The sequence below is a fragment of the Molothrus aeneus genome, chromosome 21 (genome assembly GCF_037042795.1).
Source record: "Molothrus aeneus isolate 106 chromosome 21, BPBGC_Maene_1.0, whole genome shotgun sequence".
NCBI lineage: Eukaryota > Metazoa > Chordata > Aves > Passeriformes > Icteridae > Molothrus > Molothrus aeneus.
Genome location: NC_089666.1, coordinates 2,937,984 through 3,079,821, shown reverse-complemented (window position 1 = coordinate 3,079,821; position 141,838 = coordinate 2,937,984). Strand labels below are relative to the sequence as shown.

The window sequence follows — 141,838 nt, the reverse complement described above, 5'->3', positions numbered from 1 at the left end:
TAACCCAGCTGTCTCAAAAATTGGGGCATATGAGAGCCCGGCAGCCAGATCTGAGATCCCCATCCACACAGATCTCCTGCCCATGTGCAAGTGGTGTATGTGAGTCTGTGCCACCTGAGCATATCCCAAATGGGGCCAGAGCTCTGGGAGCACCTTTCCTTCCAGGAATGATTGATGGACCCTGTCAACTGGAGCATGCTGCAAAGAGCACAGCAATCCATCAGCACCAGCTGGGAATCACTCAGGAATCCATCAGGAGCTTCATCACGGTGACATCCTTGCAGAGGCAGAAGGAGAAACAAAGGAAAAAGAGACAGTGAGCAGGAAGCAGACAATCCATGCAGGATTTCTCAGAATTTCAAAGCCATGGAAGTAAAGCAAGATGACAGACATTTTTTGGGTCTTTAGTGATTGAGGTGGTCCTGTTTCAAAGCCACAAATTGCAATGCCTCACACAGCTGAGCAGTGCCCTGAGAGTGCCCCTGCATGGCTGACAAAATTACATCATCCATTGGGAGATGCTCCACCCCAGAGGAGGAGCCAAGCATTCCTGCCTGGATATAATCTGGGATTTGGAACACCACAGTCAGGGTTCCCAGAGCAGTAGGTTTCTCTTCTGATGGATTCCCAGAAGAGGACCAGGCCCATCTACATGACCCCTGGACCTTCAGAGGAAAACTCCACCCTTCTACAGGATCACAGCTTTAACAGAGCCATATTTGCCACTCCAGCAGGGCTGTAGCCACCATTTCATCAGACTGCTACCAGCAGGGTGTCAGGTTGTATTCCTACTCTGCCAGTGTTGTTTTGTATTTCTGCATTTTTACATTTTCTTTTAATTGTTTTTCTTAATAAAGATCTGTTATTCCTACTCCCATATCTTTTCCTGAGAGCCCCTTAATTTCAAATTATAACAATTCAGAGGGAGGGGGTTTGCATTTTCTCTTTCAAGGGAGGCTCCTGCTTTCCTCAGCACACACCTGTCTTTGCAAACCAAGACACCAGAGTACCAGGAACTGTTTTCACAGCACAGGACAGGCTGAGCTGTGTCCAGTCACTGCCAGCACATCCTCTGGTGCCATCTGAGTCACACAGACTATCTGGAGCCATTTCAGTTTATGATCCTTTTATCTGTCCAGCCAAGGGATCATACACTGCCTGTCCCAAGAAGAATAATGAAGCCTCATACATTACACATCCCCCCAAGGGGTTTAATTTCCCTTAACCTAAGGGGAGGATTTGCCTTCAGTCTCCAGCCACTTTATTATCCATTTGTTGCTCCATCTACAGCACAGATCACAAAGGAATTTTTGAAGTCAATCTTTGCTTGGGCATCATTAAGGCTTTACACAGAGTCTCATACTGCTCACAGCTAAGAGAATGAGACAGAGGCACTGAAGGCTGTAGGGCCCTGTTCTGCCTCTTAACAGGGCACTGCAAGGACAAGGGGATGTCTGGCTCACAACCAGAAAGATTAAATGATGGGTCAAGAGAAATGAAGCACTGACACTTACCTTTCCTGCAGACCCAAGTTTGCTCTGAAATAGGCTGCTCAGACAAACAATAATAGCTCTGGCTTGGTGAAATACTGCTATTCACTGCTGTATCACCTCAGGTTTTGTACAGAAAAAAAGTTGTCTGTATCCAAGCTTAATTCTCAGTATTTTGTGTGTTCAAATCCTATAAAAACAGATGATTCTGAGGAGACATGACAGTAGCCTGGTGCAATTTTAAGAACATGTGTTCCAAGACACCCTCTGTGTTTATCTTTGTTTGGCTGTAGAGCCAGATGGAAGGAACAAATACCTTGTATGTTAGAAGACTGAAGTGAATTAATAGAGGAAGGAAGGAAGGAAGGAAGGAAGGAAGGAAGGAAGGAAGGAAGGAAGGAAGGAAGGAAGGAAGGAAGGAAGGAAGGAAGGAAGGAAGGAAGGAAGGAAGGAAGGAAGGAAGGAAGGAAGGAAGGAAGGAAGGAAGGAAGGAAGGAAACTTTGACTTTTCTTAAGTATACAGGGAGCAGCAGCAGCATTAACCAGTGAGCCAAGAATCCTCAGGGCTACACAAGGTGCAAAGATACACCAAGATGTATCTCTGCCCCATCACAGAGAACATATCCAGTGTTCTCAGCTGTTTTAAACATGCACATGCAGGTGAGCTGGGGCTACTGAATTCTGCTCCTGGCTCTTCCAGTAATCCACAACCTATTTTTTCATATTTGAGGATATTTCTTCAACTGCTTTTCCTTCTCTTCCCTTGTCTGCAAACTGGAGTCTTACAGTTGAATAAAATAGATTATTTTAAAGAGTCTGTCTTGGTTTGGAAAGACAGGAGTCTGCTAAGGAAGGAAGAGCCTCCCCTGAAATGGAGAATGTGAACCCTCCCCACCCCTCTGAATTGCTATACATTTTAAATTAAGGGGCTCTCGGGCAAAAACGTGGCAGCAGGAAATAACAGTTCTTTAATAGGGAAAGGAAAAAAAAATGATAAAATAAACAATGCAGTGCACTAGAACAACACTGCCAGAGCCAGAACCCAGCCTGACACCCTGTGGGTCAGGCTGTTGGTGGCAGTCCCATTGGAATTGTGGCTCAGCCCTCCTGCAGTGTCAGGGGTGGTTCTGCTGGAGCAAGGGGGTCCTGTAGAGAAGGATGGATTCTTCCTCTGAAGATCCAGTGGGAGAAGAGGCAGCTGCTGTTCCTCTGGGGAATCCCGTGGAGAAGCCGTGCTGGTGTCTCAAAAACCTCTGGAGGTTATATCTGGGTAGCAATGCTTGGCTCCTCCCTCTGGGCTCACCTCTCCCAATGGGATGCTGTAGTTCTTATCAGCCATGCAGTGACATTCAGTAGCTGTTATCAGCAGTGTCCCCTCCCGAGGGAGGTGTGAATGTGGTCACTCAAAGAGAGAGATGAGGCAAACTGCCCACTTGACAAAAATAATCTGCCATACAGATGGGAATTGAAAACATGTTGCATTGCAATCTTCAACAGAGTCTGGATGTCAGATTGGTACAACTCAGCATGTAAGAGAGGCTCTACAAGGTTAAACAAGGCACCCTGTTCCCTGCTTTGACAGCTTTCTGTTCTGGCTCACTCTAGTGATGGCTGCCTGGGGCTGCTGAGCACCCTCCCACACACAGCACCCCAATTTACCTGCCAGTCTGCAGCATGGCCTACTGAAAACAAACAGCTCTCCTACACACAAAATTTAAACACAAGGAAGCAATAAAAAAAAAGTGGCCTTACTGTGCATTATAAAATAATGAAACTGGGTTTTTTTTCAATTTGTTTCTACCCCAGATAGTGGCAGTGATCAGCACTTTACAAAATATGCTTCTTCCACATCCTGGCATGTGTTATTACTGTTATTAATAGCCAGCTATTCCCGAGGGCAGCACTATGTGCAAGTACATTTATTTCCTTCCCAGCCCTGTCATGCCCTTGCTGGTGCTCCAGCTCCCCAGAGCACATCCTGCTATGAGGCAAGGGAGGCAAATGGAAAGTTTGGCACCATTCTGCCACACTCCAGACACAGTTGAGCCTCATTCTGTCACTCAGGATGTGCTGCTTATTAGTTTTATATCATCATAATGGCATTACCTGTGCCTCATACTACTGTTGTTTCCTGCTCCTTCCTCCTAAATCAACACTGGCCCCTTGTCTTGGTTTGGAAGGACAGGTGTGTGCTAAGGAAGGCAAGAGCCTCCCCTGAAATGGAAAATATAAACCCCCTCCCTCCAAATTGTAATAAATTTTAAATTAAGGGGGCTCTCAGGCAAAAAAATATGGGAGCAGGAATAACAGTTCTTTTTTAGGGAAGAAAATAAAAGGATAAAATAAACAATGCAGTAAAACAAAACAACACTGACAGAGTCAGAACCCAACCTGACACCCTGTGGGTCAGGCTGTGGGCAGCAGTGCCATTGGAATTGTGGCTCAGCCCTCCTGCAGTGCCAGGGCTGGTTCTGCTGGAGCAGGGATCCTGGAGAAAGGTGCAGTCTCTGCCTCTGGAGATCCAGTGGGAGAAGAGGCAGCTGCTGTTCCTCTGGGCAATCCAGTGCAGAAGCTGTGCTGGTGTTCCAGAATCTCCAGATTATATCCAGGCAGGAATGCTTGGCTGGTGTTCCAGAATCTCCAGATTATATCCAGGTAGGAATGCTTGGCTCCTCCCTCTGGGCTCACATCTCCCAATGGGATGCTGTAGTTCTTATCAGCCATGCAGGGACATTCCATAGCTGTTATCAGCAGGTGTTTCCCCAAGGCAGGATTGGTTTGTGGAAGAGATAACGAAAACTGCCCAACTAACAGAAGATAACCACCACACCTCTACCAGATGGCAAATAGAGTACACACTGCCTTGCAATCTAGGACACCACAGAAGAGGGAAATACTTGAACACTGCCTCATTCCCTCAGAGCCAGGAATGGGAGTTATCAAAAATCCTGCTACTCAGTAATGAGGCCAACTCTGGTAATTTTTCTGTTTCCAAGTGTTGATTTACACCTTTTGCCCTCTGAGCAGGATCTGACCTGTCCCTTTCATGGCTAGTTCTTCTCAGGAGGGCTGCAATAATCAGGTATGTGCTCGGGTGTTACTGTGAGCACCTCATCAGCCTCAGGTTCCCAGTCACTGCCTCACAGCACACCCTGGCATTCAGACATGTAATGAATTACAGCTTAGGAATATAATGTGCAACGGCTGAGCTGGAATAACCATCCTCCAGCCACCCAAGGTGAGATAAAATGGACAAACAAGTTGGTGTACAGCTTTCTTTCTCCACTTCTCTGTGGATGTGACAGCCTGATCAGAGAGAGAGGAAGCTAAATAAGTTTTCTAGTATTGGCCTGGGAAGCTTGAAGGGAGCTGGAGATAAACAATGATAGCCAATTATTAAAAACAACCTGCAGGTGTTGTTTTTCTGATATCTGTTTTCCCGTTATTCTCGTAAGATTGTTTACAAATGGGTAATGTTGTTTTGTTAATTAGCTAATCAGGTGAAATGTATTGATTAAATGACCAATCAGGTCCACCTGTATCAGAGCAGTGGAAGAAAGAAGCAGTTTCAGTAAAGTTGAGGCACTTATGCCACTGAGCCTTCTGGCCAACTCTGTGTCATTTCTGCCTCAATAGTAGCACCCCTCCACTGCCCATCTTCCCTACCTGAGCCACACACTCTGGGAAGCAAGTCCTTAGTGTCCAACAGGGCAGGAGCCTGGCCTGAGCAAGGGGAGCAGCTCCAGAGAAATTCACCACCTTAGGGAGTTCTCAGGCTGGATTCAAAACACACAGAATACATGTGAAAAATGCATGCATTCTATGATTGGCTTTTGGCAAATATTAAAATGAATATTATATGTGTTGTGTTAGAAAGTAATGCTGTATTAATTCTCTTAAGTACTGTGTTAAATATAGTTTTAGGTTATAACATAATGTTAAAATAGAAACTGTGCTATGTAAGATACTTTTTTTTAAAGAAAGGACTCGCAGTGAGATAGCAGCCACAGGACATCTGAATCTTTCAGAGAAAAAGAATTTATTGCTCCATTGTCAGGAGAAATGAACTTCTTCCTGCCTCAAAGGCGCTGCTAGGATTTGGAGGAAGAAGTTGATGATGACCAGACAGAATCCTGTGTTTGAATGGAGTTTATGCATCATGTGTGAGGTGTATGAATATGCTCCAGGCTGTTGCTTTTAAGGGTTAATCCTCTGTTAACGTGGGTCCTTTTTTGGGCTCATGCTGCCCAGAATAAGGTACCTGGACTGTCCATAACACTTAGTTCTTATTGCCTCATATTGTCCTAATTCCATTTTGTCCAAATTATTATTACTCTAATTATATTACTATTTTTAGCGCCATTTTATTACTGTTAAACTTTTAAAATTTTAGAAACAAGTGATTGGCGTTTTTCACAATTTATTATCTCCGAGGCAGGTGTGGTGAGCTCCTTCCTTTGCCTAGTTAGCAGCAACCTTTGTAGTCACATTTGCCTTCCCCGGGTGGGGTGAGGCTCTGGGCAGTCACTAAACCAACGCCCTGTCCGCAATGCAATCCAGATTTGTGAGCAGAGAAGGAATCAATACCACTGGGAAGCTTAGCTCCTCTCTGTCCACTGACCATGTTCATCACCAGCCCAAGGTAACAATCTAGAGCCATTTAATAACACAGCTCATTAGGCTTCTGACAGCAGGAGATGATGGAACTAAGGCCTCAAGCACACAGACTCATGATTTTATTTGCATTAGCAGTTTTGGGCTGGGTATGCTATACTTCCCAGCATGTGAGGAACACAGGTCTGGCCTAAGATTCAGAGGGAAATTTCCTATGAAAATCATGTAGGAATCCCCCTGAGGGAGCAATACAGAATGCTCAGAAAACTGGAAAAGAGTTTACATTAAGCAGATAGAGATAACCCAGGCTAGACAGTTTCTTCAGCTTCCCAATGTCAGGAAAGCATACAGAGCTCACTTTTGTCAGAGAAACTTCAAAAGAAAAACTTCTGTGTTGGGGTTAGTTGGAAAGATGGAGAAGGATTTGGTTTAAGACTATGGGAAAACCCTCTCTAGTTAGGGTGAGCAGGAGCTCCCACCCATGACCCTCTTGTTTGGTTATGCAAATTGTTACTAGAAAGTTCTGAGTTCTCTGTGTTGGATATTTTTTGCTGCAAAAAATTGTAATATTCCTAATTGCTCTTTTTTATTGGATCCTTCCATCAGACCCCACCTATATAGAAATGTATAAATATCCCTGCTAGACCCTGGGCCCTGGCTTTTTTCTGGTTCACTTTCTGTACTGTGCACGCTGTATTTGTTGTTTTGCTATTCCATTTAAGTTGTTTTTCTGGACAACCAGATCAAAGCAATCTCTCTCATAAAAGTCACCAGGGATGGTTCTTGGAGAAACCACTGGTCAAGCATCCAGGTGAGGACCAGGAGGTTTCACTTCTGCATATTCTATTCTAGATTATAACTTTTCTTTTCTCTTTCACCCTAGGATTTTGACCCAAAGCTTCTCTGCTATTTCTAATAAAAATGTTCATAGAGAAACAGAAATATAATGGATAACCAGAGTGCAGTTAGGGACACGCTGCAGTGGCATGGGAAGAGTCTCACTAGCTGCAAGCTTAGGCATGGTTTTCACAGAGGTGAAGATCAGTCCTTGCCCAGCCAGCAGAAGAGTGCAAGGACATCAAGGCACAGCCCTCCTGTCAGGACCATCATGCCATGGACAAAGGCTGGAGAACCAAATCCACCAATAAAACCAGGAGTAAAATCCTGATCCCTTTGGTGCTGAAGACCAACCCAGCACTGATTTTAAGGACGTTGTGGGGTTACCCAGAGTCCCTCTGTAACACCCTGCATAATGCCAGAGGAAGGTAGAGGTGATGTGGGAAAAAAAGCAAGGCTTCCTGTCACTGACGCATTTTCTGAAAATCCCTTTGCCAGGATTTTTTCTCCTGAGAAGCTGAGAGGCCTCAGGAACAAAATGTAACCAATGGTTATCTGCTGCTGTGGAATGCAAAAGGTGCATCTGGGATTGGGCTCATGTGGTTGTTTTTAATTAATGGCCAATCACAGTCAGCTGGCTCGGACTCTCTGGTCAGTCACAAGATTTTATCATCATTCCTTTCTATCCCTTGCTAGCCTTCTGATGAATCCTTTCTCTATTCTTTTAGTACAGTTTTAATACATCATTTTCTTTTAATATAATATAGATCATAAAATAATAAATCAGCCTTCTGAAACATGGAGTCAAATTCTCGTCTCTTCCCTCGTCCTGGGAGCCCTGTGAACACCACCACAGCTCCCAGCCACTGCAGCCAAAAGGCCACCACATTCCTTCAACAAGCCAGGCCAGCTAAGGGATCATCCACCTTTTGGCAGAACCCCCAGCCTGATTCAAAGACTCCTCATAAGACACAACCCACCACAATCTGAGGCAAATTGCTCCAGTACCTCATTGTCTCCTTGTTTACATTTTATTCCCAGCATGAGTCAGACAACACACACTTCCAGCTATTCCGTTTCCAGGCACTGGATCTCACTGTGGCCCATTGTCTGCTAGATTAATGAGTTTTCTATTATCAGAAATCTTTTTCTTGTACTTACAGACTGTGATCAAGTCACCTCTTTAGCTCCCTTTGTATAAACCAGATGCAATTCCTTGGCACTGCCACATTTCACAGAGTTGTATAAGAATAAATATACACAAGTTGTGATCCTACCATGATGGAAAAGAGAGTTTCCAGAAATAGAGTCATTATTCAGAGCTGTTTACTGAATTTATCTGTACTGGACATAAAATTTTGATAAAAATTCACAGGCTTGAGCAGTTACTACTTTGCTGTTGGCCACATAAGTCACAAGAACAGTTTCAATTGAAGGGCACAGAAGTGTGTAGCTGTTCATGCTGACTCCTCTGAGTGCTTGTGCATGAAGCTTCAAATTACTTCAAGAAACCTCTGTGCCAGCAAAATGCATCTACTTAAATATTTGCAAAAAGAAGTGTTGGGGCAAACTGAGAGTCAGGTTTTCCCTAATATTCTTCTGCTTCTAACAGGAGGGGAAGCGTGATTTTGGCAGAACATGCAAACAGACTCAGTGCCCTCAAAAGGCTTCAGATTCTGATCACAGCTCAGCCCTTGGGTGAATCCAGGCTTTCTTTGGGAAGCAAGTGAGCTGAAATCATGCAGTTCAATCACAGTGGCTTGTTCATAATATGCAGCTTGCTATTTCAGCTGCTATTCTAGCTTGTTATTCTGGCTTGCTATTCTCCTCATCCCAGCTCTTTGGCTGTTGTTCAGCTTTTATTCCATTCTTCTCGTTATGTCCCCCAGCATCCTTTAGGAAAGTTGAGTCTTATTTCTCTTCCCCCTCCACCACATGAGAGCTCATAAAGCAGTGCAATGGGCAAAAGATCTGAAATACTTTAACAAACAAAGCAATGTAGCTGAACCAGAGAAATCAGAATTAACTCAGTTCACTTCTTACCTGGTCAGTCCTGGCTTTTTTATTCTCTCAACAAATATGCTTCCTTCAGCTTGAAATTAGCATTCCTTTTAAATGTTTTCACACTCTGAAATTGTTTCTAAATGTGCAAATTAAGTGGTGAAAGAACTTAGTTAATCTACACAAGGGAACATTTCATCTCAGCAAAAGCCTATTATACTTTATATGCCTTTGCCTTCATTTCTCAGGATCATAATACCCAGAAACACTAATGAAACCCTCATACTGGCTCTTCACCTGGAACTAGAGAGGTTAGGGTGCCAAGACCAGAAAAAAAAAACATTTTCGTTTTAGAATCACATTCATACAAGAGACATTTGTGCAAGTTTAGCAAGGATGGAGAGATACAGCTTCCATACAGCTTTCCACACCGATGTTTGGAGGGAGAAGTGTGAAAAAAAACATTTGCTTGATCTGAAAAAGCAAGATGAAAAAAAAAAAGGTGGTTTAGGGAAAGTTTTTAATGTAACAGCACCCCAAAAAGGCCACGGCTGTTATTCTCTTGCCTCACTTGAGGATCAGTCTGAGATTCTGGAGTTTAATAGGACAACACCTTGTGTGTCCAGGACACTTCTGATGGTGACAGAGCAGGTCACTGTCCACGTGCAAGGAAGAAAACAGTGCTCCAATCTTTGCCAAGGCTCTTGGAAGGCACAGAGCTTCTCTGACAATCAGGAGGAATTCAGTGCTGCTACAGTTAAACCATCTGCAAAAGCCACACAAGCTGCACTAGCAAATGACCTTTTTGCAGGTGTCAGTAGTGTCTGTACAAAAGAAAATTACAGGACTTGTCTGTGATTTTTCCCACCTCTTGGCTGGTAAGGCTATCTGGTAGACGCTTAAGATCTGGGGCAGAATACAAAGTGACTTTCAACTGCACATCTGTCAAGGATACAGAACTATGATAGGCAGGAATTTGAAAGCACTCAGCTGCAAAATGAGAATGGAGGTGATTCTTGGCATTGGTTTAATCCATATCTGAGGCAGAATTGGGTCACACTCCTGGGAAGATGCACATAAAGCATTGGCCAGGGAGGAGAGAGACAGTAGCCCTTGTCTTGCCCATTTACCAACATATTTACAACAGTGAAAGGTCCTGCTCAAGCTATGAAATGTGTGAAGTCCCATCAGGAGATTTCTGGCAGATTTAAATAGGTTCTTGCATTGTTCCTGGATTGCAACTTTTAAGCAAGGAATAAAGAGATTTTGGCAATTTACTTTGGGCAGAGAAGGGAGAGGGCAAAATTCAAAAGTGTTTGGACAGCTGAGAGGTGTGTAGGTGTGCTTGGGACAATTTTGGGATGCTGCAGATTGGGTTGGGGAATGATCCAGTGTGGTGTTTGTGAGGGTCCCCAGGACGAGGTGAGACATGAGAATCCGACTCCTTGTTCTCAGAAGGCTGATATATTATATTATATTATATTATATTATATTATATTATATTATATTATATTATATTATATTATATTATATTATATTATATTATATTATATTATATTATATTATATTATATTATATTATATTATATTATATTATATCATATTATATTATATTATATTATATTGCATTACATTGTGTTACATTATATTATATTATATTGCATTACATTGTGTTACATTATATTATATTATATTGCATTACATTATATCATATCTTATTGCATTACATTATATTACATTACATTATATTATATCATATCTTATTGCATTACATTATATTACATTATAGAATGCTATACTAAAGCTACACTAAAAGAAAGAGAAAGGATACATCAGAAGGCTTAACAAGAATGATGAATAAAAACTCGTGACTGACTCAGAGAGTCTGACACAGCTGGCTGGGATTGGCCATTAATAAAAAACAATTCACATGGAACCAATCAAACATTCCCTGTTGGTAAACAATGTCCAAGCCACATTCCAAAAAACACAGGAGCAGCAATCAGATCATTATTGGTTTCATTCCTCTCTGAGGCTTCTCAGCTTCCCAGGAGAGAATCCTGGGCAAAGAGGATTTTTCAGAAAATATCATGGTGACATTCCAGGCTGCATGTGCACCTGTTTGGGACTGGCAGGTGCTGCTGGGATGCTGCCTTTGTGGGGACAATGGGCCAGTCTGCATAGTGAGGAGCCCAGCTGGCAGAGCCCTGCCCCTGTGTCCCTGTGGGACACACAGCTCTAGAGCTCTGTGGATCCTACTCAGATCATTGCTGCCACCCCAGAGGAGAGAAGTGTTTTGGGGAAAGCTTCAATCCATGCTTCTGCGGAGCAGGAGATTTGCAAAGCCCAGCATCTGGCAGAAGGGGAAGGGAAGAATGTGTCTGGCATCACTCCGGTCCCCTCCAGTTTCCCCAAAACCACAGCTCAGAAATCCAGCCTAGCTCCCAAGTCTCTCCCTTCTTCCTCTCCTCTTTCTACCTATGTTTTTTTCTAGTGATGGTGTAACAGGTGCAGAGAATAAATCAAGTGCAATATCAGTGTTCTAGCCCTGACTGTGTAAAGAGCTGCTGTTGTGACTTCCTGATATGATTTACCATACATGCCAACATTTAATGTCCACCAGTGTTATAATCTACTTTATCTTAACACAATCTTCCCCTGCTGAACCCTCCAGAGTCTTAACTTCTATTTTCATGGCGGTTTTTTTTATTTTTATGACTTGATACTGTGATTACTGTCGCACTCCTGCTCTTTGTGGAAAGAGAAATTAATAAGTTTTTTTCTTAAGCTCTTTGCACCAGAACAGAATACCAATTAGCCTTCAAGCTGCCCCTTCTGGATTCATTTATGAACCTTTGCTCTAACTTTCCCAGACACAGCACTTTTCAAATAACAGCAAGTCAGTACATATGGCCTTGTTCCCCTTCCCATAGGCTTTCATTGTGGGAAGGAAAGGAGCCACTGAGGGGGGGAATATATGACTTTTCATAGTTATTTCCACAGATGTGTTCCTGTATCAGGGCATCAGCCTCATCACACCTTGGAGAGGAGGGTTAAATCACAGGAGGGTTAAATCACTGCCATTTATATGAATTATTCTCTTCCTTTGCCTTCCTTGCCATCCTGGTTTTTTCAGGATGATCAAACCCTCATCATCTCCCAAATAGCTGAGTGCTAAGGCAGCAGGATAAACTGGCTGCATGAGCAGCCGGGCTTGGAGCCAGCCTGCAGAGACAGTGCCAGTATTGATTAGGAAACCTGTAAAAAATAAACAAACTCCCTGTAATTACTCAGCCTGATGGATGCCAGTAGGTTTGTTTGCTTCCTGCAAAGGTGCCAATAGCCTAACAGAGCAAATATCACTGTTATGTAATAAAACAATGCCAGTAATTAAAAACATCCTGGCAGGACTATAAACATGAGCAGGATCCATTAATTCTTTCAATGGGGCATGAGGGAAAGGATGAAGATTCTGCTTCATTCAAGGGGAGACAGATTTAATGGATACTTGAATAAGAGCTGAGCCAGCAGGTACTCACATGGAGTTCAACATTGCCCTCTTTTCTGCCATGAAACATCCCCTTGAATATTACAGCATTCTTAAATATCTGAAATTAAACCAGGGCCTCGCTGTACTGTGTTTCTTCTGTATCAAAACCTTAGAGAATTTACCTTAAAAAAAGGAGAAAATGTGGAGGTGCCTTCCAGAGGACATCAGGCACCTGACACACAGCATTCACCTCAACAAGCCTCTGGTACTGGTCTGTCAGGGACAGGAAGCAGGGAGAAATGAAACCTGTTTAATTTAAAGCAGGGAGAAATGTAACCTATTTAAATGCATTAAGCACCTCACTGTGGGATCTCGTCCTCCTGGGATTCCTAACCTCATGTGAAAAACGCCAATCACTTGTTTCTAAAATGTTAAAAGTTTAATAGTAATAAAATGGTTAGAAAAATAGTGATATAATTAGAGTAATAAAAAATTGGACAATTAGGATTTAGGGCAATATGAGACAATAAAAACAAAGAGTAACAGAGAGTCCGGGTACCTCTTTCTGGGCAAAATAAGCTTGAAAAAGGACCCACGTTAACAGAGGATTAACCCTTAAAAAAATAGCCTGTTGCATATTCATACACCTCATCCATGATGCATAAATTCCATCCAAACACAGGATTCTGTCTGGGCAGTGTCAGCTTCTTCCTCTGAATCCTGACGGTGTCTTCAGGGCTGAGCAAGGCAGGAAGAAGTTTATTTCTTCTGATAATGGAGCAATAAATTCTCTTTCTCTGAAAGATCCAGGTGTCCTGTGGCTGCTACCTTGGCGTGAGTCCTTTCTTCAAAAAATCATCCTACATAGCACAGTTTCTATTTTAACATTATGTTATAACCTAAAACTATATTTAACACACTACTTAAGAAAATTAACACAGCATAACTTTCTAACATAACACATATCATATTCATTTTAATATTTGCAAAAAGGCAATAATAAAATACGCATTTTTCACACTCAAATGCTTTTACAGAAGGTTTTGATCTCAAACCATGGCAGGCAGAGCACTGAGGGGAGGGGACACTGCCACAGTGGGAACCGTGGGGTCAGGAGAGTCAGTAGTGTGCTTATAGAACCTTCCTGTATTTGGCCAAGTTTCCAGTTTCCCTTCACCATTGGTCAAGACCTTTTTCTTATAAGGTCATGGGCCAACATGGCCAACATATACTAAACTAATAAAAAACAACTTTATAAGGTCATAACCTGAGTTCACCTTTTGGACATTGTGCCCCTATACCTCGCTGTGCTGGCCCTGCCCAAATGCTCTTTGGTTATAAAATCATAATTATAGAAAATTTTAAGCACAGTAAAGAAAAAGTAAGGGAGGACTTTCCTAAAAAAATTTTAATGGCAAAACAGACTTATCAGTGGAAAGGAAAATTCTCAAGGTAGCTTATATTCTAAAACATATGGGAAATAACACCTCTGAATGACTTTTGCCTAGCACAAAAGGGTTTGTAACAACAGTACTGACAGGATCTGAAGCTGGAAGTCCAGATTTTCAGCTTTCACAACGGAATTACTGCACATTATTCTTTCTAAGTAAATTAAACCCATTAATCATCGTAATTAGTAACACTCCATGTCAGTGATGTGGTAACAGAGCTAGTGATTACATTCTGCTAAAGAAACTAAAGAATGATACTACAGCCACTACATGCTGCTTGCTGTCACTGTCTGGCTGTGCAGGGGGATGTTAATGCCCAAGGCTTAAGAAAGATGCCAACTTCAAAGAGATATGAGGGAAGCAAGAGATACCATCTCTCCCATGTTGGCTTTAAAGCTCCAGGAATGTTGAGAGTTAGCAGAAAATAACAAATTCATCCTTAGTACGATTCTGCTTGAGTCATTTCAAGCATGACAAAAATGATTTTGGTCCATGAGGTTTCCATCTTGATTTACACCTAGCAAAGACAATATTATTCAAATGTGAAGCCAACTCCAGGCACATATCCCCAGGCATGGGCTAGGTTTTGTACAGAGTCCATCAGGATGCTGAGCTTTGGCACAATTGTCCTGATGCTGCTCACATCAACATTTCATCACCCTTTATATTGGAAGTGCATTAATAATGTGATTACCAAGCATGAAAGATCTATCCATTAATGAGTGAGTGGGAGATTTTGCTAAACTTTTATCATGATGCAATTGCCTTATACCAAGCCCTAATATCTAATAATGAGACTCTATTCATGTTAAGATATTTGTGCAATACCATAATCTGGCTGTAGTTGTTTTTATTTGTTTAAATGTATTTTTATTTTATGTTTTTATTTTACTATGTTTTTATTTTATTTATTTGAATGCATTTTTATTTTATGGTTTTAAATTTTATTGTGTTTTTATTTTATTTGTTTGAATGTATTTTTATTTTATGTTTTTATTTTATTATGTTTTTATTTTATTTGTTTGAATGTATTTTTATTTTACGGTGGTTTTCTTTTATCTGTTTGAATGTATTTTTATTTTATGTTTTTTTATTTTATGATGGTTTTATTTTATTTGTTTGAATGTATTTTTATGCATACTCCTAATGTCAGAGGGTAGTCCATGTGCTCGATGCAATGCAACCATAGAAAATGAGGCCCCCAATGATCCCTGCCACAAAGAGCTTACTGGCCACCCAAATAACAACAAATAACTTTCAGTAAGTTTCTCTTCCTTCTTTTGCAAAACGTCTCTGGAGAGAGGGAGATTTTTAACAGATTCTAACAGGTTTGTTACTTCCCCTGGGGAAGGTGTAGTGAAGCTGAGAGACGGTAGGCAAGTCCTTATCGTCCAGTGGAGAGAATCAGAACCAGGCAAACCATGTATTACACCTGTATTTATACTGGCATTTAAGAGAGATTCTCCTGGATGTTTTGATAGCTGGAAGAAATTAATCTTACATTTCTTGCCAGGCATGACATAATCACACCCCAGAAATCCTGTTTTACACTATATAAGGAGAAGAGCACTCAGAACCTGGGAGCAGGTTCTGCTACCTGGCCCTTCTGGCACTCAGGCATAGGCAGGGTTGTCCCTGTACTGCCCTCTCACAGGCATCTTTTATGGAAAATCCTTTCCTTAGGATTTTTCCTCCTGAGAAGCTGAGAGGCCTCAGGAACAAACTGTAACCAATGGTTATCTGCTGCTGTGGAATGCAACAGGTGCATCTGGGATTGGCCCATGTTGGTTGTTTCTAATTAATGGCCAATCACAGTCAGCTGGCTCAGACTCTCTGTCTGAGCCACAAACCTTTGTTATCATTCCTTCTTTTTCTATTCTTAGCCAGCCTTCTGATGAAATCCTTTCTTCTATTCTTTTAGTATAGTTTTAATATAATATATATCATAAAATAATAAATCAAGCCTTCTGAAACATGGAGTCAGATCCTCGTCTCTTCCCTCATCCCAGAACCCCTGTGAACACGGTCACACTGTCCTGTGCTGGCAGTGTTGGAGCTGGCAGCCCTCTTAACCACAAAATTTTCCTTTAAATCCTTTTCCTGCTTCCTGCTCAGTAGTGGATGTTAAACTGTGGTGGATATAAACCTCTGTAGTGAAATAAGCCATAACACACTTTGAAAGAGCAATAATTCTTGGGAAAAAATGGGACTTGGAAAAAGATGTATGGAAGGAATGGCCAATTGTTGTGGTGCTTTGGTGACAGACAGGTATTACCTTCCTTCAGACTGCTCTGATAACCCTGGGAAAAGGCACATGTGACAGGGACACCAGAGGCAGGTGAGAAAAAAGAAATCTGAAACCTAAATAATAGTGACCTGGGGAAAGCAAAGTTCACAAGTGTCACTATACCATTTTTTTCTCTTCTGTTTTTTATAAGGGTAGGGGATGCAGAAATTACCCCTGGACTATTTTTGATCCTGAGATCTTCAGATCTGGGCAAATCCATGTGTTTTAAGCACACAGATCTCATTCATCTACACTTGCTGAATTTTAAGGGCAGATACTTGTTAGCTGGATGGCAACTAATTCAGCCAAACAGGACTAAGCACCCAGACCTTCAAAACTATATCAGGAGAAGAGCACTCAATAAAAGTTGGCTGTTCTCTCTTGAATCTTGGTGAGTTCTGTGGCGTGCCTGTCTCCAACATCAGTGACCCAGTCTGCTGAAATGCTAAGCTCATCAGGCCTCACCTAGAGAAACAATGCCCTGGAAAGAAACTTCAGTTCTCTTCCTCTGGGACAAAGGTGAACAAACCTGGCTAAAGTGATATAAAAAAATTTTTAAAGTTGTATGTTTTCCAACAGGACCTCGAGGCTATAGAGGCAGCTATATAGAAGCAGTCCAGGCAGCTGAGAAATCTGCAGAGTTCAGCTCTGGGGGCATTTGAGGTGTGGCCTATTCCTCTGACTTTAATCCTTGTAGTTGTCCACCTGTCAGAAAGGGCAACTTTGAAACATTCTCCTCCAAAACTTTCCATCACAACTAAAACCTAGACATGTTGAGATGGAAAGAAAAGAACCTGCACCAAATCTTTAGAGAGAAAACCCTAAACAAATTTAGTGTCACTCTCTATACAACATCTCCATGTATTCCATTTTTGACAGCCCTGGATGCTTCTGGGATTTTAAGCACTCAGCATACTTCAGTGTAGGTTGGAGAATGGGAGGGCATATGAGGTACACCAGCAAGGACAGGGAGGTTGACAAGAAAAGCAAAGAGGCATGCAGGTGCTCTGAGTACACAAGGTTTATGGATGACTTCTCCAGCAGTACACCATCAATCACACTGCTGCTGTCCCAGCTGGATGAACTCCTGGCAGACAGGAGGCAGCTGTGGAGATGGATTTGCTTTTCTGTCATGATCAAGGGATGTCATGATCAGTCATGATCAAGACCAGCACTCCCCCCTCATCCAAGGAGGTACATGTGTGCTCAGTTCTGCAGAGGAGTTACTGAGAGCATCACAAATTGCTCCAGAGGTCCATTGGCCATCTGCTGCTTCCCTTCCTGGCTTGTTTGGAAGGTCAGTGCAGGGAAGCTGGCACCACTGGCTCACCCTCTGTGCCATAACACTGTTGCCAGTCTGGCACAAACTCCATGCTCAGTGGGCATCATGGCCAGCCCTTCCTGGGCTCAGAGGAAGATGGGGACTAAAATCTTTCAAGTATTTTCTACAGCTTTCTAGAAAACACTGCACTGTAAGCAGCTTCCCTGCTGCCTACAGAGTGCTGGAGGGAAGGATTCCCATAGGACACAGTGTTTATCAGCAGCACAGCACCACTCACAATATGAATCATCACACCCCAAAGCTACAGCCCCTACAATGTGCTCCTAAATGCACAGTACAAGCAGCAAAATATGATGTCTTCTGTCTTGGTTTGGAAAGACAGGAGTCTGCTAAGGAAGGCAGGAGCCTCCCCTGAAATGGAGAATGTAAACCCTCCCCACCCCTCTGAATTGCTATACATTTTAAATTAAGGGGCTCTCAGGCAAAAATGTGGCAGCAGGAAATAACAGTTCTTTAATAGGGAAAAAAAAAAGGATAAAATAAACAATGCAGTGCACTAGAACAACATTGCCAGAGCCAGAACCCAGCCTGACACCCTGTGGGTCAGGCTGTTGGTGGCAGTCCCATTGGAATTGTGGCTCAGCCCTCCTGCAGTGTCAGGGGTGGTTCTGTTGGAGCAAGGGGGTCCTGTAGAGAAGGATGGATTCTTCCTCTGAAGATCCAGTGGGAGAAGAGGCAGCTACTGTTCCTCTGGGCAATCCCGTGGAGAAGCCGTGCTGGTGTCTCAAAAACCTCTGGAGGTTATATCTGGGTAGCAATGCTTGGCTCCTCCCTCTGGGCTCACCTCTCCCAATGGGATGCTGTAGTTCTTATCAGCCATGCAGGGACATTCAATAGCTGTTATCAGCAGTGTCCCCTCCCCAGGGAGGTGTGAATGTGGTCACTCAAAGAGAGAGATAAGGCAAACTGCCCTCTTGACAAAGATAATCTGCTGTACAGATGGGAATTGAAAACATCTTGCATTGCAATCTTCAACATCTTTGTTTTCTCTTCAGTCCTTTCAGGTGGTCTGTTTTCGCTTGGTGGCTGTTTGGGAAAGGAGTTTTTGTGCTTGTAGATTTCTGTTCCTGCCTCTAGATCTACAATAATCCCACAATTGTGATGCCAAGCAGTGCCTGAAGACCATTTCATCACAGTCTGTAAAATGTGCAAATACCATTAAGTTAGAGGAACTTTCTCATTAATTCTCCAATCCAGTGACAAGCCAGAAATTAACACAATTGATTTTCCTTGCTCATTATCAATCATCCAAGAACTTCGTCACATCTCATCTGTCCCACCTGGCTCTCAGCATATATTTGCCAACTTCAGCATATATTAAACTAATAAAAACCAACAGTCATAGCAACATCTGGACTCGAACCCAGACAAAAATAGTGTAAGTTCCTAACTCCTTTCGTGTTAAATTTCCCACTATGTACCAGTACCCCACAGAGAACCAATAGTACCCAGATCAAGGAACAACTTATTACACACTGCCTGTTGTGTTAATATTTTCTGTCTTTTAAACAAAAAAAAACCCCACACATCTGTGTTGCTTAAAAAACTTAAAGAAAACAGTTCCTAGGGTGTTTGTTTCCTGGAAGAAGCAAATTCATGTATCTGAAATGCAGTTAGTCCCACAAGCTCTCTGTGTCACCCTGGAGAGCCTGTAAAAAAGTGTAATAGTTTAAAATGTCACTTCTCTTCAGCTCATCTGGATCCAGAAAGTTCTCAGAGCAGGCTTAGAGATGGAATTATCACTAGATAATAATAACCTGTATGGAAGCTGTGTAAGGGTAATTCCAGCCTTTTTTATTAGGTGACTTTTGAAATTTCCAGTACAGATTTGGAAAACTAAGCAGTAAGAGGTTAGAAGGGTATTTCAATCTGGAACTGTTTCTCCAGATAATTGGATTCCTAACCCCTGAAAGGTCATGATCTCAGTTTACTGTGCTGAGATAGAAGGTGCCCAATTAGTCTTTTATGAAATGATCCAGCATAGGCATTGCCTGCAAGGTAACAACTTTTAAATCATCACAGGGAAAAAAAAAAAAAAAAGATTTTGATGGTACAAGGAAGTCAGGCTCTGATAGAGCAGCTCTGCCTTGTGTTCCCACTGGAACAATAGAGGGATACACCTTTCTCCCAGATACTGTGAAACAACAGCTCACAACATCCACAAACACAAAGGATAATATAGCCTACAGGAATGTGCCCCCTGTTGACAGTGACAAAACTCTCCTTTGTCCCCTTAAGAAGGAAATAAGCCCAGAAGTTTTTCTCCTCGATTAGGTGAAAAAGAAATCCATCCATTTGTGTGTAACAAGCTTTATGGCAGAATTCAGACTAGCAGACCTGCCCAGTGCTACTCCAGCTTAGGACAAGGCATCTGAAAGGTGCCAACCAGGAGGCAGATGGAGGGGGCAGACCCTGACCTCTTGTTTCTCGAGCTCGCTACATTTTCAAGCTCCCAGAGCAGCATTTGTGATCCGGTGTTTTAGCAAGGTTCACTGCTTTCCTTGCTTCCTGACAAACTGCCTGTGACACATCTCTCAGCCAGCATGTTCATCTTGATCAGCCATCTCCTTAACGAGCAGCTTCTCCTCGTTTTTGTTTCAGGATAGAGTAACTTGATGGTGCCATACATTTTTAATGCTTCAAATCTCTCATGTCCTGGCAAGCCAATGAGTATTCAGCAGAAGATGATCAGAGGTTATAGTTTTGTTTTGTTTGGATTTGTTCTGCTTTTAAAAAACATTTGGGTCTTCTTCTGGAGAGGTCATGAGCTCTGGTGTGTGAACTTCTCACTCAGGATAGTGCATGCATGAAGCCTGGGAAAGATGCACAAACACAGGTTTCTTTCTGAGGGAATGGACCTGCAGATCAGTGAGATAAATGCTGGAGCAAGTCACACTCTCTCAGCTGACCCCAAAGGAATGCTTAACTAGGTCCTTCCAGTTTTTGTCATTAATACAAATCCATGTGGCCACTGAAGTATCTGGATTAGAACACAGGTTCTCCTCAAGATGTAGCAAGAATAAACAGTGACAGCATTAAGAGTTATCATCAGAAGACAGTGTAAAAAAATCCCATGACAAATTAGTTCATTTTGAGTCACTCTGAGTTCAGAAAAGCACGAAGACCTTGTTTCAGACAATAAAACACGGACATGATTCTGTCCAGCAATGAGCCTGTTTCCTTTAGACATACAGCTGCAATAATCCAGCCCTGCTGAGCTCCATTGAAACTTACACATTTTTTAGGCAATGCAATTGATTTTACTAAAAACACTATAAAATATTAAGATTTTTCACTGGGGATTCAAGATGTGGTAAAAGCAATTGAGTGAACAGAAGTACATCTCATAAAGTGTGCAGACATGGCATTCTTTGCCCCACAAGTATACTGAGCCTCATGCATAGCTTGCCCACTCTTTTGAAAACCCAGTCCTCAGCATCTGACCAGAAAGAGTATTAAGCCTAATTAAGCTTATTAAGCCATCAGCAAAGGCTTTAAAATTTAAGAGTTGACTGGCTTTCTTCAAATGCCCATTTCTGCCAGTACCTGCCTAGGCCAGGAGCATCTGTCCAGTCATATCCTGCACAATAGAAATTCATCTGCAGCCACTTATCTTTCAAGTTCCCTTACATTAGAGGAGACCCAATGAGATAGAACCCAACACTAAAAAATCCTTTGCAAACACAGCTCACGGGTTCCTGTAGAGAAAAGGCTCTTCAGCAGCAATGGAAGAGCAACACTGCCATCTGCAGACGCTTGGAATTGAAGCGTCCCTGTTTGGAAATTGATGTCATGCAATCCTGCATTTTATCCTTTATCTCTAAATGCATTTGTGAAGCACACTGTGCCACTGGTCAAGGCAGGAAAATTTCAAGCCATGCTTTTGGCTCATTTATGACACACATGGGGAGGCATTGTGCTGTCACAGTTGTATGGAGCAGTGACCATAGCATTGGAAAACTGGCAGAACATACTGGTGAGGATGAAAAAATTCATCTTTATTAAAGGTAAAAAAGTTCAGCTGAAACCTCCTTACAAATCCTGAACAGTACATGGCACAGAAAACTGCATCAGAGAAAATTCTGCACATTGATTAATATACCAGAACTATTCTAAGCCTGCCATTAGTAGGAAATGATCACTGCTACAGAACTGTTTGCCTTGTGATAGGGAAGGACAGGACTATGTGATTCAAAAAAGGACTTTTACACAAAAAAAAAGTATGTTTTTTCAGGCACTTACACTATAAACATGGCAGATTGTCCCGGATTGCAAGGCCATGTGTATTCTATTTTCCATCTGTTAGAGGCAGGGCAGTTATTTTCTGTTAAGTGGGCAGTTTTATCTCTTCCAATCCTCCCTCCAGGAGACACCTGCTCTAAATGGGCCACTGAATGTCCCTGCATGGCTGATAAAAATTACAGCAACCTACTGGGAGATGCTCTGCTCAGAGAGGAGAGCCAAGCATTGCTACCTGGATATAATCTGGAGATTCTGGAACACCAGCACAGCTTCTGCACTGGATTGCCCAGAGGAGCAGCAGCTGCCTCTTGCCCTGGATCTGCAGAGGCAGAGACTGCACCTTTCTCCAGGATCCCTGCTCCAGCAGAACCAGCCCTGGCACTGCAGGAGGGCTGAGCCACAATTCCAATGGCACTGCTGCCAACAGCCTGACCCACAGGGCGTCAGGCTGGGTTCTGACTCTGTCAGTGTTGTTTTGTTTTACTGCATTGTTTATTTTATTTTTATTTTCTTCCCTAATAAAGAACTGTTATTTCTGCTCCCATATCTTTGCCTGAGAGCCCCCTTTAATTTCAAATTTATAACAATTTGGAGGGAGAGGGCTTACATTTTCCATTTTAGGGAAGGCTCCTGCCTTCCTCAGCACACACCTGTCTTTTCAAACCAATACACAGATGAAGACCTCCTTTCTTTTGTGACCATGTTTTAATCCATGTGTAAAAATACAACTTGATATATTGACAATATAAAAGAATCAAACATAGCATAATTACTGAGTAACATTCAGACAGTTTATTGGGTAAGAAGAAAGGCCAGGAGGTGCTTTAGAACACATTAACAGATGGGCTACAGATCAGTTCATCTACCAGTGCACATTCATCACACTGCAATACAGCTCATCAAGAGTGACCTGAAAGAAGTTTCTAAAGTTTATATTCAGGGAAAGTAGCATGGGACAGGGAAAAGTGGGGTAGGGGAAGAGACCCAGCATCTTCATCACAAAGCAAACCAAGAAATGAACCTCTCTTACCACTCACTGATTATATATGAAGATTATTTTGGCCTAATTACATTGGTTAAGTCACCCTTTATGTTAGTTTGTATCTAAAATGTTTTCTAGTACTAACAAGTTTTCTGGAAAGCACAGAGATAAAACACCTTTTACTTTCAAAGCTCTTTATGACAACGATGTCAGCTCAGCAACCCTGTAAGTTCGGCAAAAATTAGCTGTTTTCTGAGACACAGAGAAGTTAAATGACTTCATCAAAACCATGATGAAGAATGTGTTAGTTATACTAATATCCTCAAGAACCTGGAATGATACCGTTTTTCAAAGAGAGGGAATTGGAGGCAACCAGCATCTGCTAGTAAGAAATTACCAAATTTTCATCTCAGTTTTACTTTTAAAATACTTTTAATTCCCCCTACCTCAGAAAGTGTTCCACACATGTATTTTTGTAATAATGAGCTGTTTCATCTTAGCAACAAAAAGCACTGGTCCTTTCCAGCCCTAAGCAGACATCCTACCCAAGAAAGGGTAGTCAAGATACAGTAAGAGTTACATACTCCAATGATCTTCCCATTATTACAATTACAGTTATCAAAGATACAAGCCAAGTTACTTTAAGGAATTTAGCTGGAGTACTCTTGTTTTTGTAAAAAAAGTAGAGAGAGGATAACTAACCATTCTTTGAAATGGAAAGTTATTAAAAACCAAGCTATCCTAAAATGAAGCACACAGCTGCTACAAAGGGCAGGATTAACCCAATCAACTTGAATATCCCCAACTGCAAGGTTAACAGATTTGTCAGCTCAGCCCTTACTTATCCCTACAAAAGCTTTTGGTTTGCAGAAATGTGAAATGGATACTGGAGCTAGGCTCTTCTTCATTATGTGGGTCCACAAAGAAGCAACAGTAGAAACTCTGTTGTGCATATCTGCACTGAATAGTTTCCAAAACCTTCTGCATATCCCCCTCCATCCAAGCTGAACTTTTGCATTTTCTCCTTGTGTTTTTAATCCTAACAAGTATTTTGCTGTAGAAAGCAGCTGCTGAAGTGCATCTCTTCTTGTCCAGAATGCTTAGCCAGATTAGAGAGATCATTTGCCCATTTTAATAAATAAAAGATGAAACTGTGGCTCGTTAAATAGACCTGCAAAGACTCCTCCCCATTAACTTCAGCTCAGGTGTAACTGCTGGGTAACACTGGATAACATGAAGCCATAAAATAATCTCTAGATAGCTGTACCATGTAATCTGGTACCATCAACTCAGCTTTACTGCTGCCAGTACAACCTGGCAGGGACACTTGGCTCTTTCAGATTTACACCACGAGGGCACAACTCACCTGTGACAGAAGCAGGTTAACACCATGTGAGTTTATGGCTACTTTATTGCTGGTGTGTAAAAGGTTCACACACACACTCTTGTTCAATTGCAAGGCTGTGACCTGGCACTAGGAGCTCCAGTTCAACACCTGTGTCAATTCCTCTCAGCTTATCACAGCTCCTGCAAAGAAGCTTTTCAGGAAAACCTGTGTACAGGTACTGAATAACACAGAAGAGAATTCAGTTGCCACTAAGTAATATGGTGTGGATCAAATCCAGCTTTGCACTGGAAGGCACATATTTTCCCCATGATGTTTGGCATGTTTTTCACACAGCTGCATAGCTGCTGAAACAATCAACTCTTCAAAGGGCCACATGAACAGCAAGTGGCAAGATCTGCAGGAGAAAACAAAGCTACTCTGTAAGGTATAGAGTGGGGAACTTCCCTTCAGAGATCACTTAATTGTGATTCATTGACACAAACTCTGGACTCCATTAGGAAAAATCTTGTTAACAAAATTGGTTTATTCCAATTTCCAGTCCTAATTTTTATGCAGAGCCAATGCAATAATCCAGATTTGTTTTTTCTAACACTGTATCTTTCTTCTTTGGTGAACTGGGCTTCTTACAATAACATATTTCACTATAATATTGTGAATAATAGTCTAAATAAACAGAGAAAATTAAATTGAAAAAAAAAGCTATTTTAACATCAAGAATTTGTTTTCCACCTATGTATCCATTAATCCACAGCTGTTCAGAGAAATTTGGCACTCTGTCAGCTCCCCCTAACTCAAAAACTGTAATTTCAGAAAGTGAATTCTATGCAAATACAAAAATGGAAACCGTTTGTTTTTCTACCCATTAAGGGCTTTCCAGTTGCATGGTTTGCATTTACAGCTTCAGCTTTTGTAGCAGAATACAGATTTACTGGTTTTGGCCTAAAGTTTGGGCAGTGGGCTATTCGTGCTCCATTTCAGCACTACAACCCACAGAGATTTGTAATTTTGATATTTCTTTCTAGACTATATGGGCAAGCAGAAGCAATAGTTCATGAATCAGTATCTAGTGCATTTCAAGTGGCTTGGAAATAAAAGCTCAAAATTTGGCTAGGAAAAGCAAAACAAAAATTAAAACATACTACAGATGAAGATGAAATACACTTACAAGAGAGTGAATTAATGGCACCTACATTGTGATACTAAACATTTGGCAGTGTTTTCTGATTCCCATATGGGAGCCACTGGACTCCTTCACCACTATAAGAAAAGAAGTGATAAGAGGAATCATTGTGCTTGTGAAGTGAATGGAGAGGGTGATTTGAGGCTCTGTCTTTCATTGAACTGACTTAGGTGGCAGAAGGATGAGGTTCTTTAAACATTTCCTTGACCTTATGTCACCTTGCTCCTCACAGCAAAGCCACACAGTTCTCCCCTTCTGAAGAACTGATAAATCACTTTTTTAAAGTATAAGCTGTGTTGTATAAGCTATCCAAGACCAGAAATCATAACATTCACTATTAACAGTGCAAGGTGGTCTTTCCATTCTTCTCACTGTCCATAATGGGCCATTTATTCATAACACCCAATGTTAATTGGCATGAATAGTGAATTATGAGGCCTGACCCTACAGCTCTTTTCACAGTTTGGGCAGAGCACCAGCTGGTGCCAATGTAATGCCAAAAACATAGAAAAGCCCCAGCAGCAGATTGAGTTTGGCTGTCCTCTGAGGAATTTTGTTGAAGTTCTGACTCCGGAACTGTCTCTCCAGTGAAAATGCCATGGGGATGGTGAGCAGGGGCAGTGCCATGCTGATGGTGTAACGTGTGGCCAGCACACAGAAAATCAGGTAGGGCAGGAAGAGCAGCACAGTGTAGAGCATGTAGGAGAAGGTGGGGCCAATGAGGATGGCCAAGGTGACAATCCCAGCCTGCTGGTCTGACTCCATGTCCCGGGTGTTGTTGCTGTGCAGGATGGCCTCGGTGCTGAGGGCCAGAGGGACAGCGTAGAGCAGGGGGGTCAGGGACAGGTAACCAACCTGCACTGCATGGGCAAACACCACAGCCAGGGGCCCAAAGGTGATCAGGATCACCACATCGCCAAGGGCAACGTATTTAAATCCAATTCCTGTGGCAAGACACAAGAATAAAATCAAGCATTATTAAAGAATTCAAATGGCAGAAGAGAACGGATGACATAACAGTTCAGCCTTTCCCATAGGAATACTACAAAACAACCAAAACACATGCAGCTATGGACAAGAAACATGTTATTTCTTTCTTCTTTTTTGAGATAAGAATTTCTCCAGACAAATAATGTAACAAAAACTAAGGGCCAATGTGGCATTCACATTCTCTGAAAAACTTCCTTCGCCCAGGATTTTTCTCCTGGGAAGCTGAGAAGCCTCAGAGAAAAAGGAAAATAATTCTTATTTCATTTGCTTCTCCTGTGTGGAATGTGGTTGGAGATTGTTTACCCACAGGTGATTGTTTCTTTGGATTCTGCTGTGAGTTGTTTTCACTCTTTGGCCAATCAGGGCCAAGCTGTGTAGAGACTCTGGAAAGAGTCACAAGCTTTCATTATTATCTTTTTAGCATTCTGTAAGTATCCTTTCTGTATTCTTTAGTTAGTATAGTTTAGTATAGTATTCTTTAATATAGTATTATAAAATAATAAATTAGCCTTCTGAGAACATGGAGTGAGATGCATCATTCCTGCCTTCATTGGGGCTTCCCAGCAAATACAATAGGCCAGGTTTTAATACCCACCTAGAAATACCTGTCTCTGCAGAAACCTATAGAAATAAGGTACTTTTTAGTGTGGTCATGCATACTAGAACCTGATCCTGAAGAAATACAGAAAATGCTCAGAACAAAATGCAAAACTGACAAGACCCTTTCAGGGAAACACACATAACTGAAAGTCTGACAGTTAGAAACTAAGTTGCTTTTTCTTCTCCTACTAATGATGTTTGTATCTATCCAACACAGGAAGACAATAAAATATTCTTGTTCTTATTAAGAAGAATCACAAACTGTACTATAAAGCATTCGCAGTGAAGCTCCATCTAAAGAATAACAATGAAACATTCCAAAACAAAGTAACATTCCCACCAAAGGAAAGAAAATATGCCATTAGCTACACTGCTAAAGGATATGAGATAAACTTCACAAAAAGATTCAGCAACAGTTCTGATAAGCATCGAAAGCCATATATGTAAACAATAATGCCTCAACACCATTATCCAACTGAAGATCTTGGTATAACTCTTCCCATAACACTCAATTCAAAGAATACAAGTTTACACACCAGTGCTTCAGGAAATACCACAAATATTTTATTGCAGTGCACTAGATAGATCAGGTGTGTCTTTTAGAAACCTCTTGACAATTCAGCTGATTCTATCACTTCTACATTCAGATTCACAAGAAACGGGATGCAACACTCACCTCCGGTATAAAGGAAGGAGCTAGAAAGTCCTCCAAAGTAAATCAGGGCCAGGTGCTCCAGCTTCAGCGTCGAGACCGCGTAGAGCCCAGCAGCGCAGATACAGCCCACGGTGTAGAGAAAGACTCCAAACCGGACTACATCCTGCGGCTCCAAAATCTGGTCCACCAATGTCCTGTCATCACTCTTCTTGTGATCGATGCCTTTGGAAAAGTCGTAATAGGTATTCACCAAGTTACCGGCCCCGTGCACAGCCAGGACGGTCACGGCGCTTCCCAGCAGCAGCCCCGGGTCCAGCGTTCCCTCGGCCCGGTACGCCAGAGCGCTGCCCAGCGCCACAGGGGTGAGCGAGGCGCTGAAGCTCCAGGGCCGGAGCGCCAGCACATAGGCCGCGCACTTGTGTCTCCAGCTGCCGCCGCCGGCCCCGTCAGCGCCCGCCAAGGCCGCGCCGCCGCTCTCGCTCCCGCGGGGGCTCTCGGCGCTGATACTGATCTTCTGCACCAGCTCTGCTGGTCCCATGCTCGCCCCGCCGTCTCGAAGCAGCAGCACCTAGGAGGGGCAGGGCCGCGCGTTAGCGGGGCCCGGGGGGAGCGAGAGGCGCCGCCGCTATGGCGGCCCGAGGGAGATGCCAGGGCGCCGCCATTACCCGCCCTGCGCGACCGCCAGCCCGCCCGGCCTCGCCACCCCGGCGGCCGTGTGCGAAGAGTTCCGCACCTGCCGGCACCTCCCAGTGGACAAATTAAAAGGAAAATTAAGCGGCCCATGGCGTCATGCGCGGCGGCGAGGGGCTCACCCCGCAGCACGCGGCAGCACCACGATTAATGTCAGAGCCGCCACGGAGCGCCCGAAGCCTGCCGCAGACACAGCCGCCTTTGCTGCTGTCACGGGCACGGCCGGACACTTTTCAGCGGAGCACACCGGGCACGGCAGCGCCCCGCTCCCTTTGCGCATGCGCAGGGCGCGCTCACGGCTCACACCCGCAGCGCGGCTTCTGCTGGGAAGGACCTTAAAGCCTTAAAGTTCATCTCGCTTCAGCCCCTGCCATAGCAGGAACACCTCCTGCTGGCCCAGACCCCATCCAACACGGCCTTGGACACTTCCATAGGTGGCGCAGCCCCAGCTTCTCTAGGCAACTTATGCCAGGACCTCCCCAAACATTTTCCGGCATTTTTCTCTTCTAGCCTGAACCCATTCCCCCTTGTTCCTGGTTAAGAGTTCCTCCTTGTATGCCCCTCCAGATACTGAAAGGCTGCTCTGAGATCTCCACAAAACCGTCTCTTCTTCCACAACAGCACCATATAGCCCGGTGTCACTTGCTGAGGGTGCCTCAATCCCATTGTCGCTGACGAAGTTGGTGAATACTATCAGCCCCAGTACCACCCCTGAGGGACACCGCTCGTCCCTGGTCTCGATGCGGACAATGCGCCGCTGACCGCAACTCTTTACGTGCGGCTATCCAGCCAGTTCTTTATCCAACGAGTGTTCTATCCATCAAACGCGACACATAAGCCCAAGCAGATGATGCCGCTTGTTCTACCCTATACCCATGCTGCAGCCCGGCCATAGCCGGCACCTCACGGAAGGGCGGAAGCCGGCATCGGCAGGGTGGGCCTACTAAGTAAGCCCAGCTATTCTATTGGTTAGAGACACTGCCACTCAGCCACTACTGCCTTGATGATTGGTCAAAACCCGACTGTCCTTGCGGTTCCTTGGGGAAGGGGCGGAGCTTCGAGCGCTTCTTCCCCCTTTCCCTTTTTCTATTGGTCAGATGTGATGCCCATCACGGCGTTCCCGGGATCCTATTGGCTAGCCGCGGCTCGCCGGCGCTGCAGGCGCGGCGGCGGGGCAGGCACGGGGCCCGGGGCCCGGAGTAGGGGAGGCGGCGGCGGGTGAGTGAGAGCGTCGGTGCCTCTCATCATCTTCTGCTCCCCTTCCCCTCACCTCCTGCTTCCTGCCCGGGCCGCCCTGCCCGAGCTCCCGGCCCCGCGGCCCCGCCGGTTGTGCCCGCCTTGCCCCGCCTCACCCCTCCCTCACTCTCGGCCTGCGGGGCTCCCCCCGCACTCGGGCCTGCCGCGTCCTGCCCGCTGCGCTCTGTGGCCCTGAGGGAACCCCAGGAACTGCCCCCGGGCTGGGTTGATGGGTAGCAGCAATCCCTCCGCTGCTTTTTGATCCGGGGAGCCTCTGCTGGGCTCCTGCCAGCAGCCAGCTCGCCTATGGTCCCGCTGGATGTCTGTGACTGCGTGTGGAGTCTTTGGGGAGAAGCAGTTGAAGTTCTGGTGTTAGTGCTTGGTTTGGTCTTATATAATCTGAATATTGGGGGGAGGGGGGGGAGCGTCAAGCATCTGAAATGTTTTTGATATAAAGAAAGGGTGCTGAGAAAGTTTGTTTATGTGTTATGCTAGGAACCCCCGTGTTGCAATGATTGGCGTTGCTATAACTGGACTTCCCATCTCTAAATATCTCCTGGAGAATGTTACACTTGCCAGTGCTGAGTCTTCCTTGTGTTGGTGTAACGCTGAGATTTCTGTGAAGAAACTTGGATGAAAGTGTTCAGGGAGGGCATATGATAGTGATATAATCCTGGGAATGGTTGTGCTTACTTATTTTAGGTAATTACAAACCCTAGTTTCACCCTGCTGGTTTTCAGCTGTTGCATTACCCCTGATTTAGGATTAGATCACCCTAGGGGACTTGGCCTACTGTGATGTATTTTGGTATTTAAGGAGCTAGAGAACAAATAGGTTGGGGGTCCTGATATGGGATGATACAGTTTTATCATGGAGTGTAATGCCTAAGGAATATAGTCATTACTTGTAATTTTACGGTCTACCAACACAGCATCTTTATGGGTATTTTGGGAACAGCCAGGAGGGACAGCCTTAAGAAAGAAGCTCGGAGATTTCAATTCAAGCAGTAAAAAATGTGTCTCTGAAGAATTTACAGGACTTGATGCCCCTGAGCCCCAGCACAGTGCCACCATGTCGGGTACTGTGTCCATTCTCCAACAATTTGCCAATGGCTTGAAGAGTCGCAGCGAAGAGACAAGGGCCAAAGCTGCCAAGGACTTGCAGCATTATGTCACCATGGAGCTGCGTGAGGTGAGTGCTACAAATGGAAATATTTCTCCTTGTGTAGAGGAATGGGCTGGGTGCCTTGGCAGTGGAGATTTTTGGAATATGGAAGCTGGTCTTAGGGATGAGATGGGGCGCAGCAGAGAGCTTGTCTTTGCCCCCTGGCATGTAGGAGAGGTGAGCAAGTTGGTGGCACAAAAGGCAGTCAAGTACCAGAATAAGTAAACTTGCTGCATATAGCTCACAAATAAGAGAAACTATTTTGAGCTTGTAATGTATGATTGATTTAATTTCTTTCTGTTTAAATGGCATAAGAAGCATTGTCTTTATGGAGGTTTTGGAGCAGGAGGGAGAGAGAGAATGCTGAAAGCTGATTTGAACTTTTTGCTTTTACAGATGAGTCAGGAAGAATCTACCAGGTTTTATGATCAGCTGAACCATCACATATTTGAGCTGGTCTCTAGCTCTGATGCAAATGAAAGGAAGGGTGGCATTCTGGCTATAGGTAAGTGAAAGTGCATAATGCTTCTGCTGAGTTTGCTCTTCATGCAACTACCTTTAGGGACAGATTTTCAAAAGGAATAAGCTTTAGTTGGGGCCTGATGTCTGACAGCTCAGGATACTGGGTGTGTTCTGCTTGCTGGCTCTGAAAATCTGTGTGAAGTGTCAGCATGGGAGCTACTGAGAGTGGCTGAGAACCTGGTACTTAATGGGCCCTGAGCTCTTCTGGGAGTTGAGCATCAAATGTGAATGCTGAGCACATGAAAATGCTGTTCTGGAGCTCAGCTGAGAACACTTTGTGCTGCCCCTTTATATGTTTCAGGGTAGGCTGACTTTCTCAACTCTCTTCCATCTGGAGAGATTCTTGTTATTAAAATTTACCTGGCTTCATAACAGCAACTTCCATCCCCAAGAGGGGCTCACAGAGCTTCTGCTTTCATTCTGGTCAGCCTCTCCATTAGTGGCTCTGGCTGTGTGCTCCCAGAGATTGCAGAGCTGCCTGAATCTCCACTCTTGGGGAAGTCAGCCTGCATAAATACTTTGCCTTCCAGGCAAGTAGCCTGTATTGTAGCAGTTACTTCTTAAACAGCCAAAGAGATGTTTATGGTTTAGGCTCATAAACATAATCATCCAGTCCCAATGTGTTTGAAGGCAGCGTAAATCCCTTAGAGAAATCTTTATTGATAACATCAGTTCTTAAGCTGACAGCATCACATTCAAGTTGTTTTGTGAATTTAGTGATGTTGAAAGGTGCCAGCTTGACAGCCCTGGACACTTTATCTATAAAACAAGTACAGCCCAGGCACTGGCAATGAAAGCTTCTGCCATGCTGGTGTCTGTTGAATTGCCTCCACCCTTGCCTGGAGAGACTGTCTAGGAGTGAGGAGGAGAGCATTTCCTTGGGCTGTTCAGTCTTTGGCTTTTCTCGTGAGGAGGACTAGCTACAGTAGTTGCATGCAGATGGATGTCTTTCTATTAGGAACAGGTCTGTGGTCCCAGGGTGAATGATTTTTTTCCTCTTCTAAAACTAAAAATGGGGAAAATTTATGAGGCTACCCGACACATTTTTCCACTCACTTAAAAAGTTCAGGTTTAAAAGAATGGTGGCCCTTTCCTGTGCTTGATTTTTTTTTTCCTGTGGATTTGTAGTTTAGTGGGGGGCTTAATGGGAATCTTTAAGGAATGTGTAGGGAATACTAGCAGTCATCCAGGGATTACCTACTGTCTGCCTCACTGACTCTTGGGGAGAACTGCAGCACATGAAAACTGCAGCGTTGCTCCCTTTCTCTGCAGCAAGTCTTATCGGTGTTGAAGGAGGTAATGCCACCCGTATCGGCAGGTTTGCCAACTACCTGAGGAACCTCTTGCCATCCAATGACCCTGTTGTAATGGAGATGGCTTCCAAGGCTATTGGGAGGCTTGCAATGGCTGGTGACACCTTCACAGCTGAGTATGTGGAGTTTGAGGTGAAACGAGCTCTGGAGTGGCTGGGAGCTGACAGGAATGAAGGTCGTAGACATGCAGCTGTAAGTGATGCCTTTTTTGTTGTCATGAAATAGTTGGGATTAGTGAACAGTGGTAGGAAATATGCACAGAAATCTGCAGAAGAGCTTTGGTCAGGGTGGGAATGGTTGCCAGTCCATGTCTGAGAATCTGTCATGCTCTCATGGCAGACAGCGTGCTGCTTCATTGCTTCTCCATGAACCCAGTGAGTGACTAATGAAGACCAAGACACTGCTATGCTAGGAATTATCAGAGTGTGGGGATGGAAACAGCTCACAGACATCCACAGTGTAAACAAATGGTGCTGCACTGTAAAAGTTATGAGGTTTGTGTCTGTGTGCTCATCTTTCAGGTTGTTACTGTTTCCCTCCCCACCTGCAGGTCCTTGTCCTGAGGGAGCTGGCAATCAGCGTGCCTACCTTCTTCTTCCAACAAGTGCAGCCATTCTTTGACAATATATTTGTGGCTGTGTGGGATCCCAAGCAGGCCATCCGAGAGGGAGCTGTCTCTGCCTTAAGAGCCTGCCTTATCCTCACCACACAACGGGAGCCGAAAGAGATGCAGAAGCCCCAGTGGTACAGAGTAAGAAAATAACTTTGTTTTGAAGCAGCCCCTTATAATGCAATACAGATGTTGAAGTGCCAGTTTTCAGAAGAGCTGGCTGAGCTAAGAACCTGTCACCTTTGTCAGTTAAAAAACTGCCTCTCCTTGAAAGGGTTGGAAATATAATGGCTTCCAAAGTGAGTAGCTCCTTTAGCCTACTGCTGCAAAAGTAAGCAAGATTTAACACCTTCAAGATTACATTGTTCTATCTGCACCTCATCTTCAGCTGTTGAACTTGACCTAGTTTTATAGCCATGCAATTATCTAGTGTCATCTCTTACTAGTAGAGGGTTTTATTAGTGTAGATAAAACTTAAGTGAGAAAGATAAGAATTCTTTTGTCTGAATCTTTGCTTTGCTGCCATTGTCACATGAATTCAAGCTTGGTGATATCAAGTAAGTTTCGGGCAGTGCAGTCAAATGTTATGAATTTGGATTTCTTGTGATCAAATAAGTGCTGCAAATAGTGATGAAGCTGATACCATGGTGTTTCATTAGTGCTGCTGAAAATGCTCTGCAGCAGAGTCCACAACTTTTGGGTGAATCAGAATTTTATTGCATTATACTTCTTTTATGACTCAGTTGAGGTTTGTGGCTACTCTTGGAAAATTCAGAATGTCAGTAACTCCTGACTGGCAGTACTACTTCATTTCCACAGACTTTGTTTCTGCATTGTCACTGACATTTTTTGTCTTTTCCCCCAAGCATACATATGAAGAGGCTGAGAAGGGCTTTGATGAGACTTTGGCCAAAGAGAAAGGAATGAATCGTGATGACCGAATCCATGGTGCCTTACTGATCCTCAATGAGCTAGTGAGAATCAGCAGTATGGAGGGAGAGGTGAGCAGGGGCTGATTATGGGCATTGATTGAGAGGCTATAGCAACTCTGCAGTCTGTGGAAATGTCCCATAGTGTTGCAGTGGGGTTGTTGGGTGGAAAACTCATCTGAGCATGGAGTCGAGCATTAAAGTGTGTTAGAGAAATAAAAGGGACAAGTTTGGGCTGAGGAGGTAATAAGCTCCAACAGAAAATCTATTAACTTGATTAAATACAATGAATTTTTTTTTTTTTCCTATGGAATGAGGACTCTCTTGCATGTTAGATACTCAAATATTTTTGCTGGATTTTACTCAGTTGATATTTTACAACCATTTGAACACTGATTATACAGGATGCTATTCAGGAGATTTGGGTAATACTGTACTGAGAGTATCTTAGTTACTTTTTATTTTTTAATGTTTCTCTACTTTGTCCAGCGCCTTAGAGAGGAGATGGAAGAGATCACTCAGCAGCAGCTTGTGCATGACAAGTACTGCAAAGACCTCATGGGCTTCAGTACCAAGCCTCGCCACATCACTCCCTTCACAAGCTTTCAGTCTCTTCAGCCCTCTCAGTCAAATGCTTTGGCTGGGCTCCTGGGGTACAGTGCTCACCAAGGAATTATGGGTTTTGCAACCTCACCTGTCCCAGTAAAATCTACTCTGGTAGAAAGTCGATGCTGCAGGGATCTAATGGAAGAGAAATTTGATCAAGTATGTATTTGTTCTTGTCTCCCAACATTTTCAACATCTGTTCTTGCAGAGGAATTGTACTCTGTGTTTTTACTTAGCAGGCAATACCAGCTAGTATTGAACTGAGCCTTCAAAACTCAATATTTAATGTATTGTGGCTTTGTCACTGTCTGTCTTGGGGCAAATGATTTATTTCCTTTGGAAGCAGTCTTGATTATCCTTTTCTTTGAGGGACTCTGAAGCCAAATGTCAGTAGAATGCCTAAAAGCACACAGGTAATAAAACATTTGTGTGTTCCTACCAATGGCCATCCTTTAAAGCCTAAATCTATTTCCTTCCAGGTCTGCCAGTGGGTTCTCAAGTGCAGAACCAGCAAAAATTCTTTGATCCAGATGACAGTTCTCAATCTGCTCCCACGACTGGCCGCTTTCCGTCCTTCGGCGTTCACAGGTGACAAGACAAATGCTTGGATGTTAGAAATGTTGCTGAGTTTGGGCTGGAAGTTATGCAGATCTCTTTGGTCCACATGAACTTGTGCAGCACACCAGATGTGGTGCTTGTCTGATGAGCACATTCCTCTGTGGGAAAGACAGTCTTTTGTTCTGAATAAGTGTGACTTGATAGCTGATGCCAAAATGTTGCTCTGATGAAGAAAATAGATTGAAATCTATTTTCAGAATTTGGTGATCAATACCATAAGACATAAAATCTTCCTTTTTCTGTTTTCTCCTCGATATGTCAGAGGAGAATTCTCTCATGCTCTGACTCAGTATATGCCAAATATTATTAGAGTTCTCTTCCTTTTTCTCTGTTGCATGTGCTAGGAAATACCTGCCAGCTTTAAAGCAGTTTAGTTGATTTATCAAGCAAGTTTAGGAGAGTATCAGAGTTGGAAGCAAGTCACCAAGCTGCTCTTAGTGGGTTGGAACAATTTTTGCCTTAATTATTCCAAATTTCCAATCAATCACTATGAAACCAACATGCTTGGATCTTATATGTGTATAAAACCTGTTGCAGTGGGGGTGTTTTATAGCTCTTTTATTCTGGTGATTTTTCTTTTTAAAAACAAAGCCTTCTGTAGTTTGAAATGTTTATTATATGGTGACACCTTTGCCACTGATCATATCAGCAAATTTAATATTACTGTGTCTGTTTTCTAGTTTTACACTTGTAAAGATTTAGTTGGAAATGTTACACAGCTGTATAAACCTAAATGAATTGGAATATCTGTATTGTTTTCTCTTGTGGGCAGCTGATCAGTATCTTCCAGACACCATGAATCATGTTCTCAGCTGTGTGAAGAAGGAGAAGGAGCGAACAGCAGCCTTCCAGGCCTTGGGTTTGCTTTCTGTGGCAGTGAGGTCTGAGTTTCAAGCTTACCTACCAAAAGTCCTTGAAATCATAAAAGCAGCTCTTCCCCCAAAGGACTTTGCCCACAAGTAAGTATGTGAAAGTTAGAGGAAGAAGTGGAAACACTTGCTCTTTATATAATTTTTGTAATGTGGCATCAAAATCTTGAATTAAAATCAGAAGTGTTTCTGTAAGACTGATAACAGAGAAGGAAGATGAGGAAAGATGTTTGAAAAATAGCAGCTCCTTTTGTGGTTCTTTTCCAGGAGACAGAAGTCTGTGCAGGTTGATGCCACAGTCTTCACCTGCATTAGTATGCTGGCACGAGCCATGGGACCCAGTATCCAGCAGGACATCAAAGAGCTTTTGGAACCTATGCTGGCTGTGGGCCTGAGGTAAGCATAAATCTGTTCTGCTGTTGGCTGCAGGATGGCACTGTCAGCCATACAGAGTGAGGTCTTAAAGTTTTCAGATTGATAAGGAAGATTATTGCTTTTAAATTGACATAAGCGATCTTTCAGAAGATCACTAAAGCTGTTTCAGAAGAATGGTGTATTTTAACTGTTAATGTGTCTGTTATTTAAGAGAATTCATATCTCTGTTATTTAAGAGAATTGATATCTCAGTAAAGAAGTCTTGTTGTAGAACAGCTAGTCCAAAAGTATTCTCCTTTATTTTCCACTATTCAAACTCATTTGGCAGCAACCTGTGAAATTTTTGACAGCATCTGACAGCCAGCAGACTTGTGCCATATCAAACTGGCAGAGAAGGAGAGCTGAAGTGCTGAATATTTGCTCCTGGCTTCTTTCACCTTTGTAGCTGACAGTTCTTACTGGAGGAATTAATTAAGTTGTTAGTATGGAAAGGTGTGGAGAAAGCTTTCAGGTACCACAAAGCTGTTTAAATTATATTGTCATCTGGAATTGAATTTAGTTGCTTTTTTGTTTAAAAAACATAAGTGTAAGAAGTCATTTAGATTTGTAGCAGTTTTCCAGCAACACTGGCTAATGTAGTGATGTGTGCAGCAGTCCTGGGGCTTTGCTCACCCAGTTTATTCAGGAAGATCACCTCATGCCTCACTCACACAAGCACCCTGTGCTCTGCTTGCAGGTGTTGCTCTCATGTGGAAATTATATTCTGATTGGCAAAGGCATAAATAAACAAAAAGATGAAATTTGCACATCATTGTTTCTTTTCTAATGACTTTTGCTTGCTTCTTGCCCTCAGCCCTGCTCTAACAGCTGTGCTGTACGACTTGAGCCGTCAGATCCCGCAGCTGAAGAAGGATATCCAGGATGGGCTGCTGAAAATGCTCTCTCTTGTTCTGATGCACAAGCCTCTACGACATCCAGGCATGCCCAAGGGCCTTGCCCACCAGCTGGCCTCCCCCAGTCTCACCAACATCCCTGAGGCCAGTGATGTGGGAAGCATCACCCTTGCCCTGCGCACGCTCGGTAGCTTTGAGTTTGAAGGTGAGATGGATCACCAACAGCAGGCTGTGCAAACCACCAGTGGGATGGGACTGCTGGGAACTGCCTTGAGCTGTTTGATTTTCCAGCATCAGTCTCATTACATGGCTGTGACAATGGGAGGATGCCAGCAGCTCACATCCAAGGCAGCAGACCAAGAATTTAATGTTACAACTTACTTTAAAAGTTTTTTGACCAATCACACAAAGCAAAAGCACATTGACAATAGTTCCATCCAACCACTATAAGCACACGTACCTTTGGTTAAAACAATGCTTGCTTATTTCAAATACAATACCTGCTTGTAAGCCTTAAAACACAACGCACAGAGCTCCATTATTAAGCTTAAAACTTCTAATATCTCCCTAGATAAACTTTTCTGCAGCTTAGGGAGTTATTCTAGACAAACGTTAATACACAGACTATTGTTCTTTTTGTTCTTACTTTTCTACTTCTTACATAATTTTTCTGCTGACCCATCTTATGGCTACTACTTACCTCTAATTACAGTTCTGCTGTCTCTGAAGGCTGCCTTTTGCAGCTTTCCCAAAACCCTCTGATTTTATGGATTCCCACAAGATGAAATAAGGAAGCAGGGAGCAAGAGCATACGGGATAGAAACAACTGGGGCATTGGAGTAGAGTACAAATAGCAGAAAAATTCTGGGAGCATGTTCTTTAAACTCCTCTGGTGAAACTGGTAACTGAGGTGTAAACCTGTGTTTTAACCACCCATCTTCCTCTTTTTAGGCCATTCCCTGACTCAGTTCGTCCGGCATTGTGCAGATCACTTCCTGAACAGCGAGCACAAGGAGATCCGCATGGAGGCCGCCCGCACCTGCTCTCGCCTGCTCACCCCCTCCATCCACCTCATCAGTGGCCATGCCCACGTGGTCAGTCAGACAGCAGTGCAGGTGGTGGCTGATGTCCTCAGCAAACTGCTTGTGGTTGGAATAACTGACCCAGGTTAGTGTGGGATTCACAGAAAAGGGCTCTCCTACCACGTGTTAATTTTGTCATGTGAGCAGGTGATGATGTTGTGAATAGAAGTAGAATTTGTAATAGAATTTGAACATATTTGCCACTAAATTTAATCTGTCACTCTTGGTAAATTAGAAGAACAAGTCTCCCAATTTCTTTTTCCACATCTTGATTTTTGAGGTATTAATAGAACACTAGTGAAAAATTCTCCAGATGTGCCCTTGGTAATCCTTTGAACCAAGCAGAACACTAAGACTCCTTTTGCTGCTGTTCTGGGTCACAGCCTTAAATTTTGTAGTTTGGGAAGGAATTGATCCTTCTTGTTGAAACTTTGTACTTGATTTTTTTTGTTCTTTCAGTTGAACTCATCTCAGGTTGCCATGTAGCATCCAAAAGTAGCACTTGCAGGGGCAATAGATTGGCACTGTACTGACTTGGTTATTGGGGCACGTTGAGCAGCACAGAGATTTCTGGGCTGACCTGTCGTGGTTTTTGTGTGTGAAACACTGATACAGTGTCTTGCTCTTGGGAAGCTGTTGCGAAGAATCTTTGAGGAAAGGCAAAAAAAGTAACAGGAATTTAGTGCATTTGAAGAGAAATAAATGTGTTCTTGCAGACCCTGATATACGTTTCTGCGTGTTGGCTTCTCTGGATGAGCGCTTTGATGCTCACCTTGCCCAGGCTGAAAACTTGCAAGCTCTTTTTGTGGCCCTGAATGATCAAGTGTTTGAAATCCGAGAGCTGGCCATCTGCACCGTGGGGCGCCTGAGCAGCATGAACCCTGCCTTTGTCATGCCTTTCCTTCGAAAGATGTTAATCCAGGTAAGGAGGAGGGATTCCTGCAGGGAAAACAGAGTCATTGATACTGAGACTAAGGTGGTGTTAAAGAACTGGGCTATCTGGCTGTAAATGCATGGAGAGTGAGGGGAATCAGTCTATTTTGGAAAGCAGTTATTGCCCAGCTTAGTGGGTTTCAGCAGATCTTTCTGATGATCAGTGGTTGGACTGAAGCTCTGTGGATGTATTAAAAGGGAAAGGAAGGATAGCAGTTGTTATTTCACCCCTAGTCATCAGACCAGAGTGCTTTCCATCTCTGTTGAGGAGTAATGTTGTGTGATGCTTTTGGGTGAATGCATGGTACCTCTTGGTAAACAGAGATTTTGGAGCCATCGCTTTTATGCTAATTAATTTTAGCTTAATTTAGGATAAATTATAACAGCGTGAAACGTAGAACAGCCTTTACAAGTACTGAGTTGTGACAGGAAGAAATGCCAAGAATTTTTACCTGTCTTTATTTTTCCGGTTTGCTTGCTTGCATTGTGTCTTGTGCAGATTCTGACAGAGCTGGAGCACAGTGGTGTTGGCAGAATCAAAGAGCAGAGTGCCAGGATGTTGGGTCACCTGGTTTCCAACGCTCCACGCCTCATCCGTCCCTACATGGAGCCTATCCTGAAGGTAGAGTCTCCACATCTCCTGGTGACTTTGGATTGAAGTGACACAGCAAGTGCTTTCATGACCCTCAGGAGCTACAGTTCTTTTGCTTCATCATAGCAGGAAAGAAAACAAATGTACATCTACAAATCTACATCCACAAATGGTCTAGATGTTACTCACAGGAATGCACGTGGGTGGCAGTTTAGCCCAATTTAATTCCAGATTTGCATTGTGTTTATGACACCCAAGTTTCTTTTACTGTTGAAATTCTTACTGTGGTTGTGGGGTCAGGTGTAACAAAAGGAATGATAATTTTGTGTACTCTTTAAACGCGTTCTGATTTGTCCCACTGTCATCCACCAGGCACTGATTGTGAAACTGAAAGATCCTGATCCAGATCCCAATCCAGGTGTGATTAACAATGTCCTGGCTACGATAGGGGAGCTTGCACAGGTAGGGTTATGCTGCAGATACCTCTTTGCCATGCTTGTTAAGGTTTTGGGAATGCTATATGAAGGATGAATTTTTGTCTTTCAATAGGTCAGTGGGCTGGAGATGAGGAAGTGGGTGGATGAGCTCTTCATTATAATTATGGATATGCTACAGGACTCCTCCCTGCTGGCTAAAAGACAAGTGAGTGTTTACATCTGTGCTAAACTCGATAGCTGCTGTGACCATAGCTGCAACAAAATATCCACACATTCCATCATAGCTGCTGAGATGAAACTTTAAATCACTCAAGTCTCTAGTGGAGTTATAGTCATGGTACATGGTACACAGGTGAGGGTTTACAGTGCCTGTTGTGGCATAATTCAGAGGAAAAAAAAAGGAAAAGAAAGCTGTTTTTATTGGAAGGCTTGGACTCACTGAATTGAATGTTTATTTGAATTGTACCTCTGAGTGAGAGCAATTGTGACAGCCTGAGATATTGTAGATTATTACTTTCTTTACTATTGCTTATAGCTTTCCAACCATGGACTGTGATTTGCAGTGTGATCCTTAAATGCTCAAAGAAACTTTACAGAACTTGAATGACTGATGTATCAGAAGGCATAATAAATTCCCTGGTCAAAACTAATCTTCTTTGGGCTTCATCTTTGTAGGTGGCTCTTTGGACACTGGGGCAGCTTGTGGCTAGCACTGGTTATGTTGTAGAACCATACAGGAAGTACCCAACTTTGCTGGAGGTGCTTCTGAACTTCCTGAAGACTGAGCAAAACCAGGGCACCCGCAGAGAGGTATGAAAATGAACCACTTAGCACATACCACACAACCACTTAGCAAAGCTGTTTGGGAAGAGAGAGGTGCCAAATAAATGTGCCTGCATAGATTTGAGGCAGGGAGGGAGAGAATGTTGTTGTGACTGAGCAAAATGCAAGAAGCAGAAATAAAAGAGTGCATGTGTTAAGTTAATGAAATGGCTTCCAGAAGCTGGATGGAAAGCACTGTTTTTTCCAGGCAGTCACTTTCATTCCAGATCTTCCCTCTTAAATCATCAGGATCTTTTCAAGTATGGGGCTTTGAGTGTTGTCTTTGGCCTTAGTGATGAAGTTCTGGTGGATTTTCTTTGTGTCTTTTCAGGCTATTCGTGTGTTAGGGCTGCTGGGTGCTTTGGACCCTTACAAACACAAAGTGAACATTGGCATGATCGATCAGTCACGAGATGCTTCAGCTGTGAGCCTCTCAGAGTCCAAATCCAGCCAGGATTCCTGTAAGCATCTCCATTTCTTTCAGATAGATAGCTTTATCATTTACAAACAGATCTTAACTGTTTTGTTACAAGTTTGTCTCTTTTTCTTAACCAACTGTTTGTGTACATGTTTTCAACTTACACCTAGGTGTTCCTGAACCCATATTCAAGATCTTTTAATACCTAGCTCATGACACTGCCTTCTTTCTCCTAGCTGACTACAGCACCAGTGAGATGTTGGTGAACATGGGCAACCTCCCTCTGGATGAGTTCTATCCAGCTGTCTCTATGGTGGCACTGATGAGAATTTTCCGAGACCAGTCCTTGTCCCAACACCACACTATGGTAGTTCAGGCCATCACCTTTATTTTCAAATCTCTTGGACTGAAGTGTGTGCAGTTCCTGCCCCAGGTGATGCCAACATTCCTTAACGTGATCCGGGTGTGTGACGGTGCCATTCGAGAGGTGAGTGTGCCAGGGACCCCTCCTGCCTGTTCCACTCTGGGAAAATAAAAATCCATTTCCTTGGAGAGACTGTGGCTGGCTTTGGGCATTGCTGTGCTATGTGTTGATGCCAAGCACACTGCAGAAGTGAGGTTCAGCTTTGCTTTTTCCCTTCTGTGAGCAATTACTGGAGTGCCCAGTGCAAACAATTTCTCTGCTTTTTATTGAAGCGGCTGCTTCTGAGCATAATCCTGGGTAGGTCAGTATTTGATTTTGTGTTTTCACCAAGCTGTTCTTGTTCAGAAAAACATCTGTGCAGCTTCCAGATCTTTCAGTGATCTGGGTTAATATTCTGTGGCAAAACAGTATTATTAAATTATAGGGGCAGATTCTTCAAATTTCTGGTGCAGTCATTTACTTTGGCTCATCTCTGAGAAGGAAAAATCAATTTGATGCAATCTGCTAACATTGAGAGCAACATGGGTGCTGATTCCACAGCAGTGCTTTCTCTTCCTTCACACTTAACTTACAGTTATAGAAAGAAATTAAAACTGTGTGAAGATGATGATGGGCTTAAGGCTCACCTAACCAGGGATGGCTGCTGTTTGCCAAGGCTCTTCTTCAGGCAGCTCTGGGCTGTGAAGGGCAGTTTGCACTTGTTATTGCTGCTGTGCTTTTTAGGTGCTCCCTTAGCAGAATCCCAGCTCTGCTATAGAACTGCTGTTTTCTCCCAGCCTGAACTACTACTCAGATTGTAAGGAAAACACCTCATGTCTGGGTTGTCTGAGGTTTTACACCTGACTGATCTAACTCGCTTGAAAGCTATGCCCTTGTGCACACTCTGTTTAAAAATTTTCAGGTAAAAGAAGATGGTGAAAGTGTACTGGGGAGAAGAGCTGAGGTGGGTATGCGTGACATAAAGCCTAAAAGAGGAAGGTCCTTGTCCTGTATGTAAGCATCCTCTCACTACACCAAAATTTAGGCACAGTACAGGAGCTCAGAGTTCATCTTTAGCAAATGTATGTGTACTGTTCTCACTAAAGAAGCTGAGATTATTTCTTATTTAGTTCTCATGAAAGTGTTATCTCTTTTTATGAGCTCCATGTTATATTTTGTGACTGTAGTCTTCCAAAACTGCTTGAAGAAATGAAATTTAGTAGACAATAACTTACATTTTCCTATTTTTTTTGTAGAGAGAAAATAGACTACATCAATTTTACACATGATTTCATACCAATTTAAAGAGTAAATTCATTGTCACAATTGGATGTTTAAAATTGTATTGTGGTGGAAGGAATTGCAAAACTGTCATAGTGTAGCCAAATAAAATTGTCTAAGTCAAAATTGTTCTTGGTAGTGAAGAATGAATGGTGTAATCAACCATCTTTTAAAAAAATGCAGTGTTTCTGGCAAGGACCTAACTGTGTTCCCCAGTAACTTTTCACCAATTTATCTTGTGGGGGATGGGAAAAAGCACAGAAGGAGGATCTTAAAATGTGTGTCAGTTTGGTTTTCAGGCAGGGGGAAAAGCCTGGGGGCTAAATTTTTGGAAGCATCCTTCAAACATTGATTACAATACACTGTGATTGAGGTGGCTGTGCTTGCAAGTCTGTTCTGACACTATAGATTTGCTGGGACTTTATATAAACCCCTGTTTGTGTGCTTGAGGGTCTGAGGCTTTGAGCTTGCAATTTTTTTTTTTATGCAGGTTGGGGGGAAACCCAACCAATAAACCCAAAATCACTTTTCTTCCCACTGCCCTCTTAAAAACCAACAACAATAAAAATTAACCCAAAACCCATCAAAACCCAAACTGCTGAGCTGAAGCTGCCCAAGAATTTAGCCCCAGATTTTCAGCAAATGGGAGCTATGCATGCTATTTGTTTGATAAATGAGCTTGCAATTGCCTGTGAAACTCTTCACCCAGTGGCTTTGATATTTGGATAAGCTACAGTGATTATTACACATTTCTTCCTTCCAGTTCCTGTTCCAGCAGCTGGGAATGTTGGTGTCCTTTGTCAGAAGTCATATTCGGCCCTACATGGATGAAATTGTCACCCTGATGAGAGTGAGTGCAATCTTTATACCAGTACTTTACTGTCACAGAAAGGTGCTCAGTCTTTTTCAAATAACTTCTCAAAAGTACTTCAGAAGTTCATATGAAGTGCAGAGTTACATATATTTGAAGTAATAAATGTATTTCAAAATACAATATACAATATACAAAATACAAATTACAATATACGTTATTGGTGGTAACTGAAGTAAGTGTAGCTTCAGGTTCTGATAGTGGCTGAGCTCTTTTCAGCACTTGGATTTTGTGCACTTACTACTTTCAGAAACACAGTTTTAGCAGGAGATATCTGGAGTTCATAAATAGGTGTAATTTCACATAATTTTCACTAAATGTTTGCAAACTTGTAGAAGGATTAGGAAAAAATCAGTTTTCCAGAGGTTGTTTTCAACAACTATGAATGTACTGGAAGTGCAGAGTGTTTTAAAAACAGGAAGTACAGTCCTTCCTTGCAATCTTGAATTTATCTACAGACTGACTCCTACAGCTTGCTTTTCCTGTAACTGGTACAGCTCAGCTGAAGAACTGCTGGAATTTTTTTTTCCCTTTTTTTCCTTTCTTCTGTAGGACTTCTGGGTTATGAACAACTCCATACAGAGCACAATCATCCTACTTATTGAGCAGATTGTGGTAGCTCTGGGAGGTGAATTCAAGCTTTACCTGCCTCAGCTCATCCCTCACATGTTACGGGTCTTCATGCATGACAACAGCCAGGGTCGCATTGTTTCTGTGAAGGTGAGTGGGGCTGCAGTGACTGCTGTGCTTGGGCACTGCCCAGGCAGGTGGGTGTGTTCCCAGCCTGTGACAGTGGTCACAGGGGTCTGAGGATGAGGGAAGAGAAGGATCTGACTCCATGTTTCAGGAGGCTTGATTTAGTATTTTATGATATATATTGTATTAAAACTATACTAAAAGAATAGGAGAAAGGATTTCTTCAGAAGGCTGGCTAAGAATAGAAAAAGAAAGAATGATAACAAAGGCTTGTGGCTCAGAGAGTCTGAGCCAGCTGACTGTGATTGGCCATTAATTAGAAACAACCCCATGAGACCAATCCCAGATGCACCTGTTGCATTCCACAGCAGCAGATAACCATTGGTTACATTTTGTTCCTGAGGTGTCTCAGCTTCTCAGGAGGAAAAAATCCTAAAGAAAGGATTGTTCATAAAAGATGTCTGTGACACCAGCCTGCCATGCTCAGCTATTATGTTACGTATTATAATATATAATATGTTATATATTATATATATTATATTACATCTAAACTGAATTTTCTAAGCACTTAGCTCTGCACACAACTGTACAGAATTTTGTGACTGCCAGCCAACAGTCCTGATGCAAACACACGCTTGGCCCCGATAGGCCAAGGAAACAAAACACCATCACTTCACTGTCACTATCACAATCTCCATATTGTATTCTACTTTGGCACAAACACAGACACAGCAAATGATAAGAATCGTTTTTCCTTTCTCTGAGGTTCAGAGAATGTGAAACCCAGAAATATTTTTGGGAAGAATCGTGCCTTGCTTTTCTCTGTGAAGAGAAATGTGGCAACAGATACTGACTTGTTTAAAATGGATCTCATCCATGATTTTGAGTCATATGGGTCCTTTTGGTTGAAGGATTTGATTCTCCCCTTCTGTTCTACTCTTGTGAGACCCCACTTGGAGCATTATGTACAGTTCTGGTGTCATCAATGTAAGAAGGACATGAAACTGTTGGAGCAGGTCCAGGAGAAGCCACAAAGTTGACAAGGGGACTAGAGCACCTCCCCTATGAAGATGGGCTGAGAAAGTTGGGGTTCTTCAGCCTGGAAAGGAAAAGGTTGTATGGAGACCCACTATCTGAAAGGAGCTATAGGGCAGGCAGAGAGAGACCCTTTGTCAGGAACTGTAGTGACAGCACAAGGAGTAACAGGTACAAACTGAAAGAGAGGAAGTTTAGGTTAGCTATTACGACATTCTTTACTGCATGGGCGCTGAGACCCTGGAACAGGTCGTGCACGGAAGTTGTGGATGCCCCAACACTGGCAGGGTTCAGAGTCAGGCTGGATATGGCCTTGAGCAGCCTGGTCTAGTAGAAGGTGTCTCTCCCCATGGCAGGGGGTTGTGACTAGATGATCTTTAAGATCTCTTCAAACCCTTTGACATTCTGGTGTTCTGTGATTTTTCTCTGCAGCTCCTTAATGCGATCCAGCTCTTTGGAGCTAACCTGGATGATTACCTTCATTTGTTACTACCTCCCATTGTAAAGCTATTTGATGCCCCAGATGTCCCTGTGGTGGCTCGCAAGTAAGTGCTGCTGGCTTTGCAGTCTCTCTCTTTGTAGTTTTACCTCTGATATCCAAGTTCTGCAGTGGCTGAACATTTACAATTAAATACCACTTAGTCCCTTCCTGAGCTTTTCTGTGTTAAATCTCTGTGGAAGGTTATTTTTGTTTGGACATTACAGCAGTGTTACTAATTCTTTTGATTTATTGGTGGGTTTTGATTGTTGTTGGTTGGTTTGAGTTTCTTTGTTGTTGTTATTTCTTTGGGGTTTTTTAAATTTTCTGATTCTCACCTGCCAGTATTTTAGTCACTTGCAAACTGTCCTGCAAGTACTCGCTGCTTTAACAGAGTTCTGGTGGCCTCTTTTTCCTATTGTTATTAATCCTAGGAGGACTGAGCACTTTAATAATTTTTCTTATTCATTTCTTAACACTCTGAGAGATAAGTTCTTCCCTCTTTTTGCTCTGACTTAAGAGCTGCTCTAGAAACAGTGGACCGCTTGACAGAGTCCCTGGATTTCACGGATTACGCATCACGGATTATTCACCCCATTGTACGAACACTAGATCAGAGCCCTGAGCTAAGAACAACTGCAATGGACACCCTCTCCTCTCTGGTGTTCCAGCTGGGAAAGAAGGTAATTATTCTTTGGTTTGAAAGCTCACTAAAGGTGGGACTGTCCCAGAGATCAAGGCTTTAAAGTTGAGTTTTGTAACGTACCCACGGATTTCCAAGAGAGCTGATTTTTCTTCTCTTAATTGTTTCTGGAATTGAGAGTTACTGAAATCAAACTGTCAGAATTGGTTTCTCATCAATGAAACAATGTAAAGGAATTTTACTGCTCTTGGTGCCACCGAGTAACAAGTTTATGATGCATTCCCTTTGACAGTACCAAATTTTTATCCCGATGGTGAACAAAGTCCTGGTGCGACACAGAATTAACCATCAACGCTATGATGTTCTCATCTGCAGAATTGTAAAGGTAAGCTGACAGGTGTACAGTTGTTTGCACTTTTGGGATATTGTCATGTTCAAACAGATGTAGCTGGAACCTTCACTTGGATTTACTCATAAAATGAGGAGTGGTTGTTGCTCTGTTTCTGTTTTAGGTGCAGCTTTTTAATACAACTTTGAGGTTTCAATGAGAAATTGTAAAATTGAAACTGATATTAAATATTTCCTACAGAAAAATCATGGCAAGTTCTAGGGAAGAACTTAGTAATGACACTGGCTACAAGTCTATTCTTCTCTTAAATGTGCATTTATCCTATTTTTCCCATGGTTTCAGGACTTGAGGAGACCTTGTTATCTCAGTATTTTCTCTGGAATGTCTTACATTTTAAAAAATTACTAACTGGTTTACAATTTGTGTGGAACAAGCAACTAGCAAGGCAAATGGGCAATAGTGCTTGTTTCAATGTACTTTATTTTGGCTTTTTATACTAGGAGCTGAGAGTTCTTGACAGTTACCTTGAATAGCAAAGATTTATCGTTTAGAGTTCTCTGGCTTATAAGGTGTAATCTTTATCACAAAACATGGTTATTTGCTTCACAGATTTTGCTGCAAGATTTTGCTCTTTTTTTTTGGCTTGTCAAGAATTGCTTCTGTATGTGTGGGTGTGATCTTCACTGTAAACCAATTATTGTAGGGTTACACTCTTGCTGATGAAGAGGAGGATCCCCTGATTTATCAGCATCGAATGTTGAGGAGCAACCAGGGAGAAACTTCAGCCACTGGTCCTGTGGAAACAGGTCCCATGAAGAAATTACATGTGAGCACCATCAACCTGCAGAAGGTAAGACCAGAGCCTTCATAGTGTGAATTTGCTACTGGAGGGAGCTAAGGAAATGAAAGAGCTTTGTCTGATGCATCTGAACTACATTTATTTATATTGTTTTTATGTTGCTTTTCTCTTCTGTACAAAACTGAAGTCAAAGTAGTGTCTGAGACTCTTTAAAATCAGAAGGTGCTGAGCAACTTTTAAGATAGGAGTGAATGGCTGTGAAGTAACCTGACACTTGCTTGTTAGGTATGAACAAGACTTTCTAGGTCACAATGAATAATCTCTTGCCAATAGAGTAATCTTTTTCAGAGCCTCTGCCGTTCTTTGTATTTTTGCTTTTGCTCTTCTTACATCCTAGTTCTATATTTTCTTGAAGGCAGAACTTAATAGCTAAGTTTGAACAGTACATGCATGCAGCACACAGTTCAGTAATGGGATGGATTGGTTTGAAAATGCTGGACTTAAAAATGTAATTCTAAATGCATTTAAGCTAATGTTTCAACAGTGTCTTCAGCTCAACATGTATTTTTGCAGATTGTTCATGTTAAATACTTGCCATATCATGGCAGGAATACATTTAGGGAAGATTTCTTAGCCATGAGACTTAAGTCCTGCAGATTATCTGGTAAAGGTCATGGATTTCAGGAAATTGAAAAGGAATTCTCAGCATGGGGTTTGGAGCTGTAAGGAAGTAATGCTGCCTGCTGATGGATTTCTTGTGCTCTTGGATAATTAATGCTTTGTTTGGTGACTTGTCTTCCTTTGTGCTGCAGGCCTGGGGAGCAGCAAGAAGAGTTTCCAAGGATGACTGGTTGGAATGGTTAAGGAGGCTGAGTTTGGAGCTGCTGAAAGATTCTTCCTCACCCTCCCTGCGCTCATGTTGGGCCCTGGCTCAGGCCTATAATCCCATGGCTCGGTACAGAATTTCTGGGTTTTTATCTCACTTGCAATGGCAGATGGAAGCCGGATATTATAAGGAAAAAAGAAGGTTATTTAGAGGCTCTTAGGTTTCATAAATAGAGACAGTTCCTGCTTTGGCATAAATCAAAGAGCCAACAGCTTGATTTCATTTCCACCCTTCCTAGTTGGCTGCTCCATGATGTGCACAAAATCTTTCACTGAAATTCTGCATGTTAGTCCAGAAAGAAGGTAATGCACATAAGTGAAGCTGGAATAACAGCAGAGTATGAAATATTTGTATTGAGTATTTACTGTGGGGAATAAAAATGCATCTGAGTGGAATAAACTGCAGTGGTTTTTTACAACCAGCATGTTTGGAGAAACTTTGATAGCATATGATAACACAGTATTTCTGTTATTGTAGTATACCAGCTTATTCTATTTTTTTCAAATGAAGGTTTCACAGAAATTAGCTTTATCAAAACTAATCAAAGCAGGCAGACATGTAAGTGTATTTTTTAGCTCTCTTTCTCTGGGTAAGCAGGTGAGCCCACTGTCAAACAGACTTTTTCTCATGAATCCCCACCTCACACTGTCTTTTGTGTTCCTCCCCAGAGACCTCTTCAATGCTGCTTTTGTTTCTTGCTGGTCTGAACTGAACGAGGACCAGCAGGATGAGCTGATCCGAAGCATTGAGTTGGCCTTGACTTCTCAGGACATTGCAGAAGTCACTCAGACTCTCCTGAACTTGGCAGAATTCATGGAGCACAGTGACAAGGTAGAGATGCTGTTGGGCAGCCCCTCCTGTTGCTGTTTTGGTGGTTATTCTGTGTGGAATTCATGACTGCTTTGTAATACTCACCCTGTTTCTGATGTGTGTGCTCCTGCCCAGGGCCCCCTGCCTTTGAGGGATGACAATGGCATTGTCCTTCTGGGGGAAAGAGCTGCCAAATGTCGAGCATATGCTAAGGCCCTTCACTACAAAGAGCTGGAATTTCAAAAGGGTCCCACCCCAGCTATTCTGGAGTCTCTAATCAGGTAGGACCACAACTGGTGAGATTTCTGCTCTTGCAGTAGCTACAATTTAAGATAACACTAGGATTAATCTAGGCAGTTCTTTGGACTCCACTCTGTCACAAGATGTTGTTAAACTACTTGCAAATGTGCAATTTTAGCTGCTGAGTTCTGTCCTTCTACTGTGTGGTTAAAACTATGATAGAAGCCCAGGGAAGTTTTGCAGGAAGAAGTGCAGGAAAATGTTCTGATTCCCCTCTCTCACCCTTCCAGTTCACTGTGGAGTTGCATGAAATGGCTGCAGGTTAAATGAGACAGATTTCTATACCTGCATATAAATAAGTCAGAAAAGTTGAAGCTCTTAATTAAAATTTCTCATCACATTCTGCGGATTTAGCTTAGATGGGTCTCATTGCTCTTATGTCAGATAGAAGATATTATAAATTGTGTTGTTTCTGAGCTTGGTCAGTGACACAGATATTAGCCTAAAATAACCTGCACAGGATTTGATGCTAAACTACATGTTTTAAAATGTGAATCTCTATTCCATATCACAGAAATGTTAGCTCACCTATTTGAGATGAACAAATTGATTTTGGTTGTGCAAAATCTTAACTTTGTCTTTATGCAGTGAATTTTTCAACCCTCCTACTTCTTTGGAATTGTGTTTTCCAATTCTTTTCTCCTCTATTATTTTTTCACCCTTCATTCTGCCTCATGTTATTGAGAAAAATACAGAATTCAGTGTATTTTTTTCTTGGTCTCAGTTGCTTATGCAGTTGTTTTTTTATGTATCAGAAAGTAAGTTAAGGAGCAAAGAATTGACATAAAGCACACTTAAAAATGAAACAATTTATTAGAAATGAAAAAGTTTTAGAAACCTTTAAAAATCCATTATAGACCACAGTTAAAATAGTTCCAATTATAGTTCCACACAGTTGAAAATTGCATTATGAATATTTGAACATCTGTAAATTCCCAAGACACCTTTATCTTCCATTTCACACAGGACTGAAAACAACCTAATCTAGATTCAAACTCTCTTCAAGGTGAATAAAAATAGATCTATTCATTATAATGATCATTTTCCAACATATTCAAACAATGCTAGGGCTATAGGAGGAGTCTCATTCTTTTTTAACTGTTAGCTTTAACTCTGTGTTATGTGAGGGAGAAGTTTCCTATTTTTGACAGACTATCTCTAGGTAACTTCCACCTGGGAAGTTGGAACAGATTTTGATACTCCTCAGTCTGCTGTGTTGGCAAACATTCCCTTACAGTGAAATAACTTTTGGCACTTGGGGATTCTCTGGTGTGTTCTAGTGTTCTGCTCATGAATACAGTGGTTTTTAAGTGTTGGAGTTGAGTTTTTTGACTTGCTAAGCTGCTGCTCACTCTCAGCCTTACTGACATCCAGCATGTTTGTGTTCTAACCTTAACACAGTTTGGGAACAGCCCAGAAAGTTGTTTGTCTAGTTTATCAGCATTTAGGTGATCTGTGTGGATAGAAATAAACATTGGAGGGCCCATGGGACAAATCCTTCTCCAGTGTTACTGTTTGTTAGGGCAGCCTTCAGTGGGGATTATTTGAGGCAGCAGCAGGAGGTGGCAGTAAAAGGTCAGGGGAGAATCTGGACAATGCAAATTAAATTTTTGAGCTTTTTTCTTCCTTCTGTGCGAAAATAAGCCACTTACTATACACTAAAGAAAAGTGCATCAGGGGCACTTCTGATGGATTCCTCTGGCTTGAAATAAGTCTATAACTTTTGTGGTTTGAGTGCTTCTTGAAAGAAGTTGCTTAGCAGTGCTTGCTCCAGACACTGGAGGAAAGGAAGCCCAGGGGCTTTTGCTTTTCAGTCCCTGCCTATCTGGTTAATAGTACTAAGGCAACCCAGTAATCACACTGCTAGTGAAAACACACCCATAGGTTTTCTGAAGGTGCTATAAGTGCATTCAGTCCTAAGCTACTCTAACACAATATTTTTCCCTTTGGAAAGAGCCTGAAGAGGAGGAAACAAGGCTGAGTCCTGATAATACTGGTGCCTGTGACTGGTGTCGCAGTGTTTGTGTACATCACCAGTACAGAGCTGTTGCATGTATTGGATGAAATGAAACATTATTTGGCTGTTTATTGCCCACCTTTTGCATGGTGAAGTCATGTAGCTGTACAATCAACCATTGATTTCTTCTATGGTTTGAAATCCTCTGGCCTGATCTTCATCTCCACTCTCTTGAGGGAGTAGGTGGAGCCGTGCCATCCGTACCAGGTGATGCCATCCATGCTCTTGGTGTGCTCTCCTCTGCGGTAGTAGACCCCATTCAGATTGGAATCTGTGCAGCAGTTGTACCAATATCCACCTTGGCAGGAAACATAAGAGATTCCTGACATTAATTTATGTTAATTATATTTATATCATTAATTTCTATTAATAATTACTTCTTGTTCCAGGGACAGTGAGCAGAGGGCTCTGATAGTTGAGGTTGCAGGTCAATTTAAAAGTTAAAATAGATATTTAGGAACTGAAAGGCATTACAGCTCTATAGTCAAATTAGTCTAGTAGCTTTTAATTTATTTGCTCATTCCTCTTAGAATATTTCTGTGAGGTGTTTCTGACTCAGTGAATTAGCATAGGAAATGAATCTGGGTAATTCACCAGAGCATCTGAAGGTGTTTAAAAAGTTCCTGAACTCCCTGAGTATTTATTGAGACTGAGATCAACAGTTTTATCTGCATGTTGTGTGGGACACAATGGGGAAATTAAAGAGCAAGATGTAATGAAGATAATTATCTTTGACAGAACTCAAAGATACTCCAGAAAATTAAGAGAATAACCTCTGAAATTAGAGGCTTGTAATAGGGTTGTAATAAAGATCACAATAATAGGGTTATAATAAAGATCACAAGTCAAGTGAATATGGAGGTGAACACAGGAGAAGAATTACAGGTGCATAATACTAGGATTTGAAACCTTACAGAAATATAAGAAAAAATAAGAACCTGATAGATATTAAGGAATAACTTCCTGTCTCACTGTATTTTATCAGCAGATACTATAGTGGACTGTTACCCAGTCCACAGTATATACAGTAATATAATAATAATAATATATAATTCTATAATAATATAAAAATATATATAAAAATAATATATAATACACAGTAATACACAGTCTGGTGTGGTATTTTCTGGGTCCCCTGTGGCAGGAAGGAAATGATGAATCTGACTCCATGTTCTTAGAAGGCTAATTCATTAATTTATGTATTATATTATATTAAAGAATGCTATACTAAAACTATACTAAAAATACTTACAGAAGGCTTAACAAGATACTAATTTAAAATTTGTCACTCTCCAGAGCCTTGACACAGCTGGACTGTGATTGGTCATTAAGTTAAAACAATTCACATGAAACCAGTTGGTTAAACAATCTCCAAACCACATTCCAAAGCAATAAAACACAGGAGAAGCAATCAGATAATTATTGTTTTCATTTTTCTCTGAGGCTTCTCCACTTCCCAGGAGAAGAAATCCTGGCAAAGGGATTTTTCAGAAAATATAATGGTGACAGTCTGGCTCTGTAAATCAGCTCTAACTGCCAGATTTCCCACATAAGTGTATTTTCCAGAATTGTTCACCTCTCCCTTGAGTTGCCATTCAGATGTTACTAATTGCATGGAAAGAGGGAGTGTTGGGCTCTCTGCACCTCACCCAAGCAGCTCTCTCAGGACAGGAAGGGAGATGCAGGGAGAACCTTCTTAGGCACAATTGCACCAAGCAATTACAAGTGGAGGATGGATGGGGATGGCTGAATAGATTTTTCAAGAGTTTGGGCATCGCTGGGTGGCTTAAGGCCTTGTTGAAGACTGGATTGTTAATTTTGTTGGTGATTGTAATTATTGCCCTGTGTTCTCCCTTGTCTGCTTGGATTTTTGCATTGGGCCCTGCAGAAATCCTTGTCAGCTGTGTTTGTCACTCAAATACAAAAAGGGGGAGGTATGGAGGGGATTGACAGCTGGCTTGTAAACAAAGCTGGGTTAATAGAAGAAATAGCAATTGATGGTTTTTGAGTGTATCCATAGCAAGGAAGAAGACAAGGCTGTCAGCATGGAAACAGGTTAGAAAAGATACATGAAAATTTTTGTAAGCTAGACTACATGCATAAGGAGATGTGTATAGGTGCCTTATTAAATTTCTGTAAAACTTTTGCCAAATACATTGAGGTTAATTGCTTTGCACCAATGAATATAATAAGTTATTGTGATCTAATGAATGACTTAAGATCACACTTTGTTAAAAGTATATAAGCTGGATGTCATGGTGACTACCCCAGGTGCTAATATTCAAATCTGAGCACCTATTGGTTTGACTACAGCCTCCCAAAAAACTCACCTCCTTTTCAAACCACAACAGCAAAACAAAAACCTTTTTTCTTTTAGACCCTAATTATTGGAATAATTACCAATATAGCCAGATGGGGTGTGCCTGAGCTTGTCTGGCCCTTGGTGCTGAGCCAAATAGTGGCAACTGTGGTGTTTTCACCCCACAGACACTTTTGGCTGGCTGTGTGTGGTGTTTCACCCCACAGACACTTTTGCCTGGCTGGGTGTGTGGTGTTTCACCCTTAGAGACACTTTTGCCTGGCTGGGTGTGTGGTGTTTCACCCCACAGACACTTTTGGCTGGCTGGGTGTGTGGTGTTTCACCCACAGACACTTTTGGCTGGCTGGGTGTGTGGTGTTTCACCCCACAGACACTTTTGGCTGCCTGGGTGTGTGGTGTTTCACCCTAGAGACACTTTTGGCTGCCTGGGTGTGTGGTGTTTCACCCCACAGACACTTTTGGCTGGCTGGGTGCTGCAGTTGGCACGTGGGGACAAGTCCAGGCCTGCAGGAGCTCTGGTGGTTGTGGGATGGAGCCTTCTCTCTTAGGAGGGGCTGCTCCTCAGGTTTTTCTCTGCTGGAGAAGCTTTAGGGCGCGATGGTGAAGGAAAGGAGTGTGTTCTGATGGAGGGTTTGGATCCTGAACAACACCTAATCATGTGTGTATGTCACATCCAACCTAAGAGTGACATTTTGTGTGCTTTACCTTTGCGGAACTGGGCACAGTCATCCACACACTTGTCGTTGTCCTTGTCCTTCGTGCTGAAGGCCGTGTTGTTGTGGTAGCGCAGCGAGTCCCGCCCGGTGTTGCCGCTGTAGTTGCCCACAAACAGCCTGTAGCTGTTGATTTCATTGCTCAGGGTGAACTGCCCATACTGGGCATAGCGTGTGTTACCTTCCCAGTCCTGCCCACAACAGGGGAGAAGAAATCAGTGCTGTTAGAGCAGTTATGAAAAAGATTCTAAAATCCATTATTATATACAGATATGTTGACTGTCTCAGACTGCAGAAACTGCTCTGTTAAGGGAAAAGAACTTCTCAGAGCAAGGCATGAAACTTCCAAGTTTTATCTGCACTGGTATTGTACAATCTGTAGGAAACAGATTGTATAGTTCCAGTGTAGTTCCCTACAGTGGCAGCTGTTGATTTCATTGCTCAGGGTGAACTGTTGGTACTGGGCATAGCCCCTGTTACCTTCCCAATCCTGCACACACCATGGGAGAAGAAATCAGTGCTGTTAGAGCAGTTATGACAAAGACCCAACATCCATGATTATATACATGTATTGTTACTGTCTCAGACTGCAGAAACTGCTCTGTTAAGGGAAAGGAACTTCTCAGAGCAAGGCATGACACTTCCAAGTTTTATCTGCACTGGTACTGTACAATCTGTAGGAAATAAATTGTGTAGTTCTGGTGTAGTTCCCCACAAACAGCCTGTAGCTGTTTAATTCATTGCTCAGGGTGAACTGCTGCTATTGTAGCCTGTGTTACCTTCCCAGTCCTGCACACAGGAGGGGAGAATCAATCAGTGCTGTTAGAACACCTATGAAAGAGACTCCAACATCCATGATTACATACATGTCTCAGACTGCAGAAACTGCTCTGTTAAGGCCAAGGAACTTTCCAGAGCAAAGCATGAAACTTCCAAGTTTTATCTGTGCTGGTGTTGTACAATCTGTTGGAAACCTGATGTGCAGCTCTTGCATTCACTATCCTTGTGTCAGCATGCTGCCTCAAGTAATTTTTTTCCTCTCTGAAACAATGACTTTTAGATATTAAGTGTCACTGATATATTTTCTGAAAAATCCCTTCACCAGGATTTCTTCTCCTGGGAGGATGAGAAGCCTCAGAGAAAAAAAAAAACAACAATATTATCTCATTTGCTTCTCCCTGTTTTGTTGCTTTGGAATATGGCTGGAGATTGTTTACCAACAGGTGCATGTTTGATTGGTTTCATGTGAATTGTTTTAAATTAATGACCAATCACCATCAGCTGTGTTGGACTCTCAGGAGTCAGTCCATGAGTTTTTCATGATCACTCTTGTTAAGCCTTCTGTCTGTATCTTTCTCTATTTTTTAGTATAGTTTTAGTGTAGATAATATAATATGATATGATATGATATGATATGATATGATATGATATGATATGATATAGTATAGTATAATATAATATGATAAAATATGATATAATATGATATGATATGATATAATGTGATATAATATGATATGATATAATATGATATGATATAGTATAATATAATATGATATAGTATAATATAATATAAATATATCAGCCTTCTGAGAACATGGAGTCAGATTCCTCATCTCTCCCCTCATCCTGGGGACCTCACAAACTCAACAATTAAGCCTTTCAGTTTATACAAATCCCATCCCTCAAAGCTGTTGTACCAACTATAAACTAGTCTAGGTCAAACCCAAGCCTTTAACAGACTGAAGAAATTGAGGGTAACACAATGCAAACTCTTGTACCCAGGCTGCAAAATGAAAAGACTCAGAGGCTTGGAAACTTAATGGGACATCTCTTTTTGAATTTTTAAATCTGAGCTGATCAGCAGTTTGGTCTCTGTCTGCAGTGGCTTCTGCAAAGAGCCCCACACGTTCTGGAGACACAATGTGGGTGCAGACAGAAGGTTGTGCCACTGACTTGGCTCAGGGCAGAACATCCTTCTGGCTTGGGTTTGAATGCATTCCTAGCTTGATCCTGCTTCCTTCTCCTGTAATTAAAGCATGCAGATTCTTTGGGCCTCCTAAAAAGATGGGAGGTGGTATCTGGTACTGGGGAATAAAAAAGCCTTTAGCTGCTGAAATCAGGAGTTTATGAATTACCTCCAACTCTACTCGCAGAACAGTGGGGCGTCTTGAAAGTCTGTAGATATTTTCATTTCCCAGCCAAAAATCTCCCTTAATATTGCCAAATCCTTCCTTGTATTGTTTCCAGTCCCTATTGAATGATGTCAAACCAACTTTACGTCTTTGGATGACAGTCCAGCCACCTCCATCTGTCTCCATGTCACAGAACACCTGGAACAGGAAAAAAAGGCAGTGGTTACTTGTCAGTGGACTTAGGAAGGTTCAGTTCTCTTGACACAAGGCATTGTTACAGATTTCACAACCTGAAGAAACTTCTATGGCAAAAAATTATTAGATCAACCCTTTTTCTATTTTCTCTCTTAAATGTACATATACTCTTTCCATCCTTTTAAGTTTGCTTACATAAAGATGCTGATGGCAAGTGCAGGGTACCAAATCTTAGTGTGTGCTTTTTAAATCTCTGTAGAGAGGTATTTCCTGATTATATTTTAAAAGACATGTCATATACATTGTGTACTGAATAGCCTTACCTCCAGATCTGGAATTCCCAGGAATTCATCAGGAGGTAACTTGTAAACACCAGAAATTCGGTAGTTCCTCTGGTAAAGTGATGAGCAGTCATAAACAGCATCTACTTGAATCAGAACCAGAAAGTGAGAATCTGAGCAGCAAGAACTCCTCTGCTGTGAAGGTGCTGTCTGCAAAGTTTAGTTTGTAGTACAAGGAGTAATGAAGAGGGCTTTCCACAAGTCTAAAGTTTTCCTGAAATGGCTTTGTTGTGAGGAGTGTGTGCATTGGCAAAAGGTGGTGTAACGCTGGGATTTTGTGATTTTTATTAATTTACTTATTTTAATTTTTTTAACCTCTGCTCTGCAAAAAGACATCTCTGCTTTCTCATCACATTGCCGCTGTGTGTCTGTGCTGGAAAATATATTTGCTGACCCTCTAGTAAATAATAAAGACTGATCCAATGATCCAATCCAAGCCAAGGCTGCTGTGAGGTGCCTGGTTTGAGTGTGTGAACAGCTTGGCCAGGTTTGTGGTTGAGGGATGTTTGTTCAGCCCTTTCTGCACTGGCATCTGTGACAGAGAAAGTGCTTTTTAACTGCAGTCACTGAGTCTGTGAAAGCCTCTTTTCCTCCTGGTGCAGGAGCTGACTTGAAGGTGGTAAAATGCAGAGCTATTCTGAGGAGGATAAAGGAGCTGAAGCAAGGCTTTATAATGTCTGACAGCTTTCAAAAATGTCTCTTACCTGCTGAGGTGAGAAACATCTGTCTGAAATTCCTTCTGGGCCAGTTTCTGCTGTGTGTAACTGTTTTTCTCCAGCTTCAAAGCTTGTTATAATGTAACTTTTTTTAAGGCCTACTGTAAATAGTGATGCGTCAAAACTAACCAGCTGGAACTGTTTTAGAGGAAGAATTAAGTAAATAGATTTAGAATTTCTTCCTTAATGTTAAAGAAAAATCTAAATGAAGTCTTTTGGCAAACCCAGTGTAGACAGACAATTCAAGCTCTTTGCAGTGAATTTCATTTGAAGAGAAAAGTCAGCAAAGAGGATGCTTTCAAAAATGTCTCTTACCTGGTGAGGTGAGAAACATCTGTCTTAAATTCCTTCTGGGCCAGTTTCTGCTGTGTGTAACTGTTTTTCCTCCAGCTTCAAAGAGACTTGTTATAATGTAACTTTATGTAACTTTTTTAAGGCCTACTGTAAATAGTGATGCATCAAAACTAACCAGCTGGAACTATTTTAGAGGAAGAATTAAGTAAATAGATTTAGAAGTTCTTCCTTAATGTTTAAAACAATCCAAATGAAGTCTTTTGGCAAATCCAGTTGAGACTGAGACAATTGAAGCTCTTTGCAGTGAATTTATTTCATTTGAAGAGAAAAGTCAGCAAAGAGGATGCTTTTTTCTAGAAGTGCCTTTACAGGTAGCTGACCTAAAAATGCACCTGCATTCCACATTGAGTCCAGGCCTGTGCAATCACTGTGTGCAGTGACATTTTCCCTCAGGGAAGAGAATTTTGAAGAATTTAACTGTGGTCTGGCTAGGTATAAATCACAGTTTGTATTCTATATCACAGTTTGTACTCAATCTACACCCTTGAATTTTTAAGAATTATCATTCAAAAATAATGGATCGCTCTTTTGTTTTACTCTGTTTCAGAGATAGTCATAAAGATACAATTACAAATCTTGAGTAATTCCTGGAGAGCATTTCTAATTGTTTTAACAATTTCTAGTCTCCTGTCAGCACTGTGAGCTCAGAAGTTATTACTGCCAAAGCCATTCCCTTACCACGCCAGCTCCCTTTCTTTTAGGATTGCTATAGTGTAGTGCTCAGAGAATGAAATATTAGATTGAATTCTTCACTGTAGAAATGCAACACCTGTTCAGTTTCTGCACTGCTTAAAAACAGACATAGATATAAAAATACAGATGAAGAAATCCAAGCTGGTTTCCTCAGGATCACTGCCTGAGCAGCAGTTCTCAGTGTGCACGCTTGCTAACCACGTTAGCAGGACATGCTAGCCCTAGGAACCAGCCATCAATTGTGCATTGAGAGGTGCATCTGGGAGCTTGGTGACTCCCTCCTTACCAGCTGATGTCTGTGTGACCATCTGAGCTGCCTGCAGCTGCATGATGTCTATCTGGTTGTTCATTTGGGAGTATTTGCTCTCGGCGTCGATGAGGCGCGACTCCATCTGCTTGGTGCTGCCTTCCAGCTCCATCACCTGCATCACCACGTTCACCCAGTCCCCTTCCTGCTTCTTGCTCAGCTCCTGCAGCATTCTGCTCAGGTTGGCTACCTGCAGCTTGAGCTCCTTGATCTCCTCACAGCAGCCTGGCATCTTCAGCTGTGCATTCCCATTGCTCATTCTCCTCTTGGGAGGTTTGTGCAGCAGAGCTGGGTAAATCACCACAGACACAGTGACAATGCAGAGCCAGGCCAGCTGAACCCTGGGTCTTGCTGGCATTGTTGCTTACAGCAACAGAAACCTTCCAGCTGACTGCAGGAGGCTGAATGCAGCTGGGCTAGGTATAAAATTTCCTGCAGCAGCCTGGTACCTTCCTTGCTTCCAATGAAGTCTCTGAAGGTGGAGCCTGAGGAAGTGGCTTTTTTTCAGACACCTCCTGTCAGAGTCTATGCACTTTGGAAGTCTGTCTCTAAGCATCTTATATACTATTTTTCTGTTTACCTCCACCCCCCTGAAACTATGAAGAGCTTGCTGGCCCCTCCCAGTTCATCTGTTCATATCAGGTATTTACAGGGTGAAATTGGAACAGGTTTCAGCCAGGAAAGGTTGGGGAGAGCAGGAGAGACTTCCCTCAGTTCTGTCTTGAAGGGGTGTAGGAGAGGGCTAGGAAATGAGAAGAATTTCCAGCAATTATTGCCTGTTGGATTGGAGCCCTCTTGGTGACTAGTTCTGGCATTTAAATAACATGAGAGCATTAGAGATCCAGAATGTGAAAAGGCTGTTCAAAATGGGTGAGTTTATAGAAGCTCAAGGAAGGTAACTCCCTACAAAGAAGCCCTGGCTGCTGCAAGTCCTATTACAACCCCAGAAGTTGTAGGGGGTAACTCTATCATTGCATTCCTTAATTCAGGCAGTATTTTAGCAAATTAATTAGTTAAGCATCTAATCCTCTTTCTCTGGATACTGGGCTCTCTGCGCTGTTAATGTTGTAAAATCCACTGCTGTTCTTTTAGAAGTGGGATATCTGAGGGTGGGATGAAATGAAATTGCAGAATGTGTAAGTAAAAACTCACTCCTCTGTTTATTCATAGTGGGCAAGTGAAAGGACATTAAGTAATGGTGAGGGTCTATGTAAAATTGACACAGGGTGGTTGTTTTTACAGGCAATGTGATCTAACTCCAGTGTTAGGGAGGCCAGTTTATTAATAGGATTTTGAGAGGAAAATCTAGGGTTAATTGATATATCCATAGTTACATAAACAGTAGATTTTAGAGTAAATCTTAAATTTTTAGATGTTCAGAGTATTAGTCCAGTCTCAGCTGGCTGAGATAGCAACTTCCCCTCCTCTTTTATATCTTTTAACAGTTCAGAATTTTAGTATAGAGCAGCTTGATGTCCAAATAAAACCATTTCAGCAAAGGTGCAGCCTTTTCCAGAAGGTCTGCAGCCTTACTTCTAGATCCTTCTGATACTTCTAGATCCTTCTAGATCTTTCTGGATCAGTTTCTGCTCCTCAGGCCAGCTGCTCTGTAATTGCCCACCATGTGGGTTCTTGCATCTTCCTGTAAAATTTCTGATTATGATAGTGGGCAGAAATAAGATGAAATAAAGGATTAAATGCCTCATATATCTGCTGCTTGCATAAATGCTGTGAATGCTTTCTTGATGTCCAAGGAAACAAAAGAAATCTTGCACTTCTTACAAAGGACATTAGCACAAACCCAACTCACACAAACTATCCCATCTTGGCTTCTTTTGCTGATCCAAAGTGGCTGCAGGATTTCTGCTTGATTAGGAACCATTAGAAAAGCCTTGCTGACCTGACATTTGCTTTTAGAGAAATAGAAAGCACAACTGCTTGTTGATGCAGTTTCTCTCCCTCCTCAGCTCTGATACACTTGTTGCTTGATGCTTTCTTATTGCCTCTGATTTTCACTGGGGCTGCCTGATAGTTCTTCTCCAAAACAAACCCACAAGAGTGTGAAGATGTTGGGAGATGAAGTCATCAAAGCACTGCAGGAGTGCAGTATGAATCCAGGTGTCTTGTAAACCTGAATTTTCCTAGAGGAGGAAGAGGGAATCTTTATGAGGAGGTCAGAATGAGAGCTCTCCAAACAAGCAGTTGTCTTGTGGGTGACTGCCTGCCCGTGTGCTGTGCCCCAGAGAAAACAGCTGAGTCTGTTGTGTCAGCCAGTGAGGCCACTGTCAGCTGAGATATTGCCAGAGATATGCAAGTACAATTTGTTTAAAGCACACAGGGCACCTCCAGAGCAGACCACAGGCTTCAGTCCATTTTTGTCATGGACATTCCAGAAACCTTCCATAGCAAAATTGCTTTTTCTACTTCAGACCAGAAAGTGCCACTGCACACAGATGAAAGCCTGACCTTTTTGTTCTGCCTCTAATCCTGTCTGAGCCCTCTTCCAGCTGGAGCTTCTGTGATTCCCAGAGGCAAATTCTTCACTGGCTTCCTGAGATGAGAAACATGTTTTTGTCAAAGTTGGAACAGAAAATAGGACAGGCCAGACTCCGCTTCTCTGCCCCAAAAGGCCACCCTGCTAACACCCCCATTGTGTTACACAGGACTTCAATCCATTCTGCTGCTGCTCCCATGACTCTCCTGTCTTGGACAGATGTGGAAGAGGGGAGCCACTTGTAGGTCCATGCACTCCCTCTTTATAGAAATTTTGATAGAATCCAAGATTCAATTGAACACACATGTTACAAAACACCACAAAAAGGCCTCCAAATCCCTCCTCTAAATTGGAATATTTAATTGAAAATAAGACAGCCAGGGTTTTATTTTGGATTCAGCTTCTAATTTGTATATCCAAATGCAAACCATCTTTCTTCCAGGTACTTTGATTTACCTGTTTTAAAAGAGAATACTTTGTTCTGTGTAAGAGGGTGACAACAGACATACTGTGCAGGAATGGAAAAGCATAAACCTTCCCATCTGTCATTATTTTAGAGCAAACATTCAAAGAGATTTGGGCAGAGACATCCCTTGGCAGAGATATCAGCTTTAGTGGAATTTGACTTCTTTATGAATATTTGAAAGATGGGTCTTTCCCAGTTTCATGGAGAGCTGAATATGGTCACTGAGGTAGCAATAGCTACAGATGCATGGTAGGAATTCTCAGGTTAGGTCAGTAGTTGGAGCTGCCAAAAGCTGATTTGCAGTTCTGTACTGTTCTACTTATGATTGAAATTCAGGATCCTGGTACATTTTGTAAAGAGGTAAAGTTTGGGGCATAGCTGGGGAGAAATCAGTTCCATGATTACTGAGTGGGTCCTGTTCTTCCCTTTCCCCAGTAGTGATGGAGAAATTGAGCATCATTTGGCCTGAAATCCATCACCCTAGCTTTCCTCCATTCTATTTTGTATGTGGAAATACTGTGGTACATGATAGCTAAAAACACAAGCTCATAAAGTCAAGAACATGAGACAAATCCTTTTTGACTTCATTCATGATGTCCTTCTGAAGTGCTTGGGAGAACTGAGGCTGATCATGGTTTCAATTTGTATATGCCATGTGTTTATAATGTTGATTGATGTTACTAAATTCAAATATATCATTATTACTTGATTAGAACCAGTTTGCTCCTGTCCCTGGAGGGCCAGATTAAATGAGAGGTGAGTTTAAATGATTGCCTCCTCTGGGAAGCTGTTCTGGCAGGTGGATGCAAAGCTGAGACAAGAAGAAAAGCTCAGTGCCCTGTGGCTGTTTATTTGGTAGCCATTCCTTGCAAACCTTTAATATGCATCTGGCAAATGCTTAAATCTGGAATTCCTGCTGCTTGCTGAGGTGGCAAAGGCTCTCATCAGCTCTCAGCTGGCCCATGATGGAGTCCACACTGTGCTGGAGCTCTGAAATGCTGCTTTTCCCTCCCAGAAGTGTGAAACTGTTCACCTTTGGCTTTGGAGATGCTCGTAAATGCTCCAACATTTACTCTACCATAGTTTTATGGTCAAATAAAACCATTTGTGGTTTTATTTTAAACAAGGATTGTGTTGTAAATCTATGAAATTATATGGGACAGGTGGAACATGAGAGAGGGCTTGATAAGAAACAAAACACTGCTATTTCTGCTTTCTTTTGGGATTTGTGATTTCTTTTTTATTTAAGGCATCCCCTCTTTGCATAACCAATACACAAAGACTGGCTCTGTGTTTCACCTTTTTTTGCTAAATATCCTACTTAGCAATTTTTTCTTCTCTGCTTTCTAATTGATATATCCATAGTTACATAAACAGTAGATTTTAGAGTAAATCTTAAATTTACTCTAAATATTCTAATACTCTAATACTCTTAAATAAATATTCTAATACTCTAATACTCTTAAATATTAGCTTTCTGGCTAATAAAAAATAGGTGATATAATAGGTGATTCCTTTTGCTGCAGCCTAAGCAGCAGGGTTAGCTAAGAAATTTATTGTAACATTTTTCACTGATTTTTTTTTTCTTTCAAAACTGATGAATGTTTTTATTTGATTTGCAAGCATTTATATATGAAGATTGGCAATTTGGATGCCTGTGAGCAATGTGGTGTCTCCTTGTTGGAAGCCAAAGGGGCTGCTCTGGCCTGGCAGCACTCAATCACCACAACTCTTTATTAAAAACATTTCTTTCCTGCTATCAGTTGCTCAAACATATTTGTTGCCAGAATGGTAATACTTTTCAGTGGCATGATGGACCTGCATTGGTTTTCTGAGATTTCTTGAGTCAAGGGCTTGGGGGATGCCTCAAGACAAATAAATCACAGAACTGAGGAAAATGGCCATCAAAGGCAGCTCCTTTTGCCAGAGGATTATCTGTTCCCCCAAGTCTCACAAAGCAGCAGTGCCTTCCAATCCTAGCAGCAGCTCTCAGCAATTCTTCAGAAGGAAAAACAAGCTTGGCTGAGGCTGCTCAAATCTGCCATATTAGAGAATCTTTCTAAGCAAACTTGAGGAGACTGAAAAAAATAAGATGTTATCTACTTGTCTGGATTCTGCATACAAGCTGCTTTATTGCAAAAATAAAGTTTCTTTATTATGTTTGGGACGCATTCTGGCAAGAGGAAATGTGTGTGCTCCCTCATGGATAAGGTTGGGATTGCTTGAAAAGGTTCTATTAAAATAAAGGGTTTCTTCTTCTAATTTTTATGGGAAGATGAGGAAAGTCTGGTTACTTCTGAGTTCTTGAAAATTTAATATATTTTGAGTGACAGAGAATATTGTCAATATCAAGGATAATGGAAGACTGGGACTCTCCCAGGACTGTATAAAAGAGAACATTTCTAGTAAATATTACACATTTATGCCTTGGCTTTGTAGGGGAGAAAAGCTCATTATTTGCATTCTCTTCCCACTGAACACAATAAAGTTGGTGTAGTGGTTTTGGTTTGCCAATTGCAGATTTCTCCAATTTTAAGATTTGCCAACCAGTGCTGATGAGTGTGGCAGGTTGGGTGCTGGTTAGTCACCAGTGCAGGTTAATCATTGCTGTGAGGTTGGATTTTGATTCCCAGTTCATCTCTGCTTTCTGTTTAAATAACCTTTAAAACATACAAGCAAAAGGAATATATTTCTCTGGAGTATTGTTCTTTTTTGGGATTCCAGCTCAGTGTACATGTAACCCCTACAGTTTTGATATCTTAATAATCAAGCAGTAGGTTTATGTAGCTTTTCACTATTAATAAAATTTGAAGATTTAAAATTTTTTGACCAAGATTTTTATATATTAGGAAGTTTCTCAAGGGTAGTCACTTTTTGTAGGGATAGACTGACAGATATAACAATTGGAAAATGTTTTTCATCAGAGGGCTTGTTTACATTTTAATATCCCACTCATTTTAATATCCCACTCATCGGGATCAAGTGCTCCAAACAGGTCAGGGCTGGACATGATTCTGACTACAGTACAGATACTGTTTAATAAACAGGGGGGAAATTTAAATTGTATTGTTCTGTGTAATCTAATTATGCAGTGAGCTGAACTCATACCAAACTTTAGTAATAAGAATTAGTTTTGCAACTGATTTATGCTCATTTAGAGGGAAAGTATAAGGATCTTCTGTTGTTTTGTTGGTTTTGCTAATCACTTTGTTCATTGAATAAAATATGAAATGGAATGGGTATTAAGCACTGAAATTAGTGCATTAGTTCAAAGTCTATAAAAGTCTAGTTGAAATTACTTAGGAAGTCTTGTTATTGCTGTGGTCTCCCACTTGCAAGCATGGGACAGCTCTGTCTTGAAATAGCTTCAGTATATTTTAGTAAGCATTGAAAACACATAATTTTAAAATCTTTTCCTTGAGCATTAGTACTAGAAGGCTCTGCTGGCCCCTAGCAGGCAGTAGAGCTGAATACTTGGGTGTTTCCTGGGAGCTATTACCAGTGACCTAGCAAACCTATACCTAAAAACTTCTAAAATGCCCTAAAAATGTTCTTTGACACCCTCCTGCCAAGCCTTCAAGTAGGAGATGGGGATGGAGTTTTTTCTAGCTTTTTAACAAACATTAAGTGATGAATATGTTCTTCCCTCAGTGCATATGGAGAACAACTGAACTTTTCCTTTCATATTAAACTTAACATTATTCTGAACTGGGAATAATTGCAAGGACATCTGTGAGTAAACAAATATTTAAGTTACTGTCCAGCAGCTTAGGCAACAGCATTGCTCTCATATCTTGAGAGATGTTTTCCCACCTTCTCCTTTAATCCAGAGAGATTTTGTAATTATCTTTTTCCTGATAGAAGGAGAAATCCATCCCCTCGATTCTAATCCAGTAAACTGCCCTGATTTCCAGCAGCAACACTGTGGCTAAAAACCCCTGGCAACTCTGCCTGGCTGGAATATGAGCCCTCAGGGCCTTTTCTGAATGTCTGGATGCTTTTCTGCAGTGTTTTTGTTTCTGTTCAGTCTCCAGTATGGTGGCTAGAAAACAGCTCTGTAGTGCTTTGAAGAATGTTCTGACATTTAGGAAGATTCTGTCTGAGCACAGAGTGCTCAGGTCTGCAGGGACAGGAGCAGTGCCTTCATGGAAGGAAGGTGGAAGAGAAGGAAAGTACAGAATGTTTTATTTTCTTAATGTGTGTTTTGAATGTACCAGATTAAAATAGTGTGTGTATAAAATAGGCTGGGAGCATATTGTGATTGTGGGGTGCCCCAGTGAAGGCAGGAATGATGAATCTGACTCCATGTTCTCGAAGGCTGATTTATTATTTTATGATACTATATTATATTAAAGAATACTACACTAACTATACTAAAGAATACAGAAAGGACACTTACAGAATACTAAAAAGATAATAATGAAAACTTGTGACTCTCTCCAGAGCCCTGACACAGCTTGGCCCTGATTGGCCAAAGAGTGCAAACAACTCACAGCAGAATGCAATGGAACAATCACCTGTGGGTAAACAATCTCCAAACACATTCCACATGTGAGCACAACACAGGAGAAGCAAATGAGATAAGAATTGTTTCCCTTTTCTCTGAGCCTTCTCAGCTTCCCAGGAGAAAAATCCTGGGCAAAGGGATTTTTCCAGAGAACGTGAATGAGACAGGAGTGGGGAGTCCCAGCATTTACTGCTTTTGCAGAAAAGGTCCTAAGCACAGGGAAAAGCAGCTGCTGGGAGAGGCTCATCCCAGTCAGAGGCTGTGAAAAATGCCACTTGTTTTTAAAATTTTAGTAATAAAATGGTTAGAAAAATAATAGTATAATCAGAGTAATAATAATTTGGACAATTTGGATTAGGACAATATGAGACAAGAAAAACAAAGAGTTATGGACAGTCTGGGTACCTCTTTCTGGACAAAATAAGCCCGAAAAGGGACCCACGTAAACAGAGGATTAACCCTTAAAAGCAACAGCCTGTTGCATATTCATACACCTCATACATGATGCATAAATTCCATCCAAACACAGGATTCTGTCTGGGCAGTGTCAGCTTCTTCCTCTGAATCCTGACAGTGTCTTCAGGGCTGAGGGAGGCAGGAAGAAGTTTGTTTCTTCTGATAATGGAGCAATAAATTCTCTTTCTCTGAAAGATTCAGGTGTCCTGTGGCTGCTACCTTGGTGTGAGTCCTTTCTTTAAAAAAAATATCCTACATAGCACAGTTTCTATTTTAACATTTTGTTATAACCTTAAGCTATATTTAACACACTACTTAAGAAAATTAATACAGCATAGCTTTCTAACATAACACATATCATATTCATTTTAATATTTGTAAAAAGCCAATTATAAAATACACATTTTTCACAGAGGCTTATCCTAGTCCACAAAATTACCTGTCACTGCTCACTGTGGTGTAGATAATTTGTTACAGGAGAGTAATTTATGATTATTAACAACTACTGCTGTGTATTCTTGTAAATCAAAGTCTTTCTCCTTTCCCTCCCCATCTTTTCTTTCCCTTTGCTTAAACCTAACCCTAAATAGATTTGAGACAGTTAATTCTGCTTTGGACAGTCAAGAAAATAAGAAACAAAAGGAGTAATTGCACCAGGAAGTGGCAGGAGAGCATTGCTAATTGTCAGATAATAAAAGAAAATGGTCAATTTTGCCAGGAAGGGTTGTCAAGAAAGATAACTTGGAAGTAATTAGCAGTCTGACCTGCTGGAATGTGTCTGCCAATGGCTCTTTAAGTCATCAGGTCATGAAATGTGGCAGCCATTTATCACTTTGATGAGGTTGCTGCCAAGCTTTCCCTTGGGAGAGCAGCTGCAGTTAGTGTGGGCTACTTTGTTTAAAAAATGACATGGCTCTGTTGTAAGTGCTTCCTATTGTGGGGTGCCTGTCATCTTGAGCTGTGATTATGGTGTATTCTTAGTCTGGCTAAATCTGATTTTAGTTCAACCAATCTGAATGCCCAATATCCAGGAGTATTTTCCTTAACCTGCACAGGTCCCTGAGTATGTCTGGGATCTTGCTTCTTTACTTGTCAGGAAAGGAGGCTTCCAGAGACAGAAGACATGCAGCACTCATTTGAAAAAAATCCCTTTTTTTTGTCTGTGTGTTACTCCCTTCAATACTTTAGATTTGCTTCTCTTTACTGATCTCCTGCCCTCTTATAAGGGGGAAGTCCTGGAGCCATTCTGATGCTGGCAGGCAGGAAAGAGCATTTCTGAGAGCTGCCTGTGTCTGTGGTCCTATTCAGAGACCATTGAAAGTCTCTTTGCACTGCTCTCTGTTGCCATGTTTTGTTTTGTTAATTATGCTGTTTCCATTCTGTGCAAACCCAGGGCTCTGGGAATATTTCTGTGTCTGCTCTGGGGTGCCCTGACCCCCAGGGAGCACTGACTCTGACCCTCATTCATGGAGAAAGTTTCCCAAACTCCAGAATAGACTGGAACCCACAGAAGTGTGAAATAGATTCTAGAGAGCAGTGTAGGTGTGTCACTGGGTGAGAAATTGAGGTTTTGGGATTTTTAGGGTGTTGTGGATGGCAGCAAGATGGAGGGCACAGGGTGTTGTCCTGGGTTTCTTCTTCATGCTTCTTCTTCCTCCTTCTCCATGGGTTTGGGTGGCATTTTGGAATTGGGCAGAAAAGTCTGCATTGCAGCTCTTTGGGATCAGTTATTGGGTTATAAAAGGGAAAATAATCCAGGTGTCAGCTCTTAACTGGACAGTTTAGTCTGAAAAGCCCTTGTACCAAGAGATTGTGGCCATTTTGTGCCTTCTAATGAAAAGCTGCAGAACTCCCAGCAGTGAGACTGTTTTACTGATAAGAAATGATAAACACCTGAGTGTGAACATGAACTCCTGTCTCAGTGCCTTCAATCCAGACCCAGAGGAACCCACAGCTGGGACCCCCACACCATTCCAAACCTTTGCTGATGTTAATATTGGGCTCTAGGATGTGTTGTAGGTGCTCAGGTGTTGTGATGTTGTTTTGGACAATTTGCACTTCTGGTTCTCCGGAGTCAGTAGGGAAAGAGGAAGGCAATGAACCAGAGGCTGTTCATAAACAACCTTTATAAAATAGCAGAAGCTTAATAAAAAGTTATTTTCCTCATTAAATTGGGGTTTAGGAGCAGTGCTACTCACTGAGTACCCCATTTCTGATAGTAAAATGAGGAAACAAATGTGAAATAGAAATGATTTCAGAGAATAGCTGTACATCAGGAACTAGAGAATCAGGTTCAAGAGCAACCTATTTCCTTGTGCTTCATAAAATTCAGCAGGCCTTGCAACACAAGTGATTCCCTGGTACAGACTGAGGATTGGTTGTGATGGCAGCAGTTTCTGGCATGTTCTTCTTGAAAACCAGCAAAAGAAAAGTGCCAGTGTAGAGGCTTTGTACGAAATGTGAAACTGAAATTAGGGTTGCACACTTTATGTAATTTCCTGGTGACATTTGTCAGCTATTTTAATGATACAGGCTGTTTCCTGCATCATTAAATTCTCTGCTTTGACTTTGACTCTGCTTTTAGAGGAGTTAGTAGTCTGTTTAAGAGAATAGGGAGGAAAAAAGTTACTACTGTAAAACTCTTCAGTAGAGCTGTTTGAAAAATCATGCCTTTAAAATTATTGGCAGCTATTCTTCTCTCTATGCAGGCTGTTACATAGAATTGATAATCAGATATGTACCATCTCTATTTTGTGTCTTTTGTGTCTTCAGACTACGTGCAGAGAATGTGTGCACCTATTGTTTTGAAAATATATGGTCACTGTGTGCCTTATGTAGTTTAATTGTTCATGTGGAAATCTAAACAAAAAGAGTGTCCATTGGTCATTCTGAATGATAGACCTTGATGTTATCAAGTAGAAGCTTCTACCAACCCCAATTGTGTTAAATCATCTTTCTTTTCCTCCCTTTCCAGCATTAACAATAAACTCCAACAGCCAGAGGCAGCTGCTGGTGTGCTGGAATATGCCATGAAGCACTTTGGGGAGCTGGTGAGTCCTACTGGATAATCCACTTCTTCCTGTCCTGTGTTTTTATGGTTTCTGGACTTGGTTTTTGGGTGGGTGGAGATGTGTTTCCTTAATCAATCACATTGAGGTTCTATCCCTTCTTATAATATTTCATTGTTCATAAAGAAAGGCCTTTATAGGTTTTTTTAAAGTCTTTCTTTTTAGTATTTCTTCTTTTTTTTTTAGTTCTTTTCTGTTCTAAAGAAAAGCTGCTTACAGGGATGGTCAATGGGCACTGCAGCAAATGCTGGGTACAGGGAGGGCTGCAAGAAGCTGATTTGGAGGAGAATTTTGCAGCTGCTGTTGGTGCTAAATGCAGCTGTGAGCAACCAGCAACTTGAAGATATAAGTCCTTTCATTGAAGATATAAGTCCTTTTATTGAAGATCTAAGTCCTTTTATTGAAGATATAAGTCCTTTCATTGAAGATATAAGTCCTTTCATTGAAGATATAAGTCCTTTTATTGAAGATCTAAGTCCTTTTATTGAAGATATAAGTCCTTTCATTGAAGATATAAGTCCTTTCATTGAAGATATAAGTCCTTTTATTGAAGATATAAGTACTTTTATTGAAGATATAAGTACTTTTATTTAGGATAAGCTGGGAAGGGAGAGAGTGAGTTCTTGTTCTAAGCTTAAAGGATTTGAGAAACTGCATCAACACCCTCAAGATAAGGATTTAATGGAAGTTAACCTCTAGTCTCTGTCAAAAGTGTTCAAGTATTATTTAGAATAGCAAGTTAACCAGTCCCTCACCAAAATCAAATAACCCCTTTTTATATTTGTTGTGTCTTTCTCAGAATGATGTACCTTTTATTATTTCTTCTCATTTTATGAGTCATTGAATTTCTGTTCAAAGACCAAACCACTTATGCTCTCCTGATAGTTCTACTGGTAAAAAAGGTGATTTTGCAGTGGTAATTGGTTTAGGATGATTTGGAAAAGGAAGGCAGCCCTGGAAGCACAGTAGACCAGCCTCTCTAAGCAGTAACCACTAGAAAGTGGGAACCAGGTGTAAGCACAAAATGGTGGAAATGCTCTGGTGTAGGATTATGTGTGGTTTTGACCTAGACTGGAAAATAAGTCCTTTCTGGGACAAGTACAGACTTCAAAACATCTTTGCAACTTCTTATAATTCCTTGGGTGGATTGAGCAAAGTTCTGCATTACCTAATTCTGACTTCACTCTTTAGCAGCAACAGTCTAGCAGTGAATGTAGTTCAAAGCACAGAGCTTGCCAGAATTGAAATTAAATGAAAAGCAATTAAGAGGAGCTGTGAGCTCTACTTTCAGGGATGTAATTGAAATATGACTTAGCTGAGAAGTTAAAGAGCTAAGTGGAAGACCTGGCATGCAAATTGTGGTTTATAGTGACCCTGCCCACAGGTCTGGGAAAATAATCTGCTCTGCAGCCTATGTCAAGACATGAGCTGCCAAAGACTGAGCAGAAAAACACTGGCAGAGAAAAATGTGGAAATATATTAAGGCATTTTATTTCTTGAAAATGAGAAACAAAATCCAGAAAGAAAGACTGAAGAGAAGGGTTTAGCTGGTATGGATCACTGCTTGGCTAACTTTTAATGGCTTTGTTACAAACCATTGCCTTCCCTTGTGAAGGATGTGATAACTTCAATACTGTGCCTGCTATATGAACTAATTGCCTTGCAGTAGCCAGATGCAAAGTTTGGCCTTTTTTTCTAGTTGGTCATTCCATTCCTGAACACAAGGCTGTTTTTCTTGTTTGAATGCAGGTATGTGCAACAATAGGAAGTGGAATATGTTACAGATTTACCCTTTCTCCTGTTCCACTCACTCTACCTCTCCAAAAAGAAAAGCACCAGCTGCTGATGTGGTGTTTCAGTGGCACTGAGTCAGGGGGTGATGTTGGATTAATCCCTCTGGTAAACCTGAGTTCATTTCTGGGCAGGTGGAGCAGTGCCAGGATTCCAGTTTCCACATTAGCTCAAGGCTCTTCTCTGTGTCACAGAAGTCCATGAGGTTATTTCTAATGATAAAAGGGTGAAGGGACCAGCACAGACACAGAATTTCCTAGGAAAAGCTGTGGTAGTTAATACAGAATGATCAACATTAATCCTGCTGTTTATTTTTACTTTTTTTTTTTTCCCTTCCCTTAGGAAATTCAAGCTACCTGGTATGAAAAGCTTCATGAATGGGAAGATGCTCTGGTGGCCTATGACAAGAAGATGGACACAAACAAAGATGATCCTGAGCTGATGCTGGGACGGATGCGTTGCTTGGAAGCACTTGGTGAATGGTAAGAGGGGAATGCCTGAGGACTAAGGAAAATGGTGTCTTTGTGTACTCTGGATGCTGTCATTCAGGTACAAAATTCTTGCCTGAATTCCTATTTACTCCCACTTACTTTGAGTATTTGTGTAGCCTTTCACTTTGCTCATTGAAGTCAGAACTGGTAATGACATCTCTAAGCCTTTTGGGATTGGTCATCTGGTGAGTTAAGGTCTCTCTGGAAGAGAATCTGCAGTCTTATCATCAAGTCAACCCCATTTATAACAGAGAAAGACATTGTAGATAGAGGAAACATTAACAGAGCAGAACTTGTCAGAAAGAATCATAAAAGGAGCTCATTGTGACCCTTCTTTTTAAACTCTGATTAAAACATGAGAGATTTCTGTGTTTATTCAGTGTCAGACCTATGCCTTGTAGAAGGATGAGGTTTTCCTTACTAGTCTTGTTCTTTCTAGCATTTCTTAAGCCTTGTCTTTGTGGACATTTAGTATTTCAAGTTTTGTGTCCAACGTCTGTTGTCAACACATAACTGATTCCAGTCAGTGTTTGTGACAGGGGTAGCTGCTGGTGACTTACAGCTTACTACTTAACTGGGGGCTTCTGGTTTTTCTGGCTATTTAATTAAAAGAAGATAATTGGAGAAGGCACCCTGCTCACTGTGGCATGCAGTTCTAGCCAGGGGCAGGTGTGGGTTCATCCAGGTTCCGCCTTTCTCCTGAACTTTGCATATGACAAGCTGTCTCCTGATGGGTCCTGACATGAACCCAGGGGATGGCACCACAGTGAGGAGATTCCTCTTCACTAAAGTCATTTTACTGCTGGAAACAGAACTGCTTGAGAAACCTGATTCTGGCAGAATTTTTCTGCTCTTTTTGTTTCTAAACAAGGGTGAGACATAGAGGGTGTAGCTTTTCTAGGAGGGAAAATAGGTCCTCTTAACTGGGCATTCCTCAGTCAGCTTTTATACAACTGGGCTGTTCTCACCAGGGATTTGAAGAATTTTTCCCCCCTGCAGGATGTTTATTTGTGTTAAGTGTCCTTTCTGAACCTCCTACTTATTCATGTATCAGCAACAAATCTGTGGAACAACAAAAGGACAATTTTCTTCTGTTGGAGCTAGATATCATGAATATATTGGTAATCTGTAGTGATGAGAGCAATCAGAGTCTCCAAGTTCTCTTGTGGGACTGGACTCCAACTCTGTGCAGGTGTTTTTACAATTCAGAAATGCTTTTACAAAGTGCTGTCTGCTGCCCTGCAGCTGACTCCAGAGATGTCATCCTGAGCCTGAGGATTCCACAGTTTGGCTGCTGATACTCTTCAGTAGCATTCAGCTTGACTGACTGTGCTGCTGGAGTCTGCTTCACAGGATAAGGCAGATAATCTAGAATTATTTTGTGCAGCATCACCATTTCAGTCCTCTGCTGGGATATTTTTAAAGTACAGCCAAAACATTCTTAGCCTCATACAGTTATTCCTGTAGGACCCATAGTGTTTATCAGCATCTAGGAGGTCCTGATTTACTGCTGTTGCTAGGTTTGGCTTGGCTTTACATTTGCTTTGGGTTTTTTTCCCCTCCTGGGCCATTAAGCTGTCAGAATTACTGTCTTGCCTGTGGCAGCCCATTGGTTCTGTTTGACTAAGTCACCTTTCTTTTTGGGAGGGGAGAGGATAACACCAGGGAGAGCAAGTTGTGCTCCCTCACAGTTGGCAGCTGTTTCACTGCTACAGAGTATCCAGCCTGAGAAATCCTGGAACTGCAACACCCAGGGTAATTGGTTCTATTAGTGCAGCATTCACAGTTGATTTGAAAGAAATAATATAAAAAATCCTGATGCTTCCTCTCCACTGGAGATGAAAGACTCAGATGCCCTCTGAGATCCTGCCATGACAAGTCTTCATTTGAGGTTACAGCAACATTCATTCTTCAGTCTTTGTCTTCAGACTTGATGTGTTCATTCAGAATGTTTGCTAGTAGGAGCCATGCCCAAGCTATCCAGATCTATGTTTCTTCTACTGACACTTGCAAAAATTTTAAGCATCCTTTTTTTGGTGGTGGTTTGTTCGTTTTCTTGAGAATTTTTTTTTTCTGTATTTATAAATTGGCATTTTCAGTCCAATTTTAAAGCAGGCATTAACAGCCACTGAGGAACAAATGCAAACTTCTCTTTGGATGTGTATTTTCAAAACACAGGTGTACCTTAAAATTATTTTCTGATGCTAGGATATTTGTCATCAAACGAGCATGGTTGAGTTGGCCAGAGGAGTCAAATATAAAGTATAAAAAGAACAGTGAGAGTGAGGCTGGTTGTTGTCTTATCAGTGGGAAATGATTGTTCAATGAGGCAGAATTCTTGAAAGAAGCTTTTTTCCTGATCAGAAATTGTGGATTCTTCTTAGGGGGCAACTCCACCAGCAATGCTGTGAAAAGTGGACCCAGGTGAATGATGAGACTCAAGCTAAGATGGCCAGGATGGCTGCTGCTGCTGCTTGGGGCTTAGGTAATGTATCCTCCTGTGCTGGCCTGCAGCAGCCCATGAGGTGCAGGCCCAGATAGTTTTAACTTATTCCAGAACTACAGAGCACAAGAAACAGCTACATCAAGTAACCCCATTATTTACATTGGGAAATGAAGTGAGTGTCTGTTGTATGTGCAGGGACCCTCGTGGCAGGAAGGAATGATGAGTCTGACTCCATGTTCTCAGAAGGCTAATTTATTATTTTAAGATACTATATTATGTTAAAGAATGCTAAACTATACTATACTAAAGAATACAGAAGGGATACTTACAGCAGGCTAAAAGGACAATAATAAAAACTCTTTCTCCTGAGTCCCAACACAGCTTGGCAATGATTGGCCAAAGAGTGAAAACAGCTCACAGCAGAATCCAATGAAACAATCTCCAAACACGTTCCAAAGGAGCAAAACACAGCAGGAGCAATGAGATAATTATTGTTTTCCTTTTCACTGAGGCTTCTCAGCTTGCCAGGAGAAAAATCCTGGGTGTAGAGATTTTTCAGAAAATATGAATGTGACAAGTGTCATTCCATATTGAAGTCCTTTGGAAAACCTGCATTTACATCAAGTCTCCCATTGTGGTCTCCAGTAACAGAGTGATCTGAGCAGATGAGTGGTTGCTTAAATGCTTGTTTTTGCTTGGCTTTACACTGAACTCAGGCTGGAAATAAGATAAAAAGACTTTCTCATATTTGTGGCAGACTCTTATTTAGAACAAGAACAGCATCTGCTGAACATTTTAGAGGTTGTGTCTGCAGAGTAGACAATCTTAAGTGAATAAATCTATAGTGGTCCAAATGTCCATTTGTGTTGTTAGCAAGATATTTTCTAGAGAGGCTGATGGATCACTTGCTCTCTGCCAGCCTTTGCTGAGAAAAATTCATCTTTTGCTTTGCAGGGCATTCATCCATTCAAATGTTCTGGAAGTGTCAGAATTTTAATTGTTTCATCACAAAGAATGAAAGAACCTTTTCCACCAGGATAACAATTTGTCTAGAAGAAAAATAAAAATTGTTTTTTTTCTTGTCTGTAGCTATGTTTATGTATATAACAGTATCCCTACCAAAGACAAGCTGTTGGAGAGCTGACTTAAATGCAAAAGTACCACATTTAAATGCAAAAGGCCACTCATGTTCTGTTCCCCCATGGCAGAGAAGGATGTTGTGTTGCTGAGGATATCTGTGTCTCTGCAGGTCAGTGGGACAGCATGGAAGAATACACCTGCATGATCCCCAGGGACACCCATGATGGTGCTTTCTACAGGGCTGTACTGGCACTGCATCAAGACCTTTTCTCACTGGCTCAGCAAGTAATTATCCTCTTCATTGGTATCCCAACATTTGGTTGAAGATGTTCTAGGCTACAGAGTTTCATGGAAAAACAGGCTGTAGTAAAGCAGTTGGCTGTAACCTATGAATTCCCAATAATGTGTTTTCCATGGATATCTTAGACCTTGTATTTCCAGAAACATAGCAGTGAATGTATTGACAAATAGGAGTGGTCCAGTGCTGTAGAACATTAGAATTCCTCTGCCATTTTTTGGCTTCTTTTACTTCTGTGCCTCTTTTCTAGACAGGCAGGACACAAGGATTATCTCAGCAGAGGTTCTGTTCTACAAGGCACTGACTGTAAATTTCCAGGAATGCCTGAGACACCTGTAAGATTCCTAATGGATTTTTGTGCACTTCTGTCTCTTACAGCTTTTTCAGTCAAGTGCTCAGATATATCATGTACAATAATCTTCATTTTTCTGCTAGCACTGATAAATCTCAAATCTTAAATCGAGGTACCAAGGCAAGGAATGAGTCTATTAAACAGAGTAATTTGTATTTGTAATGATTGTATTTGTAATGCTTGTTTGTCACAGAGGAGATTTGCAGAGTGACTCTGTAGATGTGAAATGTGTTGTTTACTTTCCAAGGAAGCTCAAGTCCCATTTCTCAAAATTCTGTGCTGGCTTGCCAGCTTAGATAAAGGAGTAATTCAATCTGTGCTGTCAAAATCCATAAATAGATTTTTGGATGATGTGCACAGTAAAATTAACCAGGCATTCAAAAAGGTAAAGTTTGTGATTAACCTTTAACATTTTGAACAGGAAAAGCTATAGGTGAGAGATTATATAATGACTAGAACTAGAGCAGGATTTATTTCATGCTTGAAGAGTCTGTCTTAGTTTGAGGATGAGAAATGAAATTTGCTGTCCTGTAAAATTCATAAAATCCTGTTGGGTTATGTAAAACAGTAAAGCTATTTTCTTTCATTGGGTGGTATCAAGAGACATTTCTTTAGGCTCTTTTTTGTAACCAACTCTTCTGCACTAAAATGTGAACCTTTCCTCTACAAATGTTGTTAATGATGGTCTCTACAATCACAGTAGGATTAGAAATACTGCAAACTTTGATTTTCTAGGAAGACAAATTTCAAACTGTGCAGGTGATGAATGAAGGTCCTTGATTTTCCTTATATATGCCCTGGCCACTGTTTTCCTGTCCAATCTTTCTATTTATAGGATCCTTTTCTCAGAGAGAGCAAAGTGACAACAATGCCAGCTTTGTTCATGAGATGGAGCAGCTGAACAGCAGCTTCAGCAGTTGACTCTAGATAAAGCCCCCCACCTTTGAGCAATATCTTCTTCTCTTTCAGTGCATTGACAAAGCCAGAGACCTGCTGGATGCTGAGCTGACTGCCATGGCAGGAGAGAGCTACAGTCGAGCCTATGGGGTGAGTGGAGCTCCCAGCTGTCAGAGCCCAGGACATTGCTCTGGCTGCCCTGGGGGACTTGGGACCCTGCAAGGGGCTCAGAGACCTTGGCATGGAGTCAAAGACCCCTGTGCCTTGGATTTTAGCCCTTGGAAACAACTAGCAACTTTGTGTGAGGATGTACAAGCCACAAGAGTTTGAGTAGGATGAGAGTTAATTTGTCACAGGGTGGAAAAGTAGAATTTTGGGGATTTAGAATGGGGGTTCAAGAGGTAAGATGGAGGAATCTGAGTGTGTCCTGTCTTTCCTCTTCTTCTTGTCCTCCATCTTCTGCTGTGATGGTGGCACTGTTTGATTGGTTTAGGATAGAGACAGACTGTCTAACATAGGTGATAGGTATTGGAAAATTATTGTAAATAAAGTACATGTAGTTCTGAGTATAAAAAGCTGACACCACCCCAAGGGCAGGGACTGTGCCACAAACTGACCTGCCAGACAGTTCTCAGCAGGTCAGAGAAAGAATGGAACAGATAAGAGAAAATAAATAACCTTGAAAGGCAGAACCAACAAATCTTGACTTCTTCTTCAGTTGCAGGGCTGGGAAAAAAGAGACTTTCTAATACCTCAGGAGCCATTTCAGCAACACAAAACACAAGACTCAGCCTTCATTCCCTTCCTTCATTGCTGCCTCAGACTATCTCTAAAAGTTGCATGAAACTTCAGAGCAATGCTTGTCTCCAACATAAGACCTATGTAGGCCCACAAGCTAAATGGCTTTTGTCAGATAAAAAATACAGCTGTGCAGGAGCAGCTTTGGGACAAACTAAAAGTGAGTGAAGTGAGGTCCACCACCTCTAAAGAAATAAGAATTGACACTTAGGAATGTCAGTAAGAATTGACATGTAGTGTGAGTTTGAATCAGCAGCTCATCTAGGTACCAGTATATCACAGTTGGTCCTTTATCTGTTGGGTAGCCAATGTACTTAAAATTTTGATGCCAAAATACTGCTCCTTAATGATAGATTTGTTCTGCAGTGATTGGGATGGAATGTGATTTTTTTCCTTCAGGCCATGGTATCCTGCCAGATGCTGTCAGAGCTGGAAGAGGTTATCCAGTACAAACTTGTCCCGGAGCGCCGTGAGATCATCCGCCAGATCTGGTGGGAAAGGCTGCAGGTACATCCCTGAAAGGTCCAGGATGGAGATGCTGATGGGCTGGCATGAGCAGCTTCCTTCTGAGTCAGGGTGGTGGCTCAGCAAATCTTTGCATGGCTCTTTCCATCCATGCTCACATGGCTGTGTGCTCCATCTCCTTTCTGCTTCTCCTCATTGCCTGGGTTGTTCATTTGGGCTTCTTTTTTTTTTCCAAATTAATGTTCCTCATATGATACTCTAAAAGGGTGAACTAAGCCTTGAGATAGATGTGTACAGAAGAGAGACACCAGTAACATCCCCAAGGCTGCTTATCTCAATATTGGATGATATCTGGAAATACTGGTTTAGATCAACCTAGTTTGAACTTCTTACCTGGCTGGCTGGATTTTAAGAAGTGAATTCTCTCCAAATGTTGGAAAACTGGTCAGAGAATTCACATGCTCGTAAAATAAAAGATTATCCTGTTCCTTTTGGACCTCTTACAAGAACATTTCCAGCTGATTGGTAATATTTAGGGTCATTACTTAGTGGTGGAATTGGCAGTGTTAGGTTTATGGTTGGTCTTGATAATCATAAAGGTCTTTTCCAACCTAAATGATGCTGTGATTAACCTTGACCTTTCAGAAGAGACTTTTAGCAATGTTGATTTTTCCAGTATTGAAAGAAAAATTTGTGCCTTTCTAAACATCAAAAATCCAAAGTACCTCTGAAAATTTAAATCAGAGAAATATTTGACACTTATTTCCTTACAAGAGGCATCCCTACAGTGAAAGTGAATATCCTCAGATGCAGTAGGACATCCAAGATTACTGTTTAAACAGAGGTGGGTGATTCCTGCTAGAGAAGGGGATAAAAGAAAAAAAGGGTATAACTAAGGTAAAATGCTGCCTGAAGGAGGAACTGATCCCTGAGCAGAGTTCTTCACTGGCAGTGCTATAATCTGCCACCTTGTGAAAGCCTGCTGTATATTTTTTAGCTGTTTGGGAAACTGTGACAAAGCTTTTAGTCTCCCATCTGCATTCCAGTCTGGAAAAGCTCAGGGCCATTCCACTGGGGTAGAGAAGCTGGAGTGGCAGGAAGTGTAATGTCTGAATATAGCTTTTTATAGTCCTGAAAGCAGTACAAACAGTTCTTGAATGGTTTATAGATGTTTTTTAATAGTTTTTAAATGCCTATTGGAAGAAGTTTATTTGGGTGTTAGGGAACAAGCTTTGCCTAACTTCCCAGTCCTCAATTTGGGAGAAAGGAAAAAGGGAAAGAATAACTTTGGTGCTAAGGTCCTTCTTGTCATTGGCAAAATCTTTTGTTTACCTCAAAATCAAAAAGTTTCAAAGTTTCTGGCTGAAATAGAAACTTTGGATACACTGTTACCCTGTACTTGGCCACTACATCAAGCACCATGGATTTAGTTGTTACATCCCTTCCACAATTCTACTTCTCTGTAATATCCTTGAATGTTTGAAATACAGACTCATCCTCCTCTCTCAGTGTTGTGCCTCTCCCATCAGACAGACAAGAACCAGACAATGCTTGCACAAGCAGCACAGCAGTTGGAGCTGCAGTTTCTGGCAAAAAACCAGTTCAGAGGTGCCAGCCTCCAAAAGGAATGCATGCAAGGCAAAGAAAAAGGGCAATGACAAAAATATCTTTGCAACCATTTGGTTTTCTACCATCTCCACGTTGAGATTTAAACCAAGAATAGGTGGAGAAGGCGCTTTGGAAGGCGCTTTGACTCACTTTGGAATTGTGTTTTGAAGAGTTTGTCTGATTCTTGGATGTGTTTCAGCCTCAGGAACTTTCCTCCTCTTTCCATTAGAGGATATCATTAGACTGCAAGCACTGAGCTGCCTGCAGATTGTGAGAGTCAGGGACTGAACCTTCCTCACACACTGCAGTGTTAAAGAAATAGACTCCTGTAAATCCATGGTGAGCCCTGTGGCAGGGAAGAAAGATGCATCTGACTCCACGTTGTCAGAAGGCTAATTTATTACTTTATTAAAGAATACTATACTATACTAAAGAATACAGAAAGGATACTTACACAATGCTAGAAAGATAATAATGAAAACTCTTGACTCTTTCCAGTGTCCTGACACAGCTTGGCCCCAATTGGCCAAAGAGTGCAAACAACTCCCAGCAGAATGCAATGGAACAATCACCTGTGGGTGAACAATCTCCAAACACATTCCACATGAGCACAACACAGGAGAAGCAAATGAGATAAGAATTGTTTTCCTTTTCTCTGAGGCCTCTCCCTGCCTTTCAGCTTCCCAGGAGAAGAACCCTGTGTGAAGGAATCATGTTCAGGGAATGTGAATGCCACAATAGGCAGTTCCTAATGTCAGTCTGCTGTGAATTATGGCAGAGAAGTCTCTATCTTGATGGAAGTCCCTTCAGATTCTGAACCAAGGTTCTGTGCAGTACACTGGAGACGAAACAATAACAAATTCTCTTTTTTTCCTCTCAGGGCTGTCAGCGAATCGTGGAAGACTGGCAAAGAATATTGATGGTCCGATCTCTGGTTGTGAATCCTCATGAGGACATGAGAACTTGGCTCAAGTATGCCAGCTTGTGTGGCAAGAGTGGGAGGCTGGTGAGCATTGTCAGGCTCTGTCCTCTTCTGCAGGTTTTGGGATGATTGGCTTTGCTGTGCTGCTTCAGCCTTGAGCATTCCTAAATGCTTCCATTGCCCAGGTGGGATGGGCTCTCCTGTGAGGAAGAAACTAGTCAGAAATTGTTGAAATGCTGAAATTGTAACCAGCATAAAGTTCATGCTTGTAGCCAAGGTTATTTTTGTGGGATTGATATTGTACCTGAGAGCCCCTGGGCCAGTTTTTCATTGCATGCTGTAACTGGAAGTTTTTATGCACTACTGGAGATTATTAATAATAGCTCTCTCTGCTAGAGCAGAGAGTCAAATCTAGAATGTGCTGTTACTGTTGAACATTACAGTCCTATTTTAACATTCATCACAAAATTTATCACCAAATACTTGAAACAGAGACTTTCTACTGTCTTCTGAAATGAGAATCTAATGCTCTGATCCAAAGGAAGACATGGTTTATCATGTGGTATTCTGTGAGTCCAGGGAGTCTGCTGTGTCTGTGTTGTATCTGGAGGGTCAGATGTACTTTTTCAGTGTAGGACAATTCTGAGGCAATATGAGCCAGAGGTAACAATGACAATTATGTTATAACCTGCTTTTTGTCTTTGCCACTTCTCCAGGCTTTGGCCCACAAGACCCTTGTCCTGCTCCTGGGAGTGGATCCCTCTCGGCAGCTGGATCACCCCCTGCCCACAGTGCATCCCCAAGTGACCTATGCATACATGAAGCACATGTGGAAGAGTGCCCGGAAGGTACAGAGCACACTGCTTTGTTTTTGCTCAGGCTTTGTGCACTGGTAGCTCTTCATGTTCCCAACAGAACAAAAGCAAAGCTTGATATTTTACTTTTGTTCCCCTGAAATAGAGGAACTAATTCTTTTCCTTATTGTTATTCAGATCATAAGCTTTTTATTTCCACTAAAACTCTGTAATGCACAGAAAACCTGGCCCTAATTTTCTTTCATCTATGGAAAGATTCTTTTTGCTAAGCCAGTAGCTGGTACCCAAACAGGATTGCAGCCAGGATTAATGGTCAGTAGCAGCTCTTTGGTCCTGTGTAGGTTTTCTGCTGGACTTTTCATCCACTGTTTTGATTGCTGGGTCTCTACACTGTACCTGTGCTCAGGGTCACATGCAGAAAGAGGGAAGTAAAGGGGGGTTTATAACCAGTTTTAGAAGTGTCCTGAACAGTTTGCTGAGCAGAACTGATTGTTACTAAAGAGATTATTGGAAATTTCTAACTGAAAGACAGCTGAAAAGCACATAGAGTTTGTCATGGGAACACTTTGGCACCAGAGAGCCCAGGGTGAATGTTTTTGACATTGCAACACAGGGAGAATTTACGTAATCAAATCCAGTAAGCTTCAGACTGGATAAATTATCTTTTTTTTTAATATACATTAAAGCCTCCATTTATCCTCATATTCTGCCACATCTTTATTTTTTCTGCCTTGGGATTGCCAGCACTGGAGCAGAGCCATTGCTGTGGGAACGTTGCCACAACTAACTATTCTTTATTTGAATTAAAAAGGCAAAAGGAGCTGCTGCTAAGGCCCTGTTCTGTTGGCTCTGTAAAACAGTGAAATTCCTCTTACCCTCTTCAGTAAATGACCCCAGAAGTATGTGGGGTCTCTGCCTGTCTCTGTGAGGGGAACTGTGTTTTGTGGTGTTTGACTTGTGCTCAGGAAGTTGATGGACCTGGTGCAGTGGTGGAAAGCAGAATGAGACAAGGCACAAAGATTAAGGGGGTAGGAGAACGTGTCTAAAATTAACGGTTGGGAGAATAAATGGACTCCTTGAAGATGAGGGAAAACTGATACCAAAATAGATGATAAATAATACATAGTTACACCTGGTGATGTGTGTAGTTTTATGTAACTGTGTGTGTTCACTTCATTTGGTATCCTAAGTAAGAAGCTGCTGATGTAGGCTGGGATGGTGGGAAATGACCATTTTTTCTACTCAGCAGTTCAGGGTTCCTTTGTTGGCCTAAAATGGCAGTTTTCAGTACTTGTCAAATCCAGCAGGAAAAAAGCTGGCATCTAGAAGGAAACCAGCCATATGGCACTTGCAGAGCTCCACAACAGTCTTCTTAAACAACAGATCAAAATTTATATGTCAATCTTATTACATTTCTTCCAACACAGACCTTTGCCAGCAGCTGCATTCTAAGCCATATCCCACAGAAAGGATGCATACAAACTTAGGAATTTGGTTGTTCTGGAAAACTTGCAGCTTTCAGTCTTAAGTGCTCCATCTGTCAGTTTATGGCCATCAGTTTTCAATATTAATGGAAACTGAAGACCAGAATGTTGGGTGTATCTAGATAGGAAAGGGGCACATAAAAAGATTCTGTAATAATTCTGTTTGGCAATATATTTTGTCTATTTTTAATGGATGTCTAGCATAACTATTTGTAAGACCATTATTTACACCACACCCCAGTCCCTTCTGTCTGGGTTACAGCTATGGAATGCACAATATTCATGTTATGAGTATGATCCTTTCTTTTATTTCACCCTGGGCTGAATGCACCATATGAATGTTATGAGTATGATCCTTTCTTTTCTTTTATTTCACCCTGGGTAATACTCTTTTTCCTCACCACTGAGTTGTGCATGCTGATATTTGAACAGGATAGATGAGGCATTTGAACTCAAGTGGTTTTTGTCTCTAACATAGCTCATTCCTATAGATACACAGAGGTAAATTAGGTTTCTAACTGCACATTCTGCAGTTCCTAACCTGAAATGACCTTGCAGATTGCAGGAGCTTTACTCTTAATTCTTTCCAGTGAAGCGTGCATGTGTTTTTCTGAAATCTTTATTCTTGGGTTCTCCTACCCCAGAATACTTTCCAAGGAATTTTAAAAATATATTTTCCCTCAGAATTTGGTAGTGAAAGTTGCTTTACCACGACTGCCCTGTATAATATTCTGTCAGAGTAACACACATTTGAACTTCTTCAATAACTTGAGGAGAAATCCAGACTTTAATTTGTTGAAACAACTCATGGTGTGTACTTCAAGCCCAGACAAAGCTGAAAGGTTAGGAGAGAGAAGATCAGAAAGCTGCAAGTTTTCCTTCAGGCATTATTTTCTCAAATTGTCATGGGTTTGTTTTTTTGTTTGGTTTTTTGTTATGTGATTTGGGTTTTTTTGTTTGTGGGGGGTTGTTTGGGGAGTTTTTATTTTGTAGTTTTGGGGTTGGATTTTTGGGGTTTTTTTTTGTTGTTTTTTGGGGTTTTTTTGTCTGCCCATAGCATGTTATAGGTAGGCTTCTCTGGATTTGTGATCCTGTCTGTTCAGGACTGTCCTGCTCAGATACAGTTTGTAAGCTGTAAACATTTGATTGTCACAATTGCCAGGCTAAGTGCATGCTCAGCTGAAAAGGAGGTATCTCTGTATCTCACACTGTGTGGGCAGTAACAGGACATTCTGTGCTGTTGAAGCTTTCTCCCTGTGCAGGTGACCTTGTTGCTTTGGCAGAGTGCAGTTCTTGCACATCGTGTGTTATGGTCAGTCATCCCTTTGGTTCTCTGTATGACAGTGAAGGTGTGCCTGGCATTGCAAGGATGCAGTTATTTGTTCCTCACTTTAGCAGTTTCAGAGACAATAAGAATCTCTAACCTCTTAATTCATTTAGACATATTTAAAATATAAAGTGACTTTAGAGGGATATTAACGGCTGAAAAGCTTTGAAAGAAAACAAAACCATATATTTTTATTTCTGTGAAAATCACGTCTACATTGTTTTTCTCCCTTGAGAAATGGTGTTTAAGGCCTGTGGTGCTGACTGCCTCCATCCCTTTGCAGATTGATGCGTTCCAACACATGCAGCACTTTGTGCAGACCATGCAGCAGCAGGCCCAGCACGCCATCGCCACTGAGGACCAGCAGCACAAACAGGAGCTCCACAAACTCATGGCACGGTCAGCACGGGGCACCCTTTAGCTCTAAACTCAAACTGAAGCCTCTCCTGAAGTGCAGGGTCCCTGGGGGTGACACATTTCAGACAAAGCTGATGCTTTGATTAAAAGAACAGGGTTTCTCATTTAGCTGCTTTGGTGTTATGTGGTGGTGTTCACAGGGGTCCCAGGAAGAGGGAAGAGATGAGGATCTGACTCCATGTTTCAGAAGGCTGATTTATTATTTTATGATATATATTATATTAAAACTATACTAAAAGAATAGAAGAAAGGATTTAATCAGAAGGCTTGAAAGGAAAGAATGGAATAACAAAATCTTGTGACTGACCAGTCTGAAACAGCTGGGCTGTGATTGGCCATTAATTAGAAACAACCACATGAGACCAATCCCAGATGCACCTGTTGCATTCCACAGCAGCAGATAATCATTGTTTACATTTTGTTTCTGAGGCCTCTCAGCTTCTCAGGAATGTAAATCCTAAAGAAAGGATTTTCCATAAAATCCTGTGACAGTATTACATTCTTATCTACCATGTAATGTTCAGTAAATGTTACTGGAACACATCAGCCTGAACAAGCTTATATTTCTTGCTGGTGCCTGGTTGTATTTTTCCAGCCCTGGGCTCGTTGGCAGAAGCAGAGCTCTCAGCATGTCTGTTTCTCTGCTTTTCAGGAGATTTGGTCACTAGGAAAGAAACACTCCCCACACAAGCCTGGCACATCTGTGTTAATGCACAGGCTGCCAAGCACAACAGCAGTGCTTTGGGCTGTAGGTGCCTAGCATGTGATGGTCTCTTACAATCCTGTTGCATAAAAACCCTTTCTTCATTTTTCTCTGTGGATCTGTAGGTGCCAGATCTATTTTTTTCAGTTTAAATTGAAGATTGCATAGTGCTTTCTATTGAAGGTTTGCTTTTTTTGAAGGGAGGTATGCACTCAATTTGCTTTTATGAGGATGGGAACCCTTGGTAAAACCATTCTCTTATTTTTTTCAGTGACTATAATGAAAAACAAATTTGTAATGATTTGCATACAGTATTTGTCTTGCACAATGCTTTCTGGAAAACTCAAAATACAGAAAGGACAGCCATGTCCTAACTGTGGCATTTAAAGCCTGCTGAGGGAGCAAAGTATTAAGTTTTGGGCAAACCTTGACAACCCCACCCTGCTGCAGTAAAAATATGTTGTTTTTCCTTTCCTCTAGGAGGGAATGACTTCATGGGGTTCTGGCTGGGGGAAGAACAGTTCCTCTGTGTTTGCATTGTTTGTTTGTCAGTGTTCTCCCCAGAAGGCTCATTCATATGGTGCTCAGGACAGCTCAGCAGCTCATGTGGATGATTTTATCACCACACACTGATGAAGTCTTTCAATGTGGCTGCTACCTACTTCTTACATTTATTTTATAACTTACACAGATGAGGAAAAAATGTTTGATCCCCACTTTTCCTCTTAAATTAAACCTTCAACTAGTTAGTTCCACACTACAAGCAAGATGGAGATATTTTGAATCTTGCATCCACCCTGTAGGAGAGGCTACCTGACTGAATTCACCACATGGAATGTCTTTTAGACTCCAGACACCAAGTTTGCCTTTTAATCCAGAGGATTTGTTTTCATTTTAGGTTTTGAATCAATAATCCCTTTGCTTACCTAGGTGTTTCCTGAAACTGGGTGAGTGGCAGCTGAACCTGCAAGGCATCAATGAGAGCACCATCCCCAAAGTCTTGCAATACTACAGTGCTGCAACGGAGCACGATCGCAACTGGTACAAGGTCATTACAGAAAATTTCCAGATCAATTTTATCAAATCCCACAGTACAGGAAAGGAAGGTGTTCATTGGAAGACCTCCCATAACTGTCTGCCTTGTTACTGCCAATAGGATTTAAAAAAAAAAAACAAAACAAAGAATCAAAAAAAAACAGAGAAAGTGGCTCAAGGTAAACATGAGATTTTTGTTTAGAATTTTATCTGGTTGGTAAAACTAGGCCACAATTCAGTTTCTCTTCTTGCTTTTGAGACTCTCTCCTGTTGTTAGTTAGCAATGAAGGAGAAAGAAAATGGAAAAATTTAACTTGTTCTCAGTCAGTATACTTGAACAAGGAAAGTAGCCCTGTTGTTAATTCTCCAAAGAGCCTTTGATTTTGTGGTTGTGATATTTCAATTAATATTTGGTGCCAGATCTTCTCTGGGGCAGCCATCTCCTGTATTTTTCTCATTACACATCCCCTAGTCTTAACATACTAATTTTCCTTTTAGCCTTTGAAAAATTAAGCTATATGCAAATATAATTAAATTTTTGGTACAGAGCTCATTCACTTTAATATTCAATAGGCAGCTCCAGGTCAAGAACTCAACATGATATTATTTAAGATAATAAGACAGTTCAAATTACAAGCAGTTAGAGAAATCAAAGCATTGTGTTGTCTGCAGAACATTACTTACTTTGCAGACACAGAAAGGTTGGATTATATCTAACAATTAGGAAGTGCCAGTTGCAGAAAGGAGTCTGACTTGTGTTCTGTCCTGTTGGCAGGCCTGGCATGCCTGGGCAGTGATGAACTTTGAAGCAGTGCTTCACTATAAACATCAAAACCAGGCCAGAGATGAGAAGAAGAAACTCCGTCACGCAAGCGGAGCCAGCATCACCAGCGCCAACACGGAGGGCAGCAACAGTGAGAGTGATGCAGAGAGCACTGAGAACAGTCCCATCCCATCCCCAGTGCAGAAAAAAGTCACTGAGGTACCCTCCTTCCTCCCCCTTCTTCTTGAGACATTGGTACTTTCTGCTTAGACACAGGAAAAAAAATCATTGGCTAAATTAACGCAAATTATTATTAGCTGTGACCTGAAGGGGCTGTCAGAGGGGTACAGGGCATTAACAAATTCTTCTGGTTAGGCCCTTCATGGAAGACTCTGAGGAATCTCTTTCATTTACCAGTTATAGTAAGGTAGTTTTTAGGCTGAACAAACTGAAGTGTAAAACCCCTTCATAGCATTTTCCCTGCCATGCTGAAAGACTTTTCTGTAGTCAAGCAAAACATAAAATCCTAGGAGCACCATGTCCTGTGAAGAGTAGGAGCAGAAGTCAGCTACAGTGGGGATTAGGTCTATATTTCCACATATGTTTTCCTCTTTCCCCTTCTTGAGTTAAGGATTCATGTGGGCTGATGTTCTTGCATAGAACTAATGCAGCAATTTCATTCCCAAAGGATTTATCCAAGACCCTCTTGATGTACACAGTCCCTGCTGTCCAAGGTTTCTTCCGATCCATTTCTCTGTCTCGAGGAAACAACCTCCAAGACACTCTAAGGTACATAATAAAGCACACAGTAAATGAAATCCAGCTGATAAGAGCACATGGTTTCAGATTAGGTAGAACATATTTCTGCTCTTTTTTGTTATGGTTGAATTAAGTGAATGCTTTGGTCCAGGCTAATTTTTGTTGGATGGATTATCCCTTTTTTCTGAGGGTTCTGGGAAGAAAAGTTCCTTGTAAATAGGTTTGGGGGTTTTTTTATTTGTTTGGGGGTTTTGTGGTGGGGTTTTATTTGTTGGTTAGTTGGTGGTTTTTGTTTTGTTTTGGTGGTGTGTTTGTTTGCTTGTTCCTAACAAAAGAATTTCTCCTTTTCAGAGTCCTTACTCTGTGGTTTGACTATGGTCATTGGCCTGATGTGAATGAGGCTTTGGTAGAAGGAGTCAAGGCAATCCAAATAGACACTTGGCTGCAGGTAAATAACACATAATATATTTATATATTTATATTTATATATTTATATATATTTTTATGTATTTATATATATAATGATATATTTATATATATTATGTATATAAATATATAATATTATTATATTATATATAATATATTTATATTATTTTTATAATAAATATATTATATATTATATTTATATAATTCCTTTATTATACTACATTATTCTATACTGTGTATTGTATAGAATAATATAGTAGAATACAGTATATAGTGTAATATAGAATAATATAGTAGAATAAAGTATATAGTGTAATATAGTATAGAATAATATAGTATAATAAAGTAATTAATTAGCCTTCTGCTATCAGTGGAGTCAATTCTCCTCATCATTCTCTCCCCCTCGCTGGGGCTGCCTGCAGGTGCTCCAGGCAGGAGTATCAGGAGTGTTTATTGTCCCTCTCCCTGCTGCAGGTCATCCCCCAGCTGATCGCCAGGATTGACACCCCTCGGCCGCTGGTGGGGCGCCTCATCCACCAGCTGCTCACGGACATCGGGCGCTACCACCCGCAGGTGAGCCTGGGCTCAGAGCAGGAGCTCTCAGTGCCCGCACAGGAGTCACAGCAGTGATGGCAGCGAGGGTGGGGACAGTTTCCATTGCTGCTGCCACCTCAGCACTTCTTATAAAAAGGGAGGGAGGTGAATGAGCCATGCAGCCTGGGAAGAACTCTTTGTCTAATGTGATTTAATGTCTGCTGGGCAGTGCAAATCACCTTAAATGTCTAAGAACCTTCCTCACAGGTTTTATGGAAATTTCTTTCCATAGTGTGGAATATCACAAAATCCTATGACCTGTTTTTGTTCTTCCAGTTTGAAAGAGGCTCCCAATGTCGTTCTGCTATTCAGTGAATTAAAGTCTTGACAGCCTGTTGTTGGATCACAAGACTTTCAGTAGTAAATTCCTATCACTGCTTTTCACAAGCAAGCTTGCTTCCTCCTGTTGATTCCTAAGGCTGCTGTTTGTTAATGCTTTGCTAATTATTTAAGTTTATGTAGCTCTTCTTGGGGTTCTAAAGTATTATTGGTTGCTGTCCCTTGCAGGCTTTGATCTATCCTTTGACTGTGGCTTCTAAATCTACCACCACTGCTCGACACAATGCTGCAAATAAGATCCTGAAAAACATGTGTGAGCATAGCAACACCCTGGTGCAGCAGGCAATGATGGTGAGTGCTCAGTGTAGCATTAAGTGTGTTATGTTGGATGGATGGATGTCAGTTCTAGTAACACAAAATGACTATTCATTGTCAATTCTCTTCAAGTGTAATTAATTTGAGGTATTTGCAACTGGTAGAAATTACAGTATTAGTGTAATTTCCAGAGAATGCTTCCATTTTACAATAATTCACACACTGAGTTTTTGTGTTCCCTTATGAATAAATTTAGAGAAGAAATACATGAAAAACCTTTGCTCCATAAAGAGGTGGTTTTGCTTAATGGGAAGTAGAAACCAAACTTACTGAGCATAGCATAGAAAGAGTATTATAATTAATTTGATAAAGATTTTTATGAATAAATGAAAAATAATGCTTTCAGGCCAAGCTGCATAAGCATGTAGAAAATTTCAAAGGTAACAAATAAGGTGAGAAAAGCCTGGTCAGCTTCTTACTGAAAAAATGTGCCATCATTATGGTTATAGAAAATTTCAAAGGTAACAAATAAGGTCAGAAAAGCCTGGTCAGCTTCTTACAGAAAAAATGTGCCATCACTATGTTAGTTCTTGTGGCTCCCTCTGGCTTTCAGACACAAATATTTCATAACATTAGAGAAGAGAGGAGTTTTGCAATTTTAAGTCAGCAGCCAGTCCCAGGGATTTCTTTAGACATTTAATCTTTTTTTCTGTCTAAAACAGGTGAGTGAAGAGCTAATTCGTGTGGCCATCCTTTGGCATGAGATGTGGCATGAAGGGTTGGAAGAAGCATCTCGTCTGTATTTTGGAGAAAGAAATGTAAAGGGAATGTTTGAGGTGCTGGAACCACTTCATGCAATGATGGAGCGAGGGCCTCAGACTTTAAAGGAGACATCCTTCAATCAGGTATCAGCAAATGGCCCAGAGCTGTTCTTCAGGACAGCCACCTGCCCCAGATGTGTTACAAGAACCTTTGCCATTTAACACAAAAAGTGAATCTCTTGGGACTCATTATGTTAGCTGCAGATTTCATTATTGATGTTTGTCTTCAGATCTGTGTCACTTCTGGTGACTATAAGATGCCAAATTGCCCTGGAGTCTTGTATTGGCAGGGTGTCTGATAGGGACTAAAAAAGGACGACTGCTCTGCTGTTAATTATTCTGCTTTGATCACAGTAAACACTAGCACAGATAACAGAGAATTCACTGAGCTTGTAATCCTGCTGTTAAAGGGTGATTCTGAGCATTCAATTCTCCTATAATGAAGTCTACTTGTGAGCAATGTTGTTTGATAAATTCAATGCAGATCTTGGATCAGGAATTTCTAGATCTGCTATTAGAAATGCTATAAATTTCTGATCTGCTATAAAAATGTGAGATCAAGTATTTGTAGTGCAATTTGAAAAGAGACTCTGATGATCTTTGTAGGTGTTAAGTGGTCCCCACCTGTTACACTACAGTCTGTTGAAATTCATTTTTCTGTTGTTTGAATCCCTAGGCCTATGGCAGAGATCTCATGGAAGCTCAGGAGTGGTGCAGGAAGTATATGAAATCAGGAAATGTCAAAGACCTAACTCAGGCTTGGGATCTCTATTACCACGTGTTCCGACGTATCTCAAAGCAGCTGCCGCAGGTGAGGGGGCAGATTCAGATCTTTTGTGGGTCATACAGTGCAAGCTGTCAATACCAACTTTTGCTTTATGTTTGCTGGTTATTCAAAACATTCTAATTAGGTATTCTGGAAATAACTGCATAGGGTTTGCTGCAAATTTGGTGTTTATGTAGCACTTCCTGCAAGTACCTGAAGTATTTTGGTCGCAACCTGAACTGTTTTAGGTCTCTTGACAGCATGAGCTCTTCAGGTGCTTCTGTGAAATTTGAACTGAAATTCTAAGGGGTTGTATTTCTTTTGGTTTTGGTAGCTCACTTCTTTGGAGCTACAGTACGTGTCACCAAAACTCTTAATGTGCCGGGATCTGGAATTGGCAGTGCCAGGAACGTACGACCCCAACCAGCCCATCATACGGATCCAGTCCATCGCTCCTTCACTGCAGGTCATCACCTCCAAGCAGCGACCCAGGAAGCTGACACTAATGGGTAAGAGAGAGCAGGTTCCACTTTGTTATTCCAGTATTTCAACAGTTGTTGCTCTTAGGTCCAATTATATATTTACCTGGTAAAACCTGTACAACTTTTCCTTTCAGATGAAGTTTTTCTTAATCTGTCTGATGTAGCCGTGATATTTTCTGAAAAATCCTTTCCTTAGGATTTCTTTTTCCTGAGAAGCTGAGAGGCCTCAGGAACAAAATGTAACCAATGGTTATCTGCTGCTGTGGAATGCAACAGGTGCATCTGGCATTGGCCCATGTTGGTTGTTTCTAATTAATGGCCAATCACAGTCCAGCTGTCTGGACTGTCTCAGTCAGTCACAAGCCTTTGTTATTCATTCTTTCTTTTTCTATTCTTAGCCAGCCTTCTGATGAAATCCTTTCTTCTATTCTTTTAGTATAGTTTTAATAGAATATATATCATAAAATAATAAATCAAGCCTTCTGAAACATGGAGTCAGATCCTCATCTCTTGCCTCATCCTAAGACCCCTGTGAACACGGTCACATTCTGACTGCCATGATTTTCCAGTTTTGGGTGCATATATGTTTATTCCTGTCAGCTTATTCAATGAGAATAAACTTTTGTGCCCTAATTCTTTTGCAGGAAGCAATGGGCATGAGTTTGTATTCCTTCTGAAAGGCCACGAAGACCTTCGCCAAGATGAAAGAGTGATGCAGCTTTTTGGGTTGGTCAACACTCTGTTAGCAAATGACCCAACTTCTCTTCGTAAAAACCTCAGGTGTGTGCTCTGCATAATCACTGAAAATGCTTGTGCATATGTGACTCCTTACACAGGTGCAGGTTGCAAGTAAACCTTGGCACAAGCAGTGGTTTTGGGAAGAGATGGCAAATCTTGGAACTAAGCTAATTAAAAAGAAAACCAGCGCTCATAGAATTCAAACATGGAGGAAATGTATCAGAGGGGGTTGTTTGTTTTATTTAATTGAAGTGCTATCTTGTAAATTGTTATGGTCTTTGAAGCAATGCCTATTTCGAGACACCTTGAGCACTGCCTTAGGAGCCTGAGAATGGGGTTTTGCCAAAGATTTTTATTATAGTCACTAAATAGCTTGGTGAAGAGTCACTGACTGCAATTCTGCAGTGTCTTTCAAGCAAGAACACATCAAATATAATGTTCAAATAACAGATCATTGTGGGTGACATAACATGTACCTTCTGAAAGCAGCCTTTCAGTGAAAACCACATAAACTTTGAGCTTGTCTGCAGATTACCTGGCAACAATCTGTGCAAAATGGATGTTTGAAGTCTGTTTGAAAAGACAAGCAGAGCAACTATTGACAATTTGGACCAGAATCAGATTTAACAGTAGTTGTTTTAAGCATCTCAAATATTAAGTCACAATATACAACAATCTGAGCTGTGATTCTCCATTTTTCCCATAGCATCCAGAGATATGCTGTTATTCCACTGTCTACAAATTCAGGCTTAATTGGCTGGGTGCCCCACTGTGACACCCTGCACGCACTCATCCGAGACTACAGAGAGAAGAAAAAGATCCTGCTCAACATCGAGCATCGCATCATGCTCAGGGTAAGGGGCAAAGCTGGCACAGGGTTTGGTCCATTCTTTTAGCACACCAGTGTTTTAGTGAAGGAAAATGGTGCAAGGCTTCTTCCTCTGCCTCTTTTCTGGTTGTGACAATAAATAAGAAATGTTTAGATAAGAGTTCGCGATCACAAGTTGTTGCCATTTGGTAAGTGAGGTGTGTTTGGAAATTTGCATGGCTGTGAAGTGCTCATACAAGGTGCTGTGCTGCTGGCATTCCAAACATTGTGGCTAAGCAGCAGGACCAAATTTGGACAGATTGGAGAAACTGAACAGGACTAGAAAATTTGAAATTTCCTGCCAAAAAGGAAAGTGTTTGCCAGCCCTGAAGACTTATTTGGATAATGGTTTTTTGAAAAAATACTTACCTGTGCAGATTTTTAGTTAAATGGGGCTGTGGGCTACTGACTTTGTGGATACTAAATCATTGCTATCTCATTTAAAAACAATTCTTCACTGTTGTGTGATTATCTCACTGTGTTTGAAACATACTGGTCAGTCTACAAATAATTGAAGTATAAACTTAATATGAAATTATTTATGATTACTGTGTTTCTCACAGTACAACCAGAAGCTACTGGAAGTGGCTTTTTAATTTGCTGAATGTCACTTCTGAATTATAGATGGCTCCAGACTATGACCACCTGACTCTGATGCAGAAAGTAGAAGTATTTGAGCATGCTGTCAATAACACAGCTGGGGATGACCTTGCCAAACTGCTGTGGTTGAAAAGTCCAAGCTCAGAGGTGAGTGCAACACACAAGAACTGGCAAACAGCAGAGTGTGTAATTATCTTCTCTGCAGAATGAGTGAGAGATGGAGATTATTTCTCCTAAAGCCCAGCAGAATCACTGCAGAACATGGATCCACACATGTATCCCCACACCAGGGGCCTTACAAGGCTCAGAGCACAAGTGAAGTGCAAAGCACAAGGCTGGAGATTTTAGTCTCCATATACTCTGCAGGGGAGAGCAAAGCAGAAGCCCCAGAATATATTCTCTTAATAACTCAGACATCTAATTCAAGGGCACAGAGTGTTTGAACCCCCTGAAATTACAGAGTATCTAAGCATATCACAGTTCTGCTTTGTGCAAAACACAAATGGTTAATGCATCAATTATAATCCAAACTGAAGCATGCAACATTCCTGCCTGGCTTTTTTTATTTTGTGCCCACTTGTAGGTATGGTTTGACAGAAGAACAAATTACACCCGGTCACTGGCTGTGATGTCAATGGTTGGGTACATTCTGGGCCTTGGGGACAGGTAAGTAAAGCTGTAAAGGTTTCTTTTCTTTAAAAGCACAGATTGTGAAAGCCTGTCAGTTCATTCCTGAATCTGTTCTTGTGATAATGTCTTCCATTGTGGTTACTGCTGAGTTGTAGTGATGCCATCTTTTAGGTCTGTATTTTATATATATATATATATATATATGCTGTTATTTTCAGCACTACAGGTATGAGATTCAGTTTGTGTATCTTGAGTACAAGTAAGAACTTCTTCCTTTTTGAAATGAATACACATGGAACTACATTATGGACCACAAGTTCTAATTTTGCCATTTCACAGAATGGGAAATCTTTCTCCATCCATTTTATTAACAATATAGCTTCCAAAATACTTTTGGAAGACAATGTATATTTGATTTAAAATCTGTAATGCAAAACCAGCTAAACCCTTAAATGTTTTAATAGCAGGAGCTCTTATTTCTGAACTTTAAAGTCTCTAACATGAAGTTTTAAACCTTTGAAAATTGAATTAAGACAAAATTGGAAGATGTAAGCATGAATTCAGCACTGTAGTTTTGCTAGTCTGGATTGATTTTCTTCTCTGTTGGTAGTAAAACAATTTGTGTTACTTCAAGTGCAGCATAATGTATTACATTTTTCTACACTTAAAAAAAAAAGAAAAATCATAAAACAAGTGGAAAAATTTATCCTAACTGAAAAATAAACATCCATAAACATCCATATCCAAGACATGCACTGATCATTCTTGTCCAGGAGGTTATTTATCTTCCAAGGTGAGAAGATCTCTTACTTGTGAGAGGTAATTACAAAATACAGTCAGAAAGGTTTCCTGTTCATGCTGAGATTGAAGATCTCAGACAAGCAAGCTACCACTGGCTGTTCTTGTTCATGAAGATAAATATATTGAGGCTGATGTGATTTACTTTGGGTTTTTTAATGGTCTGTCACTGATGGTCTGTTTTTTCTTCCACTCCTTCACCAAAGACACCCTTCCAATCTGATGTTAGACAGACTGAGTGGAAAAATCCTGCATATCGACTTTGGGGACTGTTTTGAGGTAAGTCCTTGTATTTGGACATGACATTTTCAGTAACATTTCGCATTTTCTGGTGGAGCAGAAATTAATCTATAAGCCAGGACAAACTGACCTTGAAGTCTCTTTTGAGCCTGCCTTTATCTGTCTATAAAATAATAGACACTTTATCTCAGAAGCATGTCGTGGGGATTAGCTGATCACTGGAACAAGCAAAGAAGTGTTAATGGAAGTTTCATGGAAGTGTCCACGAAATTTCACTTCCATGAAATTTCTTGGAGCAATTTAAGCTGCTGATAGGCAGTCTGTGCTGCTGGGCACATGCTTGAGTTTTCCCTTTGTTATCAAGTTTATCATCCAGCTTCTCTGAGCAATTTGTGAAAACTGAGGAACATAAAGCTGTGACTTTATTTCCTATTTGGAATAAAACCTTCAAGATTGTAGCAAAAAGATCCCAGTACTTAATAACTTTTAAAAAGTAAGTTAACTATTAATTTATTTGTTCTCCATCATCATGTGTTTAGGTTGCAATGACAAGAGAGAAGTTCCCTGAGAAGATTCCATTTAGATTAACAAGGATGCTGACAAATGCTATGGAGGTAAGCATTCCCTCTGACTTGGAGGGGACTGTTCCTAGGGAAAATGGCAACCATTTCTCAGTTTCTCCTGTATTTTTTTGTTGTGGCTAAACTTTATCACTCCTTAAGAACCTGAGGTGTCAATATTTCAGCTTGGTTTTCTGTGAGTTAAAACATCACCTGTGATATCTGCAGCACATTACAGTGGAAAGCAACATTTTAGTTAGAAAATAAACTACCCTGAAATTCCTCCAATTTCTTAGGCCTTCCTTAGTTTTTCCCCATTTCAAATAGCTGTTTCTATCAAGCAGACACAGTCAGTTGCATGGTACTTTACAAAGATCATCCTCATGGAGAAGAGAGCTTCTTAGTTTGTAATTAACCAATGTCTTGTTCTCTTAATGAACAAAGCATAGAGAACTCCAGTTCCAAGCTACTTCCCGCTCCCTGACTGCTGGGGTTGTACTTGTAGAGTGAACAAAGGTGTTGATTCACTTCTTTTTCTTCCAAAGGTGACAGGCCTCGATGGGAACTATAGAATCACCTGTCACACAGTGATGGAAGTGCTGCGTGAACACAAGGACAGCGTCATGGCTGTGCTGGAAGCCTTTGTGTATGATCCCTTATTGAACTGGAGATTGATGGACAGTAAGTGATTCTGATAAAATAGTGACAGCAAGAGAATATGCATCCAAGAAATCCAGAAGCCTGAAATCCAGAGTGTTTTTAAACAATCTAATTAACTGTTAGTTTGCATGTGCTATTTCTGCGTGCACACAGTTTTAGGGATTTTAATATGAAATTACAGCAGTGATTAGGAGATGGAAATTATTTTCAGGTGACATCAAATCTGGAGAAGGAGAAAGGCAACCAAATCTGTATTGTTTGTGGACAAATTTGCTGTGAAACACTGAAACTGCAGTTCATCCTTTCCAACTCCTTGTTTTCTTGCAGCAAATACAAAAGGCAATAAGCGCTCACGAACAAGGACAGACTCCTACTCAACCAGTCAGTCAGTAGGTGAGTAGAAAAGATGGAAGATGTCACAAATATGCTCTTCAAATTAGCTGATTAGCAGTCTTGCTAATGTTTCCAGAAGAATATTGCAGCTGCTTTTAAGCTTCATATTTATGCTTTTGTGTTTTCATGTTGTTTTCAACAGAAATGTTGGACAGTGTGGAATTGGGCGAGACATCCCATAAAAAAACTGGAACCACAGTGCCTGAATCCATCCATTCCTTCAGTGAGTTTCATTGTTGTTTCTATACTGATCCAGAAACTGTTCTTAGATCAGAAAATTTTATCATGATCCAAATGCAATTATATGAGATGGGATGGATAAAGTCTCTTGTCAGCATAAAAATGATCCGTGTTCTCAACTCCCACAAAGAGTTGTATCTGTAGAAAATGCATCTAAGTTTGCTCTCAAAATAGTGTTTGGAAAGGACACATCTAACAGCAGTACAAATGTTTTTATTGTTCAGATGAAGTGCTTATTCTGTGTCCTATTTCTCTCTTTTAGTAGGAGATGGTCTGGTGAAGCCAGAAGCTCTAAATAAGAAGGCAATTCAGATCATCAACAGGGTTCGAGATAAGCTCACTGGTGAGTGTTTTGTTTTGTTTATAGAAAAGAAACTTAAAATCTGATGGATCAGCACTATCCTTAGTGTTTGTATTTTGTATTAAACCTTTAATTTAACCTATTCTGATTAAGTGGATGAGGCCATTTTCCTGGTTTTGTCCAAAACCCAAGTACTGTGCCTGCATTTAGATACAAATAACTCTGATTTGAAAAGTACAGAGGTGTTTGTAACTACAAAGACTTAATATTCTACATGTATTAGCTTGTTAGTGGAAGTTGAATTTCTACTGTCCTGGCTTCATAGTTAGCAACATTTAGTTGCAAAACTTTACACTTTTAAAGTTTATAAGAAACTACACCCCACCTGCCAAGTAATGTACTTGAAGGGATTAGGACCAGGATTTGTGACTCCTTTCATGGTTTTTTTCACCCTTTAATTTCAAAGGTCGAGACTTCTCTCATGATGAAACTCTCGATGTACCCACCCAAGTAGAACTGCTCATTAAACAAGCAACTTCCCATGAGAACCTGTGCCAGTGCTACATTGGATGGTGAGTTTGTCACTCAGCTAACCTGGCAAAACTCCTCTGGAATAGTCTGAGCAGGGAACTGCTAAAGAGAACCTCACTTGAGCAGTTTATTTGTAGGAGCCACAGCACATATTGCACCTGATCTGGTAGATTCTGCAAGCCCATGGCAATAGACATAGACAGTCTCTAGGAAATTTGCTGTTGTAAATAGTGACAAGGATTTTACATTTTAAATGTTTGAAATAAGGAACGTGGTGGTCAGTGCTTTCAGCTACAGTGAAGGATAAAACAAAGATGATTTAGTGTCATTTTGAGAGTTAGATAACTTAGAACTATGCTTAAGGAAATAGATCTCTTTCCTGCTAATGTTTAAAAGTGATAAAGATCACCTGGAAACTTTGCCTGTGCTCAAATGATGCCTAGTTTGTATGGAACCTCAGTCCTTCTCAGTGTTGTCTTTGTGAAACTACGTGCAAGTCAACATTATTACAATATCTTTATTTTCTTTAGGTGTCCTTTCTGGTAACAGGAGATTCCAGAGTATGCACAGCCTTTTATTCTGGAGGCTTTTTCACTCCAAACTTGCTCTTCTACAAACACAAATTGAACGTTGGACTGAAATACAGCCTTTGTCAAATATTTTTAAATGTAAATGAAAAGAGTTATTGTATATTAAAAGTTGGTGTAAGCCAATGTATAGCTGCTGTTGGAAAAACAAGCTGTCTGAAACAAAACACTTGATTTGGGTTTCCAGGACAGTGAAGACTGATTGTACCACAGATGTCCATGGTTCCACTTTGTCTTTGGGGACCTGGAGATCCATTGAAAATAACTATACGGGTTTTCACTCACTTTGCAATGTAACTAAGTAACTTGCAGATTAATTATTGCCCTGGTCATTCCTGTTGATGTGGGTGCAGTGAGCTAAATGCGCTTGTGCAGGAGGCTTCGTTTAGGTTTGGGGGCAGCTGCATAACTGGAAAGAAAGAATTTTAAGTAGAATTTTACCATTGTTTCCTCCTGTACCTTGTTTTCAAACTTGATTCTTGCCCCAAATTTCGAAATTGTCTATCTGCTCATTACACTAGTTCAGGATTTGTGTTTCTGACTAGATCAGGGTTTTGAGCACATCCAAGATTTGAAAACCTTGAGCCTGAGCAAAGTCAGGGTGCCTCTGTGCAGAGTGATCAGTGGCACATTGGATGCAGGGTACAAATAAATACCACTTAGGAGCCTCCTGCAGTGTCTGGGTTAAAAAGCAGTGTTGGGAAATAACTAGGGAAAGTTAGGGTTTGGCACAGGAGGCAGATGGGGGAGAACTGGTTGTAATTTGAAACAGAAAATAATGGTTATTAAACATGAGGTTGAAGGTGAAGTTATGATTTATGAATTAAAAATATTAAAAACAATGCACAAAATACAACAGAGTAGCCATGTTTAGATGCCATGTTGTATTTGCATATTTTTGTGCCAATAAATTACATCAAAATGTAAACACTTTGGCTGTGTTCTTGTTTATTCCTAAGTCAGTTTTAGGCGGGAACAGGGAAGCAGATTACAATTTTTTTAAGGTTCCTGTTGCCATTGATTTGTCTTTTTGTACATCACTTCGGGTCATTGGCTTTATTTCCCTTCTGATAGCAGCTGAATGAAGTCTGTCAGTTGTATAAACAAACTGTGACCATGCCACCCCTATATTTTTGTTATCTGTGTGATAAGAACATCAGCTTCATTGGGCTCAGGGGCACAGCATGGAGTGTTGGACAGGATTCCCTGGGCTTCCCCAGCTGCTTGTGCAAATGTTGCACTCCAGAAATGGGAAATGGGGAGGTGGCAGTCACGAATTTGCGTATTGCCTTTTGGGTATTGGCCCTTGCTCCTTTCTGGGCATTAGTGTGGCTATCAAGGGCACTGGGCACCACGAGATAAGAAAGATTATTAAGCCCCTAGAGTGTACAAAGAAGGGATGTGAAGAGCCTGGAGGGGAAAAGGAGCCACGGAGGGTCCTTGGTCTGTTCAGCCTGGAGGAGACTGAGGGGAGACTGATGGCAGTCTACATCTTCCTCGTGAGGGGAAGAGGATGGGCATGCACTGATCTTTGCTCTGTGCTGACAGGACAGGACCAGGGAACGGCTGGAGCTGTGTCAGGGGACTTTTAGGCTGGATATCGGGAAAAGGAGGGTGGTGGGGCACTGCCCAGGCTTCCCAGGGCATGGGCACTGCCCAAGGCTGCCAGAGCTCCAGGAGCGTTTGGACAACGTTCTCAGGTACAAGGTGGGATTGTTGGGGTGTCCAAGAGCTGATGATCCCTCTGCGTCCCTTCTGCTGCTGGGTCCCACCGGTGGGTGTTTGTGGGGGGAAAGGCCGAATGTGCCGCAGAGCAGCCCGGCCGGTCCGGGCGGTCCTCAGGGCTCCCCTCAGGGCCTTCCTCCCATCCCACACGGGCCTGTCCTGCCCCGCCCTGCCGCTGGAGGCGCCTGCGCTCCCCGCTCTTCTCCGCTCCCCCCTTCCGGCCGCCAGCGCTGCGCTCTCGCGACAGCGCCGCGCGTCAACATGGCGGCAGCCGCCCGTGAGGGGAGCCCGGAGGCGCAGCCGGGCAGCTCCAAGACGCCCCCGGGCATGGAGGGAAGCAGCACGAAGTCAGCCTTGCCCGGGCTCGACAGCCCCGACGCCTTCGTCAAGGTGCGGTGGGAGAGGGACAGGGAGGGCGGGCGGGGCACTACCGCTCCCGGCGTGCCGTGTGCGCTCGGGCCATGCCGGGAGCTGTAGTCCTGTCCCGCGGGGGCCGCGTGGGGATCCCAGCCGGAGCGGGAGGCGCCCGTAGGGTGTCCCCAGTGCCAGAAGGAGGGTGTGGGCCCGGCCGGCGGGTGCGGGGGCCAGAGAGGTGTATCGAGACCTGTTACCGGCATGGGTCGGGCCCTGGCCTTGTCAGCCACCGGGGATTCCTGGAAATGCCAAGGAATGGGGACCCTCGTGAGGGCTTGTCGCGATGAGAATTGTCCTTGGCCTTATAAATCGCAGCCCCTGTGTGTTTTACCCGTGCACGATGCTGATTCCCGAGAGGGAATGGCTGCCAGATCCCAAATAGGAAGCGTTGCAGGGATTTGGGGTGTTTTGTTAGAGTAATAAAGTAATTATCTGCGTTCCTGTTGATTTAGAACTGTAAAATATTCTGAGTTGTAAGGCTCCCACAAGGATCATCCAGGAGTCCAGCTCCTGGCCCTGCACAGACAGCCCTACAATCCCACCTTGTGCCTGAGAGAATTGTCCTAAAGCTCCTGGAGCTCTGGCAGCCTTGTGGCCGTGACCATTCTCTGGGGAGTCCGTTCAGTGCCTGATCGCTGGAGGATAAGCACTAGTAGTTCTATAATCATTTAGTAGCTCTTTAGTGAAGTTTTTGGATTTTCATTATTTAAAGCTGTCTAAATGTGAAAAACGCCAATCGCTTGGTTTTAAAATTTTAAAAGTTTCATAGTAATAAAATGGTTATAAAAATAGTAATACGATTAGAGTAATAATAATTTGGACAATTTGAATTAGGACAATATGAGACAATAAAAACAAAGAGTTATGGACGTCTGGGTACCTTTTTCTGGGCAGTACGGGCCAGAAAGAAACCCTTAAAAGCAACAGCCTGTTGCATATTCATACACCTCAGACATGATGCATAAACTCCATTCAAACATAGGATTCTGTCTGGTCAGTGTCAGCTTCTTCCTCTGAATCCTGACAGCGCCTTCAAGGTGGGAAGAAGTTCGTTTCTCCTGATAATGGAGCAATAAATTCTTTTTCTCTGAAAGATTCAGGTCTCCTGTGGCTGCTATCTCACTGCGAGTCCTTTCTTTAAAAAAAATATCCTACATAGCATCGTTCCTATTTTAACATTTTTTATAACCTAAAACTATATTTAACACAGTACTTAAGAGAATTAATACAGCATAACTTTCTAACACAACACATATAATATTCATTTGAATATTTGCAAAAAGCCACTCATAAAACACATGCATTTTTCACACTAAATAACTATGTGAAGTTACTCCTGGTGCAAAACCCCACCATTACCACTCATTAGAACCACGCGGTTCCAACCAGCCAGGCAAAGTGCATTTCAATCAAAGAGTATCCTGAGTAAACAGAAACAAAAGACTGACAAAAAGCTGATAACGTTGTTTCTTGCACAGTATGCTCTCGGCACAGTGGTGGCTGCAACAAAGGCATCCAATGGGCTCCCCCAGCCTGGAGACGAGTACGATTTCTACTGCAGCTTCCCCGGCTTCCGCGCCTACTGCAGCACGCAGAGCGACCGCCTGCTCCGCTGGTAAGGGCCCTTCTGCACCTGGCACTCCAAACCAGAGCCTAGCCCCTTCTTTGGCAACTTCAGACTTGCCATAGGTAAAAAGGTGCTTTATTTCACACAGCTGGTTTTAGCTGCTTCTCTAGCACTTGGCAGCTGAAGTGGCAAAGCTTGAAGAGGGCATTTCATTATATTGCCGTGAGGAGCTGTGCAGAGAGGAGCACCTGATACTGGCCATTTTAAAAGTTTGTGAGAAACTAATTCTAGCACTTTAATACTGTATAGATGCTTTTTCTATTTATTGCTCATGTGATGATATCTATAATTTGATTTCAGACTTTGAAGTGTAGTAAGTGTAAGAGAATTGGATGTTTTAGTGTTTAGATAGCCTGCTTTCAGACTGCTGACAGCTGTGCTGTTCTCTTGCAAGCATGAGCCAGGTGATGCAGTACCATGGCTGCCGGAGCCTCATGAAAGATTCCAGCAAAGTGACAGGGCTGGAAGATAAATTCGATATGCTGGTTGACTCCAATGATGTCATTCTTGAAAGAGTGGTAAGCAAATTATTTCTGGATGTGGTTCTTAAAAAGTGTTCTGTTGCCACAAGCTTTCTTTTTTTTTGTTGCAAGAACTTTAGTGGCAGAGCTTCCACAATTAGTCACTATTTCCTCAATTGTATGTATTCCCTTTTTATTTTAAAACCCCTTCCAAATGCTAGGTCAGAGACCACAGCAGCTAAAGTAGGTAGGCCAAGGGGAGGGAAGGTAATATGGGATGTGTGAGGAAATGAAATGCAGCTTGACATAAAATCCTCACAGCCTGAGAACATGTCTGTACATTTGAGAGTGCTTCTTTGAAGAAACTCTTCCCCCTGATCTTCAACATAGTCCTCCCATGTTTGTCTTGTGTTGCACAGAATCTGAGAGGGATGGCTATGGAGGTACCTACCTACATGACTTTCTTTACTCAGTCTGACTAGAGTGTCTGAGTGTGGTGATTTAACAGGTGTTTCACGTTGTTTTTCTGGATTTTAGAGTATTTTATTGGATGAAGCATCAGGAGTGAACAGAAACCAGCAGCCAGTCCTGCCAGCTGGGTCACAGCCCCCACAGATGATTGTTTCCAGCTGGAACCGTAAGGTGAGGCCCCCATGCTCAGTTTGGCTGTGTTGGCTCAGCTGTTCTCCCAGCCACTGCACTACCAGTTCTCCAGTGGAGTTGAGCAGTTAAATGTTCCCTCATGTTTTTTTACACATTCTGAGTACCTCTTCCTTTTTCTCTTTTTCCTGTTCATTCAAACTTGGTTCTGAAACTTTGTGCTTTCAATTGCCATTTCAGTTTCACATGCTCAACAGCCTTTCCTGTGCTTATGAATTCAGGATCTTGAGTCCTAACTTTTTTCCTTACTGAAAAAAAGTTACTCAATTTTAAATGTGGGGTATAACTCTTCCTCTGAATGTTGGATCAGACTGAGGAAAACAGTGTCTGGTAAATCATGTTGGTTTTATCTCTGTTTTTTTTTTAATAGGCAGGGGAATTCCACAAAAGATCTCAGTCTGAAACATTCCGACTGCTTCATGCCAAGAATATTTCTCGACCACAGCTGAAGTTTCGTGAAAAGATTGACAATTCCAACACTCCCTTTGTACCTAAAATTTTTATCAAACCAAATGCTTTGAAGCCTCTGCCTGAAGGTAAGGGGTTTATTTCTTGGGGGTGTAATTTGTTGCAAGTATTTGACACAAGCTTGTCCTCACAGTCTAGAGGAGGAATCACGGACTGTAAAAACAAATAGCAGGAGATGTTGAACGTTTGGGTGTAGTGATCTTGGTGACACTATTGTTTCCATATCTGTGATGTCAGGCTAGGTCAGCAAACAGCATCTTCTTGCTGGTCTACAGCAAATAATCTGTTCCAAACAGATAATCTGCTGCTGCTTTTTACCACCTTGAACATACATGAGAGTCACGTTTGCATGAGAAGTCTTGCCTAGTCTAGTTGGCTTTACAGATATTCTTTCAGATGGGTCAGCTGCAGTATGTGTATGGGGAGACCTAGCTTTGGTTTTGGTGCTTTGTCAAAGCTGCTGGTAACACCCTGTCTCAGGAACACATTCTGCTGCTCCCAGTTCATCTGTATTCTGCACTGATGCAGTTGTACTTTCAGTAACTGGGAAGGATTGAAAAGTTTTTCTGAAGATTTTTCAATTTCCATCCAAGCTTTTGAGCCAAAACTACCTCGTGTCTTCCTAAAAACAGCCAAGTAACTGAGTCGTTATTTCAGGTACAAAATGACAGCAAAAGCAGCAGCACTAAATTAAACTTTTTGATACTTTGTAAACTCTTGTGGTGGGTGGAGGGGGAGATAGTGGTAGGCTGAGAACATGTTATGTGGGGGACCTAGTCCAGTTATTCCATATTGGTTGTTCAGCCCTCACAAAAAGTGGACGGCAGAGAAAGGAGCGCCCTGAGGACTTGGATGTGCCAGCTGCTTTGGCAGACTTCATACATCAGCAGAGGACGCAGAAAACTGAGCAAGACATGTAAGAAACTAACCTGCCAGCAAGGTGCTTGGAGTCCCCTGGGTGAACCTGTGTGCTCAGATTGTGCTGATGCTCATCATGTATAACAAACAGTTCTGCATGTGTTTGTGTCCACACTACATTGTACATGGTTTGCATTAAACCTCTGCTTAAAAAGAGACAGAATAGGGAAACTACCATAGCTCTCAAAGCCTCTGTGCTCTGTCCTCATAAAGAGGACTGGAATTTAGTCTGTGCTTGTCTCTTCCTGATTTCCACAGGTTTGCTCACCCTTACCAGTATGAACTGGAGCATTTTTCTCCACCAGATGAAGTTCTCAAGAAACCTGAACTCCAGGTTGGTGCCCACTTTAATTTTAAACTACAGATTTAGTACATTTAAAGCCATACTTGACAAATTTCAGGTTGGAGGGTGGAGGTTGGGATTGGGAGTTGACAGTGATTTTACCATGCCTAATTCATTTGCTCTGCCAGATGTACAGGCCCATTCAGGAAACACCCTGTCATTTTATCACCACACTGGATGAGCTGGTAGAACTAAATGAAAAGCTTATGACTTGTAAAGAATTTGCCTTGGACTTAGAGGTAATCCAGTTGCATTTTATATTTAGAAGTTACATGTGTATTTTAGGAGATAGGAGAAAATTATATTCTTCTCATGGGGGTGGTGGGGGGTGGTTTTCTCCTGGTTTCTGTACTCTCTGACATGAAAAGACAGTTCCTGACCCCTGATCTGTCTGATATTCTCTATAAGGTTGAATTAAACTGTGTCAGTATTAGAAGTTTTCCAATGGCAGGGCTGGCTGTGCACTTCTTAGTGAATTTGATCCTTCTTTCAATTAATCCTGTGGTTTTAATGTCATCTTAGTCACTGCAAAGAGAAAGTTTGCTCATCCAGTGTCTCTTTGTCTCAAATAAGTCCTTGTTGCTCTTTCTTCCCTCACTTAGAATGCCATTTGTTATATAGCATTGTTTCTGTAATGAATCCTAGCTTACATCTCTCTTCCCTGTTTCCAGCACCACTCCTACAGGACCTTCCTTGGCTTGACGTGTCTGATGCAGATTTCCACCAGAACAGAAGATTTCATCATTGATACCCTGGAGCTGCGTAGTGACATGAACATCCTCAATGAGACCTTCACAGACCCTGCAATTGTGAAGGTCAGCTGCAAAATTCACCAGATTTCTTTTAAAATTAATATTATTGTTGTTTTAGTTTAAGCTTTCTTATCATTAAAATCACACTGTGTGCTCAGTCTTGATCACTTGATTCTGCTTTCAGTATAATTTGTTCAGGAGCTGTTTCCTTGATGTTAGTAGTGAATTACTTGTACAGATGCACTTATTTAGTAGTTCTATACTTAACAGTAAAAAACAGAGAAAAGAAATCTAGACACATGAGTATGAAAGCACAGCACTACCAGCCTGGAGTAGAAATGTTCTTTGCATCATTCCCAAATTTTTATGCATTTCAAGGTCCTTCATGGAGCTGATTCAGACGTGGAATGGCTGCAAAGAGACTTTGGTCTGTACTTGGTGAATGTGTTTGATACTCACCAAGCTGCTCGTCTCCTCAGTCTTGGCAGACATTCTTTGGATCACCTGCTGAAGCTGTATTGCAATGTAGATGCTGACAAGAAATACCAGCTGGCTGACTGGAGAATACGGTAAAAACTGACCCTCAGATGGGCTGCAAGGTAGCACTTCTCCTTGTTTGCATTGCTAGAGCTTCTGCTTGCAGGACCCATAGTTATGGCTTAGTCTCAAAGTGAATGAGCACAGCATTTACCTGGCTGTGCCCAAAGCTTTTGAGTGTTACATTTTCCCTCATTTTTTTTAGAAAATGAGTTCTCTTTGGAAAGATCTGCAAAGATGAAGTAATGAAAATCTGGAAGCCCACTTCTCAGGAGCAGTTCTTAATCACTACAGTGTTACAGAGACAGTATTTGCTCCTCTAGTGCCCCCACAAAAACATTTAATCACCTGTGCCAGGCAGAGCAGATGGTGTTGGAGCAGTGATCTTGACTATGCAGGTGCACCCTGCCCACCACAGAGATCTCAAGTCTACTTTTGTAGGCTCTGCAGAGAGAGGAGGGCTATGACAAATACCATGGCAGGCAGTTCTACCACATGACTTAGCTACACAGCAGTCCTGCTCTCCAGCACACAAACAAGGATGTGAACTGGAGAGTGCACAGCATTTTACTGCTGCTCCCTGACCAATCCTTCAGTGCAAAAACGGATTTTCTATGTTAGTTCTTGGTATGTCTCATATGCATTTTGCCCTAATATGCCTTTTAAGAGAAAAGTAACAGTTTGGCAGGGCAGCTGAAATATGTTGGTGTAATTCTGGCTCTTTTTGTAGCCCTTTGCCAGAAGAAATGGTCCGGTATGCCCGTGAGGACACTCACTACTTGCTCTACATCTATGATAAAGTGAGGGAGTTGCTGTGGGAGAGAGGGAAGGAGCAGCCCACACAGCTGCAGGTTGTGTGGCAGCGCAGCAGGGACATCTGCCTGAAGGTAAAGCTTCACCTGCTTTGATTACCTGGACCTCTTCTATGTCTTTTTGTGTGTCTGAAAACATCTGTAGATACTCTGACTCAGTCGTGTGCAGACACTTTCACTACCCATGGTCTCTGGGTTCAGATGCCTTCCTGCTCTTTTTTGAATGCTAGTATTCCATGGCCTCACAATGCAGTCAGCTTGTGTTTTTTGTAAGAGAGTTGTTACATTTCTGGTTCTGCTGGATGTTCCTAGAAGTTCAAAGCCTCACTGGGGTTGCATTCAATATATTGTGCCTGTGGAAAACACTGTCTATGAAAGTAGGCTTTGTGGGATGGAGTAAAGCTTGGTGATAGTAAAGCTGCTCCTGGATTTGATGAGGGTGGATTTCCCCTAACAATGGATGAGATGTGTGTTTTTCAGGAATAGGCTCCTACCAATAGTTTAGGATAAAAAGCTCAAGGACACGTTGTACCAGAGTGAATTTAGTCCCCTGATGTCTGTGTGAGATTCTATGTCTGAGAGAGGCAAAACAGAAAGCTCATGAGTGCTTCTTCTTTTCCTATCCAGAAATACATCAAGCCCCTCTTTACAGATGAATCCTACCTTGATCTCTACAGGAGGCAGAAAAAACACCTTGATACCCAGCAGCTGGCAGCATTTAGGCTGCTGTTTGCATGGAGAGACAAGATAGCACGTCAAGAGGATGAGAGCACAGGGTAGGAAGTCTTTTGTTATGGACACTGACTTAATGCTTTAGTAAATCTTTTGGATTATTCCCCTTCCACCCCTGAGATGGGACAACTTTGTTACCTCTAGAAATTACTGTGCTACATCAGGCTGCTGCTTGTTACACAGAGGTTGTTATGTTTCTTTTATTTTTAAGTTGTTTCATCGTCTCAGACCTTGTAATGGGGGCAGAGTTGTATACTTTGAAGGTGTTTTTAATTGTTTTGAACATTCTGTTACATTTATGCCACCTCTTTGTGTTGTAGGTATGTGCTACCAAACCATATGCTGTTGAAGATTGCAGAGGAGCTGCCCAAGTAAGTTTTGTTCACACTGAAGGAGTCTTACTTGATCTTAATATCCAGCAAGTCACATCCAAGTGTGTAATTATCTCTGCAGTTGGTCCCTTCTTTCCAGCTGTCAGCTCTGCTTTTCTCTATGGTTGTTCAGTTTGGAAGAGAAATAAATAGCAGTACTCCTTCAGAAGGCTTCAGATGTCTGGGATACATCACTTGGATTGTATTGCACTAATAAACCACTTTCCTTTGCATTGCTCTGTGTTACACATTCCCTCTGAGATTCCTTCACTTTTACAGAGCAAGAGAGGGGTGAGTGCCCCCAAAACTTATTTGGATTTTTATTGCAATTCCTAAAGGAGTGGGGAGGGCAAGGGACATATCCCTTAAAACACCCAATTTATGCAATATTTTCCTCAAACATTTGGCACTCATCACCTAACAACCATACTTGAGAATAAAAAAAAATACATCTTTAAAGGCAGGTCTGCTGCCTGGCTCAGCTTTCGTAGGTGAATACTGAATGAAATGATGATGAGGAGAGCTGACTATGGCTTCTCCTCATCTGCACAAACCTGGTGCAGAATTTCATCACAGAGATTAATCTGACTTTTCTTGCTCTGTCACACTCAGGATAGTGGTTATATCCTTTGAATTGTACATCCTGTGCATGCAAATGCCCAACATACCAGCCATAAATCCAGCCCACTGAATTTTCCTGCTCTTTCTGCAGAGAATCCCAGGGGATCATTGCTTGCTGTAACCCTGTCCCACCACTTGTTCGCCAGCAGATTAATGAATTGCACCTGCTCGTTCAGCAGGCCCGAGAGATGCCTCTCCTCAAGGTAGGGGTAGCTTGTACCACACAGGAGATGAATCACTGTCATCCCTAAGCCAGGCCCTGGAGCTGAATGGGGACCTGTGATGATGTGTATGCTGAAGTTTACTTTTTGAACACTGAATTTTGTACTAGAACAGAAAGATATGTTGTAACTTCTTGCCTGTCTGCTGTGTAGTGGCTTACACACGGTGTAGTTTCCTGGAAAACTGGAGCAGTAAATGAGCAGAGAGTTCTTGAACAGAATGCAGTTTGTCTTATACTGTACATCACATTTGCCTGTGTGAGGAAGAACTGCACCTTGTGGAGTTTGCTGGCCATGTGAATGGACTCATAAATATTGTACAGCTCTGGTGAGGCAAAAGAACCAACCTAGGTGTAAGAAGTTAATTAGTTAAAATATATCAGCAGCATGTTGATATTCATGCAGCTTTCATCCTCAGTGAAAAGAACATGTGAGCAAGAATGAGCCCTCTCTGTGTGAGGTGTTTGAATGTATAGCCAAGTGCAAACACTGCAGGAGAAGAAGAAAGTCATTTTATTATCCTGCTAGCTTGTGATAAATGTGATGAAAACATTGATAAGGTGGCCAGCCTAGAAGAAAGAGGGCTTTTAAGTGACTGACCTTTCTCTCCCATTCTAGTCTGAGATGACTTCAGCAGTCAGGAAGAGAGCACCTCTACCCAACCCTGAGGTATTGTTTGCATTGTGTTTTTACCTAGTGTCTTAAGCCTTAAACTTGGAAACAAATGTATCCAAATTCTACCTGCTAGTGAATTGCTTCTCCCATCCATTTTACAAGTTTATCTGCTTTAGCTTCATGGTACTTATCTGTGCCAGATTCATAATATTACCAGTTGTTAACTGATATTTTACAAACCACCATAAAGCAGCACTTAAGGTTTCATCAGCAAACACTCTGGCTGCTGGACAGTTTCATGTGTGTTGGAATATATTGACTGAGCTGTAAGAAGAGAGCTTTCAGATAAGTTTCTAAGGCTGACTCTTCTCTCCTGTCATGTACATCAAGTACAGCATCTCATGAGCTCATGGTGTTTGCACAGGTGGCATTTGATTCCAGGTGCAGTGTGCTCTGGCACATGAGCTACACTAAGAATATTCCATCTCTGAAATTCATCCCTTTTGTTTGAATTTTCATTAAAGTGTCTCTGCAATATGTGAAAATAATACATTTGTAGTGTATCAATGGTGTTTGTAATTTGAATCTCTCTGCAGAAGCTGGAGAATGCCCTCTTTGGACCACATGACAGCTCACGGATTCCTATGGATGGTTTTCAGAATAACTCTGCCTTGGGTAATTTAGAGTTAACCTAAAAGCTGTGCTAATAATGCAATGATGGAGCTTTGACATGGGAAAAATAAGCAGTCCTGAAAAAACCTTCAGGGAAACCTCATGACACAAAAGAGCAGTAAAATACACTAATAAAAAGACTCTAATAAAAATTTTCTTTCCTTTTCATGCAGACCCTGCACTGGTTTTGGAAGATGTTTGTCTCTTTTCAGACAGTGAGAGGACGATGGATATTCAAGATAATCAACCAGAGTCAACATGTCTTGTTGCTACTACCACTGTCAGCATATTCAGTGTAAGCAGTATGTTTGTGACAGTGTCAGTATTGAAATACTAGAAAACAGATTTAATAACCTGATAAAAGTGTGTGGAAGTGTTGAAAGAAATAAGGTGGGAATGCATGGCAGTGGTACTGACTTTTGACAGCATCAGGCCTGGCTTAGGAAGCCAGCAAGGTTGGTCCATGTCTCTGGAGGGTCACTGCTGTCAGTAGAATTTCAGAGTCAGAAGCAGCATGGCATGAAATGGCAGGAGCCAAACAAAAGGAATATTTGTGTTAATATTTCTTCCTTTTTTTTCTTTTCTTTTAAGGAATGTGATGAAAACAAAGGAAATAAGAGGACTTTGACCACTGCACAGAGGAAAGCTCAGCTAATAATGGAGTCCTTTGAAAATCCATTTAAAATGGTAAAAGAGCCCAGTAGTGGGATTCAAATTCCCCAATGCAGAGGATGCCCTGAGCTTGTTTTTCAGGCATATCAGAAGGGCTTGACAGAGCATCAGCTGCTGCTCTCTGACTGGAATTAAGGGATTGTCCTTGCAAAGACACCTGTGTGGACTTGTTTTCAAAACACATTTAAATACCTCTTGGATACAAGTCTTTCTACATAGTAAACAGACCATTCACTATTGGTTTTTTTAACCTAGTTTTAGGTTTTTCAGGTTTTTCATCTGTCCTTTATGGCTAGGATTAGTAAGCTGATTCTACTCTTGTAATGAATCAGAAGAACAATAGAATACTGTTACACATCTGGAGTAGTAAATTACCAGAAAATAATACCAAATTTTTTTCTGGTGTGCAGTTGTTGGTTGGTCTGTTGAGGTGTTTTGGTTTTGTGTGGAGGGGTTTTTAGTTGTTCTTTTTCTTTAGTATTTCTCTTGGCAGTAGCTGTGGTGACTTCTTTTTTCCCACAAGGTGTTCTATCTGTAGAATATTTCTTCAGATGAACTCACTGATTTACAACAAAGTAGCATTTCAGCAATGAGCTAAATGTTCCATGCTGTTTAAAGCAAATTTTTTTTTCCTTTCTACAGTATCTACCTCCAGAGGAGAATTCTGCCTATGTCTCACAATCTGCAAAGTTTGACCCATCATCAAAAATTTATGAAGTAAGACTAGTGCTAAAATTTCCTGCCAAGTAGTACAAAAGAAACAAATAAGGAGTTTATTTTCCATTGCAAGCCTCAGCAATACAGATATTTTTTTTTTTTTCTCCTTGGATACTTCTTGAGAAACTTAGCATGTTTCTGTGACATTTGTATACTTTGAAGAACCAGGGACTGGAGACATTCTCCTGTATAGTCCCTGTCTGTCAAAGCTGAAAACTCTACTGAAAGTATGTGCATTTGTTCTTGAGGCTTGTTTGTAGCTTTGAACTTTTAAAGCATTTGGTTTTACTTCACATGGTGCAGCAGATCTTAATCTCTTTTACAGCTGAATTTGATCTTTTGTACTCTTAATGAATTTGATCTTTTGTACTCTTAATGAGTACTCTTGTACTCTACATGCACCAGCATGTGTTAGCAAGTTTATCAACAACTTCTTGCCATGAAACCTTAAAGAAAGTGTTTCCAGGTAATATTTTCTTCATTGCAGATCAGCAATCGATGGAAGTTGATGAGTCAGGCACCAGGACAGAAGAAGCCCAAGAATGAAACCAATAAGAAAGCAGCCCAGCAGTCAGGTACAGCCATTCTTCCCTTCCTTGGTGTGTCTTGAGACTTGACACAAGCTGCTCTGCTTGCTTTTTCTAAGCCCTGGCTAACTCACTCCTGCTTTTTACAGTAATGCTTGTTTGTCTCCTTAGCTGCCCATGTCCAGACACAGAAGTTGAATAAAAAGCCAGCCCAGAATGTTGTGTCTGTTCGCCAGCAAGCCATGGTATGTCATAGAATTCCTCCTTCCAGCCATTGCTCCTCTGGACTGCTATAACATAATTCAGAATGAAACTCTGAGCCCTGTAGCTGAAATACCTGAATGAGAGTGTTTTGATAGTAATCTTTGTGTGGTGCTGCCCCAGGTGTAACAGCAGGCTCCTGTTAATTGTGCTGTGCACATCATCCCTTATCCCTCCATGTGTGCAGTAGGGGATGTTTTCCACTGCTGCACCACTGCTCCTCACTTCCCTTAAGGCTCTTCAGTTGTTCTGCACAGGTTCCCCCAAATATGCCAGTGAGGCCACAGCAGATCTCAGCTTCCCATATCCTCTAAAATGACAATTTAGCTTTTTATAGAAGTCCCTACTGTGAGGTAAAAAAAAAAAAAAATAGCAGTTTAGGCCCCAGGAAGAGCACAGAGATTTCTCCCCATGCTATTATGGCCAAAGGCAAGAGCAGTCACTGAAGCCTGGCTCCATGGGGCAGTCCATTTGCACAATGAGTTGTTTCATTCTCCTTTCTTCAAGTTATCCTTTTTTCTATTCTGTGGGTTGCTTTCATAGCAGGAGCAAGCTAATAGGAAGAAGGAGAGAGACACAAGTGAAATAGGAGCAGAAACAGGAGCAGAGCTGCCAACACAGGAAAAGAAACGGCAGAAAAAAGCCCAGCAACCAGAGGAGCTGGAAACACTGAGGCAGTTTACCCCCTTTGATTACAGCAATTCCAGCTTCAAAGTGTTTGCAGGTAAGATCTGATCCCTTGCTGGAGTGCTGCACACTGTGGAAAATGTTACCAGGAGAGCCTTGAGAGGGCTGTGTGAGTGTGGATCCAGACTGTTACAATGTGCTTACCTTATAGTGGGGAAATAGTTCAAGAAATGGACTTGAGGAATGTACACTTTAGTATTCCTTTTCTGATTTGGAAACAAAATCCTGCAATAATTGGCCAAGTGGGTTGTGGATTTGGATTTTGTTTCTTTTCTCTTATCTGTTTAATTGGAGCCAGGAACTAAGAGGCAAAGGGGATTTGACTCCTTTGTAATAAAGGAACTATTCAAAAACATCTGCCCTTAAAAGATTGTTCTGGATTTTACTGTGTGGGAGACTGTAGTGAAACCTCCATATCATCAAAGGAGCACTGTGGAATGCATTGTTCTTTATAGAAAATTTTAGTAACAGCTTCTCTCCTCTCTCTCTTAGGAGGCAGCAAATCAAAACAGTCACCTCAATTTGATCCTGCCAAGCAAGCTTACACAGGCAAGGTATGGACCTGTCATGGAAGGAGGAACAGAAATGGGGGTGACTGTATGTACCCAGCCAGGGGCTCTCTGGGAGGGCACATGATATTTTGTGCATCTGCAGAATGTTCCCTAACAGCTGCTGAGAGGCAGCTTCCAATCCCAGGTTCATTATTCTTTATTTCTTTCCATTCACTAGGAGATTGCTTGGAGTCCCTCAGACTCTCTTGTTGTTTCCCACCTATTCATACATTGCTCACACACCTGTGCCTCTGTACATCACAAGTATGACATTTGGATCACAGCAAACCACCAGGAATTCCAGTTCTAAATTAAATTCTCAAAAATCACAGGCATCCCAGTGGTTCCAGGACATGTCAGCTTTGCATGCTGCTCATGTACCCCTCCAAGTACTGTTATTAGAAACAGTCTCAGCTCAGATATTTTTTTACTTAACTTATTGTTAATTGAGATTGAAAAGAAGAAAAAACCCATAAACAATCAAACCATGGCTTAATGATGAACTGACACAATGTTTTATGCTGCCTTTTATGCATATTTAGGGAAGTCAGCACAGGGAAGTCAATGAGCAGAGTTCTGTGAAATTGGAAAGATTTGGAATATGCTTGGGAGGAACCTCACTGTAGTGATGTTTTATTTGTTTGTTTCTGTGTGCAGAAATTTGCTGGAGCTAACAAACTTCAACAGTCTGGAAACCGGAGCATGTCCTACCTGGTGGGGAAAGCTGAAAGGTGTGGTTTTATTTATCCTGCTCTCATCCAGCTGGGGTGTTTGCACACCCCTGCCCCAGAACCATGGGCAGACCACAGCTATTGCCCTCTGCTGCTGTGGGAGCTTTAGCATGTTCAGTGGAAGAGCTTGCATCACACCCTGACATCAGTTTAAAGGACAAAAAAAAGAAAAAAACCCCAACAATTTAGGATTAATGCAAGACAATTAATGGAAAAATTTAGATTAATGCGATGACTGGGTGGAAGGTTTGAAATGCTGAGGTAAAAGTTTGTGTTAAAGGATGTGGGAGTTGCTTTCTTTCATCAGAGATAGGTGGAAGTGGAAAACATCTGCCTAGCTTGGGAGGAATAAGAGTACTGCCAAGTATGAACATTCTTATTCTGAATAGATACTTAGTGTTTAGATACAGGTTTGATTATTGTGTGTTACTTAGTCATAAGGGCAGCACTGGAGGGAGAAGGGTGCTCTCTGCCTCAGGACCCTCTCTTTCTTGATAGAATCCTTGTAACATGGTTGGTTTTCAATCTTGAGTGAAGTTAAAGTCGTTTTTTTAAAACTCTTTTGCAGGGGTTCGACACACCACTGGCCAAAGAGATAATCTTGGTTACAGGACCTGTGGGAGTTGCTGCTGAATGAAACAGTCGTTAAAAGTGTTGCCACCATGGGAAAGCAAATGCCAGTCATTGATCAGTTTTTGTACAGGAAAGTTTTTAAAACCATTAAAATCCTTTTATTTCCAAAAGGAAAAACATCTGAATTGATGTCACTTTTGTTATATTCACATTGCTTTTTTTTTTCCCCTAATTATACTCACAGTGTTGCTTTGTTTATAATTTTGAAAATTTATCCTGTGTCCTCAAACACAATTAGGCTAAACTTGTCACTTCTTGGAGCTCAAACCCCAGCAGTTCAGAGAAGGAAATGAGGCCAGAGTGTCTTTCATGATAGACCTTGCTTACAAATTGAACTGCACAGCTCATCTCTTACAGTACAAGGTAATACAGAAAAAGAGCTTGTTTATCTCACAGTGCTGGTGTATTTTAATGGAAAGATTGTATTTTAAGGAAAAAAAAGAGGTATAGGAGACCAATGGTTTCACCATGAAGTTCCAGAATGAAAGTAAGAGCAAAGAGCATTAGGCAGAAGGGAAGAACATGGGTTGGCAGTGTGGTGGCAGGGAAAAGGTGGAGGGTTCTGTGCTTCAGCTGAATCTCTACAGCTAAACTAACATGGCCAAGTTTTAAATACCCACAGTGAGTTATCTTTAATTCTTTGTAGAAAGAGTATCAGAAACAGTATCATCAGTACTGGATGGGTCAGTGAGAGTTTATTCTGATGAAGACCTGACATTTTAACAGGGCTTTATTTTACAAAGACTATGAGGAGACTTGAGATTTAGTTTGTTTTCAATCTTTTTCCCTGTTTCTGGGAAATAATAGGGAGTGGAAGGAACACAGGAGGGGTTTTCCTCCTTAGGTATCTTAGTGTGAACAGTGCTGACTAAGCATTGTAATGGTAGAACTGAGTCTCTTTCTTGTAAAATCTGCTTGCAGGGCTGAATATTGGAGAATGTTTTTGTAAAGAGGCAGTTAAGTAGCAATTGTCTCCAAGTGCATTTGCAAGGGCTGCCAATTCCGTCCTTGTCAGCTTTACCAGTTCTTGTTATTTCTTTAACTTGAAGAACAAGTGTCAGCAAAAGCCCCATTGGCCCAGGGGATATTAAAATCTCTGTGGTTTAAATCCTCTACTTTAAATTCCAAGGAAAGTAACATTTCAAGGATGATCCTAATTTTAGTCTTTTTCTGTTTTCCCTTTATGAATTGCAAAAGGTTTTAAAAATGTCTTTAATGGAAATGACTAGCAACTACATCCATGCTTTATTCACTTGGTTGTGCCTGTGCAGCTGGAGCACTGGAGTCTCCCCTACTATGAGGTTGTTTTACTCTTGTGCAGCAGTTGTTGGAGGTCTGTGTGTAACCTAGTTGGAGAACTACTCTCAGTAGAACCTTGGTGCATTTCTCCCAAAATCTGCTTCTCACAGAACACACCACGTTCTGTAAGGCCACTGAGCCCTCACCTGGGCCCACCAGCACTAGAACTGAAGCTGCTTTTGCAATACCCACAGAACCATAGGATGGGTGAAGTTGGTAGGCACCACAGCAAATCATCTGCTCCAATCTCCCTGCTCAAGCACATGGCACAGGATTGTGCCCAGATGGAAAATGTCCAGTGAAAAAGTCTCCACGCCCTCTGTGGGCAATCCATTCATGTCCTTGGTCACCCACATAGGAAAGTTCTGCCTAATGTTCAGCTGGGACTTCATGTACATCACTTTCTGCCTGTTGCCTTGTGTCCCAGTGGTTGGCACCACTAAGCAGAGCCTTAGTTCCCCCTTCTTGGCATTTTCCTTTTAGACGTTTACACATTCACGAGTGCCCTCTCACCGTCTCTTCTCGATGCTCAACAGGCCCAACTGCCTCAGCCTTTCTCCTTGAGAGATGCTTTCACCAGCCGTCCTCGTGCAATCCAACACCATGCATGCTCATTACTTAAACTACCCCAAACAGACTTTTCGTCTTCCCGAAAACTCTTCGCTGGCGGTTCCGCAGGCGGGGCGGAGCGGTGCTGAGAGCTCGGAGCAGGGGCCGGGGCGGAGCGGTGCCGAGGGCTCGGAGCGGTGCCGAGGGCTCGGAGCGGTGCTGCGGGCTCGGAGCAGGGGCTGTGGCGGAGCGGTGCCGAGGGCTCGGAGCGGTGCTGAAAGCTCGGAGCAGGGGCTGTGTCGGAGCGGTGCTGAGAGCTCGGCGCGCTCGGAGCAGGGGCTGTGGCGGAGCGGTGCTGAGAGCTCGGAGCGGTGCTGAAAGCTCGGTGCGCTCGGGGCTGTGGCGGAGCGGTGCTGAGGGCTCGGCGCGCTCGGGGCTGTGGCGGAGCGGTGCTGAGAGCTCGGCGCGCTCAGAGCAGGGGCTGTGGCGGAGCGGTGCTGAGAGCTCGGCGCGCTCGGGGCTGTGGCGGAGCGGTGCTGAGAGCTCGGCGCGCTCAGAGCAGGGGCTGTGGCGGAGCGGTGCTGAGAGCTCGGCGCGCTCGGGGCTGTGGCGGAGCGGTGCTGAGAGCTCGGCGCGCTCGGAGCAGGGGCTGGGGCGGAGCAATGCGGTGCCGAGGGCTCGGAGCGGGGACTGTGGGGGCGCGGCGCGGCTCGGGCACGCCCTTTCCCCGTGGCGGCGGGGGCGGCCCCGCTCCGCCCGCCCGGCGCTGACGCGGCCCGGCCGTCACGGCGGCCCCGCCAATGGCGGCCCGCGCAGGCGGGGGCGGCGCGGGGCCCTGCGCGCGGCTCCCGCGCCGGTGCGGTCGGGCGGCGGCGGCGGCAGCCGAGCGCAGGTGGCCCGGCCCGGCGGCGGCCGCTCCGCTCCGCTGCGGTGCGGGATGGAGCGCGGCGCGGCGGCGCTGATCCGCGAGGGCTGGTTCCGCGAGACGTGCCGGCTGTGGCCCGGCCAGGCCATGTCGCTGCAGGTGGAGGAGCTCCTGCACCACCAGCGCTCCCGTTACCAGGAGATCCTCGTCTTCCGCAGGTGCGGGAGGGCCGCCCGGGGCGGTGGGGGGATGGCGGGGCCGGTCAGCGCCACGCGGTGGGGCCTGGCGGCGCGGAGAGGGGGCGGGGGAGCGCGGCCCCGGGCCGGCTCCAACCCCGCTCCAACCCCGCTTCCCCGCTCTGCCCAGCACCACCTACGGCAACGTCCTGGTCCTGGATGGGGTGATCCAGTGCACGGAGCGGGACGAGTTCTCCTACCAGGAAATGATCGCCAACCTGCCCCTCTGCAGCCACCCCGACCCCCGCAAGGTGAGCGCTCCCCAGCCCGCACCTCAGGGCTCCCCCAGCCCCTGCAGGGCTGCCGGGGCCTGTCCTGGGCCGGAGGGGCCGGCGGGCTCTGGGCCCCGCGGTTCGTGTCCGGGCGGCACGGGCCCACAGGGCTTGCACGCCGTTCTCCTTGGGCCGTAGAGCCGAAGTTGCCGCGGGCCGAGCCCGCTGACAGCCCACGCTGTGCCCTCTTCCCTGCCAGGTGCTGATCATCGGCGGCGGCGACGGGGGAGTGCTGCGAGAGGTGGTCAAACACCCGACCGTGGAGTCCGTGGTGCAGTGCGAGATCGATGAGGTGCGTTGGGCTCCCGGCAGCTCGGGGCTCCTGGGCGGGCTGCCCGGCAAAGCCAGCCCGGCTTCACATCATCCACGGGAGCTGCGCCTTCACCTGCTGTCTCTCGTCAGCACCAGGCGCGTTTGCTGCCGGTTCTGCTGGCGTGACAATGACAGCGCCACCTCTCTTTGCCTTACGAGTCATCTACGTGGCAGCTGGCTGCCTCTTCTGTGTGATTTCTTTCACACACATACGATTGAGGCCCTTCCAGGCAGACGTGGGCCAAGCACGGGATCTGGAGGAGTGCCCTGGCTCTGTGGAGGTGCTGCTTTTCCCTCTCCTTCACTGCCGAACAGAGTGCTCCTGGCAGAGGAGGATGGTTGCTTGGTTAGGCAGTCTCTTGCAACCAAAATCAGGAAATAAGCAGCAGGGATTTGCTTCCGTGAGAGATGGGCCAGTTGCTTTAGAAATGGTCGTAATTTTCTGTCTAGTACAACAAACTTGGAAGGGAGGAAGTCACTACCAATTAGAGCATGTTGAGGCTTTGCCTTATTGATAGTGACTGTCAGGAAGTGGGTATTTGCTGAGAATCAGCCTGTGCCTGGTAACCTGTCTGCTCACAGAGGCCTCCAAGTCACAGTTGGTGTTAGGATGTGGGCTGCTAACTCTGTCACACCACTCAAGTTTACTCTTTTCCCAGTCCTCCTCTCAGCCAGTTTTATTTTACTTTACTCAGCCTTTTCTCAGAAAGTTTTGCTCGGAGTAAAGCTCTATTAAGAACAGGAAATACCGCTATATGAGATTGTGTGCTCTGCCTGCCAGCTAAGTAGGCAAACATCCCTGATTTTAACAAACACTGCCTGACACCAGCATTTTTTTTGGTTTTGCCAGCTGTGAGAAGCTGCTAGTGTTCAGTACAACTGCTGGGCCCAGGGCAGTGGCTGCCTAACAATTTTAGAGAGAAAACTTTTATCTTACAAGAGGATTGATATCATGGCTACAGTGCAGAGATGGGGATATTTCTCATCTTGCATTCAGAAACCTGCTGGCATGGTTTTACTTAGGAAGAAAAATTTGATTTTGCTGAGATCACCTATGCAAGTGATGTTCTGTAGGAAGAAGGAGCACAGAGCAGTCTGACCTGTAATCATATTTGCTCAGTTCCTCAGGGAGCTTTTGAAGCTGCAGGTTTTTCTTGAGTTTGGCATAGACAGAACAACAGTGTCACTGAACCCTGAGGCTGTAGGAAAAGGCTGAGAGTAGCTTTGCTGGCTGAAGATGCTGGCAGCTTTTGTGGCTTTCACTGGCAAATCAGACTTGAGCTGAAGGTACTGAAGGAAATGACTCATTGTGCTGTTCTTCCAGTCACAGCTGCACAGCAGCCTGAGAAGCAGCTTCTTGTAAGCCTCTGACCCACTTGTGCTCTCTGTGTTGCAGGATGTGATCCAGGTATCTAAAAAATACCTCCCAGGGATGGCAGTGGGCTATTCCAGTGCTAAGCTGACATTGCACGTGGGAGATGGTTTTGAGTTCATGAAGCAGAATCAAGAAGCCTTTGATGTGATTATCACAGACTCGTCTGACCCCATGGGTAAGAATTCCAGCCATAAAAGGGCACTGTTTTCCACACACCTGCTTCACTTTTTTTTTTATTCTGCCTACCTCTTGGAAGTTCTGCCAGCCTGCTGAGGATCCTTTCAAGTGAAAAGACTGTTGCCAACTTGGTTCTTTTAGTAGGGAAAGGGAAGGATGGAAACCATAAAATTGTATCAGCAGGCCTTCAAGCCAGCTGTTACATTTCTCTCCTCAAAATTCAGCTCCAGAAACTATTTCTTCTGGCAGAGTTGTTCCCTGAGTGCAGCAATCCCATGCTGGAAGGGCAGCTTTGCACATGTGCCTGCTGATAAAGCAGTGGCTCACTCACTGCTGGTGCAGCCCCTGCCCTGAAGATAGCTGGGGTGAGGCTGCTGTATTTCTGAGGGGGGAAACTGAGGTAGACAAGGACCAAATGTAGATATGGCACCTCATTTTAGGAACCTATCAACAAGTCTGAGTCACCTTCAATCTTGCCCTAGTCAAGACAGAGAGAGGTATCTCTAAAAGGCAGTTTGGAGCAGGAGTTCTGCTTTAAAAATGCTCAGTGAAGCAAGAGGCAGCTGCTAAGACTTTGTTTAATAGGGGACCTGGGCTTGCTATTTAGCAAAGCTAAAATCCTGACTGTTTTGCCCTGCTAGGTGCAGTGTGGGGTTCACCTAGGCTGAAACTTTTTCTTTATTTACCTTTCTCCCAGGTCCTGCAGAAAGTTTGTTCAAAGAATCTTATTACCAGCTGATGAAGACAGCCCTGAGGGAAGATGGGATTCTCTGCTGCCAAGGTGAGGATGCTGCCCCTGGGCAGAGGCTGATGCCAGACCTTTACATACCAAGAGTGAGGCACAGAGGGGACTCTTCTTGGGCAGATGTGATGCAGGGAGTGAAACATGTCATCTCCCAGGTAAAGCAGTGGTTTTGATCCATGTCAGCTCATTGGTTATTGGACTGTGCTTAGCAAAACTGGCATCAGGGTCTGTGAAATTACATGAGCTGGACAGGTTGAGAATTGGAAACACTGCTAACCTGGTACAGTTCTGTGCAGAGAAGAGGGGCAGCTCTCACCCACTGCCTGCCTTTCTCCCTGCAGGTGAGTGCCAGTGGCTGCACCTGGATCTCATCAAGGAGATGCGGCAGTTCTGCAAGTCCCTGTTCCCGGTGGTGGAGTACGCCTACTGCACCATCCCCACCTACCCCAGCGGCCAGATCGGCTTCATGCTCTGCAGCAAGAACCCCGTGAGTTCCACACACCTCAAGGGCCCTTTTCCTTTCCCTACAAACCTGCCTGAGGCTGTCCCTTGCAGAACTTGAGCTATGGCATTGAATTATCCCAGCTCTGGGGCCTCAAGATTCTTGAATTCTCAATTCTTGATTCTTGAACCCCGTGAGTTCCACACACCTCAAGGGCTCTTTTCCTTTCCCTACCAGCCAGCCTGAGGCTGTCCCTTGCAGAACTTGAGCTATGGCACTGAGTTCTCCCAGCTGTGGGGCCTCAAGATTCTTGAATTCTCGATTCTTGAACCCTGTGAGTTCCAGGCACTCAAGGGCTCTTTTCCTTTCCCTACAAACCTGCCTGAGGCTGTCCCTTGCAGAACTTGAGCTATGGCACTGAGTTCTCCCAGCTGTGGGGCCTCAAGATTCTTGAATTCTCGATTCTTGAACCCTGTGAGTTCCAGGCACTCAAGGGCTCTTTTCCATTCCCTACCAGCCAGCCTGAGGCTGTCCCTTGCAGAACTTGAGCTATGGCACTGAGTTCTCCCAGCTGTGGGGCCTCAAGATTCTTGAATTCTCGATTCTTGAACCCTGTGAGTTCCAGGCATTCAAGGGCTCTTTTCCTTTCCCTACAAACCTGCCTGAGGCTGTCCCTTGCAGAACTTGAGCTATGGCATTGAATTCTCCCAGCTGTGGGGCCTCAAGGTTCTTGATGGGGCCTGGCTCTGCCAGCCCAGAGCTCCAGAGCTGCAGGGCAGCCTGCTCGGTGCTGAATGAAGTACAGAATTGACCAGTTGCTTTAAAAATGGTCATAACTTTCTGTCTAGTACAACAAACTTGGAATGGAGGAAGTCACTACCAATTTTTTTAAGGTTTTGGTTTATTTGATAGTGACTGTTACAAAGCAGGCACCTTCTGAGAATCAGCCTGTGACGGATTTTATGATAACTTATCATCCCTAAAGATAAGTGAGAGAGGAAGCCAGACCAGCTAGAGAGTGCACCTGGAAGCACAGCAAACCTTCAGGATCTCTGTTTTCTCCCCCCCAAAAAACACAGACCCTCACAGAGGCCTCCAAGTGAGAGTTGGTGTTAGGATGTGGGCTGGTAACTCTGTCACACCACTGGAGTTTACTCTTTTCCTATTCTTCTTCAACGTGGCTGAAGGGAAGCCCATGCCTCCCCAGAACTCTCTTCTCTGCTCACAGAGGGGAAAATAAAAGTACCAAAGTCACCACTATGCTCCTGGCATCATAATTCTGTGAATGAAAGGAACAAGTGCCAAAGAAAATAATATCTGAGATGGAGCTGGACAAGCCAGGGACCACAGGACAGATTTATGCAGCTTCATGCTAGACAAGAAAACTGTCCAGTGTTTTAAGATGGTTTTTAGATGATGTTTAAGATAATGTTTAAGGTTTAAGATGGGTTTGGGGTGCCAGCATTGCTGCTGCTGCACATGGTTAACCCGGGATGCTGGCAGCATGCACTGTGCCCACCATGGATTCTCCTTTGAAGAGCAAAGCCTTGTTGCATGGATGCTCAGGCACTCTCACACATCTGGCCCATGGCTCATGCAGTCTGACCTCATGCACTGGCATCTGTGCACAAGTGCTGGTCACAGGAGTTACAGAGCACAAACCCCAGCCCTTGGTACTGGGGCTGTGCAGAACCTTTGACCTCATACTAGAACAAAATGTTATTTGTTCTCCTGTGAGTCATCTCAGTTCTCTGCCATGCATCAGGATGCCTGTCACACAGCCTTTGGCTCCTTATTTGTTATAAATAAATATTCTAATTTAATAATTAAGGATATTATTAAATAATCAAAATATAAATTTGGAAAAAGCCACAAGCGATTTGACTCTGAGCCAGGCCATCAGAGTTGGGAAACCCAGGATTTGGTCTCTATTGCACCAAAGTCCCTGTGGATCTCCAAATGTCATTTCTAAGGGGTTTGTTTTATACAGTCTTTTGGGCTCTGGAAGGGGCCCTTCTTTAGCATATTTTAGCATATTATTGTAGCTTTTCTTTCTTGCTGCCACGTTTCCCAGAACCAGTGGATAATTCCTGGAATCCCGTCAGGTGAAAACTTCCTGGCATTGACTTCTGACAATGCCTATCAAATGCCTCCTGCTGGGGTCTTGTCAGATGAAAAAATCCCTTGAAATATCATCTCTGGAGACATCATCTTCCTGGTGTTTGAATCTCCATCCTTATCTTGTAGCCTATTACTGCTTGTTGCCCAACACCGCCTTTGTTCACAAAATGCTGCGGTTTTAATTTCCTTTAGCGCTAATTATTTTACAACATATATTACATTATCCAAATAGTCAGAGCTACTGACTTTTGTTTTTTTTTTGCAGAACACAAATTTCCGGGAGCCTGTGCAGCAGCTCTCACAGCAGCAGGTGGAGGAGAGGAGTCTCAAGTACTACAACTCTGACATTCACAGGGCGGCATTCATCCTGCCAGAGTTTGCACGGAAGGTAAGCCAGACTCTGCCACAACTGCTCCCTCCAGGGTGAGATAGGAGTGGGAGTACACAGGACTGAGGATTTCTTGCAGTCCCAAAGGTTTCTGTGGGCAAGTCAGAGCAGGACAGCATTTTGTATGACAGAGCAGAGTATGAGTCAGTCAAGGAAGACTAGAGTTCATTTAGGAGCTGTTCTTTAGGCTCATGTGCCATGCCTTGATGACAGATCACTCCTACTTCACCTACCAAAGCCAGGTCCAAGATGGTTTTTACCAGCAATTCAGAGGCAGGCACTTATTCACATCCCCCTTTGAAAGAGAGCTGGGAATAGTCCATGCAAGCTTACCAGAACCTTTCAGTCTGGGGCCACAAACTCTTTCCAGCAGCCTCTGCCAGGTCTGTGGACTGCACGAGGCTTGCTCACTTGTAAAGTCCCAGACACGCTGAAGGGAAGCCCATGCCTCCCCTGAACTCTCTTCTTTGCTCACAGAGGGGAAAATAAAAGTACCAAAGTCACCACTATGCTCCTGGCATCATAATTCTGTGAATGAAAGGAACAAGTGCCAAAGAAAATAATATCTAAGATGGAGCTGGACAAGCCAGGGACCACAGGACAGATTTATGCAGCTTCATGCTAGACAAGGAAATTGTCCAGTGTTTTAAGATGGTTTTTAGATGATGTTTAAGATAATGTTTAAGGTTTAAGATGATGTTTCCAACCCAAACTATTCTGTGCTCTTCTGATTGGCATTAGAGGCAGAGCTGGTGTTTCCCACTGGAAAGCTCCAAAAGTCTGGGATAAAATGTGCTTGATTTCTAGCACAAATGAGAGGGTGAAGAAGGGATGCTGCAGCATAGATCAGTCTTGCTTCTTGAAGGATGGTCTGTATTTCCACATTATTCCATCATATGCCCACTGGGCTGCAACTGCAGCTTCCAGAAAAAAATTCCTTAGAATTTTAGTCATTAGAATTAGAATTAGAGTGTGGTAGGGATGAAGGCAAATGCCATAACTGTGTTGCAGAGGTGGTGATTCATGTTTCCCATGCAGCCTGGCAGAGCTGGGGCAGGTCCATCCTGACATTTGTCTTTGGCTCTCTGCAGGCCCTGAGCGATGTGTGAGACCCTGAGCTGCTTCCTTCCTCCAAGCTGGACTCTGAGATCATCAGTGATGTGGCTGGGATCTTCTCAGCAGACTGCAGATTTGCTCTCCACTGTGTGGGATTGTTTAACCCTTGGCCAGCCAACATTCCCTCTGATGTGTTAAGGATGATGGGGCATAAGCCAGATAAGACTATTGAAAAGGTCCAGTGACTTATTGCGTGAGGTCAAAACTGTTCTTTCCAGTGCTGGAAATGTAAGATGTCTTTTTTCTTTCTCTCTTCCCTGCACCCATTCTAAATTCTCCCATCCCAAGCACACTCCACACCCCCCCAGCTGATGTGATGTATTTATAACTGACACATATTTCTGTCTGGTGGGCTGGGAACAGTCCAAAGGGTCCCTGACTCAGCCTTAAGCACAGAGAGAGAGAAAGAGAGAGGGAGCTTTGTGCACAGTTAGCTCACTCTCTCCTCGTGGGAGCTCCCTGCTGCTGACACACTTTGACTGGTAACAGGTCTGAGCCTTTCATCCCACTGCCCTCCTGTGACTCCTGCACTTCTCTGCAGCACAGCTGGAGGAGTCACAGTGCAAAGTGTTGCCATTCACAATAGGTCTCCCTTCAACCCTGATGGAGTAGCAGTATTAAACACCAGCCAGGCATGCTGGCAGCAGTCTTGTGGCTTTTTTTTTTGTTAAGGTTGCTAATTTTTTTTAATTGGCTGGAAACAGAAGTGCTGAGGTGCCAACAGGCTGACTGCTGTTCTTACCTCTGCCCTCAGAGAGGTTCCAAAGAATGTTTATCAATATGGTGACAGGTGATATATATATATATATATATATGTATATGTGTGTGTATATATATATATCTGAAAAGCAAACCTTAGCTGCATTGCCTGATGTTCAGTACTGATGCTGGGGAGTTGGTTGTGCTGACAAATCTCTCATCTCAGTCATGCTGAGATGCCTCAGGCCTGGGTGTTTGCAAGTCCTTAGGAGGCATCATTATTTCCAATGCTGCCCCCAGATGCATAAATTGGTTTTCATTGTCCACTGTAAGATGGAGCTGCCTTCACTTCTTTACTTCTGTTCTGAAGATTCTGTCCCCCTGCACTGTGGGAATCACCCTCCCAGCACAACCACTGTGCCATTGTCACTCCCTTGCACTCAATTAAACACTTGGCTCTGGTTAAGGTGACATCAATGTGGGTCAGTGTTCTTTGGGGGGGAAAAACAGAGATCCTGAAGGCTTGCTGTGCTTCCAGGTGCACTCTCTAGCTGGTCTGGCTCCCTCTCTCACTTATCTTTAGGGATGATAAGTTATCACCAAAATTAAAGATCCCATTACATGTTTTGCATTGTAGTGTAGCTGCCCCATAGCTCCTCCAGCTGCTGTCATCCTCTGTGCTGCAGACTCAGTCCCTGCTATCCAAGCTATTCTGCAGTCCAAATGCTGCCTCTGTTACAGTTTCCCAAGTGATTTTCCAGCTGCTCTCAGGTAGTTCCTGTCAGTCCTGGCCCCACTGAGCTGCACCCTCTTTTCCTCTGCAGAAATGGTGGTGGCTCTGAGGGCTGAACACTGAGCTCCAGCTGAGCAGGCTGGGGAAAGGCACTGGGTGGCATCAGTAAAAGACAAAAATGCTCATTCTGAGAGACTTTTCAGCTTGGTGAGAGAGAACTGGAAGAAGCAGACTTTAGCAAGGATTGGGATTGAGCTTTGCCATAATAGTGACCCTACCAACAGTGTAGGGTCCAGCCACTATGTGCCCACAGCAAAGGATTTGTGGGGTCAGTACTCTCCTGCTTTCTTCTGTTACTGATGGGAATTAGCACTTCTTCCCCAGTATCTCCTTCTGCCACCATTATTGGTGCAGTTTCTTTGTGGTCACAAGGGTTTGCAAAGCATTGCTGAGCTGCAGAGCTGAGTCTGGGTCTCTGTATTCTTGAGTTGAGAAGCTAACACCTATTTTTCTCTTAATTGTCTGGGTGACTGTCTTCTTTCTCACACACAGTATTTCTCACAAATAGTTTGGTTTAGTGAGGCGTTTTCATTGCTTAACTCCTGTGTTTTTATAAGGAGCAGAGCAGGAGGAGAGCAGAGCCTGGTTCTAGCTCCTCCTGTTTAAATTCCTGTGGGACTTGAACCTCACTTAGCCCTCCATCCTTGACAGAAAATGAGCTCTGACACTTTCCCCTAGAATGGGAATCAAGACCAGGACTATAGTCCAGGAAGGCCTCAGAGCAGCAGCCAGCTGGTAACAAGTTCAAGCCTTTCACCCATCCTTGGTGAGTACAACAATGCCCAGGAGGGAAAGAGCTTCCTCAAACCTGTTGTTGGACTCCACACAGGTAATTATTCCTTCTGGTTCTTTGAGCTTTCTCCAAATACGTGAGTTCAGCGAGTGGCCAGTGATGAGAACAGAAGACAAGACTGTTTCCCATCCAAGTCACACAAACTCAGTCCACAAGGCCCTGTATGATTTCTGAGTGATTCCAAGTCACTGTTCCCCACAGACAGTTCCAAACACTTCAGTGTGAGAAGGCAGAGATCAGTGCCTGAGTCAAGCACTCACATGACTGCAGCAAGAGAGGGAGCAGGGGCTTGTGCAGCTGTAGCTGATTCCATCTGAGCAGCTCTGACATTCAGGACTTGAAAATCGCCCCTGTGCTGAGCACTGGCACAGGTCTGTGTGCCCTGTGAGCTGCTGGGATGGTCTTTGGCACCTGCAAGGCAGTTATGTCTACAGATGGATCATCCCTCCCACAAATTTGTGTCTGAGCTGTTATGCTGCAGGATGTGGTGGCCAAGGGATGCTGGGGCTTCAAGAGACACTGAAATTTGGGTAATGGTCAGCAGGAGGAAACTGTGGGGTCTCATGTAGAACTGAGCACTGACCACTTTTGCAGTGTCTCTAGGTGGGCAGCTAAAATATTAACCTTTTTCAGAGTTTTAGCTGCCTTTTGCCTAAGGCAAGTTAAGCAAGACTGTTCATAAGCAAAGAGTCACAAAGATGATTGCCTAGACACGCTGCAGTCATGTTCCAGCATCTCATTAAGCCAGGAGTATATGAACAGGGATAGGCTTTGTCCCAGGTAACATAAAATGCAATGTCAGTCAGAGCAGGTGGAGACAAGCAAGGGAATGGAGCCTTTAGCACATCATAGCCCGTGGGATGGGCTTCAGCACATCATTGCTTAAGTCATTGGCAACTTTGAACCGTGTCAAACTGCTCTGAGCTTTACTCATTGGACTAACTCAATTTTTAGAAGCTCAGAAGAGAGTTTCAAAAAACTGAGAGAAACCTCAGCGGGAGGACAGCCACTCCAGGCCACAGGCCCCTGAACACCAATGCCAGCCCTTTTCCTTGGGAAACAAAACTCACCAGCCCAGGTTCTTGATATCAGATTGAAGGAGCCACTTGGCACTGTCAAAGCAGCCTGAGCTGCTGGCAGTGGCAGGTCTGGTGTGGGAGACATCCTGCACTGTTTGCAATTTCAGGAGGAGGTGGACCACTCAGGGCCACAGGCCCCCGAGCACCAACGCCAGCCCTTTTCCCTGGCAAACAAAACTCACCAGCCCAGGTTCCTGATGGCAGATTGCAGGAGCCACTTGGCACTGTCAAACCAGCCCGAGTTGCCACTGGTGCCAGCTTGGGTCTGGGAAGCATCCTGCGTAACGCGGAATTTCAGGAGCCAGCCGGCCACTCCAGGCCACAGGCCCCTGAACACCATTGCCAGCCATTTCCCTGCCAAACAAAACTCACCAGCCCATCAGGTTCCTGATGTCAGTTTGCAGGAGGTGCTTGGAATTGTCAGGGCAGCCCAAGTTGGAGTTCATGGTAGGGTGGGTCTGGGAGCCATCCTGTGCTGTTTGGGATTTCATTGGGCACCTGCCCACTCATGGCCACAGGACCCAGAGCACAAACACCAGCCTGTATCCTTGTGAAGCACAACTCTCCAGCCCAGGTTCCTGGTGTCAGTTTGCAGGAGGCCCTTGGGATAGTCAAGGCATCCTGCATTGGAGATTGTGGCAGGTTGGGTCTGGCACACATCCTGTGCAGTTTGGGATAACAGGAGGCAGCCGCCCCCTGAGGGGTCAGAATCCTCTCCCCTCCCTTTGCATCCATCCAAATCCTAATCCACTGTAATGGATCACTGTGGTGCACAGCTGTTGAGAGCAACTCAGAACGAGACCTTACAAGACATCTGAGTGGATGCCACAAGAGAGAGGTGATTCCAATGCCTGTCCGGGCTCCCAAGTCAAGAGTTCAACAGAATCGGCGCTGGGCTGAGGAACACAGAGGTCAGAGATGCCAAGGTGGACACCTCAGTTTCTGATAGACCCCTCAAAGGGCTAAGGCAAAACACACGAGATGCACAAAAGACACAGACAAGTGACACGACACCCACTGGGACTGCTCTGCCCTGAGCACCTCAGCATTGTGAGACTTTTCCTTTATGTGGCCTAAGGGGCCACCTGATGCACATCCCCACCTCCAAAGCTGACACAAAAAGCCTTCCCAGCACCTCACTTTCATCCCCTCTCTGGGTCCCATCCTTGGACTTATCTCTCGGCCATCCAAGGGCGATAATCCACATTGGGTGTGAAGGAAGGCTCCCGCACCCTCTGGGAATCTTCTACCATCACCGGGCCCTTGTCTCTCAGCCAGCTACAATAAAGAACACCAAACATCAATGCATGATCTTAGCTGCACAGTGGTTAAAAACCAACAATTCTGCTACTCACCATTCTCCTAACAATGCCCAGGCCCTCAGGCCGCACGCTCGGGCCTCGCTCAGAGATCGACGCCATTGTTGCAGGGTAGGCCTGGGTTAACAGGAGCTGAGGTGATGAGGAATTGCTGAAACCTGAGTGGACCCTGGCTCCTCCTCACCACCTCCCCGACTTACTGCAACTCCTCAGCCGTTCCTGAAGGTTCCCAGGGTGACACCTTCAAATGGAAAAGGTCAAGGCTTCATCACAGAGCCCTGTACCACCTCCCGAGCTCCCACGAGAGCGACCAACCAGGTCTGCTGGACGTTGGTGAGAGGGTCTCAGCATAACATGAATGGACCATCTAAAACACACAAAGAATGGATGCTTAGAGCTGCAGCAGGAGCACCACTACCCTGTGGCATTCACATTCTCTGGAAAAATTTCTTCGCCCAGAGTTTTTCTCCTGGGAAGCTGAGAAGCCTCAGAGAAAAGGAGAACAATTCTTGTCTCATTTGCTTCCCCTGTGTTGTGCTCACATGTGGAATGTGTTTGGAGATTGTTCACCCACAGGTGATTGTTCCATTGCATTCTGCTGTGAGTTGTTTGCACTCTTTGGCCAATCAGGGCCAAGCTGTGTGAAGACTCTGGAAAGAATCACAAGTTTTCGTTATTATCTTTTTAGCCTTCTGTAAGTATCCTTCCTGTATTCTTTAATATAATATAGTATCAAAAAGTAATAAATTAGCCTTCTGAGAACATGGAGTCAGATGCATCATTCTCTTCCTCGTCAGGTCACCCTGATTTTACAATACTACCCTAAGCACACAAATATATAAATTTGAAAAAACAAAACTCAAAAAAATTCAACTAAAAAAAAGCCACCTTCAATTACCATAACCCCACTACCGACCCTTTATTGCTCCCATATCAGAAGAAATGAACTTCTTCCTACCCTGCTCAGCCCTGCAGGCCCCATCAGGATTCAGAGGAAGAAGCTGACACTGCCCAGACAGAATCCTGTGTTTGAATGGAATTTGTACATCATGGATGAGGTGTATGAATATGCAACAGGCTGTTGCTTTTAAGGGTTAATCCTCTGTTAATGTGGGTCCTTTTTTGGGCTTATTTTGCCCAGAAAGAGGTACCCAGACTGTCCACAACTCTTTGTTTTTATTGTCTCATATTGTCCTAAATTCAAATTGTCCAAATTTTTATTACTCTAACTATATTACCCTTTTTATAACCATTTTATTGCTATTAAACTTCTAAAATTTTAAAAACAAGTGATTGGCGTTTTTCACAGTTTTGATGCCTGAAATACTCAGGGTGGATGCTCCCAAACCTGAGAGCTCCTGGCACGTGAGTCTCCCTCCTGCTGAAGCACGGCTCAGGTAACCAATGCACTGCTTGGGGAATAGAGACCCCAAAAAAAGAAAAGGCCCCGAGTGTAGCAGCAAAACCATGGCACCCACATGGGGCTCCAGGATGGCAGGAACCTGTTCCAGTTTCAGGGGATAAGGATGGGACTGGTTTAGACACAAGTGTCAGGAAAATTAATCCACAAACACCAGAGGTTTATGCCCAGAAAGGAGACAGAGGGGTCATTTTTTGCTTTATTTGAATTAAGGCAGAGGCCATGGGGCATTCCCCTGGGGTCTCTCCAATTTTTGGAGGATGCAGCCTCCTTTTTATCCCAATTTCCCAGCCACATTTCCCTTCTCTCTGTCCCCATTGGCTGAGGTACTTGAGAGGCACAGACTTCCCAGAACACCTGATACCAAAGATTTCCCTCTAATGTACAACCCTCTCTTTTAATTTTTAATTCTTATGGAATTTAGGGATTTTTCTTCCCCATTGTTTCTTTCATCTTTCAATGTCTAATTTCATTGATCAGCAAACCTAAAGTTTATTTGTAAAAGCAAATCTCTTTTTCCATTCATCAATCAGTGGAATCCTTCCCATTGTTTCTTTTATCTCCCAGTGCTGGTTTTATCTACCAGCAGACAACAGCTGGTGTGTAAAGACAAATCTGCTATTCCTCTCAAAGGCAGGAGCCTGTTCCAGCTTCAGGGGATAAGGATGGGACTGGTTTAGACACAAGCAATGATTTCTCCCTCCACACATCCACAAAACCAACAAGGAACAGATTTTGAAGAGGGCCAAGGCAGAGTCAGCTGTTCCTTTCTGGTTTGTACTTGAGATCTCAAAGCCATGCAAACCTCTGTGGTTTGAGGGGTTTTTTGGTACTTTCTTTTTAAATTCTTACCTGTGAGCCTGATATATGGTCTTATGAGCTCTTGGAGATTTATAGAATAAATTATATATTTTATAATTTATGATATATAATTTATATTTTTTATATATATATATATATATATATATATTATACCCGAGATAGCTCGGCCCCCTCAGAATGCATAAAATCAGCAGGATGGCTTCTGTGACAGTGCTGGAAACAGAAAAGTTTTAATAAAAGGCAAAATAACAAAGTTCTTTCAGAGAAAACCAAGCCAGGGCAAGAGGTTCTTGCTCCTGGTAAAACACCTCACAAAAGCCATTATTTCCTTTTGTTCTCTTCTTTTTCTAGTAAATTGCTTAGGTGGGACTTTTTGGCTCCTGTCCAACTGGCTATCCTTAAGTTTGAGGTGTAGTCCCCAAGGTCCTATGAGATGCTTTTTTCACCTAACTGAGGAGAGAAACTTCTGGGCTTCTTTCCTTTTTGAGGAGACAAAAGGTAGTTTTGTCACTCCGTCAACAGAGGGCACATTCCTGTCACACAAAGGATGTTGAAAAAGAAAGAATGACCTGGAAAATCCTCTGGAGGTCAGTCATAAAGCTCATGGCAATGTTTGTCACCCAGCCCTTCCCCAGGAAATCTGAGCATCCATTCACATTCTGTTTTGTACACGGAGCCACAAAGAAAAATACCATTACCAGACATTCAGACATTTCCAAAGAATACCTGAGAGCACAAAACCCTGGTTCCTTCTGAGTGCCAGCTCAGGGCTTACCACAGCTTCTTCTGGACTTCTCATTTTTCATTCTGTGAAAAATGTGTATTTTATGATTGGCATTTTGCAAATATTATGAATATGCAACAGGCTGTTGTTTTTAAGGGTTAATCCTCTGTTAACCTGGGTCCTTTTTTGGGCTTATTTTGCCCAGAAAGAGGTACCTGGACTGTCTTCCCAGGGAACAATTCCCAATTCCCAATATCCCATCCATCCCTGCCCTCTGGCAGTGGGAGCCATTCCCTGTGTCCTGTCCCTCCATCCCTTGTCCCCAGTCCCTCTCCAGCTCTCCTGGAGCCCCTTTAGGGACTGGAAGGGGCTCTGAGCTCTCCCTGGAGCTTCTCCTCTCCAGGTGAGCACCCCCAGCTCTCCCAGCCTGGCTCCAGAGCAGAGGGAGCATCTCCAAGTGCCTCAGGGACTTCTGACTGGCAGTGAGAAGGTTTTGGTCCCATCTCCAATGTGCATGAGATGTCCAGAGTTACCACAGGATGCTCCCTTGGCATTATCTGCTTTGCTCCTGGAATGCAGCAGGAAGAGAATTCTCTGTGTGATGCTCTGTGAATTCCCTGCTCTCTGGTGATGTTATCTCTGCTGTTGACTTAGCAGGGTTCAGACTTTCCACCCTCCCCAAAAACCATCTGTTCAGCAGCTGCACTGCTGGAGTGGCACCTTTGTAATTCCTGCAAGTTCCGTGTTGTTCTCTGTGCCCTTTGTGTGCCCACTCAGCCGCGTCTGCTGCCTTCATTCAGAGCCAGCACAGGAGCTCTGCTGAAAGCCCTGAAGCTCTGAGGCTACAAGAGATCAAAGATGCAGCTTTAGAGCACAAAAAGCCCAATGATATCACGTGGCATTCACATTCTCTGAAAAATCCCTTTGCCCAGGATTGTTCTCCTGGGAAGCTGAGAAGCCTCAGAGAAAAAGGAAAACAATTCTGATCTCATTTGCTTCCCCTGTGTTGTGCTCACATGTGGAATGTGTTTGGAGATTGTTTACCCACAGCTGATTGTTCCATTGCATTCTGCTGGGAGTTGTTTGCACTCTTTGGCCAATCATGGTCAGGCTGTGTTGGGGCTCTGGAGAGAGTCAGGAATTTTCATTATTATCTTTTTAGCATTCTCTAAGTATCCTTTCTGTATTCTTTAGTTTAGTTTAGTTCAGCGTTCTTTAACATAATATAGTATCATAAAATAATAAATTAACCTTCTGAGAACATGGAGTCAGATTCATCATTCCTTCTTTTGTCTGGGGGGAACCCAAATACAATAATATCAGACAAGGGGAATTTAACAAAATGATCAGGCAGTAGGTTCAGAATAATCATAGATATTTCTTTTTCACCAACAAATACACACCACACTTGGTACTAGCTTCCAAAATAATAAAAAAAGAGGTGTTCCAGAGCTATTAAAAGCCAATGTGGCCCATGAGCAAACTGAGATAATCCTTGGAAGTGTCACAGAAGTGTCACTGGATGTGCCTTTCTGAAGGATCTGGAAATAAGAGGCCTTTCCATCATTAACCTGTTCCTCACAATTGCCCCCTGCACCCTTTTCCTCTCCTTGTTCCCAGATTAAAGAAGTTCATCTCCCCCCAGCTGATGTGCCACAGACCCCCTCACCACCTTACACAGGATTGTCCAGGCTTTTTCACAGGTATGTCCCAGGAGAGAGGTTGGACATCTACCAGGAGATATCAAAAAGTCAAAGATGCCTGGGACACTGACAATTCCCAGCTGAGAGACACCAAACTGTGGGGTATTTGCTGTTTAAAGCAGATGAATGCTAGCAGGGATATTGGGATTCACTGTGTCACCTCATCCTCTGGAACAGCAAAGCAGAACATTTACTGATCTGGTCAAAAAGTGTCTCATCATGACAGGAATGAAAACAACAAAATACTTTTATAAAATGAAAATGAAATAAATGAAATGAAAGGAATAATAAATAAATAAATAAATAAAATAAGAAATAAAATGCATAAATAAAATGAAAACAATAAAACACTTTTATAAAATGAAAATGAAATAAATAAAATAAAATTAATAATAAATAAATAAAATCATAAATAAAATCATAAATAACATTAGTAAATAAAATGAAAACAATAAAATACTTTTGTAAAATGAAAATGAAAGGAATAAAATGAAATTAATAATAAATAAATAAATAAAATAAGAAATAAAATGAGTAAATAAAATGAAAATAATAAAATACTTTTATAAAATGAAAATGAAATAAATAAAATGAAATTAATAATAAATAAATAAATAAAATAAATAAAATAATAAATAAAATTCATAAATAAAATGAAAACAATAAAATAGTTTTATAAAATAAAAATTAAATAAATAAAATGAAATTAATAGATAAAAATTTAAAATGAATAAATAAATAAATAAAATTAAAACAATAAAATAGTTTTATCAGCAATTCTGATTTCAGTGCCTGATAGTGCAAATATCCCAGACAGAGGAGAACATGGAATTTGTCTTTCAGATTCTTGGGAAAAAAAAAAAAAAAAGAACAAGTTAAGTTCCTGGAAAGACTTAAGAGTGTTTCTATCTCCACCTTGATATTTTTTATCAGAACATGCAAAATATTTAATGCAAATTCTCCTTGGGTGTGCCATTGCTTTTATGGACTTTTTATGGCTTATAAACCAAATCACGTCATCGCTGGTACCTTCTCTGACCCTTTGGTTAAAATGTTACCCCAAGGACAATCTCATCTCTGTGTGCTCAGTGCTTGCTGAGCACTCCAGGATCCCTGGATTTGCATGGGGTGGGAGCAGAGCCCCACCCAGGGGTAACACCACCACCATCAACACTTCCTGCAATCATTCTGCATCTTTTCCAGGAAAAGTATTGAAATTTTCTCAAAAAAGAGCTTCATTTGAAATCAGCAAATATTCTGTTCTTCTGTTTCCTAGTGGGGGGCAAGTCAGAAATTTACTGATATTGAACAAAAAGACAAAAAAGAAGGGTGAGTGAGAACTGAAATGGGCTGCTCAGAGAGGTGGTGGAGTCTCCAAAAGTCATCTGGAATTCCAGATTCCAAAATTCATCTGGAAAGAGTCCTGGGCACTCTGGTCACAGAGGTGGGACTGGATCACCCCCAGGGTCCCTTCCAACCTCAACCACTCCAGGATTCTGTGAAGAAATGGTTTTCAGCCTCCATATTTCTGTACATTTGAAAGGAAGAAAGTTTTTTTGCTGTTAAAACAACTTATTTTCCTGCTTGCCTCAAATACTGCTTGGATTTATCTCTTTAGGGAAAATTAAAATAAATAAATAAATAGATAAATAAATAAAGGGGTAGGAGGAGGAAAGAAGTGAGAGTCAACAAACATTCTGACATACAGGAAGAATATGGGAAAACTAGGACATGATAATTGCCAGAAATTAGCTTGGAAGCCAATGGTTAATGGGAATAGAAGCAGATAAAAACAACATTTCTGGATAGAAGGAATACAGGGCAGGAATTTGAAAGAGGTGATTAGTATTTTAATGAGATCTAAAGCTGGTTGTCTGAGAACTCTGGTGGCTAGAAGTAGAGAAGAGAGTGAAAACATGAGAAATACATAGAAATTATACATTTTAAACTAAGAAAAAGTGATCAGGCCAGGGAATTTTGAGCTTCAGCAGAACAGGGGGAGAAATGGGCAAGGAAATCCCAAAAGGACCAAGAGAGTCATGGGGGAGGAATGGAATGGGAGGAATAATGAAAGCTGGATAAAGAGCCACATTGTAGAACCAAGGAGAAAAAAATATCCAAAAATTAGAGATAAAAGACTAGGGATGGAAGGAAGGACCAGAACTGGCAGCCAATAAATAGAATAAATGGATGTATCAGCCAAGACCTGGATAATGTGGAAATGTGGAAGAGCCAAGCAAAGTGAGGAGAAAGGTAAGAGAAATTTGGGGGGAAATGTGAGGAAAAATTAAGGGAGAACAGGCACAAAATTCTGTGCATGCAGTAGTGGTGAGAAAGGGGAAAATCCCACCTTGCTGATGACTGTGGACACGATAACACAGAATTACACAAAGGGATGGGGGGAATCAGGGGCTGGGCACAGGGAAGAGCTGCCAGGCTCTGGATTAACCAGTGCTTCAAGGAGCTCTTGGAATTACGGAATTACTGATGGAATTTGTCATCTCAGGCCTCAACAGCTGCAAGAAAGCTCCACAGGTGGGAGCTGGCAATAAAGGAGTGTTAAGGTGAGTGAAATCTCATATGAGGTGAGGAGGAAGATATCAGCACAGGCTGACGTCTGTCCTCTGATTAGTGATTAAACATTAATAGCAACCAGAAATCACTCATAGCAGAGAGGCTCAGGCTGGTCTGGGCTGGGAGGGATCTTGAAGCCCATCCCTGCCTGGGCAGGGACATTTCCACCCCAAGAGGTTGCTCCAAGCCCTGTCCAAGCTGATCTTGGCTCCCCACGCCCACTGGGATTCAGGCCTCACTTGCAGAACACAAGTGGAGAAAAGGAATGAACTTTTTAATAAGTGAAAATAATGGATTTAGAAATAAGAGGGGGGTGTGAGGTATCACAAGCCTGATGGTTTAGTGAAAAATAAGGGAATTAACATGACCTTTTCTCATAAAACAAATTACCCAATTGAATTGTCAGTGAGACAAGTCCTTCTAGCTCATTTTTCAGGAGCTGAGGCGTTGAAGAATCACAGAACCACAGAACGGTTTGGGTTGGAAGGGACCCCAAAGATCATTTAGTTCCAGCCCCTGGCAGGGACATCTCCTGCTGGGAATGCAGTTCTGTACCCCTGATTCACGTGAGCAGCTTTTCCTGCTCCTGCACAGGATGAAACCTGCAGGGGTGGGTGGCTGGTGGTGGCCCTGGCAGGGCTGGGTTGCACTCCATGATCCCAGAGGGCTTTTCCAGCCCTAACAATTCCCTGATTCTGTGACTCCCACGGGCTGTGCAGGAAACCAGCCTGATGAAATCCCTGCTGTGCTCTGAGCCACAGCTCCAGTACCCAGAGAGAGCTGCAAACACAGCCCTCAGTCTTTGGGTTCTGCAGAGCAAAATTAGATCTCCACTCCTGGCTCGTGGCTTCCTTTATTTGCCATCCTTTCCAGATTATTTTTACTTTTTTATATCATTATTTATATTATTATTTATTTTTAATTATATTGAAATATAATTAAATTTAAATTCATTAAATTTAATTATATATATATATATATATATATCTTTTTTTTTTTTTAATCCAACCCAGGCCATTCTGTGTCTTTATTTTCATTTGTGCCCCCCACCCCTTCTTCCCCAGGGACACAACCTCCTGCTGTCCAACCAAACCAACCCCCAGAAATCACAAATCTCAGCCAGTAGGGACAAAATGAAGGGTTTGTGCCCTCATTTATCCCCCTTTTCCCCTCTGCAGTGCTCTACACACCAGGCTAAACAAGTTTGGGGTGTCCCTGGGGCAGAAGATCTGTGGGAAGGTCTCCAGTGCAGCCCTCCTGCCCCACCTGATCCTGTTTCAGCAGGATCTTGGTTCTTGTCCTGTTTCCAACAATCCACAGCCTCCTTCTCTGCAGGAGCTGGTCCAAGCTGCTGTGCTGGGACCTGAGGATTTGTCACATCAGCTTTAAAGGAAAATAGGAAGTCCTCTCTCTATTTGGAGAAATAACTGCAGGTTTAAAAGAAACCCCTGCAGTGTTGGAGGGAGGAAATCCCATTTCCCGACTTCAAGGCAGCAGGAAGAGCCTGAGTGAGGGATTCTAACTTTGGAATTTGCTCTGGATGCAGAATTTTGTCCTGAGGTAGTCAAAATAGTGGATGTAAAGAATCCTGTTCTACACCCTCACAGTTTTCCTGTCAAATGAAGTAGGAATTTATGCACCTCATGATAGTTTTCTAACATCAGTTCTGGATTTAGACTCCAAATTCCAGGGCTGAGGATACAGATTTGGTGCACTGAGAGACTTGGTGGAACTTGCTGACTTGAGGACTCCATATATAAAATTAGAGAAAATAGTTACAAATAGGAGGGGAAAATGTAAAATCTCTGATATGGATTTGCATTTCCATGACAGACCTGGGGGTGCTCAGCCTGGAGCAGAGGAGGCTCAGGGGGCCCTTGAGGCTCTGCACAGCTCCTGACAGGAGGGGACAGCCGGGGGGGATTGGGCTCTGCTCCAGGAACATGGACAGGAGCAGAGGGAAGGGAAGGGGAGGGTTGGGTTGGATGTGGGGGTCCCAGCTGTGGGTTCCTCTGGGTCTGCATTGAAGGCACTGAGACAGGAGTTCATGTTCACACTCAGGTGTTTATCATTTCTTATCAGTAAAACAGTCTCACTGCTGGGAGTTCTGCAGCTTTTCATTAGAAGGCACAAAATGGCCAACAATCTCTTGGTACAAGGGCTTTTCAGACTAAACTGTCCAGTTAAGAGCTGACACCTGGATTATTTTACCTTTTAACCCAATAACTGATCCCAAAGAGCTGCAATGCAGACTTTTCTGCCCAATTCCAAAATGCCACCCAAACCCATGGAGAAGGAGGAAGAAGCAGCATGAAGAAGAAACCCAGGACAACACCCTGTGCCCTCCATCTTGCTGCCATCCACAACATACTAAAAACCCCAAAACCTCAATTTCTCACCCAGTGACACACCTGCACTGCTCTCTAGAATCTATTTCACACTTTTGTGGATTCCAGTCTATTCTGGAGTTTAGGAAACTTTCTCCATGAATGAGGGTCAGAGTCAGTGCTGCCCTGGGGGTCAGGGCAGCCCAGAGCAGACACAGGAATATTCCCAGAGCCCTGGGTTTGCACAGTTGGACATCAAGAGAAGTTTCCTCATGGAAAGTGTGGTCGGGAATAGGCAGGGGCTGCCCAGGGCAGTGGTGGATCCCCATCCCTGGAGGTGTCCAAGGAAGGTCTGGGGGTGACACTCAGTGCTCTGGGCTGGGGACAAGAGAGGGATCAGGCACAGGGGGGACTCAGTGATCCTGGAGGGCTTTTGCAACCCAAACAGTTCTGTGATTCTCTGACTACAAATTGATTTTATGTGGTATTTACAGGGTCCCCAGGACGAAGGAGGAATTGAGAATCTGACTCCACATTCTTAGAGGCTATATTATTATATTATATTATATTATATTATATTATATTATATTATATTATATTATATTATATTATATTATATTATATTATATTGTATTGTATTATATTATATTATATTATATTATATTATATTTATATATTCTGCTATACTAAAGAATAGAGAAAGGATCTTACAAAAGACTTAACAAGATAATAA

The 141,838-nt window shown here is 42.6% G+C and overlaps 5 protein-coding genes across 7 annotated transcripts; 3 read left to right on the top strand and 2 right to left on the bottom strand.

The window, feature by feature from the left end:
- Window positions 1–22,522: 22,522 nt before the first annotated feature.
- On the bottom strand, window positions 22,523–28,131 carry UBIAD1 (UbiA prenyltransferase domain containing 1). Its single transcript, XM_066564128.1, has 2 exons — window positions 27,530–28,131; window positions 22,523–26,207 (listed from the first exon to the last, which is right to left on the bottom strand). Exons 1-2 carry the CDS (start codon window positions 28,044–28,046, stop codon window positions 25,720–25,722), a joined length of 1,005 nt encoding a protein of 334 aa, XP_066420225.1. The 5' UTR covers window positions 28,047–28,131; the 3' UTR covers window positions 22,523–25,719.
- Window positions 28,132–29,386: 1,255 nt separating this feature from the next.
- On the top strand, window positions 29,387–101,155 carry MTOR (mechanistic target of rapamycin kinase). Its single transcript, XM_066563872.1, has 58 exons — window positions 29,387–29,416; window positions 30,462–30,625; window positions 30,995–31,103; window positions 32,393–32,625; window positions 32,984–33,184; window positions 33,910–34,044; window positions 34,462–34,737; window positions 35,058–35,166; window positions 35,969–36,155; window positions 36,333–36,461; window positions 37,294–37,538; window positions 38,285–38,500; window positions 39,132–39,337; window positions 39,848–39,970; window positions 40,313–40,402; window positions 40,490–40,582; window positions 41,053–41,187; window positions 41,531–41,660; window positions 41,854–42,104; window positions 44,065–44,151; window positions 44,725–44,892; window positions 46,336–46,448; window positions 46,902–47,064; window positions 47,317–47,409; window positions 48,077–48,223; window positions 48,985–49,127; window positions 49,727–49,889; window positions 50,004–50,149; window positions 70,854–70,929; window positions 73,081–73,220; window positions 75,614–75,714; window positions 76,925–77,040; window positions 78,375–78,452; window positions 79,500–79,607; window positions 82,054–82,179; window positions 82,812–82,943; window positions 86,005–86,120; window positions 87,772–87,889; window positions 88,652–88,858; window positions 89,328–89,428; window positions 89,750–89,846; window positions 90,299–90,397; window positions 90,926–91,048; window positions 91,735–91,917; window positions 92,510–92,644; window positions 92,934–93,108; window positions 93,726–93,861; window positions 94,526–94,673; window positions 95,312–95,434; window positions 95,871–95,953; window positions 96,922–96,994; window positions 97,495–97,569; window positions 98,061–98,196; window positions 98,503–98,568; window positions 98,711–98,791; window positions 99,071–99,151; window positions 99,576–99,681; window positions 100,171–101,155. Exons 2-58 carry the CDS (start codon window positions 30,506–30,508, stop codon window positions 100,184–100,186), a joined length of 7,566 nt encoding a protein of 2,521 aa, XP_066419969.1. The 5' UTR covers window positions 29,387–29,416; window positions 30,462–30,505; the 3' UTR covers window positions 100,187–101,155.
- On the bottom strand, window positions 50,963–60,352 carry ANGPTL7 (angiopoietin like 7). 2 transcript variants are annotated; one of them, XM_066564028.1, is made up of 5 exons: window positions 59,936–60,352; window positions 57,869–57,972; window positions 57,354–57,548; window positions 55,211–55,409; window positions 50,963–52,483 (listed from the first exon to the last, which is right to left on the bottom strand). In XM_066564028.1, the coding sequence occupies exons 1-5, from the start codon at window positions 60,312–60,314 to the stop codon at window positions 52,314–52,316; spliced, it is 1,047 nt and encodes a 348-aa protein (XP_066420125.1). In that variant the 5' UTR covers window positions 60,315–60,352; the 3' UTR covers window positions 50,963–52,313. The 2 variants fall into 2 exon arrangements, with proteins under 2 accessions (XP_066420125.1, XP_066420126.1); XM_066564029.1 differs by having other exon boundaries at window positions 57,869–57,969.
- A 1,056-nt stretch (window positions 101,156–102,211) lies between the features above and the next one.
- On the top strand, window positions 102,212–117,080 carry EXOSC10 (exosome component 10). 2 transcript variants are annotated; one of them, XM_066564121.1, is made up of 25 exons: window positions 102,212–102,342; window positions 103,845–103,981; window positions 104,388–104,511; window positions 104,992–105,096; window positions 105,485–105,650; window positions 106,387–106,498; window positions 106,759–106,834; window positions 106,972–107,082; window positions 107,515–107,658; window positions 107,974–108,164; window positions 108,863–109,019; window positions 109,572–109,720; window positions 109,997–110,047; window positions 110,760–110,871; window positions 111,508–111,558; window positions 112,101–112,179; window positions 112,350–112,471; window positions 112,768–112,863; window positions 113,491–113,565; window positions 114,053–114,140; window positions 114,264–114,337; window positions 114,900–115,077; window positions 115,533–115,594; window positions 116,249–116,322; window positions 116,891–117,080. In XM_066564121.1, the coding sequence occupies exons 1-25, from the start codon at window positions 102,214–102,216 to the stop codon at window positions 116,919–116,921; spliced, it is 2,694 nt and encodes an 897-aa protein (XP_066420218.1). In that variant the 5' UTR covers window positions 102,212–102,213; the 3' UTR covers window positions 116,922–117,080. The 2 variants fall into 2 exon arrangements, with proteins under 2 accessions (XP_066420218.1, XP_066420217.1); XM_066564120.1 differs by having other exon boundaries at window positions 114,897–115,077.
- A 2,601-nt stretch (window positions 117,081–119,681) lies between these two features.
- SRM (spermidine synthase) lies at window positions 119,682–128,022 on the top strand. The gene is made up of 8 exons (XM_066563865.1): window positions 119,682–119,886; window positions 120,035–120,155; window positions 120,376–120,468; window positions 121,885–122,038; window positions 122,738–122,821; window positions 123,127–123,272; window positions 125,614–125,736; window positions 126,828–128,022. Exons 1-8 carry the CDS (start codon window positions 119,741–119,743, stop codon window positions 126,843–126,845), a joined length of 885 nt encoding a protein of 294 aa, XP_066419962.1. The 5' UTR covers window positions 119,682–119,740; the 3' UTR covers window positions 126,846–128,022.
- The last annotated feature ends 13,816 nt before the right edge of the window (window positions 128,023–141,838 follow it).

Excerpts from the sequence above, each read along its gene's own strand:
- MTOR (XM_066563872.1), top strand. The coding sequence starts at position 30,506 with ATGTCGGGTACTGTGTCCATTCTCCAACAATTTGCCAATGGCTTGAAG. Across the intron at positions 39,338-39,847 it reads TTCGAAAGATGTTAATCCAG|ATTCTGACAGAGCTGGAGCA; the intron begins GTAAGGAGGAGG and ends TGTCTTGTGCAG. Across the intron at positions 92,645-92,933 it reads TCTCAAAGCAGCTGCCGCAG|CTCACTTCTTTGGAGCTACA; the intron begins GTGAGGGGGCAG and ends TGGTTTTGGTAG.
- ANGPTL7 (XM_066564028.1), bottom strand. The coding sequence starts at position 60,314 with ATGCCAGCAAGACCCAGGGTTCAGCTGGCCTGGCTCTGCATTGTCACT. Across the intron at positions 57,973-59,935 it reads GGTCACACAGACATCAGCTG|TAGATGCTGTTTATGACTGC; the intron begins GTAAGGAGGGAG and ends TTCTGATTCAAG. Across the intron at positions 55,410-57,353 it reads TTCTGCGAGTAGAGTTGGAG|GACTGGGAAGGTAACACACG; the intron begins GTAATTCATAAA and ends TGTTGTGGGCAG.
- SRM (XM_066563865.1), top strand. The coding sequence starts at position 119,741 with ATGGAGCGCGGCGCGGCGGCGCTGATCCGCGAGGGCTGGTTCCGCGAG. Across the intron at positions 120,156-120,375 it reads GCCACCCCGACCCCCGCAAG|GTGCTGATCATCGGCGGCGG; the intron begins GTGAGCGCTCCC and ends CTTCCCTGCCAG. Across the intron at positions 123,273-125,613 it reads TGCTCTGCAGCAAGAACCCC|AACACAAATTTCCGGGAGCC; the intron begins GTGAGTTCCACA and ends TTTTTTTTGCAG.
- UBIAD1 (XM_066564128.1), bottom strand. The coding sequence starts at position 28,046 with ATGGGACCAGCAGAGCTGGTGCAGAAGATCAGTATCAGCGCCGAGAGC. Across the intron at positions 26,208-27,529 it reads CTCCTTCCTTTATACCGGAG|GAATTGGATTTAAATACGTT; the intron begins GTGAGTGTTGCA and ends GTCTTGCCACAG.
- EXOSC10 (XM_066564120.1), top strand. The coding sequence starts at position 102,214 with ATGGCGGCAGCCGCCCGTGAGGGGAGCCCGGAGGCGCAGCCGGGCAGC. Across the intron at positions 109,020-109,571 it reads GCAGGGACATCTGCCTGAAG|AAATACATCAAGCCCCTCTT; the intron begins GTAAAGCTTCAC and ends TTTCCTATCCAG. Across the intron at positions 114,141-114,263 it reads GAAAGCAGCCCAGCAGTCAG|CTGCCCATGTCCAGACACAG; the intron begins GTACAGCCATTC and ends TTGTCTCCTTAG.